Consider the following 115,352-nt stretch of genomic DNA (forward strand, 5'->3'; position numbering starts at 1 on the left):
TCATCTGCACTGCGGATGGTGCAACCCATGAGGGACACATCATATGAGACATGAGGAAATGCAGGTCCTAAAGATCTCTTCAGATCTGCACTACCCTGAAGAAGTAGTTTGGGTCAAGAAGTCTTAGTGACAGACAACTCCCAGTGGTTTCTATGGGGTTTAACATGTCTGCTCAGCTCTCCAGCAGTGCCTGGAGGCTTGGCATGTGTAGTGACGTTTTTGTGCCTGTTGTCTGACCTGAATGCTTGGCTCTGCTGTTTGTGGGCTTGGGATGAGGTAGCCCTGTGTGTGTATTTCTGATGGATCTACAATTCTTCCATTTGGTTCATGCAGAGGGTGATGCTGTGGGCAGACGTGTCACAGCAGTTGCAGTTAACAGCAGTGGGCCTGGTATCATAGCGGCTGCCATACAACACACTAGACCTAAAGTCCCTGTGCAACAAATTAGAAACTTGGCCCAGGATTATTTCTTCCCTTTTAGTTTTTTCATGTCTGAATAATTTGGGTATAAGGTAAAAAAAAACCTCAGGCTTTTGAGTGATTTGACGGCAAGCAGCTGTTAGTACTGTACACAGCCTGGTGAATTAATGGTGGTGCTTTGCTGTCCCTTTGGCACTGAGACAGCTTTGGCAGAGCTGCTGAGAGCCCCGGCAGCAGGACAGACCTTTAACACCTTTATTTGAGGAAAAACGTGCAACATGGAGCTTATGACACGGCACCACTGCCCCGTAGCAGCGCTCCCCCATGACACGGCCCTCACCCTGATGTGGGGATACACAAACACCCTGTTTTACACTAAAAACAGCCCTGCTGCGCCCTGTCGCAGTGAGGGGGGCACAGAAACGTGTGTTTGGTGCCCGCAGAGCGGCTCGGGCTCGGCTGCCGGGGCCAGCGCAGGCCCCTGTGGGAGCCGAGAGGTGAGGGGCTCTGCCCCGGGGCACGGAGCCGCCAGGGACGGGGGGGGCCGGGTCTCCCCCGCGGCGGGGCCCGGGGCTTCGCGGCTCGGGCCCGCGGCTCCCTCAGGGCGGCGACGGCGGCGGGAAGGAGCGGGCGGCGTCGCTCCCCGCCCCACGGGCGGCCCCGGGCCGTCGGTCCGGCCCCCGGGGGCGGACAACGCCCCCGGCCCTCACGCCGCGGCCGGGCCCGCCGCCCGTGGCATTTCCTCTGAGCTCACTCCGCCGGCTGACGCGGCGCCGCTTCCCTCGGAAGAGGAAGGCTCGCAGCGGAGCGGCGGCGGCGGCAAGAGGCAGGGGGGGCGTGCGGCGACGGGGCGGGGGGTAGCGGCGCGGCCCGCGCTGGGGGCGGCCGGGGCGGAGGAGGGGGGCGGCGGCGGCGGGGGCGGGCGCTCCTCGCCCGCGGGGCCGGGCGGCGGCCACCCCCGTGGGCCGACCCCCCGCCGCGCCCTGCCCGTCTACACCCTCAATTTACGGCTCGTGTGGCCGCTGGTGACCGGCGTCTGCACCGCGCTCCTCTGCCTCTACCAGGCCCTGCGGGGCGGCGCGGCCGGGGAGGGCGCGGCGGAGGCGGGCTCCGTCCCGCTCCTCAAGGGCTCGGCGCTGCTGCTGCTGGGCTGCCTGCTGGCCCGCTGCTGCGGCGGCGGCAGCCCCAGACCCGGCGGGGTCCGGGCGGCGGCGGCGGCGGCGGGGTCGCGGCGCAGCGCCCTGGAGAGCTTCTACGGGCGGCAGCTGCGGCTCTCGCCCCATGTGCTGGGCCACAGCAAGGCGCACGTCGGGCGCGTCGTGGCCGAGCTGGTGCGCGCCGCCAAGGCGCAGGGGCTGCAGCCCGGCCCGCTGGCCCTCAGCCTGCGCGGGGACTTCGTCCGCATCGGCAGCGCCTACGAGCAGCACAAGGTGCGCAGCCCCGACTGCTTCGACATCCTGGTGCCCCTGCGGCTGCCGCCACACCTGGAGCCCCAGCCGCGCTCCGCCGAGGGGCTGGGGACACGCGGCGCCTTCGTCTGCGGCCTGCGGGCGAGGGCCAGCTGTCCGCGCCGCTACCGGCCCTTCGCCGAGGGCTTCTGCGTGGAGCTGCAGGGCCGCAGCCACCTCTCCTCGGGGCTGGTGCTGCGCTGGTTCCAGGGCCACCTGCAGCGGTGCCTGGGCGCTGTGCGGTACCGCCTGCAGGAGCGCTGCCGCATCAGCCTCTCGGCCTGCCCCGGGCACCCGCCTACGCTGCACATCCTGCCCTGCTCCGACTATGTCTGCTGCCACATCTCCATGGCCGTGCGCCTCATCCCCGCCATCCCTCTCGGCGACGCGCTCTACCTCACGGCCCTGCCGCCTGAGGGTCTGCAGGGCCCCCTGGCCCCCGAGGCCCTCTGGGGCCTCAACGCCTCGCGTCAGGAGCAGCGGCTGCTGAGCTGGCTGAAGGAGCAGGCCCCGGCCTCCTCCTGCCACCTCAAGTGCCTGCAGATCCTCAAGGGCCTGCGGGATCTCCGCGGACAGGGCCTGGAGGAGCCCTTCAGCTCCCAATGGGGCCGGGTGCTCTCCTCTTACGTGCTGAAGACGGCCCTCTTCTCCCTGCTGCTGCAGGGGCCCCTGGAGGCCTGGGATGAGCGGTTCCTGGTGGAGCGGCTGGAGGACCTGGTGCTGTACCTCAGGGACTGCCTGCGCAAGCAGGTGCTGATGCATTTCTTCCTGGGCAACGCCAGCCTCCCCGAAGCCGTGGCGCTGCCCCGATTCCTCAAGGAAGCCACCCCCGTGAACTTGCTAGCAGCCTTCGACGGGGCCACGCTGGACCTGGCCGCCTTCCAGCTGATCAACACCTGGTTCCAGGCCCCGCACATCATCAGGATGTACAGCAGCCCCCGGTACCTGCGACCAGCGCCCACCCCGTGCCGACATGTTGCTGAGGCCAGGCAGGAGCCACTGGGAGAGTGAGTCATTGGCCGGGTGAGCTGGTGTCACCCACGGACACTGCCAGGGCAGCGGGTGCTCCCAGCCTGCCCGTCTGTTGAGAGCCCATGTCTGCCTGGGGAGGGTGGGACTGTTTAAATGTGGTTCTGTGGTTTTGTCCCTGACCTGAGAAAACTAGGAAACCAGAGGCCAAGACTTAAAGAAATTGTGATTCTTGTTTTTTAATCTCGTTGGTCGTTCATGGGAAAATTGTGAAATTTCTGGGGAAATGGCTTCGACAAGAAGCCTTACATACGGTTGACTGTTTGCAAACATAACTTTAACAGCCTCAGACTGACATTTCTGGAAATCCATGTTAACTTGTTGTCTTAGTGGCAAAATTGACCTTTTTCTGAGATTTGCTTTTTATGATACAAAATCCATTTGGGATTTAAAAGTCCTATAAGTGCAAACACCCCCCCACACCCCACAATGTACCAAGGCGCTCTTAAAATGCGATGAGCACTAGAGCATGGGTGTTGATCACAGTTTGAAATGCTCAATGACATGCTTTAAATTTCCTGTGTAATTGAATACATCGTGCTCAATAGAAATACATTGCGCGTGTTAACGTAAGATTGAGGGAAGATGCAAAACCTCTCCGATAAGAGCATGAAGAACCTAGTTGCGCGTTTCTGTGTTCAAGTGAAGGTTATACTGAAGGATTGAAATATAGATAAAAGGAAACAAATAGCACTTTATTTTCACAAAGGCCTTCTTTTTAGGATAATTGGCTGCACTAAATACTTGCTATGGAGGAGGCATTAGTATTTTGTTAAAGGGATGATTTTGAATCATCCTGAGGAAAACCTTTTAAGGAAATACTGAGGTTCATTTGTTTGTGGGTTCTTGTTGAGACTTTTTTTTTTCCTAGCTTTGAGTATTATTTTGTTAGAATTTGCTTTACCTCAAGGACCAACAACAAAACAAAGAAATTCTGGGGTTTGTTTTGTTTTGTTTTTTTCTTTGGAACAAACTTAAACCAGTCCAAATCTCAGTGCCGTAAGCTGACTGCTGCGCCCTCCGGCTCTCTGGTCGGAGTTTGGTGGGATGTTTGGATGACTGCCTGACCAGTTGTCTGATTGTGGCAGTGTTCTGACCAAATAACCTGATGGGATTTTCTCGTGCTGTGCTATAGCAAATTGTTGCCTTATTGTGGGGAGGATGAAGTGAAATATTTCAGGGTACTCCAAAATTATTTAGCTCTAAAATTATTTAGCTCTAATTCATGGTACAGTGGCAGTCTTAGGCTATGGATTCTGATGTTCTCTAAATATTCCACTTCTTGCATGGTGATATCCCAGTTACTGGAATAACTTGGCGAGTCGTAACACAGCCAGCTCTGCAAGTGACCATAGCTCCTGGTGCTGGTACCTGGGGTACAGGAACCTGATGTGTCCCAGGGTGTCAGCAAATTCAGAATTTAAAATTCTTGCTTTATTGGGTCACCTGCTCAAGTATTTTATATATTAAGACCCAAAATGTGTTACTGAGTTGCTGGCACTCAGGAAACTGAGTGTGTGCCTTGTTACCCACTGTACCGTGTCCTAGGTGAGTGGTCTGAAATGAATTACAAATGACCGCGTATAACTTCTGGGAAGCTTTAGGATAACTTGAAGTTACTAATATACTTCTCCTCTCCCTGATGTATGTAAAGATACCGGTGTGTTTTATTCACAGTTCTATGCACCAGAGCACAAAACAAACTTTTACAAAATCTAGAGAGATCTATTTTTCTAAATAGAAACACTCCCTAGGCAGATGTTTGCCTACTTCTGTGTATTTTTTTAACTGCTCTTGCAGTCTTATTTTCAGGTAATTGTAGCCTAGGTCACACCCGCAAGTTGGGTTATTTTTATAAATGAAGCACTGTGCTTCTTTCTACAAATACAGATAGTGTATTTATAGGTAGTATTGATCAAATGTTCTTTGCACATGGTATTTAAGGCTAAGTGAGCTACCTTGGTGTTTTGATTTTTTTTCATGGTGGTAGACCATGACACATACTATTTTTGCAGACTTGCGTTTCTTGGTGTTTGAAATAAAATGGAATTCTGCAATCGATGCCATTGAATCTTTTGCCCAAAGAAGGACTAGATGACCGGCCCAGGGTATTGTGGCTGCCTGAACTCTTGACGTAAAAACCCTTTAGCTGTTAATTCTGTCATCATAACCACTTCAGTCAGCTGTCGGTTTGTTTACATCACTGTGCATCCCTGTCTCTGAAAAGTGATCTTTTATCTGAAGAAGAGATGCATGTTTGGTGTGTATTTGGTATTGCTGCAATACATGGAAATCTAGTAGATTTGGTAAGGATTTTCTCACTAAAATGTAGTAATACCAGGAAAAGACCGTTGCATCAGGAAATGCATGACAAGGAGAGATGGTGGAGAATATAAATAGCTTAGAAGATGAAAGTTGGGCTGAGGGGTGAGTGAGAATGATGGTAAACTCTCAGTGAAGACGTGCTGCAAACAAGCCAAAGGACGTGGGGATAAAATTGGATGAGAATTATTGAAAGCAAGGCACGTTTGGAGTGTGGGGAGGAGAGATTTACGTGGGTTTTGCTTTGGCAGTATTTCCAAATATTTTCCAAAGTGGTTGAATCCATCAGGGCTGAACAGTGAGGCAAACCCTCAGTTTATTAGCCATGTAGGCAGATCTTCAGTGTGAGTTTTTGCTCAGCAAGGCAGTTTTGAGTTTGTGGTGGCCGGTGATGGGAGACAATGTATGTGTTTGCTTTAACATTAGGCTTGGGCAAGCCTTCTTGAGGAGGGGGCTTCCTGCCAGTAAGGCAGGGTGCGCGCAAGTGGTGGGAGGTCTGAGAAGATCTCTTAGACTAACTTGTGGCTTGCTTGCACAGCTGAGATATTAAGTATATTTTCTTTATCTGCTATAAAGCATGCATTCATGAATACGATTGACAAAAGGAGCTGATAAAGTTGGGTTCTGTTATGGTGTTCCTCTTACTCCACAACAAACGTGACAGCACCGGTACCCGCAGCGTCCCAGGGCTGTTATAGGGCCTTATCTACAAGGAGGTGTACAGACAGCTTGACCTGCATGAGTAATCCCATGGGCCTTTTGCCTTCTCCCTCTTCTCCCAGCCCATGGATACTGTACACAGAACAAAGTTATGAATACCTATTTGTTTAACAGCATAACTGTTATAGTGTATCGTAGGTTCAGCATGGTTGCCTGTGTGCGTGTAAACTGAAACACAAACACAGAAGAAAGCGCGTGTTATTTAGCACTAATGTGGGTTCTCGGTTCTCTTTATCTGCAAGCTCATTTTCCAAAGACTGTGCAAATGAAGTTGTTTTTATTGAACATTGATTTGGAAGAGGAGTCAGACCTGCAAGAGAATAAGTTTATTTACAGTACCAAAATGCATATATGTGACTTCATTTTGTATTGAAAAATGTTATGTATTTCTCAAAGACATCATTATTTCTTATCTGACTAAATATCTTGAAAACATTCCTCTTGATTTTGAATCTCTGCTGAGTAATGTAAATTTTAAGTGTCTTTTTGCAATGGACATTCTTGGTACAACTATTTTTTGCTGGTTAATAATCAGACCAAAGATTAAACTAAAGTGTGCAGCTGCTATTGTTGTTTTTTTTTCTTTAAAAAAAAAATTAGAGGCTCAAAGTGTCAGCCCATTTTAATTAAACATTTATAAATTCATTTCCTATTTAATATCAAAATACATTTGCACTTTTACTGTTTCTATTAGAAGTTGGTGGTTTTGCTTTAATTTTTCACTGTAGTAATAAACAGCTGTTTTAAAGCATCTATGCCTCAAGATTTAAATTCTTTGGTTTGTTTTTTTTTTTTTCAGTAAAAGCTGCCTGCAGCCACAAAACTATGATCGACAGGTTTATGTGCTCTGTAGGAGGAGACTACTAAAGTGGCAAAACCCTGGGAAAGCAGGAAGTCAACGCCTTGGGAGTTGTGCAGAGGGATACGGGAGGAGAGCCAGGAGAGAGGCTAGAGCGCAGCTGGCACCGTCTGTGGTGTTGCTGACTTTTGAAATGGAGCACGTTGGGGTTTGTGGCTGTCTTGCTCAGGGGTTAACAAGGATTCAGTTCTGGTTTCCCTGGCTCCAGTTTCAGGTCGTTGCATAAAATCTGCTTTTTCTGGTGCTTGATGAAGAGCTAGGACTTCACCTTCGTTTCACAGTATCTGCGTGAGCTTTTCAGCATGGCATGTACAGATATGTCTCCGTTCCAAACCGCGTAGGTCACAGCTTTATTACATATGGAAAAAGTCCTGCTGGAGCCAGCGGGAGTTCTATGGTAGATGGGCCAGCAAGTTACCTGTCCTTTTATTAGTCTTTGGTAAGATGCCAGAACTGTACGCTCGTGGCTTGTGCCGATGTTCCCTATTAAAGAAAGAAATAACAGCAAGACCCCTAGCATTTTAATCAAAGCTAGGCTGAAAATAACTATCTCCAGATCTTCGTGTGCCTGCCTCTTGCCTTGCAGAGAGTAGCTTCTGTGAGCGGGGCAGCAGTCATCGGTACAGCGCTGAGGCGGCCCAGCTGGCTAACGGTGAAAGACTGGAAAGAATGGCTGGCAAAGGCTGGAAGAATGTCATTCCTTTGGTGTCGGCATTCAGTCACTCAAGTCAACGCAGCGGAAGTGTATTTAGATCTTTACGTCTTTAATAACATTATCTTGTATTAATGGCTTCCTTTAAAAGCAATAACTATCCTCTGGTCTCCATTCATTCCTTGCTCTGAAATATTTCTCGGTTGGAAGCCGGAGTTTCTATTCAGCAGAAAATCATTAAAGAAACATAGGAGTTTCCTTTCGTGATAAATCTGTTAACAAAAAATTAACTGGCCTAAGGGCTTGCATGCTTGGTGTTTAAAGAAAAGCCTGTTTGCATCCAAGTCATTGGATAAATTGTTTAAAGTCTTTCCATCCCTGTGCAAATACCTCTCTTGTAATGCAGCCAAGGTCAGTAGTGAATTTGCTGATTAAGTACTGCTAATGCAAGTTAAAGCTGTCTGGAGCGGAAGGGACTCTTATTTGTGCATCTAATTTTCATAAGGCTCCAAAAGAGTTCAGACATGAGAAACTTGCATTTCTAGGCTGGTTTATTTCCTGTGTCACCTCTTCAAATGTCTGCCTGGTGAGTCTTCCCTGAGGTAAGTGACATTCTGACTGATGATAACTAATTTGAGCAGCTGGCAGAAAAGCAGCCAGCCCCACTTTTGTTGGGCCGATAGCACTGGGAAGCCAGCGGTCGACGTAGGGCATGGACCTGCACCCCTTTAAGCATGTGGATTCACCTTCAGTGCTTGCTGATGCTTCAGAGCACAGCGCTCTGCTTACTCGAGGGGTCTGAGTAGATCCCAACTCCGAAATAAGCAGGATATGGAGGGCTGACCATGCATAGATCTGCCTGTACGTTATGTTACCGTCGTGGGTTTCTCAAACATATGGTATGCCTAATTAAGAAGCTACCTGTGCTCGGGTGTACGTGCCTGCACTGTCCTGTTTTAAATATGTAACCAAGAACTGGCATGTTTGCAACTCCTTTATGAGAGATTCAAAGCACCGTAATAGAGCTATAGATAACGTATGTTCTGTATCTGTGCGACAGTCTGGTAGGATTCAAATAACAATTTACACCCCAAAATTTTAAAGGTTGTTACAAACACTTATGCATCAAATGCCATCATGTACCAGTCTTCTGTGTTAAGGAAGCCTTATTTTTTTTCCCCTTAAAGGATAGCAGTGCTGATTCAGAGACTCAGAAAATTTCCGTGTGCTCAAGTTACAGGCGTGCATTTCTTGAAACCCCTGGGAAATTTTTTCCGCCTAAAACCAGGACCAAAGCCGCATATGGAATAATCAGTTCTTGGGGCTGGACTGGCTGTAATAAGGGTTTGCTAGTGTTTTCATGATACTTGTGAGCCTCTATAGGCTTCTGTTCCTGCCACAAAGAGTTTATGAATAATCTGGATGGGAAAATGGAAAAAGGGAGGTAAGGAATCAAGAAGACAGGAGCGATGGGGATTATGCTGTGAAGGTTACTAGCTATCAAATTAAGGATGAAAAATTAAGCTTGTGATGGATTTCTAGTGGAGAAAGTGGAAAAGTTACTTTGAAGAGTCTTGCTGTTCTGATAGAAACCTGCTGGCTGTAGGAACAGCGGAAGAACAGTAGCAAAATCCAACAAGAAAACCCACTTCTCCACTGCTGTTTCAGTCCCGTCCTTTCCAGTTTCAAGTAGGGGAGAAGAGAAACTTAGAGCTGAATTTACTGGCAAATTATCGTGCTTACTAGCCATGCTTCAGGGGAGGGCAAGGAGGAGTGCACCTCCCTGCTCACTCTTCCAATGTTTTATTCTGTGCAAAATTGAAACGCTGAAATACAATACTCCCATCAAGGGAGGGAGTGCTTGGGAACCATTTGCGCATCTGTCTCCTCTGCTATGCCAGATGACAATCTGGGATCACTGGTTTTAAAGACAAGTCCTGGTCAAAATTCAGCTAGGTTTACGTATGCTGGAAGCCGCTCCTGATTTTCCTAATTCCTGCTGGCATGGCGCAGGGAGCCGCTCCGCTGCCTGTGCAAGCGAAGCGCCGGAGCAGCAGCTACAGAGGAAATGACTCATTCCTCTATTTCTGTTGCAAAAGACTTCTCTGGTCTGTACGATGCATTTAGGAATATATTCATATGGCTCCTTGGAAATTCGCCTCCTAGGACCACGTTTAGGCATCAACAGGCACGTTATAGACTTTTACTTGATTTTAAATAGGTTGTGCAGGCTTGGTGTCTATGGGGAGGTGTTGCTCGGGGTCTTCCTCGAGCTGGTATTTCACGCCGCTCTTGGCTCTGGGTCTGCCCACTGGTGGAGGGGCTGCTGCCAAAGACATGGTTGTGTGAGGGTATTGGTGTATCTTCCGAGCATCTTCTTTTGTCATACACGCTTGGAGGCCTGTTTAAGTCTGTTTCAAAAAGAAGAAACTCACTAGTCATAAGGACTGTGAATCACGGGCACTTCTCCAAAAAGTATTTCTGTACGGAGACTGTAAGTGTTTTCCCAGAAGCTATTTGAGCAACGCAACTGTCCTGAGGCATTTACCCCTCGCATTTTACAGGTGCTCCTTAAAATGTTCCCACTTTCAGTATAAAGACATGGTGGATGCCAGGGGGAGGGAGCCTGTCAGCAAAACATGCTGAATTGTGTGCTTTTCTCCTTGGAAATGCTAGTAGTGCTCAAAGAAACCGTGCAAATCCAGAGCTTGTGTGAGCAGTGGTGTTTTAAATTTGCCTCTTGAAATCATTCTCATTACCCAAAGCGTTTTTAGGGGCACATAATGAGCTTTCAACGCTCACATAATTCCTCAAGGAAGAATCGTTATGGTCTTGCAAAATGATCCCTGTGTTAAGTGGCAATTAAGAGCTAATTATAATGAGATGCTGCGGGATGAAATTAGTATCCAACTTAGAGTGACAACAGAAACGTCCGTGTAGATAAGCTGGCGGGGAGATGGTGGGAGAAAGGGGAAAGTAGGGAAGGAGGGGCAGGTGCACCCCCTTGGGGCAGATGGAGACTAACTGAATGGTCGTCAGAAGAGTCAGCCCTTAGTGGGCAAGGTGACAGCTTTCCTGAGGGCTAACTCCGGGATTTGCATGAACTTCTTTGGCCAAAGCTTTCAGGGCTTGTAGCTTTTCTGGAAGAAGACGTGGTTTGAGCACGGCTTTCTCCCTTCTGAAATGTCAGCTGGTGAAAGCACTGCTCACCCATCTCCGGCAGCTGGAGGGGTACGACGTCTGCTACCTCAAAAAAGGCCTTTTTGGTGGTGAAATTCATCTCTATGGCTGATAAAGACCTTTATAATGAGACTTTCATATCAAAGGGCTCTGGGAGCACAAGAGTTGGAGTATCTGTTTGCCTGACTGCCATTGGAGTAGCTGCATGTGAAGTGCACAGGTATTTTATTTGAATAAAAATTCTTGCCCTTGGTGATTAGCAAACACAGCTGCTCCAGAAACCTGCGAGTTGCAGAGCAGAAGTTAATTTTGGGTGGATAATGTGCCATTCTGATTGAATACAGGAGCCTGCACATACCAGGGTACGCTGTCCTGGCTGCTCTGGCATGTCTTTGCCGCTCGAGAGCAGTTAGGGTTTGTTTTCAGTGGATTTTTCCCCTCCGTGACGGGTCTGGGCCTGCAGAGGAGGCAGGTCCTTGCAGCGAAGGGAGCGGACGGATAACTCCCTTCTCCCTCCTGCCCAGTATTTTCATAACCTTTTAATGGCATCCCAGTGGAATGGGGACAGGATGGCGACTGCGCACTGCCTGCAGACGCTCTGTTTCTTCCAGTGGGGGAGGAGGCCAGGATGAGATCAGATTTACTTTTTTTCCCTTTTCTGCTTGGAAACCTTTTTACGTTGCTAACGAGGTCCCCAGTTCAATGCTGTAAAAGGGATGCTGCAGGGAGGTGGACAAGTGACCTTCCTCCCTTGGGAAAGGGCTAACGCAGTCCTTGACTCGTATAAACTGCTTTTCTGAGGTCAGTGGGCATGCGGTTCACCACCCGTGATGGCAGGTGATGCTGGCTGAGCTACTGGCACAGTGTGATGGGGCAGCAGATGGGGCTGGACCCGCACCAGGACATTGCTCAGGAGCAGAGACATCTTCCATGGCAGCACCACCTGATCAGCTGCAAGTTGGTGGGCGCAATATGGGAGGAGGAACGTAATGTGCTGCTCCCCATGTAATATTGGGAGCAAACCCGAGAGCAAACGTGTTACTGTCTCATCCATACAAACAGGTTTGTTCAGTCGGACACCCATGGGAACGCCCAGCAGCAAGGAGGGATTTTATCACCTGGATTTCTAGTGGCAGAGATTGTAGGTTGTTTGGTTGGACTCGATGATCTCAAAGATCCTTTCCAACCATGAAGATTCTATGATTCAGCAGACTTTTGTATACGAGGTTGGCTTGGTCTGTGATGGAGACGGGTTTACCTTGCAAGTACGGCTCTGAATTTGAAGGGCGGAAAGCACAGTGTGTTGCTCTGTGTAGTGATTTTTGGTTTCCGTTAGCGTCCAGAGAAGAGATTCCTCGTGAGAAGGAAATTTTAATTTGGAAAGGACTTGGCTCATTTGTATTGGTTGTATTTAGCTGGATTTACAGGCTCTGTCTTCAGCAGAGCTGCATCCCAGTAAAAAACACTGCAGGGTAAACGCATAGGCACGGGGAATAGGGAAAAAGAATCGAACAACAGAAACAGACAGGCAAAACTGAGGTCCCTCCGAGGCAGAAATACTCAGTAATTCCATATATTTCTCAGCTGAAGCATTGCAGTGCTTTTAGAATGCAAATTACCCCTTTAACCCACCCAGTTTAGCTCTGCTGCGTAATACAGTATTTTGCACATCTGCTTAATGAGATGAGAAAACCAGATGTAACGGTCTCTGCTGCTGTGAGGGGACGATTGGAAATGGAGCCTTTTGTAATAAAAATAGTCCTGCCCTTTTGAACCTGTTGAATGGTGAAGTCGACGTGGGCATGTTTGAGCAAACGCTGATTTGGTATTTGCAGCTGAACGATCCTAAACTCATCCCCGTAGCTGTTCCTTCGCCGCTCAGAAGCGTTTTTATTGCTGTTGATGCTGTTTTTTCCAAAAGCTTTAAGCAATCTCTATTTTTCTGTTTTGGTCATTTGTTTTATAATTTAAAAGCTTTTCTCTTACCAGCCATATTTAAATAGTTTTGGATAACTTTTGCTATGTTTTACAGCTGCGCAGCCCCGGGGCTCAGTTAGCAAGCCTTGCTGATGCAGTTGAAGAAAGTCTGCTTGACCACATCTGTTCCTGTGTTAACTTACAACTTTAAGCCACTTCTGGAAAGGAGAAAACTGTAAATACCAATTCCTCCCCCTCCTCCTTCTAGGTCTGATATAGGTTTTAATGTTCATATGAATAGGAAAGGAGTATTTAAAAATGTGACTTATTAAATCAGTGTGAATCAAATGGGAAGAGTTTTTCAAACAGCTTCCATGAGACTGTTCTTCTAACGAAAGTCATCTGTGAGTTTGCAATGCAACCAGAAGCCTCAGCATTTATCTTACAATTTTATCCCCGAGTCTCAGGGGGATGACCTTGAGCGAGCGTGAGACTGAGTTTGCCTTATTCTATAAGATCCCACACTCTGACCTTTTTAGAAGATACCTTCTTACCTTTTAAGATGGGCACTGGAAGTATCTTGAGTATCTTTATCTCTAAAGTTGTGTCACTCTGGAGACCTGGGCTCTGTGCCCCATTTGCTCAGTCCCCCTCGCTGGGGTCCTGCTGCATCCCCTGGGGCTTGGGAAGCTGTGTCCGATTCCCATCCATCTCCCAGTAGGAATCACTCTCCTGCTGGATTTTTCTTCTCGAGAAAGGGAGATGCTACCTCTTGGCTTCAGAAAGGCTGATGTTGCTTGTTTCTCAGACTTTAGATTAGAACAAATACTAAGTTGAAATTTTCTATAAAAATAGAGCTCACTTCCTTAGGAATTTGCTTCAGTGGGGACTGGGAGATATTCTCTCTGTAATGATTTATATTACAAAAATAGCTCTGTCCTATGTCTGCAAACAGTTAGAAATGTGAGCCTGGAAAAGAAATCTAGCAGCTAACTCCTCAGCCCTACGGCTTGAATAAACCAGTCGAAAACAAAATGAATTACAAAAGCAACTGAAAAGCTGAACTTCCCTATAAATACAACATTCTCTCCTCGGAAGTCTGAAAATACTCCGGCTTTTTAGCATCACCCAAAGTGTACCGTATCCAAGTTTTTTTGGCCTAAAAGCAGGGAGCGAGTTCCAAAGCAGAAGAGCCCTGGCAGTGCCCTGCGGGACTCTCCCGCTGCTGGAATTGCACTGAGTCAGGGGGGACACTGCAAGTGTCCACGGAGGTCCCCTCTTTACTTCAAGATTAGGTCGTCAAAAGAACACGACCTCAAATTCGTATTTACACATGACCTAGCAGTCACCCTTTGCCTTCAACACTGCTGGTAACGCTTGGCTCGCACTAGTGACGCCGTGTAAAGCCACCGAGGGCTGTGCTGCGATGACCCTGCTGCTGAGACACTGGTGCGTCGGAACCCAGCACGACTTTGCCGGGCGGCGACAGCTCCCTCCGGGGACAGGTTTCCTTTGAGCAGGAACTTGGATTCGAGCGCTTGATACAATAATACGCGGTGCCTGCTTCCTCCGAGGCTGCGTGCCCTTTGGCTGTGGTTTTTATCTCTGTTTACTATAGAAATAGCTTTAGCAGATTATGCTGCGTCACTCAGTTCCCTGCCAGAACGTATGTTAAAGACAAAATAGAAAGCGTGTGAGTGCAAGAGAGTAGCTGTAATTTTTATGGCATAAGCAAGGCCATTATAAATTATATGAGGCAATGAGGATCTGAGGATTTTAGATCAAATTTGGCCACTTTATCTGGAGACTTAAGAAAAGAGAAAAATGTGCTTTTACTGATATTGCCAATTAGGGAGCTGCCAGGTGGCCAGTTAATAATCCAGATGCGCTGCAGAAGATGCAGCATCAGCAGAGGCTGTTTCTGAAGAGAAGCAGAAGAGCGCTTTCCAGGGCACAGCGACAAGCTGGGGGAGCACCCACGCTTTCCTCCTGCCTCGGCCGGGAGTCGGGTACGGGAGATATGGCAAGAGGGAGATCCTGGGGTAGGTAATGCCAAACCAGAAAGGGATAAGAGCTGAGGAAAATTGCAGAGAAGGAGGATGTAATACAATACAGCAATGTGAGATAAAGAACAGTTGGCTACAGAAAACACAGAAGCCTGGGAAATAGTAACTTGGCTTTAAATCAGGGAGATTCACAGGTGTCTGTGGAGTTGACGGGCTAATTTAGAGATGGTGGGGACCAAAGGCTGGATGAGTCATGGAAATGGGTTGTAGCACCTTCCCCTTTTGTCACTAGCTGGAATCTGTGTCTGCCACACTGATGTCAGCCCGGTTTCTGCTGGAAACTGCATCATGGCTGGCACGAGCCCCGCTGCTCTGACCCTCGCCTGCCTCAAGGGGCCAGAGCCTGGGATGGGGGCACTGGGGGCCCAGGCTTCCTGCCGACCCCTGGAGCGTACCGGGAATGAGCTGGGAGAGGGGATAGCCTTTCCCTACTCCAAACAAAGCTGTCTGGGCACACTCCTGTGTGGGAACTGGGAGAAGGGAGTGAAGGGATCAGCACATGGGCCCGGGCGGGCAGCCGGAGGGCTTTAGCTTGTGCCTTTGCCATCAGAGGAAGCAGACCTCGGCTCAGGTCACTTCAGGCGTTTTCTGCACGTGTAACAAAGGACAACACAGAGCCTAAAACCAAGTCAGTCCTAGAGCAGGAATACATACAGGATCCTACAGCACAGTCAAAGCTAATCCTTGCTGCCGGAAGACCATGAGGTGTGGGGCCTGCGAGGCAGAGCTGTCCTGCCCGGAGCAAACTGTCCCTCTCGCCTGCGCGGCGTGTCAGGTCTCTGCTGGGACACAGCTGGGAGCAAAGGCAGGTGAGTAGAGTTTGCTGCTCTCTGCTTCGACAGCTGGGGTAGATCTGCTTCTCAGAGCCTGGCTGAGCTCCCAAATAGAGGTATTTACCCAGTTTTCTTTGTGTGCCGTTCCACTGCTCAGGGTCTCTGCATCAGTGCCCACTAGCTCTTCATCTCTCCCAGGTGCAGGCGACAGTCCTGCTCCCAGTTGCCCAGAACTTCCTGAATAAAACCTCCTGGACTTGCCTCTTCACCGCACAAACTCAAGGCAGAACAAGGCCTGAAAAACCACAGTGGGAAACTGCATTTCCATGAAACCCACAAGGAGACAAACACGTTGCTAGAGATGGCTCTGGAAGAGTGAATCGAAGATGCCTTTGTTGTTGGGATTGATGCTGTGGGGGAACGAAGCTAATCCTTTAATGACAGAGCGGAGCCGGACCTTTATGGGCTGACAACAGCAGTGGGGAAGCACCGGGTACAATGGCTTGCCATTTATAAACACATCTGGAGATAAGAAGCTTATTTTTAGGCAGAGTGGTAGCCGGCTATTCCAGCAGGCTCAAGTGATGATGATAAGGATTTGGCATATGAAGAGCAGAGTAAGACATCTCATCTTATCTTGCACCGCCACTGTTCTCCTCACTTTCCCCCTTGCAGCAGAAAGCGCTGCCAATCGCTTTAGCAGGATTCAAATGAAAATCCTTTGAAATAGCCATCAGATTTTCTTTTTTCTTTCCTTTCTGTCTCTACTTTTCAGAGTGATGCCCTTCTCCCTTAACTTTATGGCAAGAGGCAGCTGAAAGCCTTTGACTAGGGTTTGGGACAGGGCATTTTGAATACTGGCCGCACTGGTTCTGGTTTGTCTGAGAAGCTGCTGAACTGATTTGCTGTGCTGGAGCTAGAGTTTGCTCCCTGCTGGACTGGTTGCAATGATTCAAGCGCGTGCTCTGGATGTGGCTGATATTATTCCCAACGTGTACTAATATCAGTAAGAATCGAAATCTATCATAAAATCCTGTTCTGCAGAAGCAGTGTTAATTACCTTGTTTTCTGTGCAGAAATTCTGCATTTGCAAGCCTCGCCATCTGCATTGCAGCCATTACATGTGGGAAGCATGGAATGTGTCTTATCAGACACAGAGCGTGCACAGCAAAGGACATCCAAAGGTTATGTTGTCATCATGTCAAATGGGTCTGTTTATTCTGAGTGCTGTAGAAGCAGAGCTTAATCAGAGCATCAGCCATATGCAGATTTGAAATTAGATTTTACAATAACCACCTGTCTGCTGTTTCGAATCCATCATATTCTTCGGGTTAGAGCTGTGTTTGCTTAGCGAATATATTTGCTGAGAGACTGTAATCTAAAAGCCTTCAAGCAACAGTGTAAAAGGCACTTAAATGCATGTATATGTATGAGCGTGCAAGGGAAGCACATCTATCTTGCTACTAAAGCATGTGGGCGGAAAAAAAGGCATTTTTCCATGTAAAAAGCAATAGTATTAGTGAACCCCCCTATAAACTTCTTTAGCTCTTCTTTTTGGGTTCAATAATACTTATATGTGTCAGCCAAAAAAAAAAAGTGGGTGACAATTGATGCAGCATTGGATCTTCCTTTCTCTGTCCAAAACATTTTTGAAGGAGGAACTACAAACGTGCACATAGCGTTTACATAGCAAGGCATGCCATAGCTTTTGTGACTCACAGCATTCTGCCTTTAAAGAGTCAAAAAAATCTGTCTGAAAAGTTTAAGCTGTTCTCTACTACGTTGTAACATGGAAAAAAAATATCCATGTGTTCACTTATTGCAAGCTGCATCAAGGCGGTGGTGAGTCAAGATGAAAAGAGCAACGATATTCAAAGTAAAGGCTGACATTTTAAACACTGGCACTTGGAAAGAAGTGGAATTAAAAAGAATTGCAGAGCAAAAATTGACAAACAACTTGTACCACAGTTTAATCATATGCTCGAAACTGCCTGAAACAACTAAGTACTACAGGTTTTCTTCTTGCTTATCTCCAGTGGGGTAATTATTTTTCTAAAGCAGTAGCTGCTCTCCCTGGGGAAAAAGAGAATTTATTTTTTTAACTCGGAGTATGGCCCTTCCCACGGAAGTCAACGGGAGTTTTTCATTGAATTCAATGAGAACTTAAACGGGATGTTAAATGAGGTCAGTAATGCCAGAGCTTCCCAAAGCCATCCAGCCCCAGAGGCTCCCTCCTCACTACAAGGAGCTACTACCCATGGTTTTAGTTTGGCCAACACCTGCAGCTGTACGTACCCCCTTCTCCAGAGCAGGAGATGTTTTTGCTATGCCCCAGAATAAACTCAAATGTAACGGGTTGGTGTGAGCCAGAGAAGTGCCATGTAGCACACAACTGCTGACCCACTGGCTGGGCTGAGCTGTAAAACACTGCCTCTCTGCCTCCATCCAGGGTTTTGTGTAAATCCACATGCCGGGAAGGTGCCAGAAGTACAGCCGGAGAGTTTCCTACAAAGCCAAGGGCAGGAGCCTTCATTTATAGCAGCACATAGGGAAGCCTGTAATTTGTGTGGTACCGAGGTGGTGCTCAAGAGGAACAGCCCCAAACCTCCACCTTTCCTGTGCTTTCCCTTTCCAAGGCTTTGACCTCAAAAGAGACCACTTTCCTACCAGAGTTCCCCAGGTCCAACCACCAACCCAGGTGGGATTTGCCCGAGAGGGTCCCATCACTGGGCCACATCTCCTCTGGCTAGGACCTGAGAGGTCAGCACAAGGACATGAATTCATGTGCAAGCATGAAGCGAGGTGATGCTCAGTCCGGTCTGTGGATTAAAAGCTCTCTTCTTACTTCAGCTCCTCATCTTTGCTTGGGAAGATGCGAGTGTATATGTTTCAACTTTGTTCATGAGCCCATAAACCAGCCGCATCGCTGTTGAAACTCTGCTGTGCTTGTAGCATCTTCTCTCACAGTGAGCTCTTTGCAGGAAAACCCCGCTATAAAAACTGCTTTATCAGACCAGGCCACCGCTCCCGGACCCGCCGCCCCGCACGGACGAGCCGCTGCTCCCCCCGACACCTTCCGCGCTGCCGGCGGCTCGCCGCGGGTCGTGCCGTGCCGTGCCGCCCCCAGCCGTGTCCCCGAGGGGGGGTTCCGAGCCCTGAATTTCCGCGCCGGGCCCTCTGGAGGTCAGTGTTTGCCCGCGCTGCAGCGGACCTGTTGCACCCGCGGCTCACGCCGCGCCGCGCAGCCCCGCGGAAGCTCCGCGGGCAGGGCAGGGCCGTGCCGGGCAGCAGCCAGCCAGCCCGCCCGCAGCCTCCGCCGGTCTCCCCCCGGCTCCGCGAACCCCACGCGTGTTTTACCCACCCGAGCCGCCGGGGCGGGGGGCGGCGGGGCGCGGCGGGTCCCCCCGCCCTGACGGCGCCCCCGGCCCCCGCGGTGCCTGCGCGGCCGCGGAGACGCTCCTCGCCCGCGGGGCGCCGCAGCCGCGTCCCCCCCCATCCCCACTCCCCCCGCCCGGGGCGGTGCCGCACCGCGGGGCGTACCGCGGCGCGGGTGGAGCGGAGCGGAGCAGCGCGGCGGGAGGCGCCGTGCGCGCCCCGCGGAAGATGGCGTACATCCAGGTGGGTGCGGAGCGGCGGGATGATCCGCGTCCGCGGGGTGCGGGGGGTGGCGTCGTCTGGGGCGGGTGCGGGGGGACCTCCCGCTCCGTCTACGGGACGGTGCCGGTGCCGCCGCGGGCCCCCCCCCGCGCTCCGTGCCCGGCGCGGGTGCGCAACTTCGGGTTAACTTCTGGGGAGGAGTTGCCGGCGGCGGCAGCGGCCCCCGGCGGGGGGGGGGGGGGGGCAGGCGGGGCCGGGGCAGGAGCGGGGCTTGCAGCCCGCTGTCCCCGGGAGGCGCCGGGGTGGGCGCGGATCCCCGCGCGGGGCGGCGGGCGGCCCTCAGCCCTCTCTGCGCGGGGGAGCGGGGCGGCCCCCGGTGCGAGCGAGCCCCCACAAGGACTCCGTGGAGGGGAGGAGGACGCTGAACCCCGCGGGCAGACCGAGATGCTCCGGGGGCTTCATGGGCCCCTCCAGCCCGGACACAGCCCGGCGGGGTGGGGGGGCACAGGCGAACCCCAGGCGATGGATGGTCCCCCCCCCAGCAGTGCGGGGCTGAATTACATTTTGGGGCTGGTTTAAACCCTGAGCGATTGTTCCCCCCCGGCCCTGCGGTTCCCAGCTGCGTGTTTTCCATCTGTCACTCCAGAGGCTGCCGCCCAGTTTGAAGATCAACCCAGCGGGGCGCTGGGGCGTTGATGGGGACACCCGCTGTCGACGCCACCTGTGACCCCTCTATCCCGCGGGGCCGCCTCCACCTCCAGCCACCCCGCTGTGCCCCCACGGCGCCCTCCCACCCGGGGCAGAGCCTCCGGGGCACCCGGGGGTGAGCCCCGTACGGCCGGGTGGCTGCGGGGCTACCGGGGTCCCTGGCTCAGTGGGGACCCCAAGTGGGACTGGACGGGCCCTCTGGCAGCGCCACCATCGGGGCCCCCGTGTGTGAGGTGCGGACACCATGGTGGGGACAAGGGCAGTGGGGACACCCAGTTGTCCCCACACTGTGGTGTTGGTCATGCTAGGGGTGGTGAGAGGCCACCCATGGGTGTGTGGCTGGGGGGACACTGCTGTCCCTAGGCTGTGGTGTCTGCTGTGGTGCGGCTCATGAGCCTTCCCTGGGGGTGTAACTGCGGGGGCACAATGTGGTCTGTCACCAGTGGGGACCTCACCCTGCTGCAGCATCCCTGGGGACGTGGCCATGGTGAGATGTTGTAGCTGGTCCCTTGACCTGTTCGTGACCGATGGCTGTGTGGTTTTGGAGCAGGCAACCCTCCCCATGGGCCTGGGCAGGCCAGGGGAACCAGGCCCCCACCCCAGCAACATGTGAAATGGAGATGCAGCCCTGCCTTGCACCCAACTCTGGGCGAGGGGATGCACCCAGGACAGCCGTGATCGGCCCGTGACGAGGGTTCACTTGTGGCTGGAGGCTCCCAGCTGTGTTGTCTTCTGCTCAGTCGGGTTGGGATGACACGGCAGGGCTTGACAGTGTCCCCTCAGCCCCAGGGGCTGAGCCCTTCTGGGCATGCTGGGCGCTTTGCAGCAGCTCTGCTCCCCGGGATCCCCCCGTGCCTGCTCCATCCTTCCCTAAACCTCTGCCCTCCCCCAGTCCCGGCCCTCCTGCCCGGTGTGAGCCGGGTGGATGCACACAGCTGGCCGTGTTTGCCTTCCTTTCATCCTTTTAAGCCCTGTATGGCCCTGGTTACTTGTTACCTCTTCTGCACTGTAATAGTTCCGATTTCTGTCCTCCTGTTTCCTGGCGGAGATTTGTGGGTGGTCACAGAGGCGCTTCGTTACGGTGCCTGTGGGACCGCTGCCTGTGCGCTTGGGGCTGGTGGCACACCGGGGTGGTTCCTTGTCACCGGTGGCCGATCGTAACCAGCCGGGCTCTTCGGAAATGTCACTTCCTTTGCCCAGCACGTGCTGCGGCGTTCCATCGCGTGGCACGGAGCCAGCCGCTTCATTTTAGAGCAATTTAAATATTCTCGTTGCAGCTTTGCTAAACCACTGTAGCTTTGGCTGCCGTGCTTTGGCTGCAACTTTGCATTAATAAGGAATGTTAAAGCCCTTTAAGCCATCTAGGATTTTCTTAAACAGTTGGTCCATGGGTATCTGGTAATCACTGTCTTGTCACATTGCGCTGCAGCATTTCCAGTCTCTTAAATCGCATTTCTAACAAGTGGTGGCCTTTTCACCAAGCCCTGGTTTCCGAGAAGTTTGAAAGGGAGGCTTGCTCTGGAACGTGGCCCATGGGAGCGTTCTTGGAACTAAAGGCAACTTCTGCATCCCAGCCTCTTCATAAAAGGCTGCTCTTGTCCGTGTCATGAGCATAAAGCTAAAACCAATTTCTACATGTGGAAGAGTAGAGAAGAGTGGGGGTTTTTGTCTGGTTTGTTTTTTGTTTTGTTTGTTTGGTGTTTTTTTTTAGGGATTCCCTCTACAAATAGATGTCCGGGACAATTAGGAAACTCCTAGGCATTAGACAGAAAGTGGTAGGAGAGACATTTCAGCGGGCAACTGAAATGCTACTGGATCTCCAGTTATCAACGAACTGGATCAAGTAGAATATTCCAGGAGTGGCTTTGTGAATAAAACGCTGGCTTGCGATGATTTCTTCCTTTCCTTTAGATTTTCTCTGTGACCTGGGGGAAGTGGCTGCAGTACAGTTTTTCTAGTTGGAGTGCATGACTCAAGTTTTCAGCACTTAATTTCTAATTTTTGTGTTCTTCAAGTCGCATCTGAGGATGATACTGAAGATGCCCAGCTACCTCAAGCGACGTGTACATAGTGGAGAGTATTCTGAGCCTGTGCCCCTTCCTACAAACGTTGCTTTTAATGAGTTGGCACTGAAGCTGTATTTCTATGGGCTGAATCTGGAGGAAAGCCTTTTGTTCCTCTCTGGTATCTAACTGGAAAATTTGGATATGGTTTGCTGTCAGCAGCGAGTAGTTGCTGCAATTAGAGACAGGGTATTAAAGAAAAGACGGTAAGTGGTTGCATGCGATACCCCATATGCAAGGGGCAATGAGCAGTGGGTTTTCATGCTCCAAGAAGGGTTTGGGAATTTTCACTCCTGGGGAAGGAGGAGCAGCGGGAGCTTGGTGGGGAAGGACTGGGAACAGCAGAAGCTGATGCCAGGTCAGGAGACCTCTCCTTCCTCTAACATCTACAAGTTACTCTCTTGCCAGAAATCCAAGCTCATCCCAGGCCGGGGCATGTCATGGCAGAAAATTTAAAGTTATTTGAGCATTGGTAACCTGTTTTTGTCTTTTTCATTTTGTTCCCCTTTGCTTCATCCTGGATGTCTAAAAGGACAGTTGGAACCAATAAATGAGGTGAGTTAATCTGATGATTCACTCTCCGCTCTGTCTCCTCGCTCCATCCTGAGGGGATTGTCTCGTATTTTCTGACTTGTTACTGATGTCCTAGATATAAGTAATGCACCGCATTTTGGGCTGGTAATTTTTTTTTTTTTTTGCAATGTTCAGATTTTGTTTACGGAAAAAACTGTATGTTTTACCGGCGCAGAAAGGAATGTTCCTGTGGAGTCTTCTCTGCAGGTCTGCGTTCCTCGGAGCAGACCCCTTTGCGTGGTGTGATAGTGCCCTGTATCTGCCCACCTGTGAATACTGCAAACGTCCCAAGTATTTTGGGGGGGATATCTCCGGAGAAAATCTCACGCGCTTTATTTCTTCAGCTTCTTAGGAACATTTCAAGGTCACATACAACCGTAAAGCGATTCGACCCTGGATGTGCACGTGCTGTGCTCTTGCAGTTGCGTGTCTCCCCGATCCCCCGTGATTACGCAGCGATGCCCTTTATTAGCAGCGCCCTTGTGCTGCTTAATGAGCCTTTGTACAAACCGCAGAAGTTGGAGCTGGCGTGGGTGGGAAATGGGCTAAGGTTTGGCTTTCTGCTCCTCTGGAAGCAAGCAGGACTTTGAAGCGGGGGGGAGGCGGTGGGGATGGCGTGGAAACGGGGCAGCCGCCTGTTGTCCCTCCGGTGGGGTGCCCGCACCCTGTGGCTGTGACAGCAGAGGAGCACCGTCACTGGTGATGCTGCCAGTGCCACCATGGAGACCTAAGAAATTAAATACTTTTCCGGGTCAAGAAACTTCTTTTTTAACAAAAAAAATCATTGAAGGTTCTTCATTAAATTAATCGTCATAGTGGAGGGGAGGCGTGTGGATAGTGCTTTTGCTAATCCATTTTAGCGGCAGGTTTGTTGGGCTGTAATGCCGTATGTGTATGGGTCCTACGAGTACTACATACCGATATATCTACAGGGACAAAATGTGTTCACATTGCTGTGTTAATTAAGCAGACCCTTGCCGGATTAAATCGGAGCTTTCACTTACCTTCTGTTTTTAATTCCTTTTGTTGTACATTTGCCGATCTATTAGTTTGTTGATGTGCGTGAAAGAATAAGCGTGTTCCCACGCCAGCATATTGCTACGCCATAGTGTTTTGCAAATCACCCTCTTGCCAACCTACATAATAATACATCGCTACTAGAGGGAAAATACCTGCGGTGAATGCTTATTTTCCTGCCTTGTTATGGCATCAGCGAAGTTGGGCTGGTGACTGCATAGCACTTGTCTGTTGATATAGATGGAAATATAAATATAGTTCTTAATGTTCTGTTGCAGAAACACAAACATAAATACAGCTGAATGTTATTTCTCAACAGCTATTGATGGGTTGTAATCTTGTACTTTGGTTTCCAATGGCTTCAGGGTCTGCTCGCTAGGATCTCGGATCTCTTGCTGTGCCGGTGGACTTGTAGGAATTGTTGTCAGAAGTGTTTCGACTGTAGCTGTTGTCAAACAAATGAAGATGAAGTTGAAATCCTGGGACCTTTTCCTGCTCAAACTCCAGCCTGGCTGTAAGTTTAGATGCACAATTTCCTAGCTTTAACTGAGGAGCAGGGCTGCTCAGCCGTGGTGAGGGTATTGGTACAAAATAGGGACAGGACATTCAGAGGATGCCACGAAGAAAGGAGGAACCTCTTGCTGAGGGTGGGAACGTAGGCTGCTCGACGGCCAGGTGAAAAAGGGGCAGCCCCGTTAGCTCAAGTAGTGAGGTTAGTCTTTGCGAAACACTTTTCTGATGGGTCAGACAGAAGTTATTTTGTAAGCTAGCATGGCAAGCTGATAGCTGGTTTAGCTGTGCACCCTTTTCTAAAGACGCTTTTCATCTTCAGTCCTATTTCCTCTTCAGACGGACCAGCCCTTTGGAGCACTTCAACTTAGCTGAAACGCTGATGAGGTTGTTTTGAAATGTTTTCTTATCCTAGCATGAAGGTGGTTACCATATAGGCAGATGAAAGGCATAACCTCCTATGTGCTCTAAAGGGGAAATTCATTTAAAGTTTCATTTAGCAAGGCTTGATCTCCTGCGTCATCTTAGTACTCTTCAAGATTCCCTCTTAATCATTAAAGAACAACAGCGGCAGCGCCAGGTTTTATCTGGGGCTTTGATTAGTGTATTTGCAAATCTATTATAAAGTCGGTGAAGTCTTTTCTGTTTTACTCCCTCTCGTTTGGCAATCTGCGGCACAGAGGTGACCCAGTGGAGGCATTAGTGAAACCAAGACGGGAGCAGAGGTCTCCTGTCTTTTACTGTCTGCTCTGGTGGCTGGGCTGTCTTCTGTGAGAGCAGATCGTGTGATGGACATGGATTCAGCGTGTCCAGAAGCTGTGGCACAGGAGATGCTAATTTAGTGCATCATAGGCTGCTCAGAATTTGGTACCTAGGCACTGAGACGCTCTGTTAATTTTATCTACTCCTGTGCCTACCTGCTGTTGTTCTGTGCCAGGTCTGGAAGGTCCATCTCTTGGTGCTGTGTGAAATAAATTCTCATGTTTAAATTGCAGTCTTGTCTATGTACTCTTTTGAATCCAGGTAGAATAGGATGGTAATTAATACAGAAGCAATAAAAATAGAGATGTTCAAGATGTGTTAGAGTGGTTTTTAATGTGGAGCAGCATATTTAAGAGTCTGATATATGCCCAGAAATGGATTCACCTGCAATTAATGGGAAATGGAAACAAAATCAATGCTAAATAGGAAAGCATTGCACGCAGGAGAACACGGTGATGCGGTTGCAGTATTGGACAAAGAAAGATTGCAGCAGGAGCAATTGCATACCTGGGAACAAGTAGCTAGGCTTGTTGTGAGAGGGTGCTTCAGAGTTTCTCTGGTGTGCTGGGGAGTGGAAGGGATGTCACGTGTGTTTGGGGCTGTGGGGTGATGCTCCCAGGGTGCCGTTTTTGACTGTTGGATCTTGTCTGGCTGAAGTAGCACTGTAGGCATTGCAGCTCTTTTCTTCTTTTGATCTCAAAACTCGGATGTATGGTGAATTTGCAGATGAGCTGGACTTTGCCACAGGCAGAGAACATGGAGACCTTTGGACTCATCAAATGCTGTCTCCAGCCTGTGTTGTTTTCCCCCAGTCCTGCTCCATCTGAAAGCCTCTACAATTAACTTACTGGAATGGCCATAAGCAAAAGACAATGCACTCTGAAAAAAAAAGACCAGTTCTTCAAGTATGTTGTGCTTTATGCTGCACCTGCTCATGCTGTCAGCCCTGGGTGGGGTCCCTGGGACCCCAGCCTAGGTCACGTATCCATCTTTCCTTCCAGCTTCAGGTGATCTGGTGCAGTTGAGGTCTCCCCGTTCTGCTCTGGTGCTGAGAGAGGGCGAGTTCCCGGAGGTGATGCCTGAGAGGGGCAGCAGGAACCAGAGAAGAGGACACGGGAGAGAAGTAGCTTTGCTTTGCGAGGAGGCATGGATGCTGCCATGCCTTAGGATCACTGAACGCCATCTCCGCTTCCTCCTCTGCAAATCTTGTGACCTATAAGGACACCATCGATGTGGAAGCTGGGGATCAGGCTCTGCTTGCTTGCAAAGGCTGTTGGTTCCTCCTCTTGAGCTGAGATGGACCCAGGGTGGTGCCAGGCAAGGTGGTGATGCTTTAAGCTTCCAGGGTGACTTTGTTGGAAAATGGTGAGGGAACCCAGAAATGAGTGAAGTGAGGAGGGCAAAGACAGCAGAGGAAATACGGAGCGGGAAAGGAGTCGAGGGGATGTGATTGAGAGGAAAGGGGGAGAAAAATGAGCTTGTAGAGCAACAAGAGCGTGGAAGATGAAGAGGAAAGGAGAGTAAAAGGCAGGAGACAGAAATGATGTATTTTGTCTGCTCATCAGTGGGAGGGTCACACTTATTGTGTGTGCGGGTTTAAAATGGAAAGGATCCCATGCAGCATCTGCTGGCTCAGAATTCAGAAGCCGAAGAAGATTTCCACTCTGAAATCTCTGTATGCGTTTTTGGAGGTAGGAAACAACGTCTGGAGTTAGATGTGTGAGCAGAGTAAGAGTTTGGAATCGATCTCAGAATAAGGTGTTTAATGGTATGTTTTTAAGTTGTCAGAGAATTGTGTATGCTGATTGGCCCCTTGTCCTTTTTTTTTTTTTCTTTTATTTTTGAAAAGGGGGCTTTTGGATTCAGTGGAAACCCTTAAAATGGAAGATGGGTTTGATGCCACCATATTCTGCATTTAGATGCATGCATTGAATTAGGGAACAAATCAATTTATTGTATTCCCTGCTCACAGCCTGAAAGTGTTTTAAAAATAGATCTAGGTTTTCAGCTGAGATCTTTCCATCTTGCCACTTCTTCATGGGCCCAGGACGCTGCTGTCATGCAGGGTGCAATCTGCCCCTTCCTTACCTCCCCACCCAGTCCCCAGGGGAAAACTGCTTTTATCATCTTCATTGCCCGTGCTTAATAATCTATCCTTTACTTTTTGCCTGTAGGTTTTCCATTTGGCAGCTCTGAGACGCCTCCTTGTCCTGGAAATTCAGGAGGGGCCGTTAGAGCTGCAAGTTTAAGCCCTTCCTCTTGGGAGACTGTTGATTTTTTTTTTTTTTTTCTCACTTTCTGAATTTTTTACAGTGGTAACTTAGGAAAAAAAATTCTGACTGAAGTGAGTGTAATTGTATTGACCTGAATGCATGGTGGCTTCCTGTTATTTCATGAGGAGCGCTTGCATCCCCGTCTTTGCAGAAGTGGGCTGGGAGCGAGGGCGTGTGTCGGCGCTGCCTGTTACTGAATATTCTACATAAACCCCAAAGATAAACGGTGCTCGGCCTGTGAGGCTGAATTGAAATCAGGACGCGACTCCTCTTCCCAAAGGTTTGGATTAAGCAGAAACAGAGCTGCTTTAACCAGAGCCAAGGTTTATTTGAGGAAAAAATATTGTGGCTCAGTAGCAATTTCCTTACTAAAGGTCATCTGTATGTTATTAACTCACTATTACGTTTACCCGTTGTAGAACATCCTTAATGCCTCTCTTCCTGATTCCCTTTTCACCCTGCCTTCTCCTCGTTCTGTGCGTTTGCTTCTCAAACACAAGTATATCCAAACGCTACCTTTGATTGTGTAGACCCGCATTTAGGCATGAAAAAGCCATTTGTGTTCCAAGTACTGATTATACGTCAAACCGCATGATCTGGACTACCTTTAATGGGCTGCGGAGTTGTGCAAATATTGCATGCCCCTTTTAGCATAGGGTTTGGTTTTCATTGTTAACAGTCTTTTTTTTTTTTATTTTAATGTGGAGGAGTTGTGTGGCTCTGCATTGGTGAGATTTGCATGGATCCTGCTGTGAACCTTGTGGGTTTGGATTAAAAATTTCCAATTTAAATCTATTTTATATTTGGGGGGCCTTTTCTGTGAGCTTACTGCTTCTTGCAGAATATATTTATTGCTCTACTCCAGTCATTGGTTACTAAAGCAAGTGATTCAACATATTTCGTGTATACCCAACCGAGCCATGCACGTAGAAGGGGTGAATCAGGAGCAAAACTCACACAGTATTCCCCTTTCCTTTGCTCATTTCACGCTGACGCTTTTCCTTGTGCTCTGCCCCTGGTTTTGGGAGTACTCCGTCTCATGGATTAACCAAAAAGCTTATTTTACGTGATGTGCTACACGTCACGCACCGTTGTGTGATTCCATTTCCATTGGCAGCCGCTCCCCTCCGAACGTGCAGTTGGGGACTTTATCTCCTGTAGCTGTTACTGTCTGCTCTTGCTCTTCTTTTGGTCAAGGCTGGGAGCTCCCGACTGCTTTCGTAACCCACTGCGGCTGGGACACATTGACTTTTTGAAACAGAATGTTGTTTTATATGAAAACAACATATACAGATATAGATATAAAACAATCTGAAACGGTAATTACATGTGGACTTCTTTATGATGCCAGTCTTCTATTGAGTCTTCTCAAAGATGCTACAGCTCTCATCGAAACTTGCTTTGTTATTTAGATCCTGCGACTTCCCTGCTCCCACCGAGACCCTGGGCAGTAAAATTACTATCTTGTGAGAATCACCTCTGGTTTGTAGAAGTGGATAAAAAGCAGCCAGTTATGAATTGTATTTTCTAAGACTGAGTTTTGAAACCTTAGTGGCGTACCTGCAAAACAATATTTTACTGAGAGGAGTGTGTGGTAGGTTTGAGATGTCGGAGCGTGGTGGTTTCCTGTGCTGGTTCGTTGCTAGTGAAGGCCATGCTTCCAAAGTGCAGCTGTGAATTTACAGCAATAAGATACTGTTTGGGGGTTGTGGGTTTTTTGCTATTTCTTTTTTTTTTTTTTTCTTAAAGATAAACATAATACTTCTGATCAAGATCTGAGTCACACGTGCCCGTGTGGCCTGTGTCGTGCTCTAATACTGATAGAACTCTGTTCGAAAGACAGGCAGAAAGATAAAGAATTGGGTTTTTACATAGGTCTGAAGTCAGTTGCTCAGCTTTTTGCTTGCCAAATAGATCAGGAGATACCCTGCAGCGTCCAGGGGTGTGCACCCAAGATTAGACCCAGAATATCAGAAGGCATTTTCATTTTGTATATACTCCTTTTACTGGGTTCAATCACCCAAAGGTCTCTCATTGTAACAGGATAAGCAGCCAAAATGAGGACAAAGATGGAGACTCTGATAATACAATCAGTGAGCTGCCTCCCACTCTTCAGGATGTTTCCCCTGACAGAAGGCGATCGTCCTCAGATGCATCACGGTCCACTTACAGCCTCACCAGGCGGATTTCAAGTAAGGTCGTCCTTCCAACATTAATGTAATTCTTGTGGGGAAGAAAATCAAACTGTAGTTCTTGCTCTTTCATCTTTTAGACAGGGAATCAAGTCAAGCTGAAGGTACATTGATTAAAATCTCATCCTGTTCTGCAGGAACACAGTGGAAGGGGCCAGCCCTGTTTTTCTTGCTGAAGCATGTGCATGGTAATCGCGTGTGAAAAGGGACAGGGGGGGAAAAGTGTAGCTGAGCTTGCGCTTCAGCGTAACTAAGGGTGCTATTAATTATTGGCAATGTAATGGTGAAAAGTCCCACTGGGGAGCCTGCTGTGCTGGGCATTGCACAGGCACGGAATAGCTGTGCCCAAAGAAGCACAAGCTGATTTGCACCTGCACTGGCTTCGGTTGAGTTTCTAACGATCGTGTTTGTGCATTTCTCTCGTTTAGGTTTAGAATCGAGGAGGCCAAGTTCTCCACTAGTTGACATTAAACCTATCGAGTTTGGAATAATAGGAGCTAAGAAAGAAATAGTTCAGCCAACTATCCTGCGGAAAACCTACACCCCAGATGACTATTTTAGGAAATTTGAACCGAGACTGTACTCTCTTGACTCGAATAGCGATGATATGGACTCCTTGACAGATGAGGAGATCTTATCGAAGTATCAGCTGGGCATGCTGCATTTTAGCACGCAGTACGATCTGTTGCATAATTATCTAATAGTGCGAGTCATTGAGGCTAAAGATCTGCCACCTCCAATTTCTTATGACGGTTCGAGGCAAGACATGGCTCACTCCAACCCCTACGTGAAGATCTGCCTTCTTCCCGATCAGAAGAACTCCAAGCAGACTGGAGTGAAACGCAAAACGCAGAACCCGGTGTTTGAAGAGAGGTACACATTTGAAATCCCCTTTTTAGAAGCCCAGAGAAGAACTCTGCTTTTAACCGTAGTGGATTTTGACAAATTCTCACGCCATTGTGTTATTGGCAAAGTGTCAATGCCCTTGAGCGATGTAGACCTTGTGAAAGGCGGACACTGGTGGAAAGCCCTTGTGCCTAGTTCGCAGGTAACAGAATTTATCAGATTATTGACACATTTTTCCTCTCTGTTTTTGTGTGGTTCCTTTGCTTGTTGGCACGTTATGTGGTTTCTAATTAGTCATTGTCATCTTGTTAATATAGCATCTGCTGTGTTGAAAGAATGTGGGCCTAGAACTGGTCTTATAACTAATACTGTGAGGTAGAGGAGCTGTCTTTCATCTTCAAAGGAGGTGGCATGACGAAAGATCCTATGTCAGCTTTAATGAGAACAACTCCAGACTGCCTTGGAAGCCTTTTGGAAGATCTTTCTTGTCACTGCCGTGACCTGCATCCCTTCCCAGACATTGCAGTGACACTGTCCTATCTGGGTCACTCCGGTGGTTGTTAACGTGACTGTGCTTTGGGGACATGAGGGGAGCCATAGGTGCCAATTCAGTAATGATTTGATTCAATGAAGTGCACAGAAGACAAAATCTCTACAGACCTCTACAGGCATAATGCATGAGGAAAAAATACCAAGGTAGCGATAGATTTATTTTCATAGTGTCCCTGATGGAAATAAACTTGCCAGGGGTTTTCTCCGATGTAGGTGGCACGTTGCATGCAAGCAAGTTCGAGCATGCGTCTTGGACTAGATTCAACTGTCCCAAGTGATGGGAGGAGAAGATGCAGAGGGTCTGTGTGGTTCCATGTCTGCTCTCCCGGTCATGCCACCTCCTTGCCAGCCAGGGAAAGAGCTGATCAATGGGAAGGTCTGAGCCTTGGAACCAGGAATGGCAGTTGGCTACCAGATTTGCTACTGGCAGTATCACCCACATAGCTAGAGGCACAGGACCCTGTAAAAAGCCAAGCTAAGAGCGGAGCATGAACAGCATCTCAAACATTTGTGTAAGAACAGGAGTAACACTCAAGGTTGGTGTAACAGGGTTGCTTCTCCCAGTTCCTTCCCAGCACTGGGACTGCAAATTCTAAGTTTTAGCTGAATAAAGCTGTGTGAAGTTGGATGGTTCACATTTTCTTTGATTTTTATGTGTTCACAAAAGGGTGTTATAGCCAGAGGCTATTAGATGAGATGAACAGTAAATCATTGACCTCACTGCTGATTTGCGGTGTGGGTCCAAGAGTCTGATTGGGAATGGAAACTTGTGATCAGACACATGTGGAAGTAAAATCATAGAATCATAAAACCATAGGGTTGGAAGGGACCTCTGGAGATCATCTAGTCCAACCCCCTGCCAGAGCAGGGTCACCCAGAGCAGGGTCACAGGAACGCGTCCAGGCGGGGTTGGAATGTCTCCAGAGACGGAGACTCCACCACCTCCCTGGGCAGCCTGTGCCAGGGCTCTGCCACCCTCACAGGAAAGAAGTTCCTCCTCATGTTTAGGTGGAACTTCCTATGCTCAAGTTTGTGCCCATTACCCCTTGTCCTGTCACTGGACACCTCTGAAAAGAGCCTGGTCCCATCAAATCCACCCAGCAGCGTTTTACGTGAAGTCAGCTGGGTCTCTGACTCTGCTCTGCCCCATCTCTGTGTGCAGAAGGGCTGAGAGCGCTTTTACCTCTTGCTCAGACCTTCTGTGGTGCATGAGGGAGAAGATCAAGGCCCCTGGTAACTGCCAGAGAGCTTACTAGATTTGCTGTAATACAAGTAGGGGTGTTGTTCATGCGAGAAGGAAGGTATTGAAAGTTGGGCACAAGTCAAAATCCTGGGGTCCCTGAGCGTGTCTTTCTGTAGGACATGTCTTCATGTAGGACGTGTCCATGTCAGTGGGACCTGCTCTGCTCGGCAGAGTGGTGGTGGGGGGTGAGGGGACAACTGTGTTATGAAGCGTTTCACAAGGAAAATGAAAAAGGACAGATATTCCTGGGCTGCCTTTGCTGCTTGGGCCTGTTCCCCAAATGTTTTACAAATGCCTGCAACAATTTATTTTTTTTCTTTTTGGCATTGGTGGTTCATTGCGGGCTCTGGCTTGTCTGTCCGAGGACACAGCTCTCCTCTTTGCATCCTGTTGTCCTTCCGTGCTTCACACCATGCAGCCTTGCTTCTTCCCCGCCGCCCCCCCCCCCCGGCTTTTGCATGATAAATCCTTCTCTGTATTATGTATCTCTTTATTAGTAACACGGATTCGTTCCACAGCTAATACAGACCTTGATTAGACAAGATCATCTCTGCCTCCATGTGCCAAGCTCGGAGCCAGCCCTTCCTCCCTCCCTCCCCAAAGTTCCATTGAAAGCTGCTGCTGTTCTCGGCAGCGTGTCTGCTCCACCAGGATTCAAGATAAATTATTTATGCAGAAATTGGCATTTGTGATATTTATAAAAGGAAGGCGGGGGCAGCGGGAAGAGAAAACTCCCTTTGAATGGGCAAGCCTAACCTTGCCAGCCTTGCTATCGTATGGAAAAACTTCGTTTAAGCAAAAAGTCCTTCGCATGTCGATTACTTAAGTGCCTTGTTTTGGTCTTTTCATACTTCCGTGTTCTTCTTGGCTGGGTCTTAGCTGTCAGGGTGCACCTGCAAAGAGAACAACGGTACCTGTACTAGGATATCCAGGAAGGATGTTTGGTATCACCTTCCCACGTTTTCACAGTGATAAGATTTTCAAAGTTCATTGAATAAGGTGTATTTTTCTCTTAGTAGTGATTAAAGTTGATCAAAGGGTTGAAATAAATCCCGGAAGAGGTAAAACAATAAAGCTTACTACTTTGAAAAAATGTCTTAATGTCTTTCAGTAACAGTGCTGCTTGTGCTGGAAATTTCTGCGTTTTTTTTTTTTTTTGATTGCTAGTTGGAAGAGTCTGTCTGTGGAACGATAGATTTGACATATTGACAATGTTTTTTTTATACCTCTCACATTTTTGCTTGATTTAGTTGAGGGACAGACAGCTTTTATGAGTTTCTTGTCGGATTGAACCTGAGTCAGTTCTGATCATGAGTCGATGAGAATTTTCCGGGCTGGGTCGGCTGCCCCGGGGCTCCGGCAGCAGCTGGCAGCACCCCTCCGGCGATAAAGATCGTGGTGGAGAAAATGCTGAAGCAGGTGCTCAGAAAACCCATAACAGGCAGGAGAGAAAAACAGACAGGCATAGACGTGGTATGTAAAGATGAAAGACACAAAATATGTGATTTTTAATTTTATTTTTTTTTTAAACTGGCATTTATAGACAGAAACACGATGAGCTGGAGAGGTGGAGGAAAGTGAATCCAGATGGCAGGAGCTGTGGAGAAGGTTTTTCTCTTCATAGCAGTGGAAGTGGGATGGGGCAAGGTTTGTGGAAGAGCAGGGAAAGTGGCCTACATGGTATTGGCTGAGATGAACATCTGTTCTGCACTTTCTGTACCCACCTGGAAGCGACTGCCGTGGAGTGTGCTGATAAAGACAGGTGCTGAGTCCTTGTCCCGCCATCGCGCTGCGCCCCATCGAGCCCAGAGCTGGGACACTGCCTCAGTACAGGACTGTGCTGGCACGAGTGAGCCCTGCTAAAAAAGATGGGGCACGCCAGCAATCTTCTGGTCTGTGTGGTGTTCGCAGGGACGAGTGGGTTTCTCCCAGGCTGAGGAGTGGTCCAGCTTCTGCAGCCAATGACGCCGTTGACTCCACTACGAGCTGGACCAGGATAAGCTCCTTAGGCCTGTGGATGGGACATACAGCTCCTCGGTGGGTGAAAGACCATTGTCCTTAATAGCAGAATATCTTCATTACTACCTCATGGAGTTGCTTCTTAACTAACAGCCTGAGAACTTACCGTGGGTGTAAGGAGGTGGGCTGTGCAGCATTGCCATGCTCGTTATGTCGGGAATGGGTCATCAGAGGACCCAGATATGGGTGGGCAGCATGCTGTCCTCTCAGCCTTGAGGAATTGGAGCAATAAACCACTTGATGCTGAGCTTCGGGCAAAACACCGTACCTGTGCATAAGTGCTTTTTTGGATCATGCATTGAGCACTAAGGGAGGCTGAGTCCAAAGCGGAGGCACAGGCGAGCTGCCGTCCAACGTGTCATCAGAGCCAGCAACTAAGCAGAAGGACTTATTCCTTGTAGAAAATGTCAGTGCAGGTATTGCCAAATTCTTTAATCCCGGTAGCTCTGGGAGGCTTTTTCTTGCAGGGTAGTTAATGTGTTTCTGAAGTGCAGTAGCTGCTCGTGGAATAGCTCTTGAGTCCAGTCCCCATAGGAACACTCTGCGCTCCTTAAATATCCCCTTAAATGTGTGTGGCTTTGCTTAATTACCATGAATGAAGTTGGCAGGCCTCGCTGGAGCTGGGCTCACATTCGCACATTTCGCCGTTAAGATTAATTCTGAAACACATGTTCAGGACCCCAAGTTTTATTGACATATGATTCATTTCTCTTTTGGCAGATTTGAGTGGGCAGGAATAAATGTTTTAGACCAGCAGTAATGAGAGCTTGGAGATCATTCCACAAGAGAAAAAAAATTGTCTGGTTGTGGTGAGAAAATAGCATAAAAATTCCTTCTCCCCTCAAATTAAGCCATTTTTATAGTAGAGGGAGCATGTATTGGGCTTGCTTTTTTAACTTTGCAGGGTGAGTGCAGTGGAATGACAGTCATTTAAGGAGCTGTCAGCTTTTTAAGTTGAAAATGGTGTGCGCTCCACAAGTGGAGAGGCTTTGCCATGGCGGCTCTCTGCAATTTTTGATTCCTATTTCGGCCGTAAGCCTACAATAGGTGGTGCACTGCTGCTCTTACCGTGCCCTGGCTGGGAAGGAAAAGGGAGAAGGGAATTTGAAGTTCAGGTAATGACTCATTTTGGAGCATTCCTCTTGGGCGCTGCCTTGCGTCCCGCCGTGCAGCCAGCGGGTTGTGGCGTGCGGTTTGGAGGCAGAATCACTGATGATAAGCGCGGATTGGTTACGTGGGGCTATGCTCGCTCATTAACAGGATGTTAAAATCAATCCGGCAGTTTTCCCATGTCCGGCGGGAGAGATGCCCTGGCTGGAGGCGGGATGCCACCACCTGCAGGTCACTGGAGTTGAGGGAACTGGGACAGGATGCCGCCATGGATGTTTGTCTATCACGATGACAACATTTTTGTCTCTTGGCCTGTGGTTTGTTGTCATATTTTGGCTTATGACATTCTGTCATCTTTCTTTCACTTTGTATCTTTATTTTTTCCCCAGATGGGTTTCGGTGTTTTTTTTCCTCCTTCCCTTTTCCAGCCTTAAAAGCTCCAGCACTGAGAAATTTTTCTTCTTGATGATTTTTCTCTCATCCTTATCTGTCTCTTCTGCTTCCAGCTGTCGCCTTCGTCACCTCATCCCTTCCCCTCTGTGCTGCTCGTTCCCTGCCCTTTCTGCGCAGGACCAGGGTGCTGTGGGGTGCATTTGGCTGAGGAGAGCCCAGAGGAGGGGGTGGTGGGGGTCGTGGGCAGGACCTCTCCATAGGACGTCTTCTTCCCAAAGGTCTTTGCACAGGAGAGGCTTTCTCATGGCCATCCAAACTGATGCAAAGCCAGTTAGACTTTAGAAGGGATTTTGTGACCCTTTTTCATCATGCATCTACTTGGCGTCTGTTACGTAGGTAACACTGTTCTTATCCATTGGTTAGTATATTTATTTTTTTTCAGGTTCTGGTCCTTAGTAGCTCAGCCTTCCCAAAAGGATTGCTGTGTGTCACAGGATGCTGTAGAAAGCCTGTTAGAGCAAACTGTTCTAAACCATCAGTTTTCTAATGTGCCTGGAGGTACCATCACAGATAACCTTGAGGAGGAAAATCAATCTGAAACTTCATTAGGAGCGTTGCATAGATGTCTGTGCTGATGTAATGTGCTCTGGTTCCCGTCGGGAACCGGGGAGGGTTTCAGCTGCAGAACCGTGCTGGTGGTGTAGCAATGCACAGCCAACGGTCTGGGGGGGCTGGGAGGAAAGAATTGCCCTGATGCAAACAAGATGTGCAAATGGCATTAATTAAGAACTCCTCCTTCCTTAAGGTAGCCTCTTTGTGTTTCAGAAAAGGAAAAAACCCACACCAAACTTGTGTGGTGGTGTCTGGTTCAACCCAAACAGCAACTGCAGAAGGTTCTGGATGACAGGCGAGCCCAAGGCTGCAAATCCAAAGGGCTGGCTGTGTAATACGGCTGCGGAGGGGAACCGCCAGGAGCGAAATGTTAATCGGAGCTTCAGGAGAGTCTCAGACATCCCAGACTTGGTGTCACTCCGGCACCTCATCAAACAGGAAATTGCTTTTCCAGGGTCATCTGGGATCTCGGCACAAATCAGCGCGTCATCAGCATAATAATGGCAACTAAAATGATGCCTTTGCACAGCGGTGCTGGGGGGGGGCACCTCTGCACACTGCGGTCCGTGAACAAAATATTCAAGGCGAAACCAACAGCGTTTTACTTTCCTGATGAAAAGACCTAGGAAAAGTAAAATTGAGGCACTTCCTTTCGCTACCAGGAACGATGTGGCGATGACACCTCTTGTGCCTAAGAGTCTGAGGTTTGGGGAGGCTCCGGTGTGAGACAAAAGCCGTGCTTCTGTGCCTGCAGTCCCCCAGCGAGACCTGCCTTAACGCCGTTGCTGATAAAGATGCCTATAAAGAAGGCGATGGGCATGGCGGCCAATGGTTATGGCAGCACAGTGTTTCCAAGGTGTGGGTGAGCTCAGTGGGTCCGTGGGCTGGAGGAGGAGCCTGGGCAGCTCCTGTGGCCCCGCAAGCCACCTCAGACCTCTGTGGCCACGCAACCCTCCCTGAGCTGAGTCTCCTGCCTGACCCCTAAAATGAAGGGTCCGGTGTCTCCATCTTGCACTGGACCCCGCTGTGCTCCCTGGTTATCTCCGTTTTGCCGGCTGAGACAGCGAATCCGTTAAGCCGCAGCTCTGTCTGCATCCTCATCTTCATCTCTGGCACAAACTGTGCCACCAGCCTGTCTTATTAGCAAGACTGTCACATCAGCAAAGGTGGTGTAAGCTTGCTGGGGAAAGCACGGGAGCTAAAAACCTGAGGAGGTTTGCCTTGCACCTCGGACTTCTTGGAGCAATTCCTTGCTTGTTTGCTAATGATGACAGGTGACCAAAGAACAGGAGAAAGCTAGTGAGCGTGGTGCAGTGTGGCATGGTGGAGGCAGTGCCAGTCCGATGTGCCGGGCAGGAACGCGTGGTGGCTGCTGGCCACTTTTTCTTGAGTTCTTGGCACCCCCGCAGGCACCGTGGCAGGATTTGAAGCGTGTTTCCTAGATCCTCGCGGCTAAGCTAGAAATAACGCATTTATAAGATCAGAGGCAGTTCACTGCTCGAGTTAAGTGCTTTGAAAAGGCTGAGTCACTTGTACGGGGAGGTGAGCTATCCGGGGACCTGGGTTTCCTTCTGAAAACACCTTTTGTTGTCTCTGCAAACGCTGCTGGTGCTCGGCCCACAACGGGGATGCTGCTTTTTTGATGGCTTGGAGCACCCCCGTTCTGCCACGGCCTCTGTGGGTTGGATTGTATGTTCCTTCCCTTCAAATAATTAACAGAAATCTGGGCACGCTTGAAAAGCATTAAGGGGCAGAAGGTGCTCTTGAGGTTTGGGAAATTAGCCCTGATCTGAGGCTCATTAAAGCTTCTGGTAGTCTGTCTTCTGACTTCAGTGGGTCACACTTAGAGAGGATAGCATTTTATATCTCACCTTACTCAAATTTCAGACCATATAGTCAAAGATATTTTTCTAGAGGTGCCAATATCCCTGTTAGGTTAGGTACTATGGAAGATCAGGGATTTGGCATTGCCTATACCTATGGAAGGCTCATGGGTTAGGCAGCAGTGTGGTGGTTACCTTGTAGTGGCTCCTTTGGTAACCTCTGCAGGGGTTGCGGGACACGGTGCTGGGCAGGGTTCAGGCCAGGGTAGGTGCCCGGTTCTTCTGCCTGTGCCTCGGTGGGTGTTTCATACCCGTCTGATTTGTCAGCGCACAATGCGGGGGCAATTCTTGTAAAAAGGAGCATAAATGTAAATGTGTCGGAAGCGTGGAGATCTACCTTCCCATGCTGAGCTTTGTCGCTCATCCCTGACCCAGGGAAGCCCCTTTGTTCATGCAGGTCTTGAATAAGGTCAACAGGTTCCACCAATGGACAAATCCAGAAGTAATTACCCCAAATCTTAAGCTTGAGGTGACTTGAAAGGCCCTACGTCCCTGCCCAGGGCCAGCCTGCCTCCTGGTTGTGTCAGAACTTTGGTATTTGCAGACAGAGCTGTTTGATTGTCTCTTCTCAGCAGGTAATAACATCACTAATTGGTTTCCTAATTTGTGCTGTCCAAATGTACCTGAGTTTCTAGGAATTAAAGCCTGCATGGAACCCGATGCGGCAGTGAAAGCGAGTGGAAGTAGGACTGGATGTGTTAAAAATGTTGTTGATGTGTTATAAAAAATGAGCTGGGGTTGAGGGGTACCTCAGGGGGATCCCGTTGTGAGTGGCATTGTGGGTGCTGCGATGCTTCGTTACTGTCCTGGTAATAGATTCAGAAATTACCGACTATTCTTGATGATAAATGTGTCTTCAAGCTGTTCCAGCCACAGACTCAGGAGGAGTGGTTTTGGGGAAAATCAAACCAGAGATGAATGTTTAAATTGGGTAGACGATGTTTAAATCACCTTGGATGCGAGACTCTCTTAAATCCTTACGTTGCGCAACCATTGGACACACCGGTGTATGTAGGTATGGCTCCACCTCTCAAAAGTTGTGAGTGTCGTGGCATATCGGGTCAGATTTGTCTTGGGGAATGGCTTTCTGATGGAAGGAACTTAAAATATCATATATTGAACAGAACTGCGGTATGGGAGTTGGCAAAGGTTGACAGAAGAGGGGTGCCTTCTCAGTGATGCAAAAATACTGTGGCAATGGAAGAAAATGGGTGTGATGTCTGTGAGTGTGTGTGCTGAGTAGTCACACGCTGCCACATCATGTGGCCAGAGAGACGCTGTGACAAAAGGAGTCTGGGGTAAGAAATTGGATGCTGTTTCTCGTGGGGGAGAGGGGCTGTGGGGAAGATCAGGCAGAAGATGGGCCAGTTTGGGATGGATGCCGCCAGCTTGGCTCTGGAGCTGGCTGCTGGGGCAGCGGAGTGTGTGAGGAGGGCACGTGGGTTTGCTTTAGGAGCTGTGATGTGGATCCACGCTTTTTGCCCAGGGGCTGAGTCGGGGTGCTGCTGCGCTGGAGCCTTCGCCCCGCTCGGCGCTTCCCTTGTCCTTCGCTCGTTAAACGTGCGGGGTTAAACACAGAGGGGCTGCTCTGCCGGCTCCTGAAACACAGAGACCTTTGATGTGAAATCAGTAGCCTGTTTTCCACGGAAAAAAAACCCAACAAATTTTCCGTGGAAAGCCAAAAAAAGTGTATTGAATTAAATGGAATTGTATTTTTTCCGTGGAAAGCCAAAAAAAGGGTATTGAATTAAATGGAATTGTATTATGTAGTGTGGGAGGTGCAGGACTTCCTCAGCCCGCCACCTGCTCCTGCATGCCGCGCACGTCCCGCTGCCTTCCAACAGGAACAGGAAAGGAGAGAAAGTGCCTCGGGGAAAACTTTTAATGCCATTACCTGACGTCAGCTTTAGCGCTTGGCTCGTTGGGTGAGGAGCCGCGTGGCCGGCCCTTAGCGGGAGCCGTTCTGTGCTGCCGGGCGGCCAGGCAGAAGGTGATGTGCTGCTCCTGGCGGAGGGACGGGGCTTTTCCCCCACTGCCTCCTCGGGTTTGGTCCGACCCCTCCGGTTCATCTGCACTCAGTGGAAATTGTGCTTTTCCATTTGCAGCTGAATAGCCGTGAACTGGTTGGGTTTCCCTGAGCCTCAGTTTCCCCAGAGCCGTTGGTAGCTTTGCCAGGGGTGTTGATCAGCCAACCGTCTGCTGATGAACCTGGTTCTTTGGGTCAGTTCAGGCTGTGACTGTGTCTCCGAGCTTTTTTATTGCCTACCCAGTCCTTTAGTCTCTGATTTCTGTAATCTAATATTTAGGGCATCAGTGAAGATATTTAAGCCTTTTGTTATGATTGCAATACTGCTGCAGCTCCTTTTCCTTTTGGGAATGGGCTGTGACCATCCGATCTAGGCTTGGCTTTGAGCTGTTTGGTTATTTGGGATGAAGAACTGTCTCTGCACTCCTGCATGGACCCGAGACGAGCCAGATGGATCGATGCCCTGCCCGGGCTGGCTGGCGTGTTTTCAGTCTCCGGAGTTGTTTCATTGCATGTGTTTTGCATCTGGGAATAACAGCATCTCGGAGCCAGGTTGTGCTCAGGGGGAGAGGTTGTTTTAAGCTCTCACGTCTGAGGAGCAGTGATGTCAGCTTTTTTTTGCATTACTAGTTTTAAGCATCATTAAGTTAAAGGAGAAGAAATAATGGCTGGAGAGCTATGTGGATGTGAAGCTATGGCCGTGGTACAGCCTGATGAACAGCAAGGGCAGAGCTGAGCTGTGCCGTGGTCTCTGGGTAGAATGGGCTGGATGCCAAGGGGTTGTCCCCTGAATTGCCTTCCTGTGACCCAGGGATGCATTAACTATCTCCTGCCTGATCTTCCCAAGTGGCTGGTGTGGCCCCTGGGGGCTGGGAAGGAAAGAGGATGTCTTCTCCAATGGGTCTGTGTTTTGTGCATTAATGAGGACGTGAGGTTGGTGAGCTCAGAACCCCCTGGAACTGTTCAAAATGGAGCAGGTAGAAACTACTGAGCTTGTCTTCATTCCTCCTTGTAGGTCCTCTTTGCATGGCTGCTGAAAAGCTGGTGAAGGATCGGCAATTAAAGAACGATCTTCACCTGGAGATAGTATTCTTTCTTGTTTCTGCTCAGCATGAGGTACCACCAGATGGTTCTTGGTTGCTGTTTAGAGTGTGACTAAAATTTATTTTCCAGGCACTTAGACAAATGGGATTTATTTAATTTCTCTTCCTGCTCTTCCCTTCCCCTCCAAGCTCAGTTCTGAATTTCCACATTCCCTTTTCCCTGCAGAATGAAGTGGAGCTGGGAGAGCTGCTGTTGTCACTGAACTACCTACCCAGCGCGGGAAGACTGAACGTGGACATCATTAGAGCAAAACAGCTTCTTCAGACAGACATGAGCCAAGGTTCAGGTAAAGGGCAGTGCATTTCTCACATTACTCATGCACAGATTATATGTGCTTTTGAAGCAGATCAGTGGCGAGGCTGCAATTTGTGGCAGACCCAGGGGGATTTGGATGCTCAGTTCCTATTAATACAAGGCTCTGGGTATTCATTTAATAAATATATATCCAGCAGTAACAAAAGTATTTGCAACACTTACCCTGAGATAAAATGGAGGGTGTGACTACCTTTGCTGTATTTAAAGTAAAAATCTCTGAAGCAGCGTGAGGTGAGGAACCGGGAGCTCCGAGTCCCCCCGCGTTGTGTTGTGTAGGGCAGCCCGTTCGGGGCTGCGCCGTGTTTTGCCGCTGCTGCGTGCTGCCGGAGTGCTAACGTTGCAGTGCTTTCCCTTAGGATATCTGGCTGCTCTCTCGATGGTGTGAGGATTTTCCAGTGTCCGTGCGTTGCTCCCTGCCGTTTCTGAGCCTGCTGGTAATTGCTTCATGCATCTGTCCTCAGGTGTTTTTCCCATGTTCCCTGCCCCAGCCACTGCTGCTGCCAGAATATTGGCATTTTCCAAAAAGAACAGGATGCTTGGCCTCCATCAGGGCTGTCATTAATTGTGGTTTTGGCAGGGAGTGTTTTTAATCCAGCTGCCTGACTTTTGTCTCCACTACAAATCCCTGGGAGCGGCGTGGTGGAACAAGTCATAGTCATTTCTGAATGCCGTTTTCCAGCATGGTCCATCCCTGCAGTGCCCAACCTTCACGAACCAGGGTACCGACTCCCGACGTCCGTAACGCAGAGCCTGTGTTTTGTGCTTTTTGTCAGATCCCTTTGTGAAAATTCAGCTTGTTCATGGATTAAAATTAACAAAAACCAAGAAGACCTCCTGCATGCGGGGGACAATAGATCCCTTCTACAATGAGTCCTTCAGCTTCAAGGTTCCCCAGGAAGAACTGGAGAACGCCAGCCTCGTGTTCACAGGTAAATGTGGTGGCGTTACTGACTTGGCGTGGTTGCGGTTGCCTCCAAGGTGAGGAAAGAAGCAGTTGTGGGTGTGCAGATGAGCCTGTGCAGGACGGTGGCTGTCCCAGTAGCCACTCTGCAAGGGGTGACCATCGCCAGGATCTCCAGGGAAGATTAATTAGCACTCTGTCCTCTGCCGAAGCTGTTCCCAGCATTGCCACCTGATGGCTGGAGCCGGCTGGGAGCGCACCTCGTCTGTCCTGTGCTTAATTGGTGCCATTGGGAATGCTTTTGTGCAGAGGGGGAGGAGGCATTAATTACACTTCTCAGCGGCAACCAACTTGGGCATGAAGTCAAAAATCAGAAGAACGAGAGGGAAGTATTGAAGGATCCCAGAGACCAAACGCTGGCAAAGATAACTTGTGGTACTTGACGTGATTTGCCGGTGAGATGATGCAGCTAGAGGTGTTTGACGCTGACATTGCCTATTCTGTAAGCACATTCGTTCATGCCTTTATTTTTAAGGGCTGGGACCCAGTGGCAAGCCCTGTGTGGCACGGCTGAGGTGGACCAGGCAGGCTGTGGGCCAGGAGGACTCCCAGCACTAACCTCACTCGAGGGCCATGTCAGCGCTGGAGGTGTTTGGCTGGGATGGATAGGAATTCTTCTCTTCAAACAGTTTCTGAATCTCCTGTTTTTGTTGTCTGGGCATGAAAACAGTCAGTAGAAATTGGCAATTGGACGTGCTGCTTGGGGCGGGAGCAGCAGAGCACAGGGATGAGATCCCCCTCAGCTGCGCTCTTGCCCGCGGGCTGGGCAGCAGCCGTGGGGCTGAACTGAGGCCATGGACCCGCCGTGGCTGGTGGCCTTTTCTGCCGTTCCGCAGCATGGAGGTCTTGGGCAGGGCTGCAGGGACCCCTAGGAAGCCGTGGGTTTTCCTCCTGTGCCATGACTTCGCCCAGCGAGGGTGTACCATGGGGCTCGGGCACCGTCAGGAGCAGGGTCAGACCTCCTTGTCCTGTGGAGGGGCTGGCTGGTGGGACCCACACTTTTCTGCCACACTGGGCTCCCATGATTCACAAACACGATTTTTGGCAACTTTCCACCCATTACTCACCATCTTTTGATGAAGAGAAAGGAATCCGCATCTGAAAGAACATATTTTGAAGTATTTTTAAATTTTATTTCTTACATGGCAGATACAGGTGTCAAAGCTGGTGCAGGAAGCCTAATTCCAACCCATTAGTTTGTTTCCAAACATGTTACCACAAAAGTGATGCTGATCAGCAATTTAAATTTTGCCCTTCATGCTCAGAAATTTCCTCAGCAAAAAGTCTATAATTAATCACTGCTTTGCATGCACGTCACCCTGACTGTACCTTGCATGTGCAATGATGAATTTGTTCTTGGAAGCTTCCATGAGGTGATCTTGTGACAGGCGTGAAATACTCTTTTCTTTGTTTTCCCCTTTCCCTAATCGAAGAAGCAAAGGCAAACAGAGCAGCAGCTCTGTGCAGCCAGAGGGGTGAGGGGAATGCGCTGCTCCTCGCCACGGCTGATGAAGTTAGCATTAATGAGTGGATGTCTGATTATTTTTTCTGTGCAAATGGATGTGTTCTCAAACAAGTCAATGGGAAGTTAGCTGATTTATAATCATATGTAATGCACTCGCATTTCAGTGGCGTGCCTTTTAAGTGGTGCTTCGCTTTCCAAGTGACGTGTTGCTTGCTTTGAACATTGCAATAAATAATCCCAGGCCAGAAATGTCACCGGCAGCTCCCAAGCTGGGAAGGAGCGTGCAGAGCGTTTCGGAGGAGCAGAGGGGCCAGGTTCTCGTGGCCGCTCAGGGACTGAAGGGTGACACGTGGCCCGGGCACGGCTCTGCTGCCGGCATCGTTGGGCTTGCTGCTTCTGCTGTGGTGGGGACGCTGTTGTTTGAGAGATGTGGTTTGTGAACCCAATATATAGGGGGAGCCAGAGGTGTTGGCCACGTTGTTGTGTGTACAGTCTTCTGCTGGTTCGGTGCTTGCTCTGCCTCCCCTTCTTAGAGGAGCCAAGACCGTTAGAGGAGCCAAGAGCCCGTCTTGCTGCGAGGACCTTTGAATCAGGCCTCCTGCGCAGGCAGCTGCGGTGTCACGGGGGCGAGGTGCTTCAGGGGACGTAGAGGTGGTGAAGACGCTGAGCCACGTTCGGTGTTCACCTACGTGATGGAGATGCTCCGGATGTTGGTGAAAGCGTGTCCCCAACAGGGAGTGCAGCACCCGTTTCTTTTTGTGTCCGTTTACGAAGTTTTAATAAGATGAGTATCCGCGGGCGGCTTGGCCGAAGTTCTGGGGTGAGGATGGTGGTATTCCCCCTATAGCTGCCTTCTCGGCATGTTAGGGTACTGCGCAGCCTAAAAGCTTGTAAAGGGCTTTGGGATCTTCTGTTAAAAGACAATAAAGAGCAAATGGTTGCCAGGATGGAGAAACCGTGCCTTGCGATGTGAAGGTCTTGTTTGTATTTTGCAAAGCATAAGCCACAATTTTTTTCTCTAGGTTTTTTGTTTTTACTTGGGGTTGGTTTTGGCTGCAGTGGTAGGTCTTTCTGTTGTGTGTTTTATCGGAGTTGTTTTTTATTTATTTATTATTTTTTTTTCAATCCACAGCTCTAGTCCATTAGGTTAGTTAATTAAATTTGCTGTTGAGTCAAAGTCCAATTGAAAAGGAAAATAACCCTGCTTGAAGGGTGGGTGACGATGCTTTGAATGGAGAGAGCGCTGTAAAAGCAGCCATGGGAGCCAGAAGTGAGTATATCTTCAATAATTTAAAGGAACCTTTTTGAAGCTTCATATTTTGGACCTGGTCTGCAGCTGTCTTTACGTTGGCTTGGCTTCACTGGGAAGCAGTGGAGCCGTGGCAGTCCCTATCAGCTGGGGCTGCTGGCTCCCTCTGTGCGGCTGGTACCACACTGCAAAGCGAGGCACTATCTAGACAAAGTAAGATTAATTTTTATTTTTTTTTTCCCCCCTGTGTGTTTTTCTCCTGTGCATCTTGAATCAAACTGTCTGGGTTTAGCGCGCTGTAGGAAGAATTTATGCCCTGTTTTGCTGCGTCATTAGCGAGGACTGTGCGCGCAAACGCTGCGGATGGATGGTTTTCTGTAAAGCACCGTTCTGCTCCCTGCTTCCCCGGGGGTGCTCTGCAGATACGGACTTTGGATTGAACGCAGGGTTGAAGTGCAGCCGGACGAGGAGACGAGGAGTGGGTGCCTGCAAGTTGGGGTGCACAGGGGTGCCCTGTGTTAGCCAAGATTTGGGGGAGTTTGGGCTGGTTCTTAGATCTTTCCTCCTCCTTAGGCATACTAGGATTCAACACTCTAAATTATTGGCATTTACAGACCAAAATGCTTCTCCTTCCGCATTGGTGAAGGACACTTGGTACAAGCTGTCTTTCTGCCTTCCCCTCTGTTCTTACTTCAGATGCTTACTGGAGCTGTCACTAACCCGCACGTCCCAGTTTAGTGCCTAAAATGAGGTGGGAAGAGCCCAAGTGGAGATATCTTCTCCAGGAGGAGGCATCCAGGGTCAGGATCGCTGCTGCAAGTATCATCTGTTCACAGCTTCTCACCAAAAGAGGCTAAAACCAGGAAAACGACTGATACTCATAACAAGTCTAATGTCCCGACAGGAAAAAAGATGAGTGAAGCAACAGCTAGTGGAGAAGATGTTTGATTTTCATTTACTCCATCAAACATGCCGTCTAGGTAGTGAGCATCCTTATACACACTGTAGCAAAAATGCACTTTTTTTTTTCGGTGGTTCTTTTTCCCACTTTTTGTTTTTTGGCAACTTGATGCACATCCCCCGTGTGCCGTCTTCCGCTTGAGTGCGAGCAAGTCGTGGGCTCACCTCTTGCAGAGAAACGGGGCAGGCTTTAAAAGAGAGTAAGTTCTCCTAACCAGGTATACCTGTGAACAAAGGCGTTAATTACTCTTTGTCCCATGGTAAGGGGAAGGTGGAGTTTGGCCCCTGGCAGCAGGGCTGTCAGCTGCTGCCCGAGGTCATTTCCAAGCAGAAAAAAGGATATTTGAGGTGTGACTGCAGCCTCTGCGCGCAGGAGGGCTGGATGCTGGGCGCCGAGAGACACGGTCCTCTCCCCACGGGTGGATTTCGGGCAGGCTGTCCTCCAAATCCCAGCCTGGGCTGTGCAGCAGGAGGTGAGACGGCACCTGAAATCTGAGCACTGTGGTATTTTGTTAATGATTATAATGTTGTTAGTAACAATCATCGGTAATGCTGTTTGCGTTGCAGTAAAGCCCAGATGGCCCAATAAAAAACACCAGCGCTCCAGGGCAAACCGCATCTTGGTGACTTGTTAACATCTTTTGATCGCTTACCATAAAAAATACAACCTGCAGCGCTCACGGTTAGGGGATATATATCCCCCCGAGGTCCTGTGCTGACTGTGCCTGTCTTTCTCCACCTAAATAAGCTCTTGTACATGTTTACATGACAGGAACTTTAAGGCTTGTGAAGCAAATCAGTTCCCCAAAGAGGGAAAAAAATCATTTTCATGCTCTGGGTACTGTCTGTGCAAACGCAGAGGAGAAGCCTGCTTTGCCGTCTGACCCGGCCGAGAGCGTAGCGGGAGCTGGGACAAGCATCGGGGCTGGTGGTGTCTGATGGAGAGCGGTGGTGGGGCTCGTCCCGCTGCACCCTCCCCGTCTGAAAGGTGGCCGTGGCTGCAGCAGGACAGGATGCTCGGCCCAGGGGAGGGAAGAGGGTTGGGGCAGGGTTTGCTTGTTGATGGAGGGATCGGCCTCGATACGCGTGTGATGGCTGGTGAGATCTTCATCGTAGGTACTGCCTGAGGAGGCAGCTCACGGGGACTCTCTCTTTTAAACCATTTGTAGGATTTTTTTATATGATTCTCTTCACTCTTCAGTATGTTTTTAAAATGGACCATATCTATATTTTCTATAATGATTTTGGACTTTTTTTTTTTAAAACTTATTTTTATAAATATTTGCGTTCCCGAGGGGGCGTTGTTGAACAGTGAGACCTTGCACACCTACAGCCGTGGTTTCGGTGGCTGCTGCAGGGGGACTGGCAATACCATCAAGTGTCTCCGTGCACCATGGGCTGTAACAATGCATGTCTTCTCACCCCCACATCACTTTGATGCTTTATCCCAAGGCTCTAATCAACTTCCAGTTAATAGGCAGTACTTGATTAAAATAATAGATTGCTGTTTAATCCAACATACCTGGTTCCTCTGTTGGCTCCTTTTCCCTTTCCCTTGGCCTTTGAGAACATTTAAGGACCATTTAATGAAGTTTGAAATTTTAGAGGGGAGAAAAATCATTGTTGGTCTGTATTGCCAATGGTGCAGTTCTGGATAGTTTAGTTTGCTTTGCTTTCACTGAAATATTTTCTTTTTGAAGAAATACTGCCTGTTTGAGTCTATCCATTCCTTATGTGGCATTACAGCTTGAGATGAGAGGAACTGGGTCTTCCTTGAAATCCTGACTTCTCATCAGAGGTGGATGTTTTGGGATGTTTCTGTATCTGGAATAAATGGTCACTAATGGCACAGGTGGCCCCTGCTGCGCACAGCACAGCTCTGGCCTGCTGTCACCCTTTGCTCCCAGGGATGTTGGAGATGTTCTTGGTACAGACCAGTTTGGTTTTGTATGTTGTCTAACGAGCATTTTTTGGATGTTCGAGAAAATGTTTTGGGATGCTCTTGATCCCCGTGACAGGGTTTCTGGGGCAGTCGGTGGTGGTGGAGACTAGGGGGAGAAGAGCAGCCCTGACCTGGCAGAAAAGGCTCTATGGAGATGGGCCAAAGCTGAAGGTGGTCATCAGCTCCAGACTTCACCATCCAGGTGAGACCAGGTTAGGCGGAGCGTCAAACTGCTGTGCCAAAGGCTTACAGGTCAAGCACCCACACTTGCTCATCGTAGCTGGAAATAAGACTAACTAGGATTCATTCTGTGTGCGTCCTAAAGGCAGCTTGACTCCTGGTTGAGGAGACGACAGCTGAAGCTCCTCAGACCTTAAAACGATTTGGTTTTTCCCCGTCACCTCTGTTGGTCAGACTTGTGTAGGTGTTGGAGACAAGGTGATGCTTTTGGTGTTTGCCTGCCCTGCATGAGATTTATAAAAGTCCCATGAATGGGATGCAGATATAGCAAGGCTTTTCAACAGTATTTTTTTAATTAACAGGCTGATTTCCAAATGCCCCAATTAGCTGAGCAGGTTGAAGGCTGTTAACGGTTTTGTCCTCCGGCTTCTCCAGAAATACACTCAAATTTTGATTTGTCTGGCTGTGTGTGTCGTGGTTTTGGCCAAATTGGCTAATGGCCGGCGACAGATGCTCCCCCCCAGACTCTCGTGTACGGAGAGGAGGAGGAGAGATAAAGAGATTTACGAGTTTAGAAGAAACTAAACTACTTTAATGAAATATTAACAATAAAATGAAAAGGAAAATAATGAAATAGATACAGTAGGTACAAAACCATATTAAGCTCCCAGAGTGATGTCACTGGCAGGTACTGGGGAAGTCCCAGGCTGGACTCAGCAACGGGTAGGAACCGGGTTCCAGAGCTGGAGTCAGGAGCCCATGGATCGGGATCAAAGGCAGATGAACAGGCAGGGTCCTCTTCAGACGTCAGACATTGAAGGAAGAGAGTTGACCCTTTGACCCCTCAGCTTTTATACTGAGCATGGGGCAGATGGGATGGAATACCCCTGTTGGTCAATTTTGGGTCCCCTGTCCTGTCCGCTCCTCCCCGCAGGTGGGACCCCTCTACGCTTTTCCATTTCTGACCCTCCAATGGGGCAAATAACAAAAATTAGTTGACCTTGGTTGTTATAGCAATAAGTACAATCAAGAGCCTCTCTGTGTACCATCCCTTGGCACAAACTCTCTTATCACTGAGAACGAGCCGTTTCAGACACAACATGCTGTTAATTTCAGAGGGTTAGAAGAGGCCTAACTAAGAAATAAAATTACTAAACAAAGTTGGTTCTGTTTTACCTCAAACCGGGACAGTGTGAAAGCGTGACCTTCAGATGCCAGCGTCCTCTTCAGGTGCTTGTTTGCAGGGATGGAAACCGCAATGTGTTTGGCGTCATTACACATCTACATTTTGACTTGCTGCTTTGGATCTTCATCTCTCCTTTCTCCTATCGCTTTTTCTTTCCCACAAAAAAATATTAAGGCACTTTGTCTTTTGCACACATATATGTGGAAAAAAAATAATCACTAATGTATGAGGCAACCGAAAGTGCTTTTTTCCCATGCTGGAACGCAGGAGGAAGAAGAGGTTTCTGTTTTGAAATGCTATCGTGTTGGGCACCATAACAGCTCTTAGATGGATAGATAATTGGGCAAGTTGCTACTAGAAAATTGTTTCTTGTTGTCTATTAGACATGTGTTTCTGAAGTATTGGACAGTCTGTATAGTCCATATGCCTGGAGCTCAGAAGTAGAATCTAATCTGTGGTTAAACCTGTGTAATCCTATCTAGCCAAAGGGAAAAAAAGAAAAAAACATTGATGTCAGCACTGGATTTTCTAGGGATTTATACCTGTTTAATTTGGATCAGAATTTGGCCTTTTGTGTCTGGTGTTATAAAATACTTCATGTGTTTATGCACCGGACACCATATGGTCCGTGTTGGGGTCTGGGGAGAGCGGAGCGCTCCCGGCCGGCGCCTCTCACGGTCCTGGCTGCTTTGCCCCGGGTCTTGTGGCCACACAAGGTGACCCAGCAGGTCTTGTGAGGACACCTCCCGCTCTTGGGGCGGTGGGAGAGGGGCACAGGGACACGCGTTGGCAGTGGGAGACCTTGGCCTCCTGGAGACCACCCTGCCCAGCTGAGCCTCTCCGCAGCAGCGCTTCAAAAACCCTTCTGGGAGGAGGAAGGTCCCCATTGCTCTCCGTCCTCCAGACCCCCATCGGTGGCTTCCCGGTCTCCGCAATCGGCGCTGTTTGTTGGCCTGGAGCAGGGGACAGCGAGGGTCGGTCGGAGATGCTGAGTGGGGTCCTGCAGCCCCGGTCCTGGGTTGGGGTCACTCAGGGAGGATGCTGCAGGGATGGATTTGGCTTTCTGCAGCAGACTCGCTGCTTTAACGAGGAGGAGTGAAACACTATTAATCCTGGTGAGAGCAACAAGATGCTGATGCTTCCTGAGCCAATCTGTTGCTTGCTTAGAAGGCAAAATTAGATTCTTCAAGTGGACTGATGTAGTTAATAATGGTACCTCATTGCAGACATAGCAGAAACCGCTTGTCCTGGAGCTCTCTAGAATTTTTCAGGAATCTTTTTCTCCTAAAGAAACAAGCAAACCCTCCTCTCTGCAGGCTGATGATGAGCGCTTGCTCATTGTGCCAAGCCCATTAATTTAAGCAGCGTCGTACCTCTCTCGACCTCGGCATTTTCATCTTGTTTGGCTTATGCCGTGGCGAAACAAATTGTTCCAACGTCTCACAGGGCCATAATCTTTCTGTGTATCAAATGAGGAAAAATCTCGATGGCAGTAGCTGTTCTGGGCGCTAGAGCGGTGGCTGGAGATGAAATGCCTGTGCCTGTGGCCGTCGGAGGAGGGACATGAAGGTGCCGGCAGAGGCTGCCTCCCCCGCGCGGCCATCCGTGCCTTCCTGTACACGTGCTGTGCGGCGTTGGTGTTGGAGCCCGTTCGTGTGAGGTGTATAAATATGCAGGAAGGCATTCATGGGCTTTGTTGGATCTGGGGCTCATAGTGCAGAGAATTAAGATGCAATTTAAAAAAAAAAGAGGAATTGGAGGTGGAAAAAGCCGTCTGTAGATGCTCCTTTTCGATACCTTTTAGCTGTTGCACTAGATGCATCCAGTCCCTTATTGCAGTTTCTCCTGATGAGATAGTTTCGTGAGGTGTCACCCCTGTGTGTCCTTGAGATCTCTGCGAGACACGCCTGTGCGTTGGCCTTTCCCCTGCTCCTTGGGTCTCCGCTCTCTGCTACGGGACTTTCCTCTCCCTCTCTGAGGCCAGACCCCGATTAGCCAAATGCCCGGCTCGGGGTGCAGTGCTGGGCGCATCCCCAGGGTCCCCTTCTCAGGGTCCCCTTCCCAGGCTGCCCCAGCCAGAGCACAGGGGCTGCCCTCGCAGCAGGGCGAGGAGGGAAATGGTTTTCCAGAGAGAGTTTCCTTGGCGCGGTGGTGTTCTCCCACGTGGAGCAGCAGCTGGATGCTGGAGCCCCGGTGGCTCTGTGGGTGGCTGGGATCCGGCCGCACGCTCAAGCGGTTCCAGTTCCCTCTGGAGCTGGGCAGGCGCAGACGTGTCAGGGAGCAGCCTCATGGAGGAGATGCTGGGAAGCGAGTTTTACGTGCGCATTGGAGCCTGATGGAGATTAAATTGATAAATGTGAAACCACTGCGTTTTCTCCTGTGCTTTTCTCTCTTCTCTGCTAAATATTACAGGCCACGTTCAAGGAGCAAGGGGCAGAATTTGGTCCATACCCATGACCTTAGCGGTGTGCATTATTAGCCCTGCTGCTGCTCGCTCCTAGCAGCACCCTCTTTGTGCTAAACAGCTTTTTAATATTGATGTCAAGCAGTTCAGAAGTAGTTTTCAGACCTGCTTAACCTGGCAGCTCAGACCCACTAGCTGGTGGCAGAGCATAGAAAATGCTGGGCGCTGGTTTCTGCCTGCAGAGGACGGGGGACGAACCGTGGAAGCATGTGAAATAGGGCACTTTGTGAGACCCTGCCGAGCCCTGAGGCTGAAATGGGGAAGTGCAGGGAGTGTTGATGGGTCAGTGCCAACGGGATTGTGGTTCCTGCCAGAGAGACCCCATGGTCTCGTGAGACCTGTGTCCTCAGGGAGACTCTGCCGCTCAGTTGCCTGTGTGCAGCCTCGGGCTTATTTTCCCCTTTTCCCCTGGTTTGGCTGTAATCCGAGGATGCATCCGGGCACATTGTGCTGTGTGGTTGAAGGTTTCTGCGTGGGGGTTTTGGAGCTCGCAGCACGCCCCAGTGGGGTTGGGAGTGCCCCTGCTGCAAAGCCCCTGCCTGGAGAATACTTACCGCGTAGGTGTTTATTCAGTGTCTAGCCTGGTGGGCCAAGGGGATCGGGGGAAACCTTTACAGGCTGTGGCAGCTGCAATTGCAGGTATATAATAGCGGGTAGGATTTTTTTTTTAACAACTTTCACGCCTGATGATTGACCCAGGCACCCGTTATTCTCCTCTAGACCAGCTATAAAAATTTTTTTTGCTCTCTAGTATTGAGATTGAATACCTTTACGCTGTAGTGGAAAGGAAAAGGGCAGGGCCCTATAATTCCTTGAAGGTCTCTTCCCCTGAGAGCTGGTCCCTGTGGCTGTGTCCAGCGGCGGGCTGGCATGTTGTCCTGCGACGTGGTGTATTGGAGGGGTGCACACGCCTTGCGCCAAGGGGCGCTCAATTGTTTATGGCATTTTAAACTCCGCAGGATGCAACCGAATTACAGAATCACGGAATGGTTTGGGTTGGAAGGGACCTTAAAGACCGTCCAGTCCCACCCCCCTGCCCTGGGCAGAGACACCTCACGCTAGACCAGGTTGCTCAAAGCCTCATCCAGCCTGGCCTTGAACACCTCCAGGGATGGGGCATTGATAACTTCCCATGTTCTGCTTGATGTCTAGCCTGAGTAAGAAGGCAGATGTAAAACAGAGGCACATCACTGCTGGTTATTTTTCTTCTCTCCAAGTGAAATGATGAGTGGTGTTCCCCAGGGGTCAGTACTGGGTCCAGTCCTCTTCAATATATTCATCAATGACCTGGACGAGGGGACAGAGTGCACCCTCAGCAAATTTGCCAATGATACAAAGCTGGGGGGGGGTGGCTGACACACCAGAAGGCTGTGCCGCCATCCAGAGAGACCTGGACAGGCTGGAGAATTGGGCAAAGAGGAACCTTATGAAATTCAACAAGGGCAAGTGTAGGGTGCTGCACCTGGGGAGGAATAACCCCAGGCACCAGTACAGGTTGGGGGCTGACCTGCTGGAGAGCAGCTCAGCTGAAAGAGACCTGGCAGTCCTGGTGGACAACAGGATGACCATGAGCCAGCAATGTGCCCTCGTGGCCAAGAAGGCCAAGGGCATCCTGGGGTGCATCAAGAAGAGTGTGGCCAGCAGGTCGAGGGAGGTCATCCTCCCCCTCTGCTCTGCCCTGGTGAAGCCACATCTAGAGTACTGTGTCCAGTTCTGGGCTCCCCGGTTCAAGAAGGACAGGGAACTGCTGGAGAGGGTGCAGCAAAGGGCTATCAAGACGACCAGGGGACTCGAACACCTCTCTTAGGAAGAAAGACTGAGGGATTTGGGTCTCTTCAGTCTGGAAAAAGACGGCTGAGGGGAGACCTTATCAATGCTTATAAATACTTAAAGGGTGGGTGTCAGGAGGATGGGGCCAGGCTCTTTTCAGTGGTGCCCAGTGACAGGACAAGAGGCAACAGGCACAAACTTGAGCATAGGAAGTTCCACCTAAACATGAGGAGGAACTTCTTTCCTTTGAGGGTGGCAGAGCCCTGGCACAGGCTGCCCAGGGAGGTGGTGGAGTCTCCGTCTCTGGAGACATTCCAAACCCGCCTGGACGCGTTCCTGTGCCACCTGCTCTAGGTGACCCTGCTCTGGCAGGGGTTGGACTAGATGATCTCCAGAGGGCCCTTCCAACCCTGTGGTTCTATGATTCTATAAAAAAAATGGTTTTAATTGCATTGCAGGTAACTGATGTAGGTGACTGAAGAAGAGTTAAATTATTTGTGCCGGAGCTCCCACGCACTCCAGCATGCTGAGGTTTCTCTGCCGGTTACTCTGGGAGAGGAGAGGCTGCCGCAGGCGCTCCGATGTCAGCAGAGGCACTGTGCGGCAGGACTCTGCGTTGCAGCGTGGCCGTAACTGCTGGACACGTCTGGCAGAGTGCTCACAGGAGATGCAGGTGGTTTGTGGCCCCAGCTGAGCAAGGTGGTTCTGCGTGCAGCTGGTCCTCCATCACCTAAGCAGGACTGATAGCCTTGCAGTTAGTTTAAGGAAATGTTCTGAATTAGCGCTCCCTCCTGGTCATTTCAAGGCTGCCATTATGTTCAATCAAAGGATGAATTAATATTTGAAATGCCAGCTTAAATTCTACTACTGCGCATAAGTCATAAATCACGATTGTTTTGCAGGTGTGCTCTTCACAAGTACCTGGTTTGCAAATCTCAGTGCAGACACAAAGGGGAAGGTAAAGGGCATTTTGGCTGGATCTGCTGCCTGAGCTGCTGGTCAGAGGCGAGTGCCTGATTATGTAGCAACAAGCAAAACTGTCAACCGGTGAAAGGAAATTCTACGTGACCAAGGTTGTTAGGAGATAAGGGAAAGCTAGGGCTGGAGTTGCACCTGGAGCCAAGCGTTGGAGCTCCAAGCCCCATGGCATCTCCTGGCTGTCCCTGCCGCCGCTGGGATGCAGCTCTGGGCTGTGCAGTGCCGGGTACCCGCCGTGCTGCGCTGCTCAGCCCTGCGGGGAGCACGGCAGCCGGGCCGGAGGTGCGACCCAGCCTCCCCTCCCGCACCAGAGCCCCGCGGGGGACGTCGGCCCCAACCCCAAAGAAAAGTTTCATGTGGCACCCAGGCCCCCGTCAGTTTGGTATGGATCATTAGGGAGCGCTGCATCAATAAGTTTATAACATAAAAATGTTTTATTTACATGGCATTGTTTGTCCTCCAGAATTCAACCCTTTAAATAGACCTAAGCGAACCCAATTTTCTTTTATATTTCCGCATTTCTATTGTAAGGAGATTTTTTTGAAGAAGCCATTCTGTTTCCAAATGCATTCCTCCGTAAAGAGCAGCTGCAGAAGGAATTGGTTTGACCTCTGCTTCCTTAATTGCTTTTTGCTCGGTGGTGGCCTGGAAATGGATGTTGCGATTGTGTAAATTACTGCGATGGTGGAAAAAGAGCTCATGAGATCAGGTGTGTAGTTTCTGTCAGGAAAATAGGTTTCTTAAATGGAAAGCGGTCTCTACCTGTCCATAGCCAGAGCCTGGGTCAGTCTGAAAACTGCAAATGATAATTACCTCATTTTCTGCTTCTCAGCAGCTCCACGGAGTTACTGTTTCTTGTGGCCAAGAGTAGATTTAATCTGAAATTTACTCCGAGCTCCTTTCAGACTCTGGAAGGGGATGCTCAGGGAATCAGGGGATGCTCAGGGAATCAGGGGATGCTCAGGGAATCAGGACATCAGGGAATATAGTTTGGTCTGCTTGTGCTGTAACCTGGGCTCAGAGCATGGCGCAGCGCCCAACTGCTGTCCCATGGGCTGGACCACAAGGTCTTCTCACCTCTACCTGTTGTGGAAGAAGCTGAAAAGAAAGAGCCAGAGCTTTTCTCCTCCTGAGGCTAATGGCACGAGCTTGTGTGGAGTTGGCCTTGCTGCAGGTGGGACTATAGCCGTGGTGCGCAGGTTGATGGCACACGCGTGTGTGCATTAAAGCAGAGGGGCTCTGGCAGAGCCTGCCCCAGGCTGGTGGCCCTTCCGCAGCTCTGTAGGGGTTTGCTGCTCAGTGGGGCTCGTGGGGCTACCTGTGGATGTCTCCTGCATCGGCAGGTCCCCTTCCAGCCAGGGCAGGGTCAGCTCCAGGACGGTGCGGAGCTCACCCTCTGTCTTGAAAAGTTGTCATTTTGGGATAGTGCCTGAGCCAGCTGGGAGTCCTGGTTGGCACATGAGCGGTACGTGTGGGGTCTGTATCGAGAGTGGGATGTTCACCACTTCTGCTGGGCTTTGGAGCAGACTGAAGGGTCAGACATGAGTGTAGATTGTGTAAAATGTGTAATGGCTATTGTGTGCTTGTTGGCGTTCAAGGCAATGTTTCCTCGTCTGTTTGAGAAGAGAAGTGATTGCTGCAGCAGGGGAAGGAAGCGGGGGAGCTGCCCCCCGTCCCTGCCCCAGGACGGGAGCCTGCGGAGCAGAACGGCTCCAGGCTGGTGCAGCAGCTCACCCCCCTGGGCTTACGGGCTCCTACAGCTGTCCTTTCCAAGCTGCTCTTGGAAGAACTGGTGACAGCAGCAGGGAAAACCATGCTCCTGAATGTGAGCAAAGAAGAGGGCTTATTTTCACAACACTACCTCTAGCACTCGCCATCTAAACTAGTGAACGATAGAAGCAACAATGCTTGCATAATTAGCCCATTAATACCCTAAAGGAATCAACATTCTGATTACCTGACGCGATGAGATTAGCAAGATGCTTTATAAGAATTCAAAGTACTCGGATCACCAGTAAAATAACAGGTCCCCTTAGTTAGCACACCTACCCATTTTACAATCCTGACGGATTATTTTTGAAGAATTGGTATGCCTGGGGTACTTCCCCACTGTTAATTTATCCTGTGATTAATCAATGGCCTTTAAGACTTCTTGGTTTAAATTTCTTGGTATTGTCTCCCAGGATTAGGCTTCATTTTCTTTCATTCTTGGAAAAAAGAAGGGAAATAAACCACCTATATAAAAAAAATTAGGGAGGCACTTGGTTTGGTGTTATTTTTATGTGATTTTATCACAATATTTGTTTTCTCTAGGAGAAGAAATCATAGCAGGACATGTAGCATAGCCACGCTATCTACACTCGTGATCCATTGCCTCGTAGGAGAACTCGTTAATAACTCTGTCAGGCTGTGTACTGGTTGGAGATGGATGGCTTAAAATTCTTCACCGCCTCCTCAAAATGTGCCTTTTTCCAACTAACACCAACCTGGCCTTTCGACAGGGGCACTTCCTCGGCGGCACGTCGCAGAGAGCTGATGGCCTCACCCCCAGATAACTGGTGGCGACGGGCAGGAGGGATGCGGTCTTCCTAAGGGGAAGATGTACCCCCATTTCATTTTTAACCGTAGTTTGAGGGTAGACGTACAATGCTCTGAGTTGCCGTGTAATTTGTTTTTAGTGCAATTATTTGGAGAAATGATTGGGATGCTTGAAGGTTTGCTGTAACCAGAAATATCCCCCGGTAATTTGATGTGGAGAAGCATCCCTGCCCATAACCTGTGTGTCAGAGCTGTCGGAAGGTGTAAAGTGAGATGTAACCTTCTGCAGCTTTATTTTGGGACTGCGCTGGCAGGCGGCACCTGAGTCACCCAGAGCAAGATCCCATACTGGTGCAGTAGCTAGGAACCAGCCTTGCAGAGGAAGGAGACGGTAGAGACACTGAGTTCCACGTTAAAATGATACTATATATGGGATATATTACAATAGGGAATGCACAGCCTTGACAAAGATGCGTGGCTAAAAGCGAGGTGGAGTGCTCGGTGTCTTCCCTGCCTGCAAGGGTGCGTGCTGCGTCGAGTGATGCTGCCAGGGATGCCAAGGATGGCTTTGCTGCCGGCGCTGATTTCCAGCAGCCCTGGAGAGCTGGTGCTGCTGGCAGGGCAGCAGCGGCAGCACTCGGCTCCTCGCCAGGCTCTCGGCTCCGTGCCAGCCTGCGCTCCCCCTTTGAACTTGCCTGGGTGGATTTGGAGCCCCTGCAGACATTTGTTCTTAAAAATCCCTCTCTTTCCTGATGAGACTTTTTAATCCTTAATATTCCAACCGGTGGCCGTGGATGTGCAGGCTTCGGTTTGCACAGACTTTTTGTTCGACTTTGTAATGAGCCGAGGCAGGGCTTCAGAACACAAAGTGCTTCTGCTGCTGTCCGGCAGCAGCGCCCAGCCTTTCCCGGGATCAGCCCGTCACTAGAGTTTGCTGCTGTCTGCGGTCTTTTGTTCCAGGAGACTGCGCTAATCCAAAGGACAGGGTGTTGGGTTGATGTCTCTCCCTTGGTCGGTTTCCTGGACTTTAGCAAGGAGCTGCAGCCATAATTATGGCAAATTGTTTCTGTATAAGCATCCCGCTGACAGCCTGTACGTGTGTGATTCCTGTCCCCGGCTCAGGAAGGCTATTGATTAGCACTGGAACGGTGCATGAACATTTGCGTTTGGAGGAGGACAGTTTGAGATGCTGCCCGTTCATTTACCCAGGTGCGGGCTGCTTGGCTGCTGTCATCATTTCATGATGCCCAGACGGAGCTTTTGCTATTTCTTTACACCATGTAGTTCTGCTTCAAGGCCAGGTTGGGCGGGGCTTGGAACAACCTGGGCTAGCGGGAGGTGTCCCTGCCCAGGGCAGGGGGGCTGGAACAAGATGATCTTTAAGGTCCCTTCCAACCCAAACCATCCTATGATTCTACTTTGCCTATTGCTAGATACCATGATAACAGTGGATTTGTGTCCTGTTTATTTGCAATGTATTTCAATCAATTTTTGAGGTGCTGAATTAGATGCCAAAAACGCTGGCGTCTGCTGTGCTGCGTGATGGGGCTCCAAGGGCAGGGCTCTGGGTGGACAAGGGATGCTTTTGCCTTGACCGGTCTCTGTTTGTGCTCTTCCCAGTGTACGGGCACAACGTGAAGAGCAGCAACGACTTCATCGGGAGGATCGTGATCGGGCAGTACTCGACGGGTGCCCCTGAGTCCAACCACTGGCGCCGGATGCTCAACGCGCACAGGACGGCTGTGGAGCAATGGCACAGCCTGCGGTCCCGGGAGGAGTGCGACCGCGTCTCTCCAGCGTCCCTGGAGGTGACATGAGGTGGGGGACTAACAGCAGCCAGACCAAGCAGGCGGACGAGGAAAAAACCAGAAAAATAAACCACCGACCAAAACACCCCCCCTCACACCCTACATGCACCCTACCAGCCGCGCTGGCCTCTGTGAACTGTGTCCCCCCCAGGTCCTGGCCGTTCGCCTGGGGCCACCAGTGGCCTGGCCGGCCAGACCTCTCGCTGCTCGCACCCGGCACCGCTCAGCCGTTTGCATCCCGCGCCGGGGAGCGTGTGGCCGGGCGGCGTGGGCTGTGTGTGGAGGTGCCACGGGAAGCGCTGAGCGGGCGGAAGAGTTGGGAGTTGCCTCCGCTGTCCTTCCAGTCCAAATCCATGGCTCATCCTCCTGGAGATATAAGTACCTGTGTGCTCTCGTTGGTGAACGTGGTAATTAGGCTAGAATATTTTTTTAAACGGTAGAACCTGTGGTGAAATCGATTCTGACTCCAGTTTTGTCCTTGTACTAGTTTTAACAGAGTTAAGCTCCTGTTAGTACGTACGCGTGCATTTGTGTGCCGGGGCACGTGTGGCCGTGCAGCCCCACGTCAAACGGATCCAACGTCACGTCAGCGGTGAGACCTGCCACTCTCGATAGCAGTCTGTGTGCGTCAAGTAGATACAGTGATGATATAGCAAAGTAAACATTTCCAGTAGCATTCGTACCAGGAAAGTCAGCTCATGTCTCTTCAAACCTGCGTTGTGCAAAAGAAACCTGCTGCGGGGGACTTTTGCAGTTCAGAAGACCCAAACTACAGAATTTTAATTCTCTCACAGACTGCAGTGGCTCTTTCTGTGTTGTGTGTGTTAACCCAGGTAGTTTTCCGGGTCACCAAGTGAACTTAGCTACGGTCAAGCTGTCCTGTTGGTTGCTTCTGTACATTTTATTTTTTCACAGCATATTGTCTGGTATGATGCAGATTGTATATTTATTGAAAATAAAATTCTATTTAATTGTGTCACGTAGGCTGGGGTGATACTTGTTAGCAGAGTTCAGCTTTGTGTTGAGTTCCATCAGTTATGTTTATGGCACATGGAACGCCAAAGTGTTGGCGTTTATCCCCTTGATGCTCACTGCAGATGAACCAGGAGTCATTTTAGAGAAACTGGGGACCTGCTGATGGAGATCGGTCGGGAGAGCGAGCCAAGTGCATGGCTCTGGCCCTGCGTGCGTCCCATCCAGAAGATGCCCAATGCACTGCGGGTCAGACAAAGTCTCTGCACCGGGCTCTGGGTCTTGGTTCTTTGTGGGAGTGGGCTCCAAATTATTGCTCTATTTTTCATAGAAATCTGTGTCTTGTTTACAGCCCGTTGAAGAAGTCAGAGAAGGACATCACCCTGAAGAGAGCCGGGCCTGGCTCATGACTTGTCTCTCCATGTCTTCATTCTGGAGAAGGAAGGATCGGTTCTGTCTCCAGCAGTGGTTATCTGTGTTGGGCTGGAAAACCTCGGGGTGTTACGGATGGGTCGGCTCTGCCACATCGGTGCTGCTGTGACCAAGCAGAGGAGGTGGAGCGGGGCCCCGGGCTCTGGCCATATCCTGCTCCCTCGGGCAGCTGTGAAATGGTTGGGCAGTGGCCTGTGGCCCCTGCAGTGTCCTGTGCCCATGGCCCGCTCCCCCTCCATGCACCCCACGGTGCGGAGCCTTCCCACAGCCGTGCTGGTCCCCAGGGACCCCATCGGCTGCTTGGGAGAGGAGCAAACCAGTGTGCTCGCTGTCTGCCTCCGCTCAGAGCAAAGTCCTCTTTCACTGGAAGCGGGAGAGTTGCCTTGAGCAGAGCAGAGGTGTTTGGGGTGGGGACTGGGGGCTGGTGCTGCGGGAAGCTTTGCCTTCGCTTGTGGCCGCTCTGAAACTGGAGGCCAGAGCGATGCCCGTCCAGAGCATCCTGCGGTGGGGCAGGTGGCGGTCATCTCCCTCCCCTTTGTTCATCTAGCGGTGCCCAGAGTGAGCTCCCGTTACCTCCTGTGCTTCTAATATTTTGATTTTTAAAAGAAAACAATACATTTACATGCCTATTTCACCTCTTTGTTGTTTGGCTACTACAGTTATGGACAGGTGAGTCAAAAAGCAAAAAAAGAAAAAAAAAAAAAAAAAAAGCTGAGTGCTTGTTTGGGCAGATGTTGGTGTGTTGGTCAATAGTCCTTGCTGCAGTAGAGGGTGTTTGCACTCCAGCGTGAAGGTCTGTGTTGTAACTCTGATACCAGCGTCCCTGCAGCACACCTTCGCTCTGGGACCTGCTCTGGTTTACGTTGAGTTGTGGGTGTTTCGTTCCCTTCTGCGCTCGGAGCATCCCTGTGTGACAACGTCTCCATGCGACAGGCAGTCTGATACGGTGACCCTGCCATCCAGGAGGAGGGAATGCAAAGCATACAAGGAGGCTACAGAGATGTTGCCTCCTCTCTTGATCCAGAAGCCATCTCAGCGCAGACACCCTGCTGACGGGCCAAGCTTTGCGTGGCCTTGGATAGAGGATGGCAGAAAAGGCCTCGAGGACCTTGTTGCCGAACTGTCGCCCAGTTGTTGTGGCTGGGGGTGAACACAGGTAGGACTTTACCCCTGGTGTGGCGGTGCACACTGTGCCCTGGTGAACACCCTTGCTTTTTACTGACCGCTGCAGGTAGGTCCCTGCTGCTCCCCAGCACAGTGGCGTATGCTAGCAGCGCAAAGCGATGGGGACAGTGGTTGCTGCAGGGCTGGCCGTGGGCATCCTCTTTCAGAGCATGTTGTGGATGGGGGGGGCTTTCAATTCTAACCGGCCTCTCTGCAAGGTGAAATTCCTCCTCTGTCCCACAGCGAGGTCGATAGCAAAGCTCTGTTCTCTGGCTTCCTCCTGGTTTGTCTTATCAATAAATCACGGTGGAGAGGGAGCCCGCAGGGTGTCCTGGGCAAACATGCACTGTAGGAGGCCGATCTCTTCCCGTAACTTGAAAAGGCTCAGACAAGGGGCCGTGGTCTCAGCAGTTGATGCCGTTAACATTAATATTCTTCCACATGGGGTCCATGGGCAGCAGCACGAGCTGTGGGCATCCACTGAAGCTGACCTGAGACCTGCCATGTGCTTTGCTCCAGCACTAGGGATGAATTGTTAACAACAAGGCGCTCTTGCCCATGAGTTTGTCCTCAGCCATGTGGTCTCTCTTTCCCAGGGAGGGGGGTGTTGTGTACATACACTGCCAAAAATTGGTGAGGGAGCCCTGAGGAAAGGTCAATAAAAGCAGGATTGAAGCGCACTGAGGAGCTCCTGACCTGGAGGGTCATCAGAAACCAGCCTGGGGAGGGAGGGGAGCAGAAGGGCTGAATAAAGGAGACGTGGCTGTGCTCCTGGGGCTGCGTCCCACAGGTAAAGCATAGAATCATAGCATGGTTTGGGTTGGAAGAGACCTTAAAGATCATCTTGTTCCAACCCCCTGCCCTGGGCAGGGACACTTCCCGCTAGAGCAGGCTGCCCAAAGCCCCGTCCAGCCTGGCCTTGAACACCTCCAGGGACTGGAAGCACATCTCGTGCTTTGTGAAAGGGGAAGGTGACCCGAAGTGCAGCTGCAGCTCCAGGCGGCTCGTGCAGGACGTGCGTGTACTGTCCCGGTGGTGGGAGCAAAGCTGGTGCCCAGCTGCCGGGCCGGGCACGGAGCCGCCGGCTCGGGGGGCAGCACGGGGCGCTCGGTGCTCCTGCCTGCGCTGGCGGGGATGCTGCTGCGGCAGGTCTGTCGTTAGAAACAGGATTGAAGTTATCCTGGATCTCTGCTCTCTCTTTAAGCACAAACGTCAGTGCTTTGGGGATAGATTAATATGCTCAAAGAGTTTTGTTCCGTAGTTTGCTGGTAATTGCTCGTAGCACTGGCTTTGTCTGGGGCTGGTGCACAGTTAAGAAGGGAGAAGGCGTGCCTTGGCTTCTAATACTCTTGAATTCCTTCATTTTTAGTGGGCTAATACAGCAATAGACTTTTCCTTGGGCCATACAGTTTCAGACCAACGTATGGAACTGTAAATGAAAAGGGGAAGGGAGTTTTCTAAAAAGGTTTTATTTAATGCAAAGAAAATAATATATGAAAATTCATTGAGTTGAGTTACTGTCTCTGGAGGAAGTCTGGATACTTTGCTATACTGAAAGCTTTCTATCACCCCAAATTGTTTCTACCTGGATCTTGCCTGTAAAAACAGGGGTCATACCAACTGAAGTCCCAGAAAACACTGAAAATTTTAATCTGTAGCTAAAAATAAAAAAGGAATAGCATTGGCTTTATTCCCAAGTGGTTTGTTCAATGCTGATTTAAGGCATAAATTTGAAATGGAGCAGGACCACAAAAATGTCATAGCATTTGTGCCTATACTGTTTCCCTATCAGTGCAACAGCTAGGAAAGGACTTTATACAGTATTTTTAAAAATACAAAATTTATTTCCAAAAATGTTTTGACTACGGAAAGGAGATGTGCTAGATAATATTGACTGTTAATAATATTGTCTGCTGCCTGATGCTGAAGGCTTTCTGCTGTTACAGGGCTGCATGGACCCAGCAGATGGGCATCGCGTGAGCTCCTGAAACAGCCTCGGACCCCCTGGCACAGCTGGTGGTTTCCCCTTCCAGGCTGTTTTTGTGTGTCAAAGCATTGCCTTTGTTTGGTGGGGCAGAATGGGGTAGTAACGGGTTAAACCCCACAGTTAAAGGCTGCACAGAGCCTGCACAAGGCCGTGCTCCCCTGCAGCCCTGGGGACCCCCTCCACCTGTTTCCCCAGCTGCAGCCGGCCTTTCCCGGGGTGCCTTTGCCGGGGTGCCTTTCCCGGGGTGCCCACACCGCGGTCCAGTTGCTTCCTGAGACATTATTTTGTGTCCCCAGTTTAGCACTGCCCAGCTGCCCTGCGTTTGAAGGGCTGCACAGCAGGCAAAAGGGGCACATTTTTCAGGCACCCCAAGGTCAAGGTCTGCCCCGAGCTCCCCTCCGTGCCTGGCCGCTGATGCCCGCCAGCATCCCTGGGGGGCCAGGCAGCCAGCACGGGGCAGCTGGGCAGCGCTAAACTGGGGACACAAAATAATGTCTCAGGAAGCAACTGGAGGGGGTAGATAAGGGATTTCCCCGCTTGCCTGCAGCCTCCGTCCTGTGACAAAGGCTGTCCAGGAGGAGATGTGCACCCCGTGATTTATGCCCTGGGCAAAGGTCTGGGCGCAGGTCCCTTGGTGTGGGATGCAATGAGCACGCCTGGGCTCAGCCGGCGGGTGGGGAGGCGTGTGTCGCTGGGATGGGAGAGCCGCTGCTTTTGGGGGAGGGAGCAGCACAGCGCCTATATCCTCCTCCGCGCCGGCAGCCTCCCTGGCACAGCTGGGAGGTCCCGGACGAGCAGTGACCCCAGCCACCGGCTGCCCGCGGAGCTGGGGGAGCGCCCCGTCCTCCCTCCCTGGCGATGGGCACTGGCTGGGATGTGTGTGTGCTCCTCTCCATGGTGGTGTTTGCTGCCCAGGCTTTCCCCCAGACAAACATAAAGATCAGCCAAGGTGAGTGCAAAGCGTTGATTGTGACTTGGGATAAAGGTAACCTTAAACTGCGGCGGCTTTAGCAGGGAGAGGAGAGCGCGGACCTCCTGCAGGGTCACCAGCTGGCTTTTCCCTTTCTACGGCTGCTCCAGAAATTTCTGATTTTCCTCAAAATCAACTTTCTTCATTTGGGGGTGTGTGCCAAGAGCAGCCCCGGTCTCTCTCTCATCCCCCGGGATGTTGAAGCTGTCCCTGCTCTGGCTTTGTTTCTGTGTGTAAGGCTGCGCCTTCGCCTTCAGCAAGGCACGCTCGGGTGGCACCGTGCCGTGGACCTTCAGCCGTCCTTCCCGTGGGTCCCACATGGACGGCAGGGGCAGCGGGCAGAAATAGCTGCCCACACGCGTGAGCGGCGCAGGACTGCAGCCACACAGCCCAGCAGGACAGGCTGGGGGGGCACCGTGGCTCCCCATTCGTTTATTGACACTTACTGCGTGTGAAAAGCGGCCACAAATAAGTGATTCCCACTTATTTCCAACCCCCCCCCCCTTTTTTTTTTCCTGAGCTGTTGGCGATGGCGGCTGCTTTGTGTCATTTTAAGTTCTTGCAAACTTTTTCACGGGGCTGGTGTGAGCGAGTCCCTGCTCTGAGTTTCTTTGCGCCCTGTTAGATTTGTACGGGAATGTGAGCAGAAAGGGACTCCTTAAGTGGTGTTCAGTGGGTTCATGAGAAAAAGGATACAAGCCCAGCTTTCCTGCCAGACACCTACTCTGTGGGAGCTTCGCCAGAGCTAATTAAGGAGGAAAAAGCCCCTGCAAGATAACTCCTATCTGTTAGTGCCAGGAGGAGGGCTGCTGCCGGCAAGATGCCGTAGCCTCACGACTCCAAATGAACATGGCAGAATATTTGAAGCTGTAAAACCAGCTTGGTTTTGTCACAGGGTTTAGAAAAGCGAAGCCCTCTGTGCGAAGGTGTGTCACTTCCAATGTGCTTCAACTCGTATTTAAAATTTTACTTGGAAATTTCTAATGTGTGCTTTAAAAACCACATCAGAGTGTGTAAAATACTGCCCAGTTATTAAATGAGCATTATGTCCAGTGGATACCATCCCTCCGGCTCCGTACATCCCCAAAACACAGGCTGAAAACCCTCCCGTGATCTGCTTTTTTTGAAGGTGGGCGCTAAGCATGAGAGTTTTTCATCTGTTAATGAAAGATAAATATTGCAAATCACATGAATGTGAGATTGTTTGTCCATAATGACTGTGGTGTCAGGGCTTAAGGACGTGCTCTTAAAGCCATGGGTGACCTGAGGCAACTCAGCATCACACAGTAGCACTGTCTTAGCTCTTGCCCACCAAACCTCCTTTTTAGTGCTTATTTTTGGATTTTATTCGATAAAGAGGACATGGGCTGGTGGATGTAGTGAGGCTGTGGTGGGATGGATGTCTGGCTCAGCTGGCACTTTGAATCCCCCGGTCTCGCTGCAGGCTGCTCCTGCTGAAGCCATCCTGGAGGGTCCTGGGGCTCCCCTGTCCCAGCCCTGTTGTCTCGCCCATCCCCTATAACCTCCTGCTGCTCCAGCAGTGCCAACACAGGGTAAAGCCATGCTGCTCTCATCTTCCCATTGGCCCCGAGCTGGTAAGAAGTGACTCGGTGTTGGTGAACACCAGGATGCTCATCCTGAGCCCCAGTTCCGACCGCCATCTGGGGAACGTTCCCCATCCCTCACCCTTGGCTTCACAGCCCTCGGGTACCAGCAGAGTGTCTCTGCTGGCAGCTCTGCCCTGGGAAGGACCCAGCCTTGCACGTGACAGGGATCTCCTCAGCTCTGCTCCGTTGGCATCAACTTCAGACAAACCTCTTGAGTGTTGACAGACACCCTCCAAACCCTGCTGCTTGCCAAGAGCTGAAGAGGTTCACTTGCTTTCTCAGGTCAGATGGCAGCATTAGTGTATGGATGTGCCAAGGGGGACGTTTCAAGACCGTGTCTTTCAGTGAGGTGTCTCCTAACATCTCCAAGCTTTTTGCTATGTCATCAGCTGTTGGTTAAACGGAGCCCTTCAATGCTCTGCAGCAGGAAGAGCATCTGCTGCCAGCACTGACCTGATCTGATCTGCCGTCCAAAATGCTTTGATGGAGCTGCAGTCCTCCCGGGAGTCTTCCTTGCCTGGGCATCTCTTGCCAACCTTGTTGTAGCCCCAAACTTTATATCTCAAATCTGTGGATCGCTGGAGTGAGGCAGCATTGCACCTTGGGATGAAGCTGGTCAGGAAGAAACCTGCTCTTCACTGCCCGAGTCTGTGGGAGTCACGCAGGTGGTATTTCACCTTTCTCAGCAGCAGCCTGGAATAAAGAAAAACTCGTGGAACTGGCTGGGGTTTTCTCAGTTAATTATTTCCAGTTGGAAAGTGGCCACCTGGGGAAGTGAAACTTTCTGGCAGAGCAGTGCCAGCTTCTGCAAGATTTTGACAAGTGCTTTTCCCAGTGGTTCTGCTGTGGGTCTCAGCTAGTAAATAAATAGAAAGATAACAGTTTTGTTGGCGCAGAAACAAACCCAGAGAATGCAAAACTCTCTTTCCAACCCCAGATTCTTGTTTCCCAGCTTGCCTGACATCTGCCTGATATGAATCTTATCATCAACCAAATCTGGACATTTATTTTGTTGTTCCTGCGTTAAAACATGGCCCTAAGCTTAAAACCCCTGCACTGCAAATAAGCAAAGAGAGGAAGGATTCTTGCCATCATTGTTGACCAGGTATTTGGGGACAAACAGACGAAATGACTTGGGGTCGGCACGAGCCCCCGTCCCACAGACAGTGGCTGTGCTGCCCCTGCCCTGTGCAGAGGAGCTGATGCTCCTGGGGGTGATGTTTTTCTAGGGTGCTTAAGCGTGAGGATCTGGTCTAAATAGCCCCAAATGCTTCCCCTGTCCCCTTTTAGATCAAAATATCATCAGCAGCTGTGGGCTTGGGTTATGAGGTTCTCCTACAGAGCCATGAGTGGGCTCATATACTCAAAACCATATATCCACTTTCTTATGGCCTTTCTGCTAAAAATAGCCCCCAAAACCCCTAGATAAAAGCAGAAACCCCAGTTGTTCCTGCCTATAAAACTGGGAGCAATAGTTCTCCTCCAAAGAGACTGCCACAGCCTCTGATCCTGACCTAACAGAAAAGATGCTAATTAAACGCTGACCTCCCCTATTTTCCTTTTCGGCATGTTTAACCTTAAATTCCTTCAGGCACCTCTGGTTCACTGAAGCTCATCAAATTAATGCTACCTAATGGGAAGCAGTATGGAATAACAAAGAAGGGCTGTCTCCATCTCTGACTCAATTTTGGCTGCTCTGAACAAAACCAGGGTGATTTTCCTGGGCGATCGGGGCGCCGGCGGACTCAGCTTGGAGCCAGGGCACCGGAATGCTCGCTGCAATTAGCACTGGGGAACGGAGGGCCCCATTTGCCGGGGGTGCTGCTGGGTTCAGCCCTGTGAATTTTGCCACCAAGCTGCTAGAGGTGAAGAGTTCGTCGAGGCGCTTCACAGCCTCTATAATAAAATCCCAGTCGCTGGGGTTGCTGGTGGTGCCCATCTGCTGCATACCCCCGGCGTGCCCTCGGCAGGAGGGAGCAGCAACCTGGAGTCAGTGTGACCTGGAACCAGATCCCAGCCTTGTCCTGAATCGGGGGGGACATGCCAGATCCATGGGTTGGACCCTCTGCCCATGCTCTGCTTCGCTTTTGGTGGGGACAGGGACCCCTGGCCAGTGCCATGCGGGGAGGAGGGCTTGGCTCCCAGGAAATCACATCAGCTCTTGGTATTCCTGGTCCTTCTGCTCTACCGCTATAATAGCAACAATTTGCATTTTTTAAGGCTATTCTAAAGTTTTCCCCAATGCAAGGACAGCTGGGTGTCAATCAGAGAGCTGAACCCTGCATTGCCACCAAGCTGGCTGCAGCTTGGTCACCTTCCCTTAAAGCTGTTCCTCTTGCTCCCAGCCCGGCGTGCTTTATCTTTTTGCCCCCAAGTCCCTTGGTACCGGAGGCCCTGTAGCACCACCCTGACCTCTCCGGCCTTGAGCCTCTTACCTGCTTGGATAGCTTCATGGCATCCGATGTCTGCCATAACCCCCTGCCCTGCCCGCCTCCCCGCTTGCTCGGGCAGGACCTCACAGGGACGTGGGAACTGGTGCTGGGAGAGCTGGCAGAGCTCCCCGAGGCTCAAAAACCAGTGGTTTAGAGAGTTACTTGTATGTGCCACAAGATTTGCGGGTTGTGCGTGCGTTCATTTTGGGTGGTGCGTGGTGAATATGTGCTGCATCCTCCCCATGCGCGACGGGGGGGGACTGTGACATGGAGGAGGTTGGAGTGAAAGGTTAATGTCACCGCGGTATTTACACAGCAGCAATTGCAAAGGCTCCAGAAAAGTGTCCTGCCCCCAAAATGGCCTTTTTTGGGGTAACTTTCCTGCTGTGCTGAAAGGTGGCGAGGGAGGAGGAGCAGCGCCGCGGGCCCCAGCTCTTATCTGGCGTCGGGAGGCAGATAGGCTGGCACCACCGCCGGCAGCACAGGCCTCACCCCGCCATTTATGGGGCTGAAATCCAACGCGTGCCTACGTGCACGGCCACATCCAGGCTGGGGGACACAGGGGGACGGTGAGGGGCTTTGCTCGGAGGGAGGTGGTGGGAGCAGAGGGCCGAGTGCGGCCCTGACCCCCGGCCATCAGCTCCTTCCCAGCACCGCGGCGCCCGTGCTGCCTTATCTCGGCTCCCCCGCTATCGCAAAAGTCAGCACCTTTATTTTAAGCACCTAAATCGATGTCAAACTGGCTTGAAATGTCCCTCCTGATGTAGGCGGATGCTAAAACCAAGAAACTCCCGGCTTTTGCAACATTTGTTTTGGCTTTTGCAAACTTTTGCAGGGCTTCTGCAACAGCTGGTTTGTCCACGCAAGTGTTTGGTGGTTATTCGCCGGGGTGAGGGGGGGAGCAGGGCTGGGCATGGCCACGTCGCTTCGCCCTTGGTGCTGGATGTCCTCTGCTCTGCCCCCAGCCATGCCTGAGCCTGTCCATGCCTACTCCTGCCCGCTCTTCTGGACTGAGTACGAAGGCCACTGCTACCGGTACTTCCCCATCAACAAAACCTGGGCTGAAGCTGACCTCTATTGCGCCGAGTTCTCCATCGGCATCAGATCAGCCAAGCTGGCCTCCATCCACAGGTGAGGAGCGCAGACACTTGTCATCCCGCCCTGGCACAGCCCGGGGAAGAAGGACAATGGAGGTGAAGAGCCGGTCCCGCCGCACAACCTCTGTGCCAGCTGCCGGCTCCTGTCCCAGCCTAAGCATCCCTCTGCAGCGGTGACATGGGCAGGTCTGGTGCATTGCGCACACAAAGGTGATGTAAAAAACGTCTTTTCCTGGGTAGGCAGGAAAACTGACGTAGTATTCCCTAAATTCCCCCAAACTGCATTTTTTGCTCTTGAAAAGGGGGTAGAAACATAATGTGATTACACGGGCTTTTTCCCCTGCTCCCTCTCCCCCAGCTCTACACTGCACACCTCTTGCACAGACACAGGAAAGTAATCAATGGCAATTAGAAGAGGGGGACCCATTTGGCCAAGCCGTAGGGCGAGTGCTGAGGGCCACGCCTGGCCATTTGCCCCTGCCATACCCCCCCCCCAGCACTGCCCTATTGCTCTGTTTTTTTCCAGCTGGGAAGAAAACGTCTTCGTGTACGACCTGGTGAACAGCCGGGTGCCGGGCATCCCCACCGACATCTGGACGGGGCTCAACGACCTGCGGCAGGTGAGAGCTCCCCGAAATCATGTGGGAAATTGCTTTTAAAAACTCAGTTCCCTGCGTTTTCCCCCTGGAAAGTAACTTGATTTTCTTCTTCACTTTATAGCCCCATGAATTGGGTGGTGGCGTAGGGTCTTGTGCAGCTCACGAGGGAAAGTTATAATTTAATTTCCTCCAATCTGCTTTCAAAAGTGTTACTAGAATTAATAAATTAATAATTATCAATTTTCCACATCATATTTTATTAACGGATTAATAGAAAGAGTATTGTACTGCTGGTCCGAGAAGAGCAAATGAACTGAAAACGTCTCCAATGTAAAAAGTCACCAAGTTTCATTGCTTTCCTGTGATACTCGGCAACTTTTCAAAGCTGACCTGTTGGAAATCCATAGTCTAATATGTAACAAAGAAAAATCGAGAGCATCAGGAGAACAGTCCCATGCCAGCAAATTTTTTTGTGGATAGGAATGGAAAAGAAAAAGGAACATGGAATGGGGTGGGTGTGTTCAAAAATATATGAGTTTAATTTCTGGGCTTCCCCTGGTGCAAATACTGCAAATGCTGGGGCTTTCCAGGGAAAGTTTTCAGCTGTACAACCCAAACGTGCTGTTTGGCCTTTGCTGAGCGGTGGCAGCCTCGCCCTGTGTCCCCAGGCTGTGTGGCACTGGGGATGGGGTCGGGGATGGGGTCTGCACGGGAGCGGGACCCCCCCGGCAAACGCAGCTCTGCAATTGTGGCCGTTCTCCACTCACCCCACGCCAGGAGGGTCACTTCGAGTGGACGGACGGCTCCTCCTACGACTACCACTACTGGGACGGCAGTCAGCCCGACGACGGGATCCACTCCATCCCGGAGGAGGAGGACTGCGTGCAGATCTGGTACCGGCACAGCAGCGGTGAGTGCCGCCCCGGGTGTCCAGGGCACCTTAACTCTTATTTGCATGTCAATAAATTCAATCCACTACGGCTTGCGCTTTTCTGAAGAGCTTGCTGGCAGGCTGAGGATTTGCATTTTAATTTTTTTTATTGTTATTTTCTTTTTTCTTTGCAGAGAAGGGATGTGTTTTCTCTTTCACCACGTACATACACACACACTCTCACTCTCCCCTCGCTCACATAGCAGTGGCAGGAGGGGAGCATCACCCACTTTGAAGAATTACTGAATTTAGCCAAAGGTCAAAGTTTCTGACTTCCCCTCGCACACGCAGCCCATGAAACACCCCTGGGTTTGCCAGCTTTCCCCTCCCTCACTCCGGCCAGGGGCATCTCGCTGAAGCGGGGAAGACCCTGCTTGTGCAAAAATCTCACCTCACACCCCCATTGCCAGTGAGACCAGTCAGGTGTATCCAGACCTCGTGGACATACCTGAACACCCCACCCACGTGCACACTGGGGATACTGTCTGTGGTATGGGGCTGCGTTTGCAGCTGCCTCCCTGCTCCCATGTTCCAACCGGGGCCAGGAGTCCCCGCCAGCGTCCCCAGGATGGGGAGGGGGATGCTGGGTGGGGGCACGGCTGGGAGCAGCCCAAATGGGAGCACATCCAGGGAAAACCTCCTGCAACAGCGGGAGGCCCCAGTCCTGAGGGCGGTGCATGGTTACCTCCTCATGCCTTTTTTTTGGCTAACGCCTTGGTTTTTTTGGGAGGTAGCGCTGCGCTCCTGGAACGACAATGCCTGTGGCAGAGCCTTCCCCTTCGTCTGCAAGATCCCCTCGCTGGCCCTGGACTGATGCTGCCGGCGCTGCCCACGCACCCCTCATTTTGGGTCACCTCTCTAGCCATGCCGGGGAAGAGCGGCCGGGACGTAGCATGGGTGGCAAGAGCCGCGGAGCTGCTCGGCATCCCCAGCCAGACTCCGGCTGCGAAAATCCCTCCGTGGACTGCTGCAGGAACCCAGCACTCACCCTCCCCACGGGCGAATGGCTATGGGAGCTGCGTTAAACAGCAAAGGACACACACCCCCCAAGCCTGAGCTTTGGGTTTCAGATCAACTGTCGCAGCGTATTAGAGGAAACCCGTGATTTTATCAGTACGCCAAACTGTTAGCACAAAAAAAATAGCCGTGTGTAGGAAATTATTTTGCCCATTGATCCATGACGAGTGGAGGAGAAGTGTTATTTTCTGTTAAGTTATGCAAAATGCCTCTTGTGCACGTTATTTTTCTCTCTGCTACAATAAACGGCAAATAGTAGGTGGAGGCTCCTCCGTCTTTCTAGCGCTTGAGTAGCAGCGACTCCTCGGGGCCGTGGGGTCTTGTGCGAAAGGGGCTGGCTTTACCCCAGCCTGCTCTGTATTGTAAAGGTCTGCGGGGGGCAAGCAGGTGTCTAGGAAAGTTTATTTTATTGATGCTGGTTGTTTGTTGGGGTCCCTGGGGCAGCCTGTGTGCACAGCCTGCCCTTCGCCAGGCCCCCGTCAGCCACGTGCATCACACGTGGGGTGTGTGGGGCCACTCAGTGCCCCACGGCTACGCAGCATCCACAGGTGAGCAGGGTTTGGCCCTGGCTGCTTTGGGCTGAGCGAGTTAGAAGGAACGTGAGTGAAGGGCTGATGCACACCAGCTGGGGGTCAGCCCACCCTCATGAACCTCTCCTGGGTGAGGAGAGCTCCCAGCTCTCGGTCCAGCCCTGTTTCCCAGCAGGATGATGCTCTTTCCTGCAGCGCTTGCTGATGAACTCCTGTTCTGCGCTGGCAACATAGAGGTACTTTTATCTACCAGGTAAATACTTGTTTGGGGAGGTGTGTGCTGTTGTGCAGCCCCAGTGTGCCTTGTTGGGGGTGGTCGGTGGGAGATGGGACCCCCCCCCCTCCTTGCATGTGGGGGAATTTGCGGTACCTGGGTGCGAGTGTGGCTGTGGTGGTGCCAGCGCCCAAGGGCAGGGCAGTGCCATCGAGGCAAAAACGTGCTTCTCCTTCAGGGGACACAGCTGTAAGGGCACTGCTGGGCCCAGCCAAATGCAATAAATCCAGTGCTCCCTGCAGGGTGACCCCCGCCCCCCGGCCCCTTGCCCGCTCCCGCACAGCCTGTGGTATCCAGGTGGCTTTGCAAGAAGCCCTGTGCAGAGGGGCTGCCTCCCCCTCCGGCCCCTTGCCCTCTCTCGGGAGCCATGTGTCCTTTTTGTCCCTGCTCCAGCAAAGCCCTGGGGTCTCATGGCACCCAAGCAGCCAGGACAGCCCTGGGCTGCTCCGTCTTGGCCACCGCCTGCAAAGATGAGTAAAAGCATCATAAAATTGTTTGGTCTCCATTGATGCCGCTGTTTTAGGGACATACAATTTCAGAATAAAGACCTTCCAGAGCAATTACACTGGATACAATGAGGTAAGTAACGGAGGCTCCGCTGGGAGCGTCTAACCTCTCCCCCGGGTGTCAGTGCGGCTTTCAGCTAAACTGCATTTCCACTTGGAGAGAAACTGCAAAACTTGGGGGAGGGTACTGGTGGTGGTGTAAGTGGAACATGTGTGTTGGAGCAGGCTTCTAAAATAAGAAAATCCCTGTTTATGTATTTATATAAATTTTTTTAATGTGATAGATATAAATGTATAATACATATAAATAAGAATATATTATTTTTAATGGTTTATATATATATATACTATCCATATATTTATATGGAAATTAACCAAGTTGCACAATTTTCAGTCCTGGGTAGGAGACAGTGTTGAATGTGGTTTCTCGAGGCTTTTGCTTTATCCGAAAACAATAAATAACATATAGATGATAACTGTATGCAAGGAAACCAGCTGTAAAAAAAACCAAAAAAATTCTTGAATCCAGCAAGCTAACAAAATGTTGATGTGTAGGATCTGATCTGTGGCAGAAAAAGGGCTTGAGGAACCATTTTGATCGCTGCCCCAGAAGCCATCCGTGGATGGGTTCTGTGCTTGCTGCTGGCACGAGGACAGCAGGGTAGGGCCACCCGCACCGCCGGGGACAGGAGCAGCACAGGGAGTGTCGGGGGCCAGAGGGGCGGCCATCCTGCTGGGCGATGCAGCCGCTCGGTGCCAAGCTCTGCTCCGGGCTCCAGGCTGCCTCTCCCCAATTTCTTTTCCCTGCTCCTCCTGTGTCCCCCGTTCAGAGGAGCCGGGATTTCCTCATGGCCGGGGCTTGGTACGCCTCGAGCCAAAAACCTCTCTTTTTTTCCCTGCAAGTGGCATGAGATGTTTCAAAAGAAAGGTTAAAACCTTCCCTTGGGAAAGCGTTTGAAGACTTGGGCCCTACTGTGGCTAAAAATATTGCTAATGGGGAAACCTATGAAAGCTGTCAGCTCTAATTAACATCTTCATTTCCAGGTAAAAAGAACTACCATGCGTGACCTGAAAGTCAGGACCAAAGTTAACAGGGGCTTTGTTTTGAAACTCCCCCCCCGGCTTTCTCCCCAGGCTCCAGGATCCTTACTTAAAAAACAACCCTCTTTCCTTGCTAGTGTCTTCTGGTTCACAGTAATCAAATAAAATTCAGAAAACAACAGGAGTTTTCACCTCCCTAATGAACTTTTAGTGGATCTGGCGAGGTGAGTGCTTAGTGGAAGATTGGACGTGCCCTTTCCCCTGGCATGGACGGTCCTGGGCTTTGTGTGGCCGGGAGGAGCTACAGCTCTTCAGGGTGAACTTTCTTATTTTATCTTTCTGTAGTCCTTGTCCCACAGCCCTTAACTCCCCCGATATCTCGAAATTCTCCATCCTGCCTTGCCGTACTGTGCAGGCAGTGGGAAACCTGTCAGCGGTAGGACTCTCCTGCAGCTCTCCTGCACATCGCTTTTGAGCGACTGGTGCCGGAGGATCCTTTTATGTCTCGGGGTTCTTTAGGAGCTGAATATCTTCCTTTGTAACGCTTGGAAGTCAGGTAAGCGTGAACAGTGTGTGTTATGTAGCCTGGGAGTGAACAAAAATAATTGTCTCTTGGTGACAAATGTCTTTACCCTCTGATACCCCATTTCTTGGTCTGTCGAGAAAACGTTGCCCCCAGCCCTGGGCAGAGTGGCCCTGGCACGGCAGGCGGGAGAGACGGGCCTGCCTGCACTGTTTGCCTTTTGGTTCCTTTATTTTCCTACTATTATTATTATTCTTTATTTCCTGAAATACACTGCTGGATGCCCGGGGAAGGGAGCTGGGAAGACAAGCGCTGTGCTGTCAGCAGCTTGCCGGGTTGCGCTGCTGCTGCCAGCCGGTGCCGGCAGCCAGGCGGTGATTTTCCTCCTCGGTTTCTAACACGGACTGCTGAGCCGGCTGGCTGGGCTGGGATAAGGCCTGCACAGCTGAATCGTAGAGCTTTTTCTTGTGCGTCTCCTTTTCCCCCTCGCCCCGGTTTCCCTGCGTTTTTATTGCCTGCCCAGCAGAGCAGCTCCTGCCCCGGGGCCAGGATGCTGCAGAGCTGTTCCCTTTGACAAGGAACAAAAATACCTCGGGGCCAAAAAAAAACCTTCCAGCAGCTTAGTGAATAAATTATAGATGTTTACTGGCTGTGTCAGTGAGGTCCATCCCCAAACACCACCCCCAAACCACAAAAACATATGATAAAGGGTATTACTTACCCATGCGATGATATTAGCATTAAACCCCCCGGCTTTGGTGCATCCCAGATGTGCTGCAGGGGGAAGGTGGGCAGGATTTGACCTGGTGGGAAATGCATCTCTTCCAGGCATGGCTGAGCCCAGCCACCTCTCCTGATGTTGAAAGAACAAAATTAAAAGTTTTTATCAAGAAATTTCAGCTGGGACATGGTTGAGGCATCAAGGAACGTACCTGACCTTGAATAGGATGTGAAACAAAACAATGCGTTTTATGTGTTCTTTGGCAGCTGCTGACTTAGGCACAAGACAGCAAAAATAGGACTTCTGGACCAAATTCAAGCCAAGAGTGTATCCTAAACTACCCTTGGGTAATTATAATGCTAAAATACACACTCCTTTGTGAATAATTAGCATGCTAATCAGTTAACCTCCCTGAATGTTTTAAACATGAGCTCAGATGCGTATGTATAGTTAAGGGCGGAGGATGAATCATTATTGACCAATCCGCTGTGGTTTATCATGATAAATACCGGGCGGTTTGAAACCTGAGGTGCGCTGGCTGTTGTTAGATGCCGGGCGCCTGTTTCTGCAGAATTGAGATAAAGACAGATATCTCGCCTCAGTGCGGGGACTGGCTCGCTCGGCGGGTGACGAGCCCTCGTTTAGGGACAGCACTGGGGCGGGCAGGGGGCTGGCTGGGACGGCCATTGAGAGAAGGGCCAGGGGTGTGAGCGAAGGCGGATTTATGAACCATGCCTCTGGTGTGTGATGGCACCTTAATTAATTGCAAAAGCTGAGTGAAAGGCTGAGGGATTTGGGTCTTTTTAGTCTGGAAAAAAGACGGCTGAGGGGGGACCTTATCAATGTGTATAAATACTTAAAGGGTGGGTGTCAGGAGGATGGGGCCAGGCTCTTTTCAGTCGTGCCCGGGGACAGGACAAGAGGTAATGGGCACAAACTTGAGCATAGGAAGTTCCACCTAAACATGAGGAGGAACTTCTTTCCTGTGAGGGTGGCAGAGCCCTGGCACAGGCTGCCCAGGGAGGTGGTGGAGTCTCCGTCTCTGGAGACATTCCAAACCCGCCTGGACGCGTTCCTGTGCCACCTGCTCTGGGTGACCCTGCTCTGGCAGGGGGTTGGACTACATGATCTCCAGAGGTCCCTTCCAACCCCGGCCATTCTGTGATTCTGTGAAGCTTCAAGCAGTGCTGGTCTTCCTCCGGGAGAGGCTCGTTGTTGCCGGGAGGACGCGGGGACAGGGCTGGCTCAGCACAGGGGCTGCCTCACACCAGCACTAAGGCCTGTTTTGCTGTTGATTGCTCCTTATCGGTACCCCAAAAAGCCTCCCTGTCTTTTGTGGCCAAGGATTTCCAGTCTTCCTGTGAAAGCTGCCCTGATGGGGTGCGGTGGTCCGTGGGTCAGCAGCCCTGTCCCCCTTTGGTGCAGGGCTCTGGGGCACAGCCACCTCAAAGGGATGGCTGGGATTTTTACTAACTGCTTTTGCTCTGCAGGGGCCTGGTAACTTGGCTGGAAACTTTCATTCCTGGGTGCAAATTGCCAGAGACGCTGCTGATCAGCCGTAAAGCGCAGATCTTAACGAGAGAGCAATTCCTGCTGTGGTTTCTACCCGTAAAACCGGTCAGCCTCGAAGGCCACCGAGCTGAAGCGCAGGTGACGTGAGAGAGAAACGAACCGCAGCTGGCACCGTGAGTGTGAATCCCCCACTGTTAGGGAGCCAGGGCGGAGGGTTTTTGGGGCAGATTGCCGCAGGAGCCGGTAGTCCTCAGCAGCACCCGGTTGCCGTCCCGGGTGCCCCGCTCCTGCTGCGTGGGCAAAATGTAGCTGTGTTGAGTAATCTGCAAAAAAGTCTAGTCCAGCTCTTGGGGTTACCATGGCAACTAGATATTTGCTCATTTGTATTTCTTGAAAATTATGCTGGGCTGCTGATTGCATCGTTTGTGAAGCTCATTCTCAGGGGGCTGATAGAGCATTTTTTGCCAGGGCTGTACGGGAGTGACTGGCGCTGTTAGTAAGCAGATTTCCGAATGGGAACTTTGCTGGAGCGCAGTGTGTGTTCTGAACTGCATCCCTCCCACAGAAACCCAGTAACACAACCCCTGGCCTGGGAAGTGTGTGCTTGCTCTGCTCATCCTTCTGACATCCATCGGTACTTGTGCGGTTGCTTGGGATAACACAGAATCCGAGTGACGCGCCGTGGGGTCCTTGCTGAGGACGGGACTGGGGAAGACTTGCAGGAGAAGCTTTCTTCTTGCACCTCCTCAGTGTGGAGGGCACTCGGATAAAATACCCTCCTTTGGCCACGCTTGGAAATCTGCGTGGAGGCTTTGAAGTTTGGGAAAAACCCATCTTAGATTAAATGCTTTCTTATTTTTGGTATTGCAAAGCTGGCACTCGCTGCAGAGCACCGGGGAAGGATGGTGCTGCAGGGCTGGCTTGAATCTTCAGAGGTGGCTGGGAGCATAGGGAAGGGGTTTTTTTGTTTTTGGTTTTTTTTATATACTGAAGACAACATTTATTTGATTTGGATGCTGTTTAGACTCAATGGCTATGGGTTCCCAAAAGTCAATGGACCCGTAATCCAGCAGTGGTTTAAGAGCTCAGTGTTCATTGTCAAGTATTTGTTTAATGGCAAAAATCCACTTGCCACTAATTCCTCTTTTACCCTGTTGAGATAATTAAATTAGGAGGCAGGACATTGTGGCAGGTCTGCAGATAGGAGTTGTTTTGTGCAGCTTGTCCACATGAGGATGTAACACCTTTGTGGGTTCCCAGTCTGCTCATTGGTGCTGCTACTGGTGCCCATGTGGAGCACGGAGGCTTCTGGACCTCATCTCCTCCATCGTGGCCAACCTCCTCCATCCTCCCACCACCGGCTACGGGGTGCACCCAGCAGACACCGAATGTGAATGTCACAGGCAGAGGGAGGGGAAGGAAACGGCAGAAGTGAGAGTTAAAGCAATTAAATGTGGTATTTCATCAGTGGGGAGGGCAAGCTCTTGTAGGAATGGGCCATGGCCTTTATTAATCTCCAAAGCATCACACGAAGTCACGGTCCAAAGTAAAAGCTGAGTGCAAATGAGTAACGTATTCATCTAATATGGATAGTTACCCTGGATTTAGCTGGGTTGTGAAAGCGATTATAATTTGGTAATAGCAATAAGATTAACAGCTCTAATGAAATCTTAAATGCCAGCTTTGTAACCTGCCCTTTTGTCTTCGTTGACTCTACCGAGTGACCTGCTGTAGCTGTCTGGAGGGGCTGCGTGTTGCTTTCCACGTGATCCCTCTGCTCCCCCATGCACACGTGGCCTAACTGGGATTTCAGACTGATTTATTACCCTGTGCCCCATAACCACACATGTAACACAGAGCGGCTCCCGCTCTGGCAGTAATGCAGGCAGGGCACTGAAAATCCTTGCTTGGATTTGACATTTTGGGGTGTATTCTGCATGGACAGTAAATTCATCCTTCATCGCTCATTATCCTGGCCCCCGGGTGCTCCCTGCGTCTGCAGGGATGGCCCTTGTGGGGGGCAACAGCCATCGGGCTCCCGAAGCATCCTGGTGGGTTTGGTCCCTTCAGCCCTGGGTACCGCCGGGACCTGACTTTTGGGGAAGGATGGGTGAGTTTGTGGCTTTGGGTGGAGCGGGGTGAGGCGGTGGTGCAGGATGCTCGCAGTTTCTTCCGCTCTTGGTTTTCGCACACAACCATCCAAGGCACAAAACGCCTGTCAGGGTGGGGTTTTTAACTTTATAATGCCAGCGCTGACTCTCACTGCTCCTATTATCTGGCAGCTACAGCCACCACATCCTCTCTTGCATTGCTGTCTCCATTTTTCTGGTTTAAACTGAGCAAACCCAAAAAAAGCTGCTGTTTTGTTCAGACGGCTCAGCGCAGTGAATGACCCATTTTTCTTCTCGGATGAGTCATGGATCCTCCCCTGAAAGATCTCATTATTAACATGCCATTTGGGGGATATGTCTGAATTTTCCAGCAGTGGCAATGGCCTTGTCTGCGCTCGCTAAGGGAACCTACACAACTAACGGCATATGCCAAATGGCTGCACCCTAATGTAACAGATTTGGTATCTACGTATTTTTAAAGGATATATTGCTTTTTTGTGGGCATTTTTAGATACAACACGTTTAACACTTTTTCTTTATTAGAAATTTGAAATTCTTCTCATAAGCAGGGGAAGGGGATCCCTCCCCAGATGGCATGTCTTGCAAAAGAGAAGCAGAAGAGTATGGGGGGTGTTATTTTTCGTGTGCAGGATAGCCACGGAGTGGGGTTGCAGCTCAGGGAGAGAGTGACCATCATCCCTGCCTTTGGGCTGCCAGGACAGCGCATCCCTGCTGCGCTGCTCTTTGTCTTTCAGGACAGAGATGCCCTGCTCTTTGTCTTTCACGCATACCTCGTTAAGCTGTTGGTGAAAACGAACCCTTGTGAGAGATACTCCCTAGGAGGGGAAACGCAGTGCCCTAAGGGAGGAGAACAGAGTCGAGTTTATTTTTGGAAGAGGCCAAATGCACTGTCTGGGCTGTCTGAACCCCACCTCGGATGGAGGCAGTGTGCTCGTTTGGTACCTTTATTTACAAGTTCCCTTACATTTGTGGAGCTCCTGCCTCCAAAAAACCACCTGAAGTGTGACTTTAATCACCAGCTTCCTAGTCTAGCAAATATGTTGATTCAAGGGTACCAAATGCAAGTAACAGGAGAATTATGTTCCTTCTATTTCCCATTTGTTAGTTACCCCTGGGCCGCGTTTTCAAAACTTGACTTCTCTGGAGCATCTCGCAAATGCCCTGTCTCCAGCTAGTGAAAACATTTAACCATATATACATAAACATACCTATGTATTCATTATATATACATGTTTAACCATATATAAATGCATACATATGTTTACATATTGCATTACTTTTATACCCTAGCTATTTTAAGTACAAACACACACACACGTGCATCCACACCTCGCTCTCCCTGTCTCCCACCCCACGCAGAGTAACCAGCACTAAGGCCTCACCCATGGACACTTCTTCTGCAGAAGAGCCCGATGACACCATTTTGAAGTTTCAAGTGACATATTTGGTAAGATTTACACTAAAACCTAATTTCAGGCCGATTATGTGCCATAGGAAGTTGCGGTGCGTATCGCCCCGTTAGCCTGATTAGCCAGCTGAGCTGAAGGACGAGCGCTCTGCGCTCTGCTGAGGACGGCTTATAGAAAAAAAGCCCGAGAGTCAACAAGGTTTTTGGCGGCACCGCATATATTTACAGGTTTGGGGGTAATTCTGTTTATGAGGATTTGGGGATCAGCCAGGTGCTGGGCTCGGCCCCTTGGATAAGCCACTATTTGTGTGGCTCAGCTCTGCCGGGAGACCGAGACATCCCCTGATTAGATTAGTTTTGCACACTGAGCTCAGCCTTTTTTTTTTTTTTTTTTTTTCTTTTCTTCATTTCCCCCCCCAATCCCATGCCTGTTATTGCGGATCTGCTGAAACCTGCTGAAAATAACAGGTCTTTGCCGATCTTGGAGTTGGGCTTGTGCCGGGGCAGAGCCTGGCCACATCTCAGCCCTCCGTCTTGCAGCTGAGCGCTTGGGTGCAGAGCTCGGATGCATCGGGGGGTTGTGCATGGGAGCCGGAGCCACGTAATTTAAATTATTTTAACCTGTAGTTTAGCCACTCGCTTTAGGGGCTTTTTCGTTGCCTGTCTGCCCTGAGGCTCTCAGTGTGTGCTTAAAGCCCCACTGATGTAGTGGACAAACACTGACTTAGTGGGTTTAGCGGTGGTGCTTGCTCAGGCTCCCTGAAATGTCACCGAGCGGCTTGAGCGTGCTGGGAACTCTGACCTGTTTTCTGATCCGGGGAGCTGTGGGATGGCAGCGTTACCAATGAGATGTGCCAGAGGTTTCTAAAGTAGGTGACAAGGGAAACAGACGTGGAGCCCTGGGGGCCGGGGCAGCCGGCACCTGCCTGGGAGCATGTTGGGATCTGCTGAGGATCCATCCCAGCCACCTCCTGGCTCAGCCCTTCATTGCTTCTGGGAAGTCAAGGTCCAGCTTTCTGGGGGCAGCTCATGTTGGTCACTGGTCTCTTGTGTCCCCTCCAACATGGTGAAGGTCTGCTTGCGCTTGTCCATCCTAGGAAGCTAAGTAGAGGTGATCTCACATGGAGCTTCATCAGAAAGAAACCGATGCTGGATTTGATTAAAAGGTGGGAAAGAGACTGAGAAATAAATGAGTTTAATTCTCATCACCCTGGGAAAGCCAGTGCTGGGAGTCGGCGCCTCTGGTGCCTCCTGGAGCCCCAGGCAGAGCTGCAGAACTGGGTAACAGGTTTTACATCGCGTGCTTCAGGGACTGAATCTTGGCCCGAATAATCAGAAACCCAACGTGCCTGGTCTCCGGCAGTTTCTCCGGGCCCTGCTTCGGGCGAGAGCTGTGCGCCGTCGGGGGCAGCCACTCGTCCTGCCTGGGGCTCTGCTGTCGCGAGGCTCAGTCTCCTTCTTGGAAAGGCTGTGGCTGTTGTAGGCTATTGTATGGCAAGTTATCATCATGCAGATAGCGCAGCACGTCTCTGCTGCATCCCTGGCAATCTCTGGCAGCAGTATGATTTCCTCTGGATACTTTGCATTCGATTTTGAGCGATCAGCGTGACTCTGCATAAGAATGCTAATTAAGTGCCACTTCCACAACAGCCAGGTTTAGTTTCAGCCATCACCAATGACTTATTGAACCTCTGTGCTCCTGGATACATTTTTTTTGTGATTTTCTTTAAATTATTTAGTCCTGAGTCCAATGTGGTTCCATTTAAATGGGATTTGCCCCAGCCTGATGGGCTTGTGTTGACGTTGCGTTTGAGCTCGCCTGGGTGCCGCGGTGGCAGTGGTGACAAAGAGCAATATGTGTTGCAAACATGGTCCCCAGAAGAAGTTGTTAAGATGTCTAACAAGTGTAAGTTGTTCTTGAATTGCTTCAAAAAAAGAGGAAAAGAAGGATGCAATGATATATTGATAATTCATCTGTCCCTACCTGTGTCCTGGGCCAGGTTCTCATTTCTAGTGTGCTGGAATGAACCCAGAGCAATGCCATTAATGGCAGTGGAATTGCTTCTACATTTACATTTGTGTGGTTGAAACTATAGCCTGCCTGTAGTTTGGGCTGTCGCCATCTCGGGAGAAGTGAGACCATCCAGGACAGGAGAAGGAGCTACCCAAATACTTATTGCAAGGTAGAATCTCCTCTCTTTGAATTTGCCGAAAGATCCACAGTTTGCTGTTGGTATCTTCTGGCTTGGATTCACCATTACAAAACCAAGCAGACTGAGCATCGGTAGCGCAGCTCAGACGGGTGAGGTGGCAGGAGGGTGGGATGCCAGGATGGAGAGCAGCCGTGGTGGCTTTCCTGGGGTCCACGTGTCTCTTCCAGGCACAGAGGGATGCAGGAACCGATCTGCAGCCACATGCCGACTTTGTACCAGATGGACATCTTGCTGCGCTCCCTGGTTTGGCACGTGCTGTCTCTCCCTCTCTCCATCCCGAATTTCTAAAAAAGCTTTGCCATATGTTCTACGAGCTATAGGCCGTAGGGGATGAGTCACAGCTCCCACCGATCAAACGAGGCTGTCTCCAGCTTGGTTCTTGTCATCATCAATAATATATGACCGTTTAGGGCAATGAAGTGGCAATCGGACTGGAGCTGTGGGGTTGGGGTCAGGCTGTGAAGGTAACTCCGAAACAGCAGGGTTGGACTTGGAGCATCCCTGGTCCTGCACAAAGTCTGGTCCAAGGAGAATCGAAATCCTTTGGGCTTTTGGGGGTTTGAGCCAGACCACGGGGCTGGCGGTGTCCCTCAGCTGGGTGGGAATCCAGCTACTGCCCCTATTTCATGGGTTTTCATAGTTTGGGAGAGAAAATGCCACTTGGTCAGCAAGTTTGCCTCTACATAACCCTCAGCTTTCAAAACTTTGTCAAGCCTTTTGATGCAAAACTGACCCTGAAATGTCCTACTTCAGGGCTATGTGGCTTATGGCAGCTTTGATGAAATCTGCTTCCCTTCCCTGGGTTTGAGAAACCAAGTGTGGAAGATGGTGCTAAACCTGACCATGAATTTCACGCCAAACTTTATGTGTTTCTTTCTGTTTGTTTGACTAGTTATGGGTTTTTTTATGGTGTGGTTTGGTTTGTTCGTTTTTTAAAGTAAAGGGTGGGTTGGTTGTTTTTTTCCTATTATTGCCTCCAACGAGCCCTGCAGGGTCAGGAAAAAAGATAGGGCTGATTTACTTTTCAATTCCTTTGCCACCATCCAAATTGTTATGTGATCTAAATTTGGCCCAGTGAATCTTTTTACTAAGGGAGTGAGCCAAGCTGAGATAAAATAAGATGCTACAGCTGGACACTAGGAAGAGGAGATGTACCTGCCCTGCACTTGCCTGTCTGTGCAGCGAGGTGCAGAAAGCTGATTTCAGCAAGGACTTCCCCAGTGGTGGGAATGGTAATGGGTCACCATCCGTTAGCATTTTCTTCCTTTCATACAAGGATTAGTTGCTGGTGAGGGACTAGTTTTCTATCTGGAGTAAAACAAATAGGAGTGCTTTGGATAAGATGGCCCAAGTGAGAAATTACAGACAAAAATTACAACAAAACCAGGAGCTGCAGCAAAACAGGGATGGGGAAAACTAACCTAAAAATAATACCTGACCAGGATCTTCCCAGAAGAGAGAGGTAATTATATGCAAAATGAAAATAATTGGTCGTTCTGCATGGGGAAATGCCCAAAGTGAAAAACTCCTGTGAGACAGGGAGTACCAGTGAGCAAGGCCAGAAGGATGCAGTGCCATTGTCAGTGTGGAATTGGTGATTGAAGAACAAAAGCAGTTTCCTCCCTAGTTCTCGGAATTGCCCTTGCAGTGATTTATTTTAGTTAAATGGTTTGTCCCTGCTAGCTGATCTGGGGAACTGGGCTCTCTGCTGATGACAGATTTTTCATGGAGTCAAATTCTGCATTGATTTGCTTCGTGCCCCTTCACTGACTTCCCTGGCGATGCCCAAGGTATGAAACAGCACAGGTCCTGTATGCTATGCTGAGAAAGATCCCTATTTTCATCATAAAACGCCTTCCACGATACTAAATAAGCAGTTTAAAAATAAAGCCTTAAATCACTGTTATTAAGCCATGACTGCCGCTGGCCTCTGCCTTTTCTTGAAGGTTATTGATTGCCACCGTGGATAACAATTCTTCCTGCTTGGACTTTCATTCTCCCCTGGCAGCTGAGCTCCCGTGGAGTCTGTAGTTATCGGTGGTGTCCTCATGCCCAGGGGAACGGGGTGAAGTGTGGGGCGTCCCAGGGAGGACGTGGTGGCTCCTGTGATGGCCGGTTTGCACGGTGCCACTTGCCTCCCCATGGAAGGCTGCTCTGCAATGCCTGGAACGCTGCTGGATGCCTGGGGTTGCAGCAGTGCAGCTCTGTGATCCGAGGGATGCAGTTTCCATCGCTTACAAACATCCTGTGGAGATGAGGTCTGTTGGTCCTTTTTCCCAGGAAAGCAGCTCAGCTCTCTGCTTTGTTTGAACGCTCCAGCACAAGCTGGGGATCGGAGGATCCCGTAGGACGAGTTACGGATGGGTACTGCAATAATGCTTGCTCTGCCCCTTGCAGCACGTCTGCAGATACACAAACAATATTGCCCTCTTGTTTTTCTATTATGCTCCTTTTGAACACATAATTTCCAAAGAGCTCGGGGTGTTTGGATTTTCCGTTAACCCAGACGAGGCATCCTCGAGTACCACCAGAGGCCAAATGAAATGTCTGCCAACGTAAGCAAATCTGGGAGACGTAATGCCCTGTGCCTTGTGAGAGAGACGATGAAGATCCAATTTCCATGGCAGGTTGCTGTAATGTTTGTTGCCGCTCGTCCCCTAGCAATGCTGCTGAGCTCACGCTGGGGCTGCGGGCCAAATTCAGCCTGGGTGGAAGCACCAGGCTCTCCTTGGCTTCACAGAGGATAGAGGCGGTGCCTGCCACATCCTCCTTACTCCTGCCAGTGCTGGACCAGTGCAGGGACTCTTGAGGAAGCCCCAGATGAGCGGGGCTGAGACGTTTCACGCGCTGCCAAAAGCAGCTTCCAGGTGTCTTAGAGGCTGCCCCGCTGCTGGAGATGTCTTTCTTCCCAGGCTGGTGGGTACTCCACTTTGCACCAGGGTTACCCTGAGGTTACCCCATGGCGAGGTGTGCCCGGTTGGCACAGGGGTGACCTGCCTGCGCATCCCTGCGGGCTCTGGCTGGGCAACCTTCAGGGGAGCATGGGCCCTGCTCGCCCCGAGGGACCGCAGCGCCCGCAGGGATGGTGCACAGATGCTGGCCCCTGGGCCATGTCCAACCCTGGGAGCTGCTTGGACAGCATGGAAAATACCAAGAAAAAGGAGGGGAAAGGATGTGACTGCATGGGAGCTGCAGACTGGGCGTCTGCCCCCACGGCCTGAGGAGCACTGTAATGGAAACTCGCTGCGTCTGCGGGAAATCAAGGGGAAAACACTAAACCAAGCATGCTCAGTATGTTTTCTGTCAGTTTTTATTTACAGTTGGTCCAAATATCAGATTCCTTGCCTTGTAAAGATGGGATCTGGGCTTTTAGCGTGCCTTGCTCTGGGTACTTGTGCCAGAGAGCGGCAGCTGGAGCAGTAATGCCCTCACGGAGCAGAGGACAGAAAGTAGTCGGGCTTAGTGAGCAGCTGGCACACGGCAAGTTTTCCACGCTAAGAAAAATGTTTGATGCATTTTCTTAAGCAAAGAGCCCCAAGAAAACATCTTGCATCGAAGCTGGCTCCTGCAGGCTGCTGGAGGAGGCGGGTGCCCTGCAGGAAGGTGCTGCCAGCTCGGGGCTCCCCTCCTGTGACAGCCGAGGAGGCTGTGGCACGGCAGGCAGCATTTGAGGGCAAGGCCACCTTTCTGCTTCTAGTGAATGCTGTTAGTAATTAATTCTGTCCCTCATTCTCTGCCCAAATTTCCCATATTAGTGGCAGTGGGATGTCTGCTGCGGAAACTTGAGCCTGAGGTTCCCTGGGGTGGTGGAGAGGAGCTGCAGGTCTTCCCGAAACCCAGCATGAAGGAGCATCTCTGGCTGATGCTACCACCAGAGCGGACATGGCCGCAGTGTTTCCCCCTGGTTTCCACCTGCCCTGGATGTGGCATGGCATCTTGGGCTGATTACACCCAGGGAAATGATTTTTTTTCTCCTTAATTCGGCACAAGCCAACTCACAGAGCCAGGGTATCTTCCCTGCTGCGGGCTCTCCGGATCCGCCGGACGGACCCCTGGGGGCTAGAAATGCTCAGCCCTGACTTTGACCTTAATGCACCGAAGATGTGATTATCCTAACGCAGCATGGCTCCTGCTGCGCTATTACGACCCATTGCTGATGGCCTTCTTGATAGAAAACGGCTTCCTCTGGGTGCACACACCCATGTCACCCACCGTGGGGAGGGACTGTCACCTCCAGCTTTTCCCCATGTGCAAATGCCATCATCTGCTCCGCAAATCCAAGTTTCCCTGCAGCTCCCCATCCCTCTTACTTCCTTCTGTTTTCACAGGGATTATAAAGCAAATCTTTGCATCAGATTTATTGAAAGCAAACCTCAGGTCCTTCTGTTTGCAAAGCGCCAGGAGCGAAGGAGGGATGGCTGCGATCCCAGGCAGCGGCAACAGCCTGGCAGGATCCCATGGGAACGGAGCCTTCGCAGGGATCAGGGCACAGCAGGCTGCTGGGGGGAGCACGCAAATGACCTCAGCAAAGTCAGGCAAGAAATCGGTGCAGCATAGGAAAAAAACCCCAGCAAGTGGATAGAATCACATGGTGGATTTATTGTCTCGTGAAAAGCAAAAATCAAGACTGAATGTTGTCTCTGAGTTTCTCTGCTCGCGCTTGAACTCAAAGAGGGTGCGCACTGGCGGTAGCTGGGAGCTGCACCAGGCGGGGCGGCAGGGGAAGGAAGAATCATTCCGGATGCAAAATTTGGCAAAGGATGCTATTACCCTTTTTCCGCCCCCCTCCCTCCCCCAAACAACACTCAGAAGAGCAAGTCCTCTCACTGACACCTAGCAAGCGCCTGGATGGACAGCCCGCCATCCGCGCAGAGCCGATGGGGATGACCAGGCGTGCGTGAAATGATTCCTGCCATTTCTCCGGTCGGTGGCGATGCTTGGCGGGGGCAAGGCCAGTGCCATTTGCCGGCAGCAGCATCGTCCCTGCCCTGCAGGCTCACAGCCTGCCTGGCCACCGCCGCAGCCCCACGGCTGGTAGCCTGGCTGCTTGCTACAGCAGGCGAGATGGGAAAATGTCCCTCCGATGTGGATTAGTTGTACAGGTTTGTACACATTTGTAGGGAGAGAGGGAGCTTTTGCAGCGGCACATACGTGAGAGAGTGCTGCCATCTTTTGGCTATGCAAATCAGGAGTATAGAGGAGCTATAGAGGGGTCCTATGGCAACTTGCGTTGGATGGGAAAATGTTGCTTGTGCACTACTTTATTTAGTTCTGTGTATTTTTACTATTATTCCCACTACCATGTATTATTCCTGTTAGTGTGTGGAGTGTCCCTGAGTGCAAGGGGAGAGTCCCAACCTGTGCTCAGCGCTGGCCGAGGGGACATCGTGGTGGCTCCTGACAGCCCAAGCTGAGCATCCAAGCAGCAAGTGACCTATGTTGCAGGACACCAGCATCCCCCTCTTCCAACCAAAATGCTCAATCAAGTACCTATTTTTACTGTTTCAACCCAACATAGATAAAGATTTTCTGTAAATTTGAGAATGAATTATTGAATGACGGAAAGTCTCAGGCTTACCTATTTGCTTCAGCGGCACACTGCAATATCTGAAGCCATGTAATTGGCACTTTCCTGGGTTTAAAAGTGGAGTTTACAATCAGCAAACAAGTGAGCACTCTATTTTCTACACAGTGTTTACTCTGTGTGTGTTGCCCAGGATTGAACGGTGAATGCTACCACTAAGCACAGCAGGTTTCAGAAATGAACTTTAGAAAATAGGATATCTGGTCCCTCTCTGGTGAGCACCATCCAGAGCTGAGCATGATTCACTCCACGCACCCATCCACCCATCCACCCATCCATCCACCCATCCGTCCATCACCACAAAATCCACCAGTGTGATTTCTCTCAAAGAAAACAGGTTATGCTTTAACAGCTCCAGGGCACCATCAGCTGTAGAGGTTATCTGTCAGTGCAGCAGCCTTTCTTTTCCATTTGTGTGGCTCCAAGCAGCTCATCTATGGTCCTGTGCCTTTGAAAAGGAAAAGAAAATGGAAATTATTGGAAAGACAGAAGTGAATACTCATGGCTGCCGCAGCTGGACATAGAAAACGTGACCTGACGGCTTGCTTCCCACACGAGGCTGCACCCGAGCTGCCACCCGCGCTGCAGTGGCATCTTCTGAACCCCAGCGAGGTTCCTTTGTGCTGTGTGGTCCCTTCCCTGGCCATCGGCAGGGAAAGCACCGGCCATCGGCTCTCAGTTCAGCTCCATCGGGGCCGTGGTCCTGGCCGATGGTTTGGCTGCAGCTGCGTAGTGTTGGGCTGAAATACTTCCCCCGGGGGCTCACCCTGATTTAAACATCTCTTGTGGGGTGAGTGTTTTGGGAGAACAGCCCTGTGAAAATAGCCCTGCAAAGCTATGGTGAGAATTTGCTCTATAGGTCACTCATATCCTTCCCGTGGCGATAAAGCCAATATTTGAGCAGCCTTGAAAAAAGAAATAAAAATTGCCTGGGGAGATTAGAGGGTCAAACTGTGCTGGGTATTTTGTTGATGCAGATGTGATCCATTTGAATGTGACATCCCTGGCAGTGATATAAGCTGCTTTCCCAAATATAAGGCTGTCAATATATCACTTTTCCAATATAAAAAAATAAATTTCAGTGATGCTGCACGGAAAGAAGGGGAGGGGGGATGGATGATGGGTCCCTGCTCTGAGCTAATAGCCCTCGCTGAGAATACGAATGTTGAACTGGCGCATTTCAGGCTGTTTTTCTTGCCTCTGCCCAAATCAACAGCGGTGAGTCATCACGGCAGACGGTATCAGCTGCCATGGTGTTCGCAGCGGTTCATAGCGCAGGCTGCCCAAACCCGCTGCTTTCCTCTGCCGCTGACAGGAGCGGGACTGATCCCCGCCATCCTCGGCACCAAAATGACGATCGCTCAACTGAAACGTGGTTTCAGGAGGTTGAGACCCTACATTTTATTTTCAGCACCCAAAGAAGTGAGACCCTACTCCTGTGCTGGGATGGGAGACTGTGAAAGACTGGGCAATGTCCGTCCCAGCGGGCGCTGGGGATGAGGAGACACGAGACGGGTGGCCCAGGGCTCCTGCTTGGCAAATCCCACAGACGCAGCCCCCTGAGGACCTGAAGGAGAGAGGCAGAGGAGAGTGTCCTGGTACCATCGTGACAGTGATACAGAAATTCTGCAAAGGGCAGCAAAGCAAAGGTGTGGGTTTAGCCTCCTTCCCCCTCTGCTTGCTCTTTGGCCCCCCCTGTGCCACCACGGCTGCTGCCAGAGCATCCCTGCGGATGCAAGCCCGGTGTTTCCCTATGCCGGCTCAGCGAGGATTTAAGCGAAGGGGAGCCAGGGCCAGCGGGGCTGTGCTGCAGCACCCTTTGGTCCGCGCAGCTGCGTGCCTGTCTCATGGAGACCAGGACGCTGGGTGGGGAAAGGAGAGTTTGGCACCTTGGTGTCGTGGCCCAGTATGAATTCAAGATACGTCCAGGACATGTCCCCAGACCCGTCACTGGGGCTCCCCACATGCGCAGAGCCGGTGCGTGGTTGGTGGGGTCCAGCTCCTTCCCCACGTGGAAATGCAGGTGGGGATCAGTGCCTGGGGCTCCCCATGGCCCTGCACTAAGAGGCACCGCTCAGCAGCTCCCCTGCCAAATCCTCCACTGCCCACCCCAAAACCTCCTGGCTGGTGGCTCCAGGAGGGCCAGCGTGGTGCTGGGCAGGGCACAGCAGGCATCCTGGGGCAGCGCCAGGCCGCATGGGCCACACAAACCCCCTCCTCCAGTCCTCCACATGCACACTGCTGGGGACTGGGGAGGAAGTGGATTTCTCCAGGAAGGCTGCAGGACATCGATGTCACTGAGAAGCTTTTGCTGAGCAGCCTGATGTGATTTAGAAGGAAAGCCTCAGTACTTGCAGTCATTTTCCAGGATTGACCAGCGTGGCTTAGCAAAAGGTCAGTCCGTGGCTGGAGCCGACCAACAGCCCTTGTGGGTGCAGGTACCCAGCCAAAACAGCAAATGATGAAACACGCTGGCAGGACCTGCAGGATTTAGTTCAGTTTGAGACACAGAGAAGTACTTCAGTAGCTTTTCAAGGTCAATAGAGATGCCCTTTAGCCTCAGAAGTCCTTGTCACCGCAGCCCCTCTCTGCCTCTCGCTTGGGAATGGAAATGTGGCTGAAGTTAAAGGAGTGGAGCTGAAAGCTGCTGCTTCAGCCCAGCCTGGGCTTTGCCCCGTGTAAGCCCTGGCTGCTCTGCTCAGGCTTTGGGAAGAAGACAAGCTTCTCTGCTGCCCGGGCGGCTCCCTGAGCGGAAAGTGATGGGATGGGGAAAGCATGAGCCTGCATAATCATCGCTAGTAGCGCCGTCAGCCCGGGCCGGTCTCCGAAGGCATCCTTCCTTTTACACCAACCACACAGATATTAATCAAGCAGCCAGGCAGATTAGATTAACCGGATTTCTGCATCCAAAGCTGATTTTGATGTCCGCTGATTGGAAACCACTCCAGAGCACAGGCAGTTAAATAGGAAGGTGTTTCCTATTCCTGCACAGGCATTGCTCAAAGGAGATAAGGATGCATGATGAGAGGAGGCAGAGGAGACATGCAGCAAGGCTGAATTAGCAAGGAGTTCGGTATGCTTTTGGTCTGACGGTTACTACAGCCTCAGGAATTTGCTAATTAGCTGTGTGGGACAACTAATTATCTTGTCAGCCAGTAAGTCAAATAGTAATTCAAATAGTAATTCAGTTTCGGCACACTTTTTTTTCCCTTTTTTTTCTTTTTTTTTTTTTCCCTATTTGGAAGCATATTTGGCACTTTGGCATCTCCGTGCTGTTGCAGGCTGCACAGGCTGCAGCTCATCGCCCCCCCGGCTCTGCGGGAAGGCGGGCTCCCACCCACCCACCCACCCTCTCTGGGGTGACACTGCGCGCAGCCTCGCCGGCTGCTAAAGTAAAGCAAAGCAGGGTAAAACACTGGGGTTGTGTTGCATCTTTTTGTTTGGTTGGTTTTATTTGTTTGGTTGGTTTGGGGTTTTTTTTGCGTCCCACAGGACCCTGAAATCCACATCAAGGATGGGACCAGAAGACAAGCCCAGAGAGAACAGGAGGTTGCAGCTTGCTGCACGGGGGCAGTGGTCCACAAGGGCCAGGGCTAGCTGGAAAGTAAAAGCCTGAATGTTTTTAATAAGCGACATGGGTCTGAGGCAGCAGTACAGAAAGTTTTGTCTTAAGCAGGTGAGCTGGTTACCGCAGACCCTAATTTTCTCAGCCTTGTGCATTTCCCACATGAGTATCCGAAGCTGCCTGCACCGGATGGGGCGGAAATTAATAGCTGGAAAAGGTATTTTTTTTTCCACCTAGCTGTAAGCATTTTAGTCTGTGGGCTTAACTCTGCTTTGAGTGATGTCAGGGCAAATCTGAAGTTCATTTAATTTGTTAGAGTTATCCAGGGGTAACGAACTGCAGAATTCATCCCTGTGTCTGATGAGGGATCCATGTCCTAGAGAAGAAAATCCCAGATCAAGGCTGCATTTTCCTGAGGTCAGTGCAGATGTTATCTGCCCCACCTTCCCTGAGCCAAGGGAAAGGGTGACTTACATTATTCATGAGCTGAGTCCTCATGAGGCTAATCACCAGCTAATTAAAGTCCTCCTATTAGATATCCTGTGATGCTGTGCCCTAACATACAGCATGGGGAGTTCTTAGCTGAAGAAGCTGAAACAATTTCTTTGGAATACATTCCAAAATTAATTTAATATATGATATCTACTGGGACTGGGTGAGTCAGAGCGCTGTGATGGGACTGTGAATGTGCTGCAATTTATTTGTACTGAAGTTTAAATAAGACTGATAAAGCCATAAAAGCATTATTGAAGAGATTGCGTGGTGGAGCCTTGGGGGAAGATAAAGCACAGCAAGAGGCTCTTGGTTTTGTAGCATCCTCCCACCTCACTGTGGGGTTGTGATGGTGGTAAGTCTTCTTCATCGGCTGGGTTTGGGTCCACAGAGAACTGTGGATGGTTGTAGGCTGGGGAGGATGTCTGGGACTTGTGAGAGTTGCGAAAGCTCTGCAAGGAGATTTCCCAGGAGATGAGAGATGGTCTATGGAGCTGTATCTAGTAGAAGTTTAAGGTCAACCTGAATTTTCTGGTTTAGATCTGAGGTTTTGTCAGAATTGGTATCGAGGAAGAAGGCTTGCAAACCTGGTGAGGTCTGAGGCCAGCGTGGTGGGGATAATTTGGTGGGGATGTGGAGGTCCCAGCTGACTTGAGCTGCAGCTCCTGAAGAGCTGAGATCCTCAGACTGGCCCTTTTCAACTACAAATTCATATTCAGTTGCCTCCTAATGCCTTATACTTGCAAACACACAGAGCACTGGTCCCAGGAGTATTCCCTTCTCTTTTACCCGCTGAGGACCTGAACATGCCCCAGTGGTTGAAAGGTAAAAACACTCTGGTCCAAAGGCTGCAGGTAAAAGGCTGGATTCAGCCATCTCACTCCTCCCTTGAGTCATTTTTTCAAAACATCCCACAAGTGGAGAGTTCAAATCTCCTCCTGTATTCCTTGAAACAGGGATAGGAGAGCAGAGCAGAAGAAGCCCTTTGGCTGCCTGGGATAAGTCAGGGCTGTGGCAGGGAAAGGTGGCTTGGAACAGAAACCAGAAAATCCAGAACTTCTCAAGGTTTTGCTGAGAGTTACTGGTGCTCAGATGGTTCAGAGATGCTTGGGACACTGTAATAGCCCTTGGAAAAGAGTATTCATGGCTGTGGTGCCTGGGAGAGTCCTAGCAGCAGCAGGTGACCGCAGTCAGGAAGGGAGATGCCTCGAGGGTCTGGGCACCTCTCGCTGAATCCGAGGCTGTCCCTCAGCATCCCTTTGTCTCCAGGGCAGCTGAAGCTGGTTCCCCCTCCTCACCCCACTCCTCCTCAGCAGTGCCGGTGCCTCTGCCTGCGGGGCCATGCAACGACCCCCACCAGCAAACCCCACCAGGCTGGAAACCAGAGACTGCCCATCTGCCACGAACACTTTTGGAAGCAGAGCAAAAGAAATCGGATAGATGGTATAATAAAACTACAAAGGATTATTGGCTTTGGTTTGCTTTTCAAAGATTAAGAAACTCTTTCAAGTGTCTTGGGCTTCATTTATCACCTAGTTATAGGCCAGCACAGGCAAGTACGTTTATGGTGCAAGATATCTCTAAAGGTTTTTCTTTATACTTCACAGCTGTGAGGTATCAAACCCTCAGCTTTTTAATGATAATTCAGTCAAAGCAAGCCATAAAGAGGAGCAGCAAGTGTATGTGGAGCTGTGGCACTCTGCAACCACAGGCTGGGTGTCCATGGGGCCTGGGCAGCTCTGCTTTCCCAGTGCTCGTCAGGCTGTCACATCGCCGGCACACACAGGGATGGCCTGGGAAGGCCAGGGAGTCCCTTTGATGCCCTGGGAAGGGTAATGAAAAGCCTGCTGTAAAATGTTTACAGACATCCTGTTTTGGCTGAACCCTCTCCGTTTGGGTTTGTAGAAAGGTTTAGTGGCAGCTGCTGCCTTGAGGTTTTAAATGCCGCACGTGTGCAGCTGACACGTAGGGTATTCCTCACTTGGAAACCTCCTTCCAAATGTGCTGACCCCTCAGCTTCAGGGCAAGAGCAGGAAAGACCCAGGATGCACTAGGATTTCCATCCGGAATATTTCTGTCATTGCTGGATAGAAAGTGCCGAAGCAGAATCCTTCTGAGTAATTCAGAGTCTCCCTCTGCAACCAGGCGTGTGAGTCATCAATATGTTGACACATACTCATTTTAGTAAAATCTGGTATTTGTTTCACTAGTAGTGTTGATGTACAAAAGGCATTGAAATTAAGTGCTGCATGTTAAAGATCAATTAGCTTTTACTCCCACTGAAAATGACATTGGTATTTGGAAAACATATGTGCACCCACGTTCCCGCTTACGCTCGCCGGGAAATTTATGGCCCTCTCCCCAGCTGCAGAGAGGCCATTTCCTCTGCAGTGAACTTGAAACTTTGTTTTCTAGCTCCGCTCTTTCTCCATTTGAGTACATTTTTGTGTGCAGGAAGGAAAGTCCTGGAAAGAGCAAGCAGGTTGGTGCCGGCTGGGAGCCGCCTGCCGTTCTCCTCTCCCTTCCGCTGGGGCTTACTTCGGGGAACCAAAGGGGGCAATTCACATCGTGTGTGTGGGCTGCAGATGGGAACACATCACCTGCCGGGAGAGCTGCACCCCGGGGTTGTTAACAGCAGCGTAAGGGGAGAAGGGGAAGCACCATCACAGGTACCTCCAAGGGAAGAGCTGTGAGACCTGGTGCAGAGGTCTGCAAGGCTGGTACCAAGGGCGTTGTGCAGAAGAAGACATGAGGTAGGAGAAAGTATGGTAAAGGTGTTTGCCTGGGTTACCAGAGACACCGAGTTAAGCTTGCCCCAGCCCCAACGGGCATCCCTCTGTGGGTGGTGTGGGGTCCTGCTGATTGCCGGGGTGCTCCTCTGCTGGTTTGAACAGGGGGGCTCTTGCTGCTGATTTCCTACTCAAGCAGCTTTGTTTATCAGTTCCCTCTGATCGTGGGGCCCCCATCTTAAAAGAAAGTGGTATTTCGAGGAGTAGAAACGTCTCTCAGGCGTGTTATTTAAAGCAACAGTCATCCTTAAATGTGGGGTGGCACCCGCCTGGACTTTCCTGTTCCTGCGGTTGGTGTTGCAAGGAGGAGGAGGAGGAGGAGGCTGTTGCTCAACGCCTGCACCTAACGCACCCCTCCCTGCCCACAGCTCTCAGGGGGAGCGGGCACCCTCGTCGCACCCCAGCCCTGCTGGGACCCGGGGTGGCCTCCAAAAAAAGGTGTAGTGGCCCAGCTTGGGCAGGGCTGTGCCGGAGCAGAGAGGCTCTGCCCTTGAGAGGAGGGCAATGTGCCGGGGACCAAACAGCTAAAACACAAGGCTCCCTCCTGCCACTCCTCCCTCTTCTGGACCCAGAAATTCAGACGCTGCTGCATAGAGGATATGGGCACTTTGTCCTGTGTTTTGGCTTATTTTCTCTTCCATCCCTGTGTGAAGACAGACACAAATGGACTTTGGTGCAGACTCGCTACAAAAGTGATTTCAACTGCCAAAACCAACAGACTGGAAAGACAGAGGGACAGGCGTGCTCTGCCTCTCGTTTATACTGAAGCCGAAGATGTTGTCATTTCTAATCGTGTGCATGACTTTATCAGTTCAATAAAATTGCTCCTTTTAACACTAGATTTTCTTAGGTGCCTCTTTCCACTCCTTCCTACGTCAGATGAGGATCCAGCGTGGGCAGGGCAGGGGAAGGCCATCCTGATGCCCTGCAGCCCCGCAAAGGGCCGGTGGCCGGGGATGGATGCACGGGAGCAGCATGTTGGGAACCGCCAGCGGTGCTGGTCCCCACCGCGGTGCTGGTCCCCACCATGTGATGCTGGTCCCTGGGGAGGCCCGGAGGAACTCACCCGGTCATCAAAGGCGTCTGCAAGCGGCGGCGGGGAGGGCAGCGGTAAGAAACTTGACGTCACCCACTACGGCTGCTCGCTCCGTCTCGCCTGCTGGCGACTATTTTTAGCATTATCTCAAAAGTGCCTCCTCGCCGGGGTTTAGTTGCTTAGCAGCCGCCTCGCGGCTGGCATGATTAGGGTGGGAACAGGCGGTTATTAATGCACGCGTGCGGAGATTACCTTGCGGTTTCCACCCAAAAAACCTGGCAGCTCTCCAGTGTGCAGGGCTGGGATCGGGGCTGTTCTGCCCCTGGGGCTGATCTCCCCTGTGTGTGGGGGTGACAGCCCCCACTGGCCTCGGGGGGCTGCCTGTGTCCCCTGTCCTGGGCTCACCCCTCTGGGTTTGCCCTCTCTGGGAACAGGCATCAAAAAAGGGGCTCGGGCTCAAAATGTGCCTCTGTGGGAGTCCCCCGCCAGCAGCCAAGAAAATGCGGTGCACAAAAGATTGGCAGGATGCTTTGTTTATTCTTTGGTGAGCCATTTTACTTTCAGATGGTCTGTTTTCTCTGACATATAGAGAGTTGCGTGTTTCTAAAAGTGCCTACCCAGATCACTGGTGTCTGCAAGTGGAATTATGTTTGTCGTAAAGTCAGTGATACCCTCAGTCATAATAGGGCTCTCAGGAGACAAAAGGAGTTATTTTCTCAAATTGAAAAGTTTGGTACTTAAATTATATCTGCTCAAATTGATTAAATCAGATTGCTGAGCCACAGATAACTCTATAAATACATTAAGCTGAAGATTTTTAAGTCTCCATGCCCTGACAGGCTCCTTTTAAAGCTGGAAAATCCTGAAATGAGTTGCTGTAGGTACAAACACAATACACAACAAGGACTTTTAGGGACTCATCTCCAAAATGGCAGGAGCCTGAGCTGATGCGCGATTGTAAGCATGTCCCAGCCGCTGGCAAAGTGACATCTGCACGTGGAGACCATTGCAGCCTTCCAAGAGTCAGAGTATCGCAGCTCCTCCTGGGAGTTACTACAAGAGTATTAGTGTGTTATTTAGATGGCAAAGTTGTCCTTCAGCCTCCGTTCAGGGATGGTCTTGTTCAGAGGGGGCGTTGAACACTGCCTCTCTGGCATGGCCACTGTGCAGAGGGACAGCCAGCCTGGCTCAGCCAAGTGCCTGCCCCAGGGAGACCCCATAAAGGGACAGACAGGTCTTGGAGATTAAGTGGCAAAGATGGGGGCTTTCATAGATGGGTGGAAAGGCGCTGCAGTATAGCATCTACCACCTCAATGCCATCCTTGACCACGGTTTGGCCCTCAGCACTCTCTCTTTTGAGCTGTTGTAGGACAAGAAGTTCCTCAGCAGGTCCCTCATTAGCACCTTTAATCCTTTTCAAATTCCAGGATAGTGCAAAGAATATTCCTCAAGAGTGATCAAAAGCTTGCATGTGGACACGGAGCAAAACATGAGATTGCACAAAGTGGAAAATTGTGCATAATCTGATAATCCTGAAAAATCAGGCTGAGGCTGTGTGCTCCTCCTGGGGCACATCCTAGTCCTGTCTGCCCAAGAACCCCAGGGACGTGCTGTAGCTGCTGTCCCTGCACTCGCAGCTCCTCAGCATGTATGGCTGGATACGTCTGGGAGCGCATCCAAGCTGGAGAGCGGTGATGCAGAGCCACGGGTCTCTGAGCACCCGCAAAGGGGGGACTGGGAAGGGGAAGGCAGTGGGTGTGCGGGGAGGGCAATTGGGGTGGGAAGGTGCTTGGTCTGGGCAGCTGAGGGAGGGAACGGAGGTCTGGGATCTCCTCTAACCTGCTGCCTGGTTAGCAGGGAGGGACATGTCATTGCAAGGACAGATGCTATTTCAGGAGCGATGCTGTTTGTGAGACAGAAGGTCTCCGTCAGGCACCAGGGCCTGAACGCTGCTGGCAGAAGGCTTCTGCTGCATGCCAGAAGCTGCCAGGAGTTGTCCTGCAGCATCCAAACCAGGGATCAAATTCCTACTCAAGGGAAGCGAGCTCTGAACATCACTCCCCATTTAAGCCAGGGTAGGTTACTCTACTGTGTGTTTTATGCCCAGGATCTCATCTGGAGCATCTCCATGTACCTCCTATGCTGTGGTCAGAGATAAGAGGTGGGAGCACTGGCTGCCAGCATGGAAGCTCTGTATGCATACCTGTAATCTTCATGATTTAGCATGAAAGGCAGAAATCCAGCATGAATTCAGCTGCCTTTGCCAGCTTGGTCCATGGATCATGCATTTTTAGAAAGCTGCCCTACATCCTTCATGTAGCTGAGAGTTATCTGCCACCAGTAACACTGGTCTTGATAAATGACAGCCAAAAATTAAGTAAGTAGGGTGTGGGAATGGGGCAGTTGTGTGTTTCCTGCAGGTAATGGTGACACCAAAAGACTTCCCAGTGGCCAATATTAGCACCCAGCTAGCTGGGACGCTGGAACAGAGCTCAAACAGTTTGAGGAAAAGTAAAATACAGTACTGCACAACTGAGGAGGCATTTCGGTCTGGTTATGGTTGGTACCTGGAGTAATCTTTCATCACTTGAAGATTAAATGCCGATTCCAGAGCTACTGAAAACTCAGCATTTCAGGAAAATTGTTCTCTTGAAGCATGCTTGAGTGATGGAGCTGTTTCCTCTCCTTTTGCCCTCTTTAGCTGATGTACAGTAAAGGACGCAGAGCCAGTTACTAAGGTGTTTTTTTTTCCTGACCAGCCCCTGGAGAGGTGGATCCGCCAGACAACAGCAGCAACGGCCTGGGAGTCCTGCACAAAGCAGCAAAATGTGGGTGTGTGTTTCTGCCGCGGTCCCGAAAAGGTGATGGAGAGTCGGGTACCGCTGTGCCCGTGCTCGGGCTCCTCTGCAGCTACAGCTGGCTCATTTCCACTGTCTGGCACGTGGCCTGGCTGAATCAACCCAGTCGTGCGCCCAACCGTCTGCACAGGCGTGCCCTGAGGTGACGCTGGAAAGGTTATTCCTTGGCTTCTTGCTCCTATTAGTCATGTTAGCGCTTGTGCCTGTATTGATTATTTTCAGATGTTTTGCAATGTTCAAGCATGAAGTTAAAGCCCCTCCATCCTCGTGAGGCAGTGTGAGAGCAGGTTTCCGTGCTTTTCTTCCAACTAGATAAAACTATTTGCACCATTTGCAAAAACAGTCCCACACTGGGCCTTTTTTTGTTTTTAATGAAACACCTTCTGCATTCAAATTCCAGTTGCCTCCTGCTCTGTGCGACAGCGCCTTCGCTCTGCCACCTGCTGCCAGCTGCTGCGAACATTGGCTTCGCTGCAGCAAGGTCTGGGCCCTGGGGTTTTCTTCTGTATTGTAAAATAAATTTGACACAAGAAATAATATCTAGGTGTTTTAGGGCAGAGCTTTCTCCTACTACTTGTTTGCTTAATGCTCTTTACTTTGGCAAGCATGTCAAGAGTGGGGAAGGAAATGAATGTTAACATTTGTCACACATTTGGTAATATTGCATATAGAAAGGTAAATGCCAAGTGTACATATGCCATTTTATAAATAAATGCTTCTGGCAAGGAAAGGCGTTCTCTGCCCAATTATGTGGGCTTTTTGATGAAATGTTATGAATGTGTGGTAATATTTGGCCATCTGCTGATGATAGTAAGAACTGCACGGGCATGGCAGAACGGAGCCCCCTTCACGCTGGCTCCTGTGCGAGGAGGGATCGTGGGGATCCAGCACCCCACAGAGGTACCCACATCTGCCCTACAGAGGGGAATGGGGGTCACAGCCTCATCTGGACTTCCTGGCATCAAAGGAAACCTAAATCCAGGTCTGGGATCACCACCTTGGTCTGTATCTGTGGGTGGCAATGAGCAGCTGACCCTGCTGGCCCATGGCAAGCTTTCCCCAGGCTGTTGACCACTTGCTGCTCTCAATGGCTGGAGTTGTTTCTAGAAATGCATTTTCTTAATGTCTGTAACCTATAGGGTCATGGACCGCACCCGAGAACAAATCCAGGGCACAATAATGGGTGAGAGTGGAAAAGGAGAGGTGCGAGAAGAAAGAAGGGGAGGTGAGGAATAAAACCGCAAGGTGGAAAAGGTCTAAATAAAAAGAAGGTGGGAAAGTCAGTTTGTGTGGAGGAGGAGATGGAGGCTGAGAGAATAAGGAAAAGCTGATGAAGGAAGATGTGGAGAGGAGGAGAAAGGCGAGGAGTGGTGGAAGTGATGAGCCCCTCTCAGAAAAGAGAAGGTAGGATCTGCTGTCCAGGTCATGATATATAGAAACTCGTCCCCTGAAAGCCCCTGTGCTCCCCCTCTGCCTGTATAGGCTGTGGGTTGGGGGGGAGAGAAGGGGGTCCAGGACTTCCCTGCTCCTGTCCAAGCGCTGCCAGTACCAGTATTGGTATTTCACACCTTCTCAGCCCAGTGTGCCTGATGGGCAGAGGGATGCACTGTCCCTTCATGGGCAGAGTGGGAAGTTTCAGTGCCCTTCCAGCCTGCCGGCTTTCCCCATGGATTGGGGAAAACCGTGGGTTCAGGTCTTCCACCCACGAGCTTGGAGTCAGTCCAGATGGAGGAGCTGGGGCAAACACGCTGTGCGCTGGGGTGACTGCAGGGGCCTCAGCTCCTTTTCAGAACCGAAAGAATTTGGTTAAAGGTTTCATCCTTGGTTTTGTTTTCCTTTTCGTCTCTGAGACCGGCCGCCCCATTTCGTGTGCCAGCACAGACCTGCAGCGGCCCTGGCCAGGGTGGACAGAGGGACGTGGGCGTCCTGACTGTGTCACCTTGGGGAAAGATGGCGCTAAAACCTTCACCGTCTTTGCCTGCTCTTCCCTCAATGCATGCACATATTGCGGGATATTGGTATTGTGCTTTACAAAACAGGGTTACGTACAGGGATGTGATTTTCCCATCTGCCCAGCGGAAGGCAGGTGAGCTCTGACAGTATCTCATTATTTTATCGTCCTCCCATCAGAGGGAGACTCCAGACATTCTCATCCCTGCCACCCCCCAAAAGGTACTGAGGAGGTGTTTGAGGAGGTGAAAAAGGAGGACTCGGCTTTGAAACCCACAGAAACGTAGGGAGTCAGGAAATGCTCCTAGAAAAGACAGGTAAAATAATAGCACAGCCATTTTCTTTCAGTCTTTCATAACCATATTCTTTAAATCTCTTTACACTGAATTATTCCTGAATTTCCTCAGCACAGCCAGAGTTTTGCCCTGCAAGCCCACCCCCAACAGAGACGGGGCATCTGGCATCATTATAACACCAGTCCCACCTGTATCCTTCAGGACCTGAGTCTCAGCTGTGGGTGATGAGCTGGGGGGAGCTAGAGTCCAATGAGGGAAGGTGACAAATGCATGGCAGAGGCACTGAATCAGGGGAGTTCAATAGGAGTAGGATTCCCAGGCTGGCCAGCACTGAGAGCCTTTGGCATGGGGAGTGCTCCTTGGGGTGTGCATCGCTACTGGCCCAGCTTTCCTGGGGGATGAGGAGGAGAAATTCTCATCATCTGTCAAAAGTCATCACCTGAAACCCCACAGACTCTAGTTTAACCCTGGGGTGATTCCACTGCTGCAACAAATTTGTGCCAGGTAGGAATTCTGTTGATTGCATCTGTATTTTTTTACTTTCAGCTATCATCTGTTTGAAAACCACTTCTATATTTGACAGGCAGTGTATTGACTCGCTTCTGCTCATTTGCTTTCCAGCTCAGTTTTTCACTTCACGTTTCTCAACGTCTTACCAGAAGCTATTCAAGTTTGTGGTCTTTCTGTGACAGGGCACATCCCCAAACCTGAAACTGCACATTTTGGACAGACTTGTCTGCTCCAAGGCTTGCAGCTTGGCTTTTCATAAAGATCCAAACAATTTGCAAAATTTGGATCCAGCCGCTGTTTCAAATGAAGGCAGCCAAGGTTGTGTGGTGTTCTCAGCCCCCTCTAGTATTAGGGAGCTCAAGCACAGCATTGTAGCTCTTTTGCTGCAGCACTTCAAGGTTCTTTTTTGGCCTAGAGTAAAAATAAACCTGTCACATATTGAAGGAATTGGTGGAGATGTCATACAGAAGAGCGAGGGACTGGTGTCAGAACTGCAGGGGCATACCTGTGCTATTGAACAGAGCTGTGGGGATAAACTCCCTGTTAGGGGAGAGCCTGGCTTCCAGGGGTGGGATGTTCCCTTGGCCAAAAGTCCTGTGTCCTGTGCGGTTCCTTCCCACCGCTAAGTGAAACACTTTGCTCTCTCCTTCTTACCACAGTCCTTAATAGTAAGTGAGTCTTCCCACGCGTGGCTGAGATCTGTCTGTGGCCCAACAGCATTCACAGCAATTGTATTCCAATTTTCTCTCTTGTTTGATGGTTTAATAATAGCCTGAATAGCATTTAGTGCCACTGCAATACTTACCGCATCTGGTACAGAATGAATATTGATCCCTTACAGAGCTGGAGGTTGGGATATTCATGAAAACTTCCTTTTATGTGGAGTTCATTGTTGATTTGTTTAGTGTTCCCCTTTCATATCTTTTGTTTCAATTAAAGAAAAAAAAAACACTCTGAAAAAGAAAGGGAGGAGAAAAGACAGTTTCTGTGGGCTCACATTAATATTCCTGACCTGCATCCCCTTGCTCCTGCTTGCCTGTAGCTCAACTGAAGTTAAGTGGACATACAACCCCCATCGCTGGGCTTTATCAGTCTTTGTGTACAGATTCCTCTAACTTCAAGGAGAATATTTGACCTCTGGAGAGCCTGAGCAAACCCCTGTAGCCTGGAGTGGGAATGGTGTCCTCTGTGCATTTGCTGCAGGAACCGCGGAGCCGTGTTTCGGGCTATTGTTCCTGGCTCCGGAGGCAGCCACGTTGCAGCAGCAGGGAGAGAAACCCCGGGCTGGGGAGCCGCGAGGTTAAACTGAGGCAGACCGACTCGTTTCTTGCCACAAGACAAATGGTATTACTGACACAACGTGAACAAGATCTATCCCAGGGCTTATGAAGACTGTCAGCTTTGCACACGTGGATAAAAGGCATTAAGGAAATCTCCCTTATTTTTCAGATGTGTTGTCCTTTCCGGGTCTTGCCCGCTCGGTGGGTTTGTTCTCTCATGCTGAACGCATTTCGAGGCTCTCTTCGAGTGCTGTGCATTTAATCGGCTTTGCAGGCAGGCACCTCGCGCGATGCAGTCTGTCTTGTTGGCAGCCCGTGAAGTATTTTGCCATTGTCCTTTTCCATTTGGCACACAAGTGCCCGCACACAGTGTCCAGAAAAGCCAGGTCCAAGTCACTGATGACATCATGGGCTCTGGAAGAAAAACTTCCTCAGGGAGCAGGGACAGTATGGGCAGCTTTGGGCTAACTACAAAACAAGTCCACTTTTTTTTGTGCAGAAAATGAAAAATATGCTCCGAAAGATAAAAGGGAATAATAACACTGACTCCTAGCAGGGGACGGGTTGGATGACCCCAAAGTCAGAGTCATTGTACTTCACACTGTACCCACAATTACGTCTGTAGGATGAGCCCCAGCTCTCTGAATTCATCCTCGTGCCTTGGTGGCCCTTTCCCTCTCACAGGGGCAAACCGTGGTCCAGAATGACCTGCCAGGATTCAGCAGCAGCTGGCCTGAAGGAAGGCAGGGCTCCTCAGCTGCCTTGGGGACGCATCACTTCCAGACTAGAGCCTGCTGGGCTCCAGGTTTTGACCGTGCTTTTTCTTTAATTTTTTTAAGTTGGCTGCTGGTAGCAAACAGCAAAAGCCATCTTTGCTGACACCACTGCAGAAAGATTCATAGATTCCTCCCGGTTTCCAGGATATATTGCAAACTCCAAAGCAGGGAAGAGTCAGCTGGGAGGGAGGGAGGAAGAACACGGCAGGAGCTGTTCAGCCGTCCTGGGAGACTTGCATCCTTCAGCTAACAACCGAAGTAGGGTATAACAATGGAATTAATTTTAAATCGCCTAAGCAATCAAAGAGCAATTACTTCCTTCAATTACAAGCAAGATGCGGGAAACAATAGGATTTAATTTCAATAAAATCTCAAACAACTCGGCTATGATTTTATTTATTTATTACAAAAGTGGCAGAACTTCCTGCTTTGCAATCCTGACGTTGCTTAATACTCAGCACCTGACTGAAGAATAAACCAGGGCCCCACGCTTTGTTTTTAAATTATAATCCCAAGTCTGTACAGCAGTACCTGCCCTCAGTGCCAAAGTTCACTGGGAGAACCCAGCACCGAGTTGAATGATGCCCTGTTTTTTTGGTATTACTTATTAGTTATATTTTTTAGACACACACACCCCCGTAACGCAGCTCCTTTACAGAGCCCACAGCTGACTCGATCTCTGCCTGGAGGGGCTGAGGGCTGAGCGAGGGGGGTGGGAGGGGGCCTTTGGGTATTCTCCACTAGAAAACCTTCCCAAAATCGGGGTAAACAGAAAGAGAAATGAGAGCAAAAGTAACATCTGGATTAGTTGGCTGCTGGAGCGCTGCAGGTGAGCTGGTGAGCGGCACAGCTGTAGAACAGTTTTGGCTTGCTCCTGCCTGCTTTTGTGCCTTTGCAGTTGCAGGTTTGTGGGTGTGTTGTTTTTTTTTTTTACTAATATTTTTAGCATTATTTCAGTTTGGTAGCATTTAGCCTTGCTGCTATAATAACTGCTGCAGAAAACTGTCATGAGGGAATTTATTCTGTCTTTGTGAATACGTTTGTACAGCATGAAATAAAGAAGGCCTGAGGCAAGCTATTGAACAACAAGGGAAAGACAAAATATTGACTCACCAATTCAGTAAGCATCATCTGCCTAGTGTGCTGAACAAGGCAGGGGTCCTACAGAAAAATCTCCCTTGATCATGTTATTAGGGAATATCTCATAAGGCAAAAAACCGGAGGACTGGAGACAGCTGCATGGCCTATAGTAAGCCTGAATACTTGACTTTGCAGCGTGTGAATATATAAAACTCATACATAATTCACGTAGGTAGGCAAAGGAACTGATATACCCAGACATATATTTCCAATTCATGTAAATCAGTGGTAGCTTTATTCCTGGTGTTAGTGGTTCCAGTTATTCTCATTTTGGTGCTTGTTGCTTTTATTTAGAGTAGCCCCTTCTGACGTCCTGAGTCTCTTCAGAAGAGGAGGACGTGAGGATCCAGCTTTAGCTTCTCCAGGCAGCTCTCAGCCCCGTGCCTCGGTTGTTGTCAAGGAGACATATCTCTGGCATATATCTTCTCTGTGGTTTCTCTTCTTAGTATGCTTTTCCATTGCTATGGAGACTATCAGAAACTCATTTAGCAACTCCCAGTGCCCCACAAGGAATGTGTATTTCATAACTCACTGCTCAGAATGAGGAGAGCTGTTTAATTTTTGGCCTCTCACCTGCACTGTCGAGCCTGGCTACGCCAGGGACAGTCTGTGCTGAGACTTCTGAACTGACCCAGCACAGCTCTGAGGGCAGGGTTATAAAAAGGTGGCTTCACTGCAGACACTTTTGAAGCCAAGGCAAACTTCGCATGTGGGAGGTAGCCAAAGGCTTGCCCTCCCTTTTTGGCATGGCCCTCCAAATCCAAAATCCTCTTATTCTTCAGGTCTTCAGCTTGCATTCTGCGTAGTTCTCATGCCATTGCTATCTCCAGTAAAGAGACCATTTCAGATCAAGGAGTAAGTGTTTGCATGGTGTAGGTGAACTGCAGCTCTGGAGACCTTAAGGATTTCCTAATCATTAATTTTGGGGAGACATAATTACAGAAAAGGCTGTTCAGAGACAAGTCTACAAATAGCAAGAGGCACTGACTTGCTGGGGTAAGATAAGCCCACAAACTCAAGGATCGGGGCAGAGAATGCAAGTATGGTGGTCCTTCATGGATACTACATGAAGCAAAACAGATGAAACCAAGGAAAATGCATAACTATAATGGTGTGAATGAGAGGGAAACAGAACCATTCTGTTGGCCACCAGTGCAGGGCAGGAGAGAGCGAAGCACGCAGCAAGGCGAGCGGTGTGGAGGTGTGCAGTGAGAGGGAGCGTCTGTGCCTGGGTTTGACCAGCTCCCAGGACTGCATGTCCTGACGCTGCAGACAAAGGCTGCGCCCCACTCGGGGCAGGACCTGAGTTTGTGCCAGTCGAGCGGTGCCACTTTGACTCCCAGCAAGTGGCAGAGTGGTTGCGCTAGAAGCAGCAGCATCCCAGTGACAGAAGTGGCACTAGCAGGCTGGAGGAACCTAACCGTGTGCTGGCACCGTGCGCTCAAACCACTCTGGCCAGTACAGAAGTTTTCTTTTACTAAGAAAACCAAGACATAAGGGAAATTATCATTGGGGGTTTACAGCAGCTGGTACACAGGAAAGCGGTTGCTGCTGGGCTGAAGGGCCAGCAAGCAGTGGGTTTGAGCATACCAGAGTGTCTTCCTTCTGAGACAGGAGGGAAAATAACCCTTGGAACCCAGCCCAATGGGGAGTCAGTACCGTGGGAAGACCCCTTTCAAAGTGGATGCAAGCGAGCAGGCAAAAATTAGAAATAAATAGGGCAGCTTATAAAATAATAAAGCTCCACGTTCGAGGTGGGAGTTACAGCCCCTCTCATGAGCTCCGCGGTTCATGCTGAGATGGCAGCTGAGGCTGCAGTTCCCAGCTCCCTGCCCTATTTCCCCACTCCCGTGCACAGGCTGACATATTAGCATAGCCCTCACTTCCAGTTTGCGTTAATATGTCGGTCTATGCCCTGCCGTGACTCAGGAAGAGACAGATATACTGTCATTCAGCTACTGGGCCAGAAGGCCATAGCAGAGCTTGGAGATGGGGCCCTCCCTGTGTAAATCAGAGCCCACCCATAGCCAGGAATCTGCGAGTAGTGAGGTAGTCTCCACCACCTTAGTGCAACACAGAGCTATAAATATTCAGCAGGTACTACGAGCAGCTGAGCCCTGCTAAAAGAATTTAAATATATAAATAAAATGAAGTAATTAATCAATTCGGGCATTTTGCAAAAATGTACATCAAATTTACATATTTTACTAAGGCATGTGATTTGTAATGAAGTAGGGTTTGGGGAACCAAAAGGAAGCATGTATAACCTGTCACTTATGCAAATCACTCTCTATTCACCGATTTAACAAACCAGTTAGTTACATGTGAAGCTGCTTTCAGATGCTGATGTGCATCTCCCTGATGTGTGTGGGGCAGCGTTTATGTGGTGTGGACTGTAGCGGCATGGTTCAGCGCACAGAGCTGTGCCGGTGTAGGAGCCATACCCTGAAAGCACCCTCGGCGTTCAGGAGCCAGCGCGCTGCAGCCAACGCACTCACAGGCAGCGGGGAATGGCAAGACGAGGGAAATGCATTAAAAAACTACCTCGAACAATTGATTTCAGTATGTCTTAGAAGTGATGGGTTGCTTTGTAATTTGCTTCAGTGTCATTTTTAATCTTGCGAAGTTTAAAATTTAAAGGATATAGTTCATTCAAACTTAGATGTTCCTTTTTTCAACTTGGATTCCAGATTTAAAGGAAATCAATTAAGTTGATCCAGATAGTGTGTATGGAAACATAGGTGTATGTATGTACACACCATACCCACAAATGCAGTTCAAAAAACAGCAATTACCTGTGCAGCTCTGGTTCGTGCTGCTACATTTCTCAGTGTCACTTTTTTGTCTCATTGTGGATTTTCTTCTCAGTGTTTAAACGCTTAGCCTGTTCTTTAGCTGTGTGCTGGCGAAAGCGTACAGCCAGGATTTATGGATTTGTGAACACGTCATTATGGGGTTGGTGGACCGGCTCTGCACACTTGGAGCTGAATTCCATTTATCTGGAGAGTAGGTGTTTAACTAATGGGCGCATCAGACATGGAATAAAAGCAGGGCAGCTTCTAGTGTCAGTGTTTTACAAAAACATCTGAATAAATGAGGTGAGAGAGCAAAACATTGCCTGTTTTTATATTCAGTGAACAGAAATAACAAGAAAAAGCACCATGATGAAGCACTATCCTTGTGCATTACTGATTATTTCAAGGTTAATTTCATTCATTCTTGATGATCGCCGTATCTGCAAGACTGACGAGCAATGAGTTCAAGGAACTGAGAGAAATTAATTCATAGGCTGAAAACAATCTAATTAGTATCTCAAATAAGAATTTGAAGGAACTTATGTGAAAGATGACAATAAATTTATGTCACTTATTGATCATTTTCTAGCTGAATGAAAGGCTTATCGTATTTGTTAAAAGGTGTTTGGGTGAAAGGGCTGTAACGCTGCTGTGTGCATCGGCTCCACAAGCTGTGGCCCGAAGGGGACGGCTGTGCTATGAGGAACTGGGCAAAAGCATGGTGTAAACTATGGTCTTGAAAAATAATGAAAGAGAGAGAGATGCGCTCTTGCTTGTTCTGCTTCAAATGATGAAGCTCCCACCGACTTCAGGATCTTGAACTCTTCTATAGCAGAATTCTTGTGCGCCAAGATTCCAACTAGATCAAGGTCTTACTGTGCTAAACATAAGGAAAGATGTAACTTCTGCCTGGAAAGCTTTACAATATACAGAGTTTTATAGAATAACATGTTTTTTACAGGAGGAACCACAAGTATCAGGGACTAAGAAGTGTCAATTATGTGTAAATCACAAAAAAAAAAAAGGTTAAAAGAACATGTCAGTACTGCATGATAAGATCTGCTGTCTTTCTTCTGTTTATTTCTGATTAAAGCCTAAGATTTAACATCCTAAGATCTCATAAAGAGAACTTAATGAAGGTTGCAAAAGAAAAACTTGCAAATTGGGAAAAAGTTAGAATTCAGGTTGTGTAGGAATAATGTGTGCCTTTTATGCACAAGAACACATACTATTTTTTCATTCTGGCCTGAGGATGAGTCAAAGCTGCGTACTGAAGGAAGCTGTGGTTTGTAAGGCTGTTGTTACAGAAGCTGGAAATTGCAGTGATTTCGATAGGGCACTACAGGAAGATGATTTGGTGGTTACAATGCATGTATGTTATTTGGGAAATCAGATTCTCTTTTACATAATGCTAGACAGCTCTCCCACACCAAGCTTTTCACAGCTGCAAATTAATACCAAGCTTTTGCACTGAAGGTATCGGGCAGTAGAAGGCAATTTATTCTCATTTGATTCAGCTTGAATTGTGTCAGCATTTAGACACAGCCTTTCTCACAAAAATAACATGCAATAACAATTGTGCAGGTGAGATTTCCAGCAAGTAGTGCCTGGGGCCTCAGCTTCCCCTGTGGAGACTTTGAACCCTCCTGGGTTTGCTCTAGATCGTGCCAGGTGACTGCGGCCGCAGCAATGCCCGTCCTCCGCAGCGCCAAGCAGAAGAGACACAGTTGAGCCGGAGCAGAGCAACTTCTGCTGCTGCTGCCCCTGAATTTACCCCAACTTTATCCACATGCCACAAGGGAAGGTGTCCAACTCCATTCACTTTCTGCTGATGACTGATTTTCCACCCTGGTAGCACGTTATCATGCAAACACCCAGTGGCATGAAAGACGCTGGTTTTAGCTGGTTTCTTATGGAAGCAGAGGTTACGTGGTCCCTGGGCCAGCAGGTGGGCTGTGGGTCCTCTGGTAATAACTTTTGGTCCCATTGGCAGCTCTGTGGCCAAACACCTCAACTTGTGAGTTTCCACAAAAACACCCTTCAGAAGGACTGTGAGAAAACCCGAGCGGGACTTGAGAAACGTGTGCAGAACTGACAGATATTCTGGTTGTACTCCACATATAAAATCAGTCCCACAGAAGACCGCCTGGGTCAGAGCAGGGAACTCTGGTGGATAAGGACCTGCTGCTTAAATCTCTCTCTGAGTCTGGCCCCATGGCTCTGCACTTCCGTGCTCTGCTACTCTGTTTTTTCTGATAAAGGCTGGTTATTGAGCTGTCACTCGAAGTATGCCCCAAGTGACATCTCTAGTGGTATCATCAAAGTCTTTTCCAGAGGCTTCAAGGAAAAGACAGGAGAGATAAGGACTTGGTAGTGTTGAGACTGGGAACACATTAAAAAACAGGTAGGAAAATGAGCCTAGAAAAAGCAGTTAAAATTAGAGAAAATTAAATGATAAATACCTTGGGGGAGTTTACTGTATGTTTCACTTCTAATTGTACTGCACCTCTTAGACTGATTTTTCTTTTAATTTTCATAGCACTCCACTATCAGCAATAAGCACCAAACGGAGCTAAATTACCAAGTTGGATTCATTACACCATACAAACAAATTTCCCTGGGCTAACTATGCCTTAAGGGCTTGATACTTTCCTGGCAGCCTCTTTCAAATTACTCCTTCAACAAACATGACATAAACTTGGGTCTGTAGAGCATGAAAATTTATGTGATGGAGCAGTTATTTTAGCAGATGGAAATGCTCAGGTTCACCAGAAAGGTGAAGCATCAAGTACACTATTAATTTTTGAAAAGGACTTTGCCATATAATAGTCTTGTACTATTGGCATCCAAGGTAAAAGATAACTGCTTCTTGCTCCACCTTTGTCTTTTTCTGCAGTGCAGCACAGCGAACGCCAGCTCCGTTCCAGCCTTGTGCAGCATTTCATAATACGCAATTGCTCGTAAGTCCTGATTCAGCTTTTCACTCTTGCAGGATGCAGTGTTTCTCATTAAGCTTCTGCCTGGGCTCTCCAGAAATAATGCAAGCGGCACAAACCTCCCAACGGCTGCCAGTCAAAACAGCCAACTCTTGCAGCAACATGAACTAATCTCCAGCCACACTCTTTGGCTTGCAGATAACAGAACATCTTGGGCAGGACCTTGGGTACGGCATGGTCTGATTGAACAGAAGAGAGGGAACCGCTGCTTGTGGCACACATTTTATTCGGCATGAGTAAAAGCATACTTGATTCTCAGCCAGTGCTGCCTACCAATCAGACATGAGATTGTTCCATGAAGAGTTTGATTTTCAGAGCTGTTGAGAAATTTTTTTAACCAAGTTGCTATGATGCTGTCAATTTAGCTACATAACACACTGCATGCAGACTATGACTTTCCTCTAAGGCATTCCGTGTGACTTCCAGCACTCATAAAAGGATTGCTGCAGCTTCTGCCCTCCTGAAGACCAGCACAGAAACTACTACTTTGGGCTAGCTCACCATTTTTACCCTGCCTGAAATTTAACAGATGTAGTATGGCTGATTGTATGGACAAAAAAATTTACTTTTCTAACATTTTTCCTTGGGCATTTCAAGACCTAAATATTCCAAGACATAGAACTGTTTTAGGCTACATATTTGTCAGGTCAAAGCAATTCCAACGACTACTTCTTTAGGAACCAGTCACTTAAATGGAAGTGCTCCATTTATATATGACTGTTGCTGGCAATATGTAAATGATGTCTAGGACACTTAAGGAAGCATATGGTTAATAAACAGAAAAGCATACTGTTAATAACCAGAAAATGAAGAAACAGCTTCATTCATACACACAGACAAGGACTTCTATAATGAACATCTGTGACAGGAACTCAAATATTTACTCATATATTGTACATAATGCTACCTTAATTAGGAGATTTAACATGCCTTGAAGATATAATAGCCTTAGAGAAATTCAGTAGAGCAAAAACGCAAGTTCTAAGAAAGTGAATGTATTGTATTTGTTGCGCTGCTGGAGAGGAATACTGTTCAGTAAAAGTTATCCTCTAAAAGACCTTGAGGAAATGGAGCAGATGGTTCCATGTGCTATCCCACTTAAAGTCAGAGCGGTTTTATAAATACTCAGAAATAGTAAAATAATATTTTCCTTAGTATTTTATGTAAAGAAAAGAAGATAAAAGATGTTTTTTGTAAGTTTTCAAATCACAGTGCATTTGTTATGAAATTCTAAAATGCAAGATTGACTTTTTTTGCATCAAAAAGGTTTTAAACACAAAACCCTAGAATGGTTCAATATGCCTTGCTATTAGGACTATTTACTTGTACATTGGATTTCTGTACTAATACACCCCATAGGAAAGGAAAAATTCCATTTGGGGATGAAACAAAGTAGGCGGCAATACAGACCGCACCATTTGTTCACAGTAGCCAGTATCTTTGCCCGGCAGTACGATCTTCATAGATCATTATATACCTGCCGACATTTTTAATGAAGAAACAGTAGGAATCCTGAGGGAGCCACTGTGCATGCGCTGACGTGCTGTGCCTGCGCCACAAGTACAATATGTTCTGGACACCCCGGGCTCTCGATGCCTGCACAGATTGGCCACACATCACATGTGCTTTGAGTCTGCTGCGTCCAGAAAACAGCGTTTGGGGCCATTTAACTGAAAATCTGGTAGGTGACTGATAAAAACAGGATTCTCCCATCAAAGCGGTAGAATTGGCAGGTATAGAGAATAACTATTCTAGGAATCCTTTCTAATTTTTAAGAGGCATCCATCTGCAATATACAAGCTACAGGATCTTGGCGTCTGGTACTTCTCTGCTCTAGTTAAATACTGTTTTGCTCCTTGGCTTCTGTCCTATTTCCAGAAGAGGAAACAGCATCTCTTTCCCTCTCGTGGTTGTTGGTTTTTCTCTCAATCTGCAGCTTTGTCACAGATCAGGGGGAGCCAAGGGCCAAAAGTGACTTGTAACTCTCAGCACATGCTGGTTTTTCTAGACATATTGCTTAGTAAGGAAGTAAACTAGTAAGGGGTGAAAGTTGCAATATGGTGCTTACCGCTTTATTTCAGCACATTAAATATATACAATCAGCACTTTATTCCAACTAAAAATAACATTCAGATTAATACAGCTCTCTTTTATATATTAAATAGAGAAATCATTAACATGAATTATAAAGCAGGAAAAGTGCGGTTCACAGTGCCTGTCACTCCAGCGGTCCGCATTAGGATGGATGTAGACAGTTTGATGAAGTGGATTGAGCATAAGCCTGGGAGTGAGACGGCAGACATATCTCCGCGAGTGTCATCGACTCATTCTGAGATTTAAGACAGGTCTTTTAAGTCCACTTATTTCTATTTTGAGGGGGCCCAGATTTAGACACCTTATTTTTTTTAACAAGACTCAAGAATCTATAGCTCCAACTGATGTCAGTGCTGGCCACTAAGTACACAAAACTGTAGTCCCAAACCTAAGGACAGAAAATTAGAAGGCAGTTTTGAAAATCCTGGCCTCAGCTTCCCTGGGCTTCTTCATACACAAAGTGGTGTCTGAATGGCCTCATCCATCTTTGCAAGGCGGCTGATTGAAATCTGCAACTGAGAAAGTGTTATACAAACAATTATTGCTCTATCTCACAACTGTTGATGAGCATTTTAACTATTATCTATAACACCATTCAAATTTCACAATATAATCATCCTTGTAGAAACAGATCAAGTACGTCTTTTCATTTGAAAGCTACATAGCATTTTACAGTTTTAAGATGTGCACAACAGCAGTTTGGAAAGCTAAACCTCGCTGATCCATTTTACAAATGGAGACAACTAGACTCAGAATAGGGAATTAGACCACACAGACTGCAGCAAATTCGCCTCTAGAATACAGGATTTCTGATACAAAATTTACTGTACCAAACAGTAAATCAGTGGTTCTTAAACTCCTGCTATATGCAGCCAGTTGTTGGTCATAGTATGCCGGCTTGCTTTCTTGCCTCCCCTTGCTAAATTAATTTGAAAGGTAGTTAAAAATACACTCCCAGTGTTACCTTGCCCCTCAAGTGATTCCTGTTGCTACCATTGGGATGCTGCTCAGTCCTGAAATACAAAGAAAAATCATCACCTGTTGCATCACCAGGGGCAGAGGATCTCCTAGGCTTTGTCAGGAAGGGTGAGCAAACTTGCAGCAGGTACTGTTGCTATACTTATAAAAACCTAATTTTGCTGCATATTGTATAATTCTGGATGTCCATCTCAATTATAAAGAAGAAGGGAAAAAACATCTATCATGGCTCATGGAATTGATGTTTTTTGCAAAACTGATTCACTTCAGATATACAAGCGTATGTCAGTTGAAATGCAGCCTGATGGGCACTGGGTCATATTGCATCAAAATGGCATTATGTTGCAATGAAGCCTTGTAATATAATTTTTTTTTTTTTGTCCCCAAACTGATTTTGAAATCTGTACATGTCTTGCACGCATTGCTTGTGGACCGTAAGCCAACAAGACCGTATCAGCAGGATGATGGCTGCCCAGCAGAATCCAACGGAGGCAGCAGTATGCCATCTGTCTTAGCTAAGTCACCACCAGAACCGTGGTGTATTAGGCACAGGGGAATTTTAAAAGTCTCCTCAGGTCTTTCCCTGGTTTCAAATGTAGGTATATTGTAATTAAAAGACGAGTTTGATCTACCCAGGCCTCTTTGCTGAGCATCTGACTAAACTATTGTAATTTTTCATAAGTAAGGAAATATCCTGCGGTCAGGAACTGGGTTTATCAAATCAGCTAACGCAAGTTTACAGGTCTTGCAGGAGAAATAAAAATATGCCTGAGACAGTCTTCGCTTCTTTTTTTTGGGAAATGTACTCAAACACCTACCAAATTGAGATTTTTTTTGTCCCCCCAGGTTTGCCTGCCTTCCCATTTACAGGCAGGCTCTCCCCACGATGGGCACCAAATGCCCTTCTAGCAAATGTGGTGACTGCTTTACGTAGAAAAGTAATCCAGGCTTAGAAAGACACTATTTCACTAGTTTCCTTTTGAAATGCGTTTTAGCAGCTGGGAGGAAGAGAAACCTTAGGGTTTTAGTTAGTGTTTAGTGCGGGATTAACCATCCTTTTGTTGACCACTGCCAAACATCAGACTTTGCCCTGGCAGTCCTAAACAGGTGACGTGTGCCAACGGGGAGAAACGTGGGGATGAGGATCCGGCCTGTTCAGAGGGTCGCAGCTCCCCGCAGACACTCCAGCAAGGCTTGGGGCAGCACGGACCCTGCAGAGGGAAGGGGGGAGAATGTCCACATCCTCTTAACGAAGGAAGGTGGGAGCAGGGAAGGGGTGTTCCATGCCTGCTCAGGGCCTGAGAGCCCCGGCTCCACTCAGGTCTCACGGGCCCCAGGGTCCCCTCAGCACGCAGGGGCCCAGGCTCCCCTCATGCCCTGGGGACCTTGCTCCCCTCAGCACCCAGGGGCACAAGCTCCCCTCAGGACCCAGCATCTGGGATCCCCTCACAGCTGGGGAC

At 49.8% G+C, this 115,352-nt stretch overlaps 3 protein-coding genes across 4 annotated transcripts; all 3 read left to right on the forward strand.

Moving 5' to 3' along the window:
• Positions 1-1,358: 1,358 nt before the first annotated feature.
• On the forward strand, positions 1,359-7,004 carry ITPRIPL2 (ITPRIP like 2; the record flags this gene model as incomplete). Its single annotated transcript, XM_074599337.1, has 1 exon — positions 1,359-7,004. A coding segment is annotated over one exon (1,521 nt), but the record flags the coding sequence as incomplete, so codon positions are not given.
• Positions 7,005-18,850: 11,846 nt separating this feature from the next.
• Positions 18,851-59,661, forward strand: SYT17 (synaptotagmin 17). The gene is made up of 8 exons (XM_074598333.1): positions 18,851-19,004; positions 22,292-22,309; positions 23,710-23,858; positions 28,933-29,081; positions 29,510-30,129; positions 41,035-41,155; positions 41,958-42,113; positions 58,498-59,661. The coding sequence occupies exons 1-8, from the start codon at positions 18,990-18,992 to the stop codon at positions 58,692-58,694; spliced, it is 1,425 nt and encodes a 474-aa protein (XP_074454434.1). The 5' UTR covers positions 18,851-18,989; the 3' UTR covers positions 58,695-59,661.
• A 4,207-nt stretch (positions 59,662-63,868) lies between these two features.
• Positions 63,869-72,150, forward strand: CLEC19A (C-type lectin domain containing 19A). 2 transcript variants are annotated; one of them, XM_074598334.1, is made up of 5 exons: positions 63,869-64,189; positions 69,215-69,380; positions 69,873-69,966; positions 70,723-70,855; positions 71,011-72,143. In XM_074598334.1, the coding sequence occupies exons 1-5, from the start codon at positions 64,099-64,101 to the stop codon at positions 71,109-71,111; spliced, it is 585 nt and encodes a 194-aa protein (XP_074454435.1). In that variant the 5' UTR covers positions 63,869-64,098; the 3' UTR covers positions 71,112-72,143. The 2 variants fall into 2 exon arrangements, with proteins under 2 accessions (XP_074454435.1, XP_074454436.1); XM_074598335.1 differs by having other exon boundaries at positions 63,969-64,189; positions 71,611-72,150.
• The last annotated feature ends 43,202 nt before the right edge of the window (positions 72,151-115,352 follow it).

This window comes from Larus michahellis, chromosome 8 (genome assembly GCF_964199755.1).
Source record: "Larus michahellis chromosome 8, bLarMic1.1, whole genome shotgun sequence".
NCBI lineage: Eukaryota > Metazoa > Chordata > Aves > Charadriiformes > Laridae > Larus > Larus michahellis.

Coding starts and splice junctions, on each gene's coding strand:
- CLEC19A (XM_074598334.1), top strand. CDS start 64,099: ATGGGCACTGGCTGGGATGTGTGTGTGCTCCTCTCCATGGTGGTGTTT. Junction 69,381..69,872: donor AAGCTGGCCTCCATCCACAG/GTGAGGAGCGCA, acceptor GTTTTTTTCCAG/CTGGGAAGAAAACGTCTTCG. Junction 70,856..71,010: donor CTGGTACCGGCACAGCAGCG/GTGAGTGCCGCC, acceptor TTTTCTTTGCAG/AGAAGGGATGTGTTTTCTCT.
- SYT17 (XM_074598333.1), top strand. Junction 23,859..28,932: donor GCTCAAACTCCAGCCTGGCT/GTAAGTTTAGAT, acceptor TCATTGTAACAG/GATAAGCAGCCAAAATGAGG. Junction 29,082..29,509: donor CCTCACCAGGCGGATTTCAA/GTAAGGTCGTCC, acceptor TCTCTCGTTTAG/GTTTAGAATCGAGGAGGCCA.